Source organism: Cygnus olor, chromosome 7 (assembly GCF_009769625.2).
Source record: "Cygnus olor isolate bCygOlo1 chromosome 7, bCygOlo1.pri.v2, whole genome shotgun sequence".
Taxonomy (NCBI): Eukaryota; Metazoa; Chordata; class Aves; order Anseriformes; family Anatidae; genus Cygnus; species Cygnus olor.
This window is the reverse complement of record NC_049175.1, coordinates 22,450,378-22,568,305: the sequence shown is the minus strand read 5'-3', so window position 1 is coordinate 22,568,305 and position 117,928 is coordinate 22,450,378. Positions and strand designations below refer to the sequence as shown.

Below are 117,928 nucleotides of genomic sequence, written 5' to 3'. Positions count from 1 at the left end.
TAGCCGCCGGTGAGGGGGGGATGCGAGGCACGAGGGGCACGCAGGGCCTTCAGCACGGCCGAGGCGCCCGTGAAGCGAGGAAACCGCTCGGCGGAGGAAACTCCAAGGCCACACTGGCTGTAAACACCCCGGCCGCCAGGCAACGCCGTCGCCCCGGCCCCTCGCCCTCCCTCCGGGGACCGGCCCCGGCACCCGCTCGCCCCGGGCGGCCGCAGCGGGCACTGCGGCGGGCGCGCCCCTCAGGGCCCACCGCAACGCCGCCGCCCTGTCTCCGGGAGCTCGTCGCAACCGCGGAGGACGGGGCTCTGGCATCGGCGGCCGGTCCCTAGTGTCACCCCGGGCCGCAGCGGGGCGGAGGGCGAGGCGGGCGCCGCCGCAGGAGGGGCGGGAGCCGCCGCAGTGAGGCGGCGGCGGGCCGCGTTGCCATGGCAGCGCTGCCCCAGCCAAGGGCTTAGGCGGGCGGCGGCAGCAGGCCGCCGGGAGAGGCAGGGGGCGCCCCGCGGCCGGGCCCCGCCGGGAGGAGAAGGGGTTAAAGCGGGCGGGCGGGCGCGGCGCCGCCGTGGGGGTCGCCGCTGGGGGCAGCCCGCAGGCGGGCGTGGGGATGTGCCACGGCGGGGGCCGTGCTCTGGGCGCGCGGCTGGGGCTGAGGAGGTGAAGCCTCTGCTCCCTCCCCGGGCGGAATGGAGGCCGTGGGCGCTGCGGAGGATGGGTTTTATGAGGAGGAGGAGGAGGAGGAGGTGACCTGCTACGACTTCGAGCCTCTGCCGACGCTGCTGGAGGACGAGGTGAGTGCGGCAGGGTGGGGGCAGCCCCATGGCAGGGCCGGGGGCGCCGCAGACACGGCTTTTGGTGCTGCTGTGCCCATCGTGGCTCCCTCCTGCCCAGTGAGCCCAGCTGGGCTTGGTCCATCCCCATCCCCATCCACCTTCTGCATACAACGGCAAAGTCATGGTCCCCCAGGATGGGGTGCCTCGTAATTCCTGTTGTGGCTGTGGGATAGCTCTGCAGTTGTGAAGTGTTTCCTTATAGTACATAATAAAGGGTAATTTTTTATATGGGCAAAAGTATTTCCAGTGGCCACCAGCTTGATATTCATAGAGCCATTTCTTATTGCCCTGTGTAAAAAGGCCTTTGTCAGGAGTAAAAAAGATGTTAAATCTTTATTTTGCCAAGTAACCTGTAGCTAAACCTGGTTCTGTAATCAAATTTATCTGGATGTGTTTGGTTTTGCGCTTGCTTTTTTTGCTCCTGCTTGCTTCCACAATGATGTGTTACCCCTCAGTGAATGTTTGGATGAAATGGTAAGTTGTGTAAACTCTGAAGTCAAAGTTTGGAGAACCGTATGTGAGTTGTTTCTTCCCCAGACCAGCCCTTGTAATCTTGCTTATTTGATGTTTCAAGAACCCCAGCTGAATCAGGATTTAGAGGTATTTGAAAATGAGAAGTCCCTTCCAACCTCCATAAGGCATCTCAGCAGTTTCACCCTTCTGGTATTAACTGACTTTTCTAGTCTTGATCCAGAGTTCATTTTTATTAGTCAAATGGGTACTCTTCCTTCATCATCTGTAGTACTCAGTGTAGTAGGCCCTCTCAGACTGGCCCGTGCAAAATATAGAAGGCAGGTGGCAGTGGCCTCCTCTTTATACATCAGCTTAGATACTTTAATACAAATACTGAGTATTTGCTCAGGATGGGAGGAGGCTGAGGATCAAATCTTCCTTCTGTAGGAGGAAGACTTGAGCCCATTTCTCTCACCTGCTTAACATATACTTTGATTATAGATTCCCACCAGCCCCTTCTGTTTAATTACTCCAGGCACAGGAATATTTTCAATATTCTTGTTGAGAGATCGAACATGACCTTCTTCAAATCTGATGAATGTAGTGAATGATGTTTGCCGTATTATCCATGACTCTGGAATAGATTGTTTTGAAGTTTGTGTGAACTATGTTGACAAAAAGATGCCAGAAAGCTGTGAATGCTGAGGTACCTACTTCTTAGATGCTTAGTCACTGAGTGGAGCCTGTGCTTCTCATTGCCTTATGTGGTGAGGCCGGTGTCTGATGTATGTGGCTTACAGCAGCCAACATGTGAAGCTGGATGCTGCCTGAGCAAATGAATAGGAAATAGAGGGTAATGGTGTATTTAAAATATATTTGTTTACCAGGACTTTCTTGGTCTAAAACTCTTTGATGTTTCATTTTAATTTTTTTTTTTTAAGAAGCTGTCTGTGGCCGATTAATTTTTCTCTTCCTCTTTTCTTTGCTTAATTACATATACTACTAAACCGTGTTTTATACTTTTTGAAGAAAATACAAGGGCAAACTGAAATCTAAAGGGAGTAATTAAAATATTGTCTGAACAGCTAACTTTTCCTAGTTATTATACAGTAAATGGCTTTTTCAGGTATCTTTTGCTGATCGTGAGACAAGTGAGGAAGGCTTCTGTCTCTATGTAACAAAGAGTCTAGTTTTCCTGTAAATCTTCAGTGGACCAAAATGTTGCAGTCATGGCTTTCCAGAAGCTCCAGCTTGCCAGAAAGTGCTGTGTTATGCTCTTAAAGCAAATACATGTATCAGTATTTTCAGTCCCTCATTCTCTAAAAAGGTGTTGCTTTGCTGCAATAGCAGCTTTAGATCAAGATAGTGTGGCCATTTGAGAAATACACAGTTTCCATAAAATAAATAACTTCATGTCCTGAAACCTTCCTCCTTGGAAGGAGGAAGGTTTCTTGAGTGGTTGTTGGCCTTTTTGTTGTTGTTGTTTTGCTTTGTTTTTTGGTTTGTTATTTTTTTTCTAATCTTCACCCATACATCCATTGTTGATGAAAGCTACTGAACGTGAGCTCAGCTTTCTTTATTGCTTCGTTTTGTTTTACCTAACTTTCTCTTTCCCTGGAAGATAAATTTGTTTGACATGAGATCATCATCTTTCATTTAGTCCCCAAGTATCCCCAAAGCAAAGGTGGTTTTGTATGTTTAAACTACAGATATCACTACTGGTGATCAGTATCAGCTCTAGAGCTCAACCTCAAAGCTTGACTCAAAAGGAATTCTATCAAGTCCTGACTGTGACTGCAGCTTGACATTGAGGCTGTCTTAAAGTTTGCAGTTGTTACGTATTTATTATAATATCTCTAAATTAAGCATTTCTTGTCCCTATACACAGCTGAGACTCATGTTTTTGCATCTTGATTAATGAAACATTCATTGCAGTTTTGGCAAATGCCATCATGTCACCTAGGTATCCAGCTTGGATGATCCTAGAAATATTAAAAATTAATAATTACTGGTTCATTGCTTTGATCACAGATTTTTTTTTTCCCTGAAGTTATAATAAGCAGTTTGTCATCCTGTCCCAAGCCTATCCTCATCCTATCAGCTTGATCAGCTTCAAAGACTTATGACTTGTGGTCCAGCTCCTTGTCATGTGTTTATGTTTTCAGATATAAGAACCTCTGTGCTGCCTTCATGCTTGACAGAGGTTCCCCATAAAGATGTGCAAAGTTTTCTCATCTATCCTCAAAATCTTATGGCAGCGTTGCATGTAAGGTTCTGAGCACAGCACAGAGAAAATGAGATCTGTTTTCTCACGTACCTGAGCTGCATGGGTTTCTGCTGTTCTTTGTTATGTAGGACTGAACTCTGCGGGTTGAGGGTCTGTGATTAGTGCTTGAAGGCACTGTGGTAATAACTGCCATTAGTGAATCAATCCACCTCTAGGCTGGCAAAAATTACAGTATTGAATCTAGAAGTTAAGGTTCCCAAATAATAGTAAGCATGATTTATTTCTTACCTGTTCTCCCCCCCCCAATAAATATTAAATATTATACTTTAGACTAAAAACCCAAAATTTTGGACTAAGGATTGGCTTTTGTTTAAAAGATGTGGTGAATGTAGTACTTCATTGTCCAAAAGACATGCCAACAAACTGTTTCCCTATCTGTAAATGGTAATACAGATTTTATTGATATTGTCCAGTAATGAGGTACATAAATTAAGTTATAGCTGTATTTTTCAAGTTTCCTCCCCAGGATTAAAAACTTTAAACAACTACAACTCAGTTTCCATTTCAGAGCTGTAAAATATCTCATGTGCTATTTTGCTGACAAAGAGAGAGTTTTTCTGTGTTCTGAGTAATGAGCATTTATGTCTTCAATTCAAGGTATACTTATCATTCAGAAGTGTAGTCTTTAATCTTAATTGCTATTTACAAATTAATGAGAAATAACTTATAGCTAATAATGGTGTAGGTTTGGTACTAAGTAGCTTCTGTAGATATTTCCATTTTTCTGTTTGCTTATTTTTCTTTACTGATGGAATTGGCGTTTTGGTTGTTCGTATGCTTTTGTCATGCCTTTAAGTGCATGGAAACTTTAATTCTGTAGCTACAGGTAATGTATTAGTATTCTAAAAATGGACAAAAAATGTCCAGCTGCTTTAGCAAAGCATTATTTCTGAATGTCTTGACCAGAATAGCTACATTTGAGCTGCACTTTTTTTTTTTTGAAACAAACTTTTTATAGCCTTGCTGTAATGAAATGGTCAAAGGAAGCTGAGGTGCAGTTTCAGGTAGTAATTTAGAAACTAAGTCTGTATACTGTTTTGATCACAAGAACATTGGGAGTAATGGAGAATTCTAGGACAACTAAAATGTTTATATTTTAAGTCAAAGAACACTTTTCCTACAGGAATTTTGACTTTTGAGGCTTTATTAAACGGTCTACACCACTATTCTTCACAACAGCATCATTTTTAAGACAGGCCAGTTTAGAGGGTACTTGTTCACTGTTTGAGAAAATGGCTGTGAAGAGAATTTGAAAGTAGTTTATCCAAGGGCACTTGGGAGAACTTAAGGGAGACATGGGTTAAACAAAATGTTTTGATTTAGTCTCTCTGCTTTTACCTCTGAATGGTGTGTTACCCTAACTTTGATGCGGTGTTTGTGTAACTCCCTTAGTAAGTCCGTTTTTGATGTTAACATACTGTGGTACCTTTGTTCAGGTTAAGTATGCCTCTTAGAGACGAACTGTAAGAGCAGCATCAAGGGCTTTGTGTTCTCAGGGTGTTAATTGGTGTCCTAGAAAGTCTGAGAAGTTGCTGGAAACATTACTTGTAGCCAATTGTGTCAAATGTAATCTATGATACGCAAAGTAATGTCATGAAATGCGGAGTAATTTATGAATTCGTGTCTTGGCAGGAGAATGTGTCCCTTGCTGATATTTTGTCACTGCGGGATAGCTGTCTTACCGAGCAAGATATTTGGGCAATCTGCCTGGAGTGTTGCCATTCTCTGAAGAGCATTGCCCATTCTGCAATCTTCCAGACACTCTGCATCACTCCTGACACACTGGCTTTTAACACCAATGGCAATGTATGCTTCATGGAACAACTCAGTGGTAAGTATTTGTGTTTCCAGGCAATTTGTTTTAAAACTATGGAAACTCATTCTGAGGGGCTGTAGTAAAGCATTACATTTTATTCTTAAGACATGTAATTAAAATTAAAAAAAAAAAAAAGATGGGTTAATATAGTATGAAATTATATGCCTAGTTTTGTGATTGATAGGCTTTTATGAGCTTGATTAGAAGACTATTCCCAGTTCTTTTAAAAGATGTATCCAGTATTTGCATTTTGAACGCTGGTTATGTGTTACCGTATCTGTGTGCCCATGTCTTTACTTTTGCAAAACACATTCTTGGTTTTGCCTCTTCCGGTTCTTTTCATTTCATGGTTGTGTTGTATTTCTGGAACAATCTGACATTCAGTGTATCTTGATAGTTGTGGACATAGAGGATGGGGAATTTTAGTGATGTTTGCTGCTAGAAAGGAAAAATTCTCTTGAATGAGGAATATTTTTAAGTTATGATTTTAGATTCAACAAGGTTAGTGAGTGACTGAGGAATGATTTTAATGTGATAAATAGCATTATGCAGTAGCATGTAAGATCCTCAGTTATGGTAAGAGATTAATTAAGGGGGGGAAAAGGCTTAACTTCAAACAGGACTTCTGATTTTGGTGTAGCCAAAAAAAAGCCCATATTGTTTTTCAAATTTCACATGACCCATCTCAAACATCTTTGTCTTGAGCCTGCTAGTAGGAATGCTGTGAAACAAACAAACAAAAGAAGTCTTATTTTGTAGTCTTTTTAAAATTATGCCAGCTTGCAGTTAGAAGAACTGCTCTAGACCATACGTACTCTATTCAGGTATTTATTATGTTTTCTTTAATCTTATTTTTAAATCTAAGTGTTTATTCTTTTAGTAAAAAAAACTAGATCACATTAGAAAAAAGGGATAGGATAACTTTGCAACATGAATATTAGTTACATTCTTTAGAGTTAGATATTGTATTTCAAGTGAGCATACAACAAAATACTGTTCATAAAGATAAAGATTTTTACATAATTATTGTGGTATTTGTGTTGCAGTTAGATTACTCAAATATATTTGAGTCAACTTTTAGTTCCACATTAAAAGGGTAGCATGGAATTAATTTCCTTTAGTTTAAAGAGCTCGTCATAACTTGAAATTTGGTGGAGGGGTAGGCTTTGTATTCATAAGGGCATAAAAAAGACTTGTTGAAGGGGGTAAATATAATGAGTGAAAAACACGCTAATCTAAGATTTTTTGTTTGCAGCATGGAAAGGAGGAAAAAAATCAATTCCTTCGTCAATGTTTTAGTTTAATTGAATGGCTGGCAAACAATTGATCCAGGAATTTGCCCTATTCGAGTATTTAAAATATGTGAGATTATGAGAATTCCTATGCAAAGCAAATGACGTACAAAAATTTTGTTCTCTGAAGTCATGTTAGTCTCTGACTTTTCATTAGTTCTGTTTAAAGAAAGTTGTGTTTTTCCTAGGAATGCAAAAAATTGTGTATATTCTATTCTCATCCTCCCCCATGCCCTTGGCTTTTTCTCTTCCCCTTTCCCTCCAATCTTGTTATGATTACAGTTTGCTAGATAGGCCCTTCTGGAAGTTGTCTTTTTTACTTCCTCATAGTTGCTGCTTATGCATTTCATTTTCCAGAAGAAAATGATAACCTCTGGACTTGCTTGCCTGCACAAGAAAATGAGTAGCCTGTTACCTCTGCTTTTGCAGAGTTCTGCTTCCTGCAGTTTCTGTGGCGCTAAGGAAAGCGACAAACATCCAATAGCACATTCTGCCAAGGGCTCTGATATCTTGTCTATTCAAATCAGACAAATTTCTGTTTTAAACTTTATATCAAAAGAATACGGTGAGCTTTACTGGTGATTAAAAACTGTATAGTTGTACAGCCTTTAAACTGTTCCCTGGAAAGAAGGGGAAAAAGGTAGCTGTAATATATAAATATATAGAACAAGTCCTCTACCATATTTCTGAGTTTACTGTCTTCACAATGTGAGTTTTGCATTTTACTTCTAAAATACAGACACAGTTGTTTTCAGTCAGGCACTTTTTTAATCCCTTAGTGTTCTTGACTGGGTTCATGTGACGTCCACATAGTGTGTGGACATTGCTGCTGCGTCCAAGCATGCGTGTAACATCAGTTTCTCTTAAGAAGTTTCTTCCATCTGTCTCTTCAGTCAGCAGTGACTGCTGTAGTAGCTAAGTTCTCTGCTAGGCAGCACACAAATGGGGGATGTTTCGTCCAACTGTTAATGCAATTAACACAGACACACACACGGTTCTGAGTTGGCCCATAGAAAAGAAGGCAATTAGCTGTTCAGATCGCTTTTTGCTGCTTGAACCCTCATTTCACAGGTTTGCATTAGAAACTAGCAAATGGAAGTGTCCTGTTAACCAAACCAAACTTGCAAGCCACAGCTGAGCCACACAAGCTGGTAACTTGTTCCAAGCGTAAAGGTCTGAAGACATGCAAGATGTGGTTAGGTGTGGTAAACGTATTCCTTTGGGGGTGTTGTCTGCTTTTTTATCTTAGTAGGAAAAAGTATAGTGTCTTCTGACAGGCAGTTTGAAAATGGCATTTTATTTTACTTACGGTACTAGAAACATGAATGACAAGTTCTCTGTAGATCGGATATGAGTGAACCAAAATACTGCTAAATACAGTTTCTTTCATATCAGATAAGAATGTGCCTTAAAATTTGCATCATTAAATTAGTATTTTTTTTAATATACAATTATTAATTTCTAATCTAATACATTTCCTTTTCCTTTCAAAGATGATCCAGAGGGTGCCTTTGTTCCACCAGAATTTGATATCACCGGTAACACTTTTGAGGCAAGTTCATAAATTTCTGTAAAATAGTGGGGTTTGATCACCTTTAGTATTTCCATAGTACCAAATGCTCGGCATTCTCAATGTACAATCCTAACACATTTAAAGATTATGAATAGTAAGTTGTGCTGTTTTAGGAACATGGTGTGTGTTTTATAGAAATAAAAAGTAAACTTTAAATATTAATTTTCTGTAAAAACACTTGTTCACTGACTGTTAAAATCTGAGAAACTATTTTTACTGTATAACATGTTGTCTTAAACCACAGCTGGTTTATATTACGTTCACTGGTATCCTTCACTGGTTACATTTGCCTGTTTGCGGACTAGCCATGAACTTTTATGATTAAATATAAAATTTATTTGCTATCCTCTTCGGTAAAATAATTCATGGAAGGGTAATCAACGATATTATCTTTGATTTAATGAAGAAACAAATGACTATCTGTTGCTTTGCAATGCACAAATGCTCTACATTGTTAAATTAAATTAGATTTAAATTGTTTATACTAATTCATTAGCCTCCCAAGTCAACCATCTCATTGCATACTGCAAGAATGCTTACTTGCTTAGTATCTATGCTTTTTTAATACATTATTTTTCCTGGCATGTATTTTTAGATAGAATATGTTGCTAATTAAAGCATTTGAATTATTGTCATTCAAAGTATAGAAGTTAGTCTGCTTCTTCATTGTTCAACACACAAACCTTCTACTTTTCATAATTTTCTTCTTCATAGTCACTTTTATAATCCTCTGTGTTGCCTAAGGGGAAAAAGGGTAAGTGAACCTTGGAATTGTGTAGTACTGCAAGTATGATGAGTGATAAGGCAAGGGAGAGGAGAAATAGTATCATAGAATATGGAGTAGCAAAGTCTTTGAAGTTTAGGGATGTGACATTTTTCCTGTTGCTGTGCTTTTATTAATGTAGTCATATAGGTCAATTATTGAATTTTGAATTTGATTTTTTTTGCACTCAATTTCCTGCCCCATTTCCAAGCTGGTGTGTTTTGTTTTGTTGTGGTTGTGTTTTCTTTTGTTTTTTTTTCTTGAGTCGTCTGGGACTGGGGAGTTGGTCAGGGAGGGTTTTTAGGAGGGAACCAGCATTATATGTAAACATAGAAAATGCAGTAGTCTTTATATTCAGATGTGATTGAGGAAAACAAGTTCTAAAGTGACCCAAAGGTGACTATTTCTTTGTTTCTTTGTTTTTGTTGTACTTCTGAAGCTGCAGTTAAAAGCTTCTGGGGAAAATATGTTCTCCATGCATTGTCTCTCAACAGGTCTCTAAGACTTGAGACAAAGATACTTAAAAGATTTGTCGAGTTATTTACTCCTCTGGAAAACCTGCGTTTTTTCCCCCCTTTCTCTGCATCTAGGAGTTGCTGAACTCTGATAACGCGTAGAGCAAATAGATGCACTGAAATAGATTCTAAGACTAAGGACAAAGTGAAATGGGAATTTGGGAAGACTGTAGGAATACAAAAAGACCTGAAACTTTAGTTCTGTCTGATATACAAGGCCACTGTATTCCTCTTGGGCAAAATTCATCTGCATACAGATTCATTTTCTATTTTTAAAATTTTCTCTTACGGCAGTTCTTACAAGCCTGTTAAGCCTCAGTGAATCCTAATATCAAGCACAGCACAAACAACAATTACACAGTCAAGGAAGGCAGTTTGAGTCAGGAGTGGCTCTGAACATTGACTCTTACTTTCTTTGCAAAGGTTGATGAAAGTACATGAAGGTATGTACTTAAATGGAAGAGGAGCAGTGACAACCTTATTCTTGTCTGTGGTGAAATGGGATAAGGGCTGGGTACACTGATTTCTGTCCACTTGCTGTATTTCTTTACCTAGCAAGTTGGGGAGCCTTGCAAAGCAGAAGACCAGTGCTACAGGACTGTCCTGTTGCCTCAGCTGTTTCCCATTGACCAAGCTAGTGCAATGCACAAGACTGAAAAGCCAGTGCTTTTCCCTTTGAGGCAGGAGGTGTATTGTTTTACTCTGGAATTTGGGTGCCTCTTGTCAGACAGCTGGGGGATTCTGAACATTCATGGAAGTTTCAAAGCTTTACCTATAGCTGCTTGTAGATTTTGGTTCACTTTTAAACATATAAGCACTTGATCAGATTTTGTCAGGGATCCACATTGACCTCAACTTGCTTTTGCAGCTTCTAAGACCTCCAGTAGGTTAATCCTTATGTCACCAGTTCTACAATATTATAAAATATCATAGTCTTTCCAAGTTATTTTTTTCTTGCTACTAATACTTCAAGTTCTTCTGTTTTTCAAAGGTATTGATACTTCTGCCTATACCCTCACCCCTAGTTGTAACCTTCTATTATGCAATAGTGGAATACCACTGACATCTAAATGCACCTCTCTGAGGAAACTCTGGGCACTTGTGCTTTCTTGGTATTATAAGATTCTTTGTACTATGCCAATAAGCTGGACTTTTTATAGAGGCATGAAATCTTTTGTGTTACTGCTTGCTCCTTCCTTGGTAATGACCTTGCTTAGTTGTACTTTGTTGAAGGATCGTTTCTGCAGCTGTTTGGTATGCTTTGTTGAGACCAATGGAAAGTAGTGTTTATATTGAAACTGTTCAATTTCAATATAAAGAGAAGAAATGAGTATTGGAACTACTGATTATTTTTGTTGTGGTCTTTGATAGCTGTTACTCTGGTGTCAAAAGCTCAGCAGATTTAAAATACTTGTCAGCCAGAGGTTTTACTAGATTTGAGCATGACCTATTTTGTGGATTAAAAAATGGAAGTGTACAATGGGGTTTGTATAGCTACTGGATGACTTCTTCCTCTTCAAACTCTTAAAAAAAAATCCTTTAAATAAAGCTACAGTTTTTTCAACAAGAGATGTTTTGTTTCCTCCTTTGTGAATTACTGATCCAGACCTCTAATGGAATTGTGACTCCAGTCTAATTAGTTACTAAACTTAGCTGGTACTCATAAGCACACACAGGAAACAAATTGAAATGCATTGCTGTCCTAGTGCCTGAAACAACACAATTAAAAATTTCAGTTTCTTGTGAGAATTTTGAATAGCAAGCGATCTGAAGCTTGGTCCAAAGGCCAATGCACAGGACTGAAAAGTGATTAATTTCACATGGTTTGTTTTAGACTTGCACTTTTTTCCTGACCTGCTCTCTGTTTGTCAAGGGGGAATAATAACACCAACTTCAGTTACCATTAATAGTAGGAAGGTAAAAACTAGCTCTTCAAGGACTTGTCTATTCTATACCTGACACCAGAAACGACTGTTTAGAGAGAATGATGTTAAGAAGTTCATTTTAATTCTTTTCCTCTAACTGTGCTATAACGTTACGTACTGTTGCTATTAAAGTTGTGCCCCAGTAACTGTGCTGTTAAGGGTTGATGATGCAAAGAGGGAGGGAAATAGAAGGAAAAACTAGATAAATGTTTCTTCATTTCCTAGGAGATAAACTTTAGAGTTACAATCCATACTCTAACTCCAAGAAGAGGTAGATTTCTCTACAGTACATTTTAGTATCTTTTTCATTTTTATTACTAATGCATATGCAGGTATGCGATGTGGTTGGGTTTGGCAAAAATGTTGTGGTGACTGAAGCTGTTATTTGACTACAAAGATGGAAAAATCTGTTTTCTGCTTCTCCTCTGATTTTCTATAGCAAATACTGACTACTTTTTTTGTTTTCTCTGAACCTTGAGCTAAGTCAGCTAGAAATAAACATCTGAGTATAAAGGGCTAGCCTCACATTACGTAATGCTCTACTAGTGTGTTGCTGTAGAGAGCAGTATGAAATGAGGTTGTTTTCTTTTTTTAGAAAAGCATGAAGAGACTGAGATGCAAAATACATATTTGAGGTTTCTTTTGAAATTGGCAATACTCTATGCTTAGCAAATGATTCAGCTTCAGTATAAACTAATACTGAGTCTTGATTCCTAAATAAAAAAGCTTTTTCTTTAATCAAACTTTTTGTAATGAAAATGGGTTGGTTGTTTTTTTTTTTTTTTTGCCCTGGGCAGTACAGTGCTAGACTTGTGAAGTTTGACCAATGGAAGGCACCACAACAGGAATAGTTAAATATTGGTGAGTTCATTAATAGCCTTAGTTCCATCACTATCACTACGATAGAAGTTTGCCTCAGGTTAAAAACATCGGCTGTCTCAAACCAGTTTCAAATAGCTATTTGTCTGTATCACAAAACTGCCATTGAGTCTGACATAGAGGTTCATTGATGCATAACCCCACATTTCTAAGACATGAGCTTTCAGTTAGATGAAGGACTAATGTCTGCCATGTGTGAACTTGCATTTATAATCTTTTTAATAATATGGCTATTCAATTTTGCTTGTTCTAGTGAACCTCTATCAGAAATCAGTGAATTTTCAATCATTTGTCGTTTTTTATATCTAAAGCAGACTGGATAATGCTCCTGTTTAATGACTTCTTCCATTATTTAGAGGTGATAAAATACAGTAGTTCTGAAAACTCGGTGTGCAGAAGGATTAAAGTTTTTCAGGGATGAAAGAACTGACAAAATGATATGGAGTTGAATACTGTCTTGAAGGGGGAAGGGGAAAATATGGGATAGAGAATGGCAAGAAAGTGAAGTTCACAGTTCTGTTTTCTCATCTAGAACTTGTTGCTTTCTGCTATCATAGCAAGAATGGGGCATGCTGATCTCTCAGCTGGGAGAGAATCAGAACTAGAAAAGGCTGAACACTGCCAGTCTCTGCTAGAATCTGACAGCTGTTGACTTGCAGTTCTCAGTGGATTATAGGTGATTTAGTCCAAAAAAAAAAACCAAAAACCACACCCTTCGAGTGTTTCAACAACCTTTAAAGTAAACAAAAGACAATTATGCAAACTGGTATAACTAATTCAAATAGGAAAGATAAGCTAAGTATTTTGTTTTGGTTTTGAAAAATAATTAAGATTGATGTGTCTTATTCCTATGAAATGTGAAAAGGCAGTTGTATTATCTACTGTATAAGTATTCTTATAAGCATATAAACGCATGGTTGAAATGCCAAATGAAACCTACTGGTGTAGGGAGTAGATAAAAAAAAAAAAAAAAGGTTCAGGATATATATGTCAGTCCTACTAAAGAAAACTGAGCTGACAGTTTGGTACTGTAGTATTTCTCAATAGCCGATCATTACTGCTCTGGTCTCAGCTGTTGGTCCTTCTCTAAATTATAAAGCATTCTTTCCAACAAATCAGAATAGCAGAAGGTATAAAGGAAGTCTTGCTTTTGCCACTTCCCTGGCCTTTTAAAGCAGTGGCTTTGAATGCTATGAAATTATCACTACTGTTCTGTTCTTTCTTTAGCTCTGGGAGGGGAGAAAAAAGACTTTTTTACCTATTCTTCTGGAGGGTATTTTGGCTTTGTTTTTATCTGATGGGGAAATAAGTCTTTTGAAACAGCTTGTGCACTTTTTATTGCATTCTACTTCCTTTAGTCTCATGTAGCCTCCTTTGGAGACTAATTCTTCATAACAGCAGAAAGGCTTCTCATCAGCAAATGGTAACTCTTCTCCTCCTGTAGTCTAAACCATTCTCTTTTCTGAGTGTTATTTAAAGCTGTCTTTTCCTTCAGTGACAAAAATAAATTACTTTCATTTGGTTACCTGGGCTTCTGCTGTGCTATAGAAGAGAAAATGAAATCTTCCTGCTCTTGCTTTTGCATCATTGGCCCAATTGAGGAAAAGTCAGGAACTTTGTGACGAACAAATATTACCCTTTAGTTGCTTTACACAAAGAGCCAACCAAATGAAGGAATATGAGACCAACAGGATTTTTTTTGACAGCTGTCTTTTTTTGTTGGTGTTATATATAGAATCCCTTAAAATGTATAACTTGATTACCCCCCCAAAAAAAATACAGCTTGTTGGTTAGTTTTTAAGTTGAGCTTGCAAAATTGTCATAGCGGCCTTTTCTAACAGGCTTTTTGAGCCTATTGTCTCTAAATCTGAAATGCAACTTTTTAGAGTTTTATTTTCATCAGTAGAAGTCTCTCTCATAGGCAGAAAAATGCCCTCAGAAGAAAAATAATGGAGTGTATAGATGCCCTGCTCAATGAAAATGAGCAGTACTTTGTTTCTTCTTTACTTTATTAGGTTCTTATAAGTGGGCATTATTAAAGCTAATCTATCTATAAGAGAAGGCTCAGGGGAGACCTCATTATAATGGCCTTACTATCAGCAATAACTTAACTTTCTATTGCACTTACCACTTATTTCCATAATTTACTCTTTAGCACACTTTTATAATCCTTTTGAAATATAAGCCTGAGTCCTTAAAGGCAACAAGACCTCCAAAACTATTCCTTGTCATTACTTGATGTCAAAATATGTCTCACAGGAATTTTATGTCTGTTTTACATGGTTATTTGGGTCATAAACAAAGGTCCATGATAATTGCTAGTGTCTGGAGACTAAATATTTGTCATTGTTCCAGGAAATATAAAATTTTTAACCATTTGTATATATGTCATTTCACCAGGGTATGAGAACATTCATAAATACCTTCTTTCTGAAAAGTTCAAAAACTGCTTGATTTAGAATTAGATGGCAGAAGAGGTGGTTTCATAATCTCCAGATGAAATTTTGAGACTACTTCAGTCTTCACTATGAGTTGAATGGTCATAGTTATCTCATTACGCTGCTTTCAATTTAGTTAACAGAGCCTTAAGGATTATGACAAAAGGTTTCCACCTACACATCATTTTCCTTAATTACAGCATTTCAAAGAGCAACTGAGAACATACATTTAAAGTTAAGGATCTTGTCTCCTGGAAAGTGCGTTGCGAGTGGCTTAGACTTTCTCAGGTGACTACTGGAGCAGGTTTTGTTTAAACCTGTTAGTATATATTTGCTTCAGGATTCTTGAACATCTGAGCCCTTTCACCAAGTTACTAAAGTCAGGTGCTCCTTTATCTCAACTACTGTATGTTGTCATTAGGCAACATATGTTGCCACTTCACTTAGGGATGCTGATTTAATCAGTTTGTCATTTTGGAAGAAGAAGCCTGTGAGTGCAGTATACATGTTACACTTCCAATGTAAATTTCTTTGCATGTGTGCAGGCTGTACAGTTCAAGTCATATCATGTTATACATCAGTTCTATACATCTTGTCTAATAGACAAGAAAGAGCAAGGTTTGATTCTGCAGAAAACATTCCCCTATGAAACTTCAAAAAAAAAAAAAAATCTCCCTGTGTATCCTCCTCTGTTTACTTTCCTGACATACTATGAGTGCTACCTACTCATTTGCCATTTCTGTCACCTACAACTGTTGTGTGAAAGTCCTTGTTTTAAGGGAATAAACAAGGTCTGAGGTCAGAGGCAGTGATGTTCTTTGAATGTTTTCTCCCAAGATATTATATGGTAGAGTAAGTTCAGAAGTGTTTGGACAGTTCTTTGCATCTGCAGTTCATCAGAGATTTTTATTCCTCCTAGAAAATTAGAAAGAATCTATTCAGATTATTACTTCAAAGAACAACAAACTGGTTACTGTACAGTAACAACTACTTTGTGTCAGAATCCTGGTGTCAGTTCATGGTGTGATAGGGGAACTGGGCAATTGTTCAAGTTTATTGGCTTGTAGTGCTCTTAACTGGAGGTATTCTCCTTCAGTTATTTAGCTCCAAAACGTGGAATAAGCATACAGCGATAGGGCATTGTGTGAATGGATCACTCAGCTCAGTGACAGATTTTACCAGTAAGCAGTTTCTCTTAAGTTTAAGATAAAAAAGAATATAATTGTTTAAACAAAACTTCAATAGCTACAAATGACATTGCCATACAATGAAAATAAATCTTGTATTTTTGCAGTTGAGAGAAGATGGAAGTAGTCTGCTCAGCATGCATATAACAATTTCCCAGGTTTTCTTGTTTTTATGCCTACAGGGAATAAATTGTGTTAGTTTAGTAAAATGGCAAACGAATTATCTATGGCAGGTAACTTAAAGAGGTTAATGGCTGATAAATCATAAGGAGAACTGTGATATGTGAAACTCAGAATTTCAAAAGGAGTTTAAGAAATCTCATTGTTTAAGAAGCTTTAAAGATAAACGTCTGTAGCTTTTGCTATATAACCTCTCAGGTCTCCAAAGTTTTACTGTAATGCTTTTTCTTGCATGTCATTATTACACTTCTGCAGTCCTGCAGGAAAGTAGCCAATTGAAGTACTATTCATCCGGGTTAGGGTGCTGGTCTTTGTGATTAAAGGAGGCTGAAGCTGGGATGGAAGCATAAGAAACACGTTCTTAATTTACATCATCACCCTACAAATACAAGAGTAATTTCGTGAATGTAGCCTGGTTCAAAATTTGTCAGCTACTGTGTTTGTTCATCTTTGTGTGACTTCTTAAAGTGAAATGGATGTTTACAACAGTCACTGACAGTAGCTCAAGATATATCTCAGTCTTCACTACAGCAGGTAGAGTAGCAGCCTCTTGAAACTTTGAGGTCCAGTTGAAAAGTTTATATTTTCCTCTGAGTGTAGCTCTGGACTGACAGTATTATTTTTCAAACCCATCACTGCTATAGATACTGGAAGCTTAGTCTGTGGACAACAGCCACCTGTTTTATATAGCCATATAGAAAACCAAAACAGTTGTTAAAATAACATGCTTGCAGGTAACATGGAGACTACTGTAAGCTTTTTAAAGCTTACATTATACTTTTAAAAAGCTATTATGCTTTTCAAAAAATTAAAAAAAAAAAAAAAAAAAAAACCTCCTATCAAAGAAGACCTCAAAAGACCTGAAAAGTGGCTTGTATATGGCAACCTAAGGAGGTGATTAGAAGCAAGTCAAAAGGTATGCTTTAAAAATCCTTAATTAAAATCCTAAAAAAAATAAATAAATTAGCAAGAACTGTAAACTCTGGTAAGTTGAAGGAGAAGAAAATGGAACAAGGTGGGACAAAAAATAAAACTGAACAGAAGTCATTAAAAAAAAAAAACTATTAAACACAGGAATGCTGCACAGAGTCTGTAAGTCAGCAGATGGACAAAGGTGTAAAAGAATGATTCGAAGAAAGGTTCTAACCGCAATTCTTCTTCATAGCGAACTATCAAAACTTTTGCTTAAATCACAGTTTCAGTTAAATAGACTATTGACCATATTGATGAAACTAGCAGTAAAATAAATTTCTAAGACCAGATGGTAAAACAGCATTCATAAAAGAAGTAATTACTTACAGTAATATTCTTAAGCCTGGAAGAGGATTCCCTGAGGGACAGTTTTATGCTAGAAATCTGTGAAGTCTTCCACCGCAGCAGACAGATTATTTGCCAGCCCTCATAAATTGAAAAGTGAGTGGCAACAATGAGATGAACATAGGTAGATTTAAAAATAAACATGAGGAATTACTTCTTTGTATTTTCAGAAATTTTCACAGTAAAACCAGAGTGCAAAATTACTATGTGTGGATAAAGTTTAGACAAATTTATGGAGGAAATGTCTTTTTCTGAACCATAACAGAAAAGAAGCCCTCAACTACAAAACAGTGAGATTAGGGTGATGTACTAAATAAGGTTTCCCCAGTTCAAAATGAATGACATAACTAGAGATCACAAGAAATAAAAGCATAGTAAAATGTAGTAAAAATACTAATAAATAAATTCAGTCATAGTATGTGATAAGTGCATTTAGATTTTGATTGGATCATTTCTCCTCAAGTTGTAGCATTGTTTTTTAGATGATTGCATCAGCAAAGTCTTATTTGTGTTTTTGCAACATAAACTGATTACCTAACATTTGCTTAAGAACATATTAAAACATGAAAGTGTTTAGTTAGTTGTTAGGTCAATAAAAAGGCAATTTGAGATGTGGAATAAATGCTACTCTCAGTTGGTGAGCAGTTTATTTGAGAAGAATCTGGCCTGTAATCTCATTTTGTTGTCCAGTTTTCTGAAATCTTTTGGAGAATAACTTTTTCAGGTAAGACTAGGTAGCAACTACAGTTAAAAGGGATAAATTGCAAGTATAGCATTGGTTTAAAATGTTATTTTTGCAGCATTTGCTGCCAATTCAAGATAGAGTGTATGTTTTGTGAGTAGTATACTGGTTTAGCACTTCTAAGACATTCTGCAGACTAATTATCTGCACATCCAAAGTGCTAAACGAACAAAATGCTAATATTAAATACTGCACCTTCCAGTATACAGTTTATGCAGAAAAGAGTTTTGTAATGAAGAAAAGTATTAAAAAGATAATAGGCCTATTTCCCTTTCATTTTGTTGCTGAGGAATATTATTGTCTGACTTCCTTTTGCATAAAACATGTTTTAGAGTGAGTTGGCATATTGAAAAAGACATAAGTAAATATGAAATGCTTTCTCCTAGTAGTAATTTTAAGCATTAGCTTGAATTTGTTTGTAAGACTTTGAGATTTATAACAACACTGAAGCTTTCACTTATGGAACCCTTAAATGATTTGAACTGTGACAGCAATCTCAATAAAATGGAAAAAAAAAAAATGGTGCAAGGTAAAGTAAGGGTCATATATCAATGTCAAAGCCAAGAATTATTTTATTATTTTCCATTAGCTTATCATTTAGTCAAAAATATTTTACAGCAAGTATTAATTCTATTATGGTCTTTCTTTCTCTGTTGATGACCTAAATTTCTGAATTCAGTGAAATTTCAATACAAAATGTAAATGGACATTCATAATTGCAATATCCTAAATGCTCATGCAGTAGCTATTCAAAAGCTCTTTTGTCAGCTTTTTTTCTGCATTGTTTGTCTGCAAGTCTGAGTTCCTATAGAAGCTTAGCTCTTGAGTCCTGCCAAGCAGTAATACAACAGTGCCTCTGTCACACTGTGTGTGTAGGCTTGGAGCTTTTGCTTCCTCTCGTGATCTTTTGATTTGCAGATTTTTAAAATGAGAATGGATCATTATTATTCTCTGAGTTCACTTCCTGTAGTGGTCATAAAATAGCATGTAGCAATCTAAATAACTTTTGATTGGAATTGACAGAAGCCTTTTTGAATGTAGTTCACTCATAATATAAAATTCTAACATGATGGCAGAAGATGTCCTCACCCTTAGCCTGAAGATTTTATATATGTAGCATCTTTACCTTTTTGAATTTTTATCTGTTTTTTGTTTTATTACTTTTGAGTCTTGCTACACCTTTGTGTCTTAGAAAACACTCTGTATTAGAATACACCTACTATTCAAACTATATGAAGCCACATGTATGATTATCACCATCAAATCTTTTCCATCATATGAGCTCCATTAGCCTGTTGCTGAGAAGATGATTTTCAGGACCTCAACTCATATCTGTGACTCTTCTTTCTGTTGCCATTTTGCTTTAAGTGTACATTATTTCCACAATGACTTTCCCATTAATGCATACGGTGATGATTTTATATATGATTTTTGTTACTTTGAGCTAAGTGTAAGTGTACTCCTACAACCAGATCTGGAGATCTGATTTTCTAATATAACTTCCTCCCTTTCTTCACACTCTTCTTCAAGTTGATAGAGTAGTGCAGTCTTGCCAGTATGGCCCAGGTATCTTCTGTTACAAGTCAGATATAGTCTTTTATCTTGAAAGTCTCTGTAGGAATTGTGAAGAGAGGTGTGTGTTTGGTGTTTTGTTGTTTGTCTTCCTTTCGGATTCTTCTCGAAATGCATTTTAATTATCAGCTTCTGGAAATGTAATATTCTTACCCCATAACATAACAGTTTCTATGATTCATAAGCAATTCTCCTTAGCAGGGTTGAAGACTTTTCCCCTGCTCCCCCACCCTCTCAACTAAGGAAGAAACCTTCACTTAGCAGGCATGGGAGGGTTAAGTGGCATGACACCACTCTTGAATAATTAAAATTTGTCACTTCTAATATAGTGCTTACTTTTGTTGTCTTCCAGGGGAAAGGAAGTTGTTTGCTGCCCTTTCGTATTCATTTTCAACATTTCTTAACACGCTAAAAATATTTAGACTGAGATTTTTTTTTTTTTTTTTTTGCTGAGAACAGTCACTTCTAGTGAGCATTAGATATTTTCTACTTGTGGATTTGCTTTATTTATTGCATTTATCATCTTGCTCTCCTTTCCCAGAAAGCAAAATTTTCTTCTTAAACAGTGTGGTAAGTGGAAGCAGCAGATTTGATGCAGAAACTTGTGGAACACCCCACCTAGTGGATGATCACAAACTCATTTTCTCATTGTTTCACTTTAGATACGAGGCTTAACTTTTAAGTTGGAAAACTTCTTTAACTCATGAATACCTTAATAAAAGTAAAACGGGATGCTATTTTTATGTGAATAATGCCATATGTTGAAACAACATATCTGTTCCTCTGTTCTTTTTATAACACGTCTGATATGTGAATTTCTGGAAGGCAAGGTGGTAGAGAGCAGCTCAGCAGAAAGGGATCTGGGGGGGCTGGTTGACAGCAGGCTCAACATGAGTCAGCAGTGTGCCCTGGCAGCCAAGAAGGCAAACAGCATTTTAGGATGCATTAAACACAATATAGCCAGCTGGTCAAACGAGGTGATTCTCCTGCTGTATTTAGTGTTGGTGCAACCTCACCTAGGTTACTGTGCGCGGTATCGTGCGCAATAGAAAAAAGGATGTTCAGGTACTTGAAAGCATCCAGAGGAAGGTAACAAATCTGGAAGAAGGGCTGAAAGGCATGTCCTACAAGGACAGGCTGAGGACACTTGGGTTATCTAGTCTGGAGAAAAGAAGGCTTAGAGGTGACTTAGCTGCTCTCTATAACTTCCTGAGGAGGGGAAGAGCAGAAGGAGGTGCCGGTTTCTGCTGCATGGGAACTGATGATGGGACACATGGGAATGGCACAAAGCTTCACCAGGAAAGGATCAGATTGGATGTTAGGAAAAATTTCTTTACTGTGAGGATGGTCAAATGCTGGAACAGGCTTCCTTGTGAGGTGGTTGATCTCCCATGCCTGTCTGTTCAAGAGAGATTTGGACAACTCCCTCATAAATCTGCTTTAACTTTTGGTTAGCCCTGAAAATATCGGAGTATTTCTTAAAACTTGTTAAATAATATGGTGTATTATTTCTGCTTGCTTTCTTTATGCTTGATGGCACTCTTAAAATACTGTTATATATGAAGTTTTTTGTCAAACATTTTTCCTGTTAACAGAAATGCCACTTCAGTCTCCCAGCATGCTTCGAACTTAAATACTACTTACAGACAGACAGGCACACAGAGAGGTCGATTTTATATATAAATGTAGCTGATGAACAATTTTAATACTGGTTCCTGGTAAGGAAGAATAAAGGTTCTAGCTGGACCACAGTATTATTTCTTTATGTTGGTAACGAGCATATTCTCCAAAGCAGTACTGAAACCCTGTTTTGTTCCTCTTGATCCTTTAAACTAAACTACCTTTCCAGTAAACTGTTACCTGGTAAGTTAAAAATGAAAGCAATGTAAGCTGTACCCCTTGTGTTCTCAGAGCTCTTTTGGAGAGATAATTAGTAACATATTCAATGTCTTTTTTTAAACTTAATGCAGGCACACATCTATTCTCTGGGTGCAACATTGAAAGCAGCAATTGAATATATAGTAGAACCTGAGATGGAATCTGAATTTGGGCAAGATCTGCATACTCTACTGGAACAAATGCAAGAAGAGAATCCTGAAAATAGGCCAGATATTGAGGTAAAACAGCCTTCCGTAGCTTTCCATTAAAAAAAAAAAAGCTTGTACATGTGTAATTGTTGATAGAGATATTATTTATATATAATATGCTCTGATTTTACAGCAAAGCTGAAATTTTCCCATACTCAGCAGAATCTCTTTTCTCTTGCTAATCTAGTGGAAATACAACTTCAATATCAGAAGTAAATGGATTATGGTGTTTCCATTTTTAAGAAGACTGGGTGCAGCACTTGTGGATCAAAATTTTTTCATTATCTGTTTCTTCCCACTTAATTTTTAATTTACGGAGTATAACAACTGTTCAAATGTCACTTTTCTTGGCTTCAGTTTTTCTACTTCAGAATAGTATTATATTATTTTCCTTCTGAGATGGTAGTGTATATTTTAAATGGTATAGCACACCTAATGAATACTTTGCAAGAAGGAGTGCTGCAGTAGAAGGATGAAAAAGTTCATTTCTGTAAAGCAAATAATACCTCACTCCCTGGTTGAGGGCTGCCCAGACAGGAGACCGTTCCTAACATGTAGCCTGCTGTATTTCTATTTGTGTACTTTTTCTTATCATAGTCGGGAAAGCTATGATTGTGTAGCAATTGGTCTGTAATCCCTGAAAGCTATTGCTGACTACTCACACTAACCGAAAATGGAGTGGATCAAGGCCGGCCTAGGGTATATATAAAGGTTGCTTTGCAGTTATCTGTCCTTTTTAAGTTCCTTTTCCACTGGACTCTTTCTTGGGCAGATGGAGTGGTGGGAGCTATTTTAAGGGCTGACCCATAGAGTTTTCTAGGCATTTCACTAGGCTCTAGCGTGGCTGGATACCTGTCTCACTTTTTCCTGTCCTTCCTCAGTCTGATCTGTGAACCAACAGTTATTTTTCTTCTTCCACTTACAACAGCAGAAGAGCAGTGAAGAAGGTTAATGGGGAATTAAGACCAGCTCCTTAGAGCTGTATAAGGTCTCATCATAGGTTATAGCTGACGAGGACAAAGTATGATGCATTTAGAAAGAGTTCTCTTCTACTTCCTGCCCATAGTGACAAGCTGTTAAATGTATGTAAAAGTCTGTAGACTGACTGATATCAGTGTTTGTCATTAAATGATGCCAAGCTACAGATTAGAGATCCTAATGTAATGCTGTTTCTTCTTGTGATCTGATGATGACTGCTTTTGCTAACAGAGTAATGCTTTCTAGATATTTGTTTCTCAGTAATTTTTAAAAGATTCAGGACTTACTTTTAATGTATTTTTGGTGATTAGAAATATTTATCATACTGCTCGACTCAAGTGAACCATTAGCTGCTTGAAAATAATCCATACTAGCTTTTTATGTTTGCAATATATTATTCGTGAAATGACATTTAAGATGATTAATTTTTATCAGTTGTTCTCAGTGTGTTCTAACTGTAGGCTAGAACTTGAACTGTATTAAATAATTTCATGATAGCCCATGGTTAAAATGATAAATGAATTCAACTGCATAATAGAAATGTACAGTATAATGAACTGTGCAAGAAAGACCTCCAGTGTAGCATCTTATAATTTCAGATGTACTGTGTGAGTTAACATGATTCACTTTACTCAAAATTCACATATCTATTCATTATTAAATAAGTATTTAACACTAATTTTCTCTAGAGTATTTTGTCATTATGTGAAGAAAAACTGAAGATTGCTTCATCAAGTAATATTTGTCGAAGCCTGTCTGCTGTTGGAAGAAGGGTTCTTTCAATTGAATCATTTGGTGCTTCTCAAGGTAAACTTAAAATGTACTTAGTCTAGAATTTTAGACTGTGACATCTGAAAATACTGTGTATACCTTTCCTGTTACAGGTTCCTTTCTGGATATCAAAAAGTTGTTAAATATTTATGGATTGGGGGTGGGGGCAGGAAATGCACAACTCTTAATGAACATAATGTATTTTGAATAAACATATTTTATTTCATTTTGACTCTCTGTATAGAATGTTCTCTAGTGATGTGTCCAGAAATAATGATTTTTTTAGAATAAATTTAATTTTTGTAATTGAATGTACTTAACAGTAGTAGCTGAAAAAACAATACATTTACTAGGAAAGATTAGAAGGTTTAAATACACATTTAATATAAGCATCTGTTTTTGCATCTAGATGCCTGTGATAACATGTGGAAGGGAAGAGTGTGTCAGAGAAGTTTGGGATCTAAATTATATTCAAACGAGAAAAACAATATAGGTGATTCGTCTGCAGTGGAAGATGTGACAGCTACCTGTCATAAGGACTCTTCTGTAGTTACTATGGTGACTGGCAGAGACAGTGGTTTAAAGGAAGTGCAAATTGATCTGGATAATGAGAAAACTCAACATTCTCAACTTGCAACTCAAGCTAAAAAGAGCAAAGAAGAGGACAAACATGCAGTATATACTGACAGCTTTGCTAGTGTTGCTTTGGATATAAAATCATGTGTTATTGACCTGGAGAGAGATGGCATTTTTAAGAAAGGTTCTTTGAGAAAAATTAAAACCTTTCCAAAGCTACCACTTGAACCTACAGAAACAAATCATTTTTTTACATCTGCAACCAACAGTGGAACTCTAGCTAGGAAAAATCACTTGCTTACACATGAGTCACTACCTCTAGACAATAATAATGAAATTGCTTTTTCAAAGGGAAATCTTAATTCACTTGCTATTAGTAGTCCGCACATAACAGAACCAAAGAATCACCAGGTTACTGATCTTCATTTAGAAGCTCCTTGTGTGTGTACGCAGGTGTCTGGCATGAATCTAGAAGAACACGTATCACTTATTAAAGGTAAAAAGATAGGTTTTATTTCATCTGATCACAAAGAAGACTGTTCTGATACTACCTCTGAAATGCCCATTACAACTGGTATGCTAAAAAGTCCAAATCAATCAATTGCTGGAGCAAAAATGCTAGACAATTACATGGCATTGGAAGACTGTACTGAAACTTTTCAAGGGTCAAATGAAAATTCTTTATCACGCTTCAACAAGATGACCTCAGTGTTGACAAAACCCAGTGGGAACAGATATGGATCAAACCTAATTAGGTCTCCAGAATTAAGCAGCGGTACAATGAGCGCAAACAATAATGAAGATAATCTTTATCAAGGCAGAGGGTCAGAAATCAAAAGTAATGAGCAGGTAGTAAAAATAAAGTCTTCATTGTATAGTTGCTGTAGTCATTTATGTGGAGATGAAATGACTTAAATACTGTGTGTTCGCTTTCTGCTCCCCCTTCCCTCTTCAGCATCCTGGAAAATCAAATTTTGCTGGTCTACACACTTTAAGAGTTAACATTGTAAACATGATGATGCTTTTTTTTCCTCTTTAAAAGTAAAGTGCTACAGTGAAATTTATGCTATTGAAAAATCAAACTGCAGTTTAATTTTTTTATGCAAATGGTATTGGAACATGCTTGCTAGTGTGTCAGAGTAGCATAATTAATACCTAATTACATATGTCAGAAAACATTACCAAAGCATATGTAGATTTTTAATCCTTTTATGTTACTGTCAATGCATAAAGTTCACTATCTTGCAGTAGGTATCCCAGGTGCTTACAAAAATTTCAGAGTTCCTGGCTGTATACCTGACCTCACTGTAATCAATGGCAATATCTCATCTGCTTCAGGAGGGGAAGATTCCACGATTTTAATCTACGTGTGCATTTAGGCTTTTGAAAATTGTACATATATTGTATCTGTTCTGTGCTCTTAAATGACTGCCTTTGTGTGTTATGTATATTTCATGACAGAATTCAAATATGTGCACAATATGATGGATACGTTGTCTCAAGCATTTCATCCCTATATACATAGCCAAATAAGAGGGAAAGCTGATACTAGTTGACTAGACTTTGGTGATAGTGTAGTATGGTCTCTCCTCTGTTCAAATTACAGATTCTCAGGGTGGACAAGTTTGGTCTCTGACTTGATGGTTTTCTCTCGTGCCACACTCAAAGAGTTGTAAACAACCCCTGTGACATAGTTGCTGAAATGGTTGATGCTTCTCCAGCCATGTTGTGACTTGGAAGAAATGAGCAGCACAAATTTCACCCATTTAATTTCCAGAAATTACGCTTAGGTGAAGAGTATTTTTTTTTTCTTCTGTTTTCTACTGACAACTCAGCCCTGTTCTTCATGCCTAATAGGCAGCCTTCCAGCTGTCCCATGCATCTGGCATCTAGGGTTGATTTCAGTCCATATCAATCCCTCTTTTCACAGGAACACCTCAACTGAATCAGTAACATAGGACCATCCAACTGTGTAAACAGCCTTTAGTTCATCATAGCTTTAAAACACAGCAAACAAAGAAAAGTAACATTGAAGATTGTTCTGCCTTTTTTTTCTTTCATCTGTTTTATTCCTTCAATAACTGTATACTTATTAAATATACTTATTAAATTATCAATGCAGGAAGATAGTGAATATAGATAAGTACCACATGGCATGGTTTTGCTCTCTGAGGGACTTACTCATTATATACATGAGTCGTTTATTAGTTATTAAATCCTGCAGGTTTTTCTTCAGACTCTAGGAAAAGATCCATTTGTTGCAGATGCATCTTTTTTTTTTTCTTCCCTTCCAGGTCTGGGTAACTTCATATATTCAGAAGGGAGTAAAAAAGAATAATCAGATCTATAATCATTCCAAATTTTTCTGCTTTTGCTATGTCATTTGTTTCTCTGGCTTTACATGAACCTGCTTTATTTTGCAGATGTTCTTGTATTTCTAACAAGGATCATAGCAATTTCAGTCAGTGGCTTCTTGTGAGAAAACCTGTTCCTATATAGAAATCTAGTTGTCTTAGTATTCAAGTAACAGAAACAACTATGTCTGCATTCTTTCATCTTATGTGCAAGTCTCCTTTTCTGAAAGGTATTTTATGCTGAACTGCATTAGTGTTCTTTGTCGTGGAGAGGTTTGTTAAGATAATTCTGGTTATCAGACCACTGCTTCAGGCTCTTGCCATGAGGTGGTAGTAGTCTTACTTCAGCCTTTGTTAAATAGAGAGGTGTGATGCATAAGCTGCAGTCTCTTAAGAACATAAATTGACTGCACTGATAAAGGTCATGGGGTTTTTTGGGGGTGGGGGGAGGGAGGAATCTGTTGAAAAAAGGTGCATATTCTGTCCTGAGTGGATTACCAAAACAACAATTTAAGTCTAGGTACATTAAGATACTTTCAAGAAAATAGTCTTCCTCAAAATTAAGGTTTCCCAAACTTCTTGCAGAATTTAAAAGCTGTAACAAATGTCCTATTTGCTTTTCCTACAACAGGAGTTCAGACTGGTGCACAGCAAAATTAGCCAAAACATGTTTTCAGGTTAGTCTGCCCTTTTTCTGAAATTCAAACATTTTGTCTTTAGTTTAAAATAAAATTTTCTTTCAGCCTTAACAGAGCTTCATTCTTCCAAATATGTAGGCCCTTAATAGAAGTGAGGTTATCCAGCTCCCGCCAAACTCACGGGACAGTCGCAATAAATTAGAAAAGGTAATCGTTATTCCAGTTACCAAATAAGCAGTGTATTAACATATGATCAAAAATGAAGATGGTAGAGTGGCAGTTGTCGAAGAAACTAGAGATTTATTAGCTGTGTTTTCAGTAGAAGGAAGGTTTTATAGACTTGTGCTTTTCTTTTTTTGTAGTTGATTCTAGCAGATGTTCAAGTTCTACCACTCACTATCATTTGTTAAAGTCCTGTGTTGGTCTTAAGTAATCAAAGAGGTTTTTCTTTAACTGCAGTAGGAAGAAAAACACCATTTAGATGGCATCATCAACATTTGTGAGCAATACCTAGATTTACCAAACAAAATGATCATGAAATTGCTGTCTGTTCCCTGAAAACCTGAGCTTCTAGCACAGCAATCTTTGTTTTCTGAAGGAGATACTGAGGGAGGGTCATTTATTTTCAGTAGCTATTGAACTTTATGGAGGATTCTATTATAAGTTCTCATAGAGAAGTCTCTGGGTTATTTTGCTTTGGTTGGTTCTGTGTTTTTTTTTTGTTTGCTGGTTTGTTTTTAATGTTTTCAGGGTTTTTTTTGTCTTTTGGAAGACATATTTTTTCCTCAGGCTTCTGAAACTTCTGCCTCTATATTTCCTCCTGACAACTGCAAAAATAAAACATACTGTGCTATTCCTTATATGAAGGAATTGCACCTGATTTTTCTGTATACTTTCAAGTTCTCTTTCATTTCTCATTGCCAGAATGTACTGAATACCTTAAAATAAAAAAAAAAAAATTTTGAACTTTCTAAAAAACTAAAACTTGAGTCTGAGGGTTTGTTCACTTGCTGCAAAGGCACAAAAAGTGTGAAACCCTTTTAATGTAATTTTGATCTTCTCTGGCCTAAATGGATAAGATACTATTGAAAAGATTTACAGAGCTGCTCTTTCACTAGTTTCCTGTAACAGATAAGTATGATTATGGTAAAACAGAAATTCAGGATAGTATTTCTAGCATCTCTTTAAATATTTCTTGTTCTTGAAAATGCAACATCAGTCCCATCTGGTTGAAGATCAACCTTGTCTACACTGGAGAACAGACAGTTTTTTTTCTTACCTGTCAATAATACTTCTCCGGAGGACAATATTTTTTCTAATATCCCAACACTGCTTTTTAATGTTGTGTGCTTTACTGCTAGTAGGCATTACTAAAAGTACTTGCTTGCTTTTGTCTGGCTTCTGCAATGTATCTTGTGAGGGTTTTCTCAGAGATTTTTATAGTTTTGCATGCCATAAATAAATATTTTTCACTTCAAGTATGAGTGGGGATCTCTTTTTTCTCTAACCAATTTCATTCCAATCAGGTGTATCATCTCTAATGCTTCTAAATGTTTCTCTGCAATTCAAATGCTATGGCCTTCATATGGGAAGGGTTAACAGGAACCTGGCATATATACATTTGTTTTCTGTTGGTCGTTCATGCCCTGTCAAGCATGAGAGAAGTCAAAATCCATGTAGCTAGAGAATGACACTTGAACACCGGGGAAATAACACTTGAAACAAAGAAAACCTGTCTATTCCTAGATAGTACTTATTAAGTAAAGAATAAAACTTTATTTGCTTTTACTGTTTAAAATATGTTGGCATTACGTTCATGAAACATAGTATGTTGGAACGGTTTGAATATTTTACTAAGAGTTTGGTTGTGCAGTTTTGGTGCCAACAATGAAATAGTAGACCTGATAAATGATCCTTACAACACAGGGGAACAAATCATCACTTTCACAACAAGTGACGTTTAAACTTCAGTCTTTTTGGCGTAAAGTAAATGTCATCAATATGTAATTATAGGCAATAATAAGTCATGTAACTTTTTCATACTTACTATCAAAAATTCTGTGCTGTGAAAAGCTTTTTCTTACTTTAAAAATGGGTATATAGTTTTTGCTATGAAAAGGTACATTATAATCCATTGCCTCATCCTGAATTTTTTCACGTTTTATAATGTTAGTGGGAAGTGTCCCTGCCCATGACAGGGGCGTTGGAACTTGATGACCTTTAAGGTCTCTTCCAACCCAACCCAAACCAGTCTATGATTCCATGTTTGCTCTTTGGTGCAATATTAATGGTGATAATATAGAACAGAAGCTTTAATCAGCATTAAAGCAGTGTTAATGCTTTAAGTGAAGTGTACTTGAGGTCTTACAGATGCTGAACAGTTGTCTTGAGCTTGCTTTGCTATAAAGTCTGGCTAGATAGTCGAGAAACAAAGCATGCCGCATGCTCTCTAACTAAAAAATAATAATTAAAAAAAATATATTTTCTAGCACTCCAAATTTTTTCTTGGGGCTTTTTTGAGTTGTAGGAAACAGTAATAGCCATGAACCAATCACTTGCATGTGAAAACAAAACTAAGACATGCCTAAGTAAGGGAGACTTCCAATTAAATGTTTACCAAAGCATAGGCATGTTCAGCAGAACTTGAATGTGCATTAAGTTAAATAACTGTTTTGGTACTTACATAAAATTGTCTTAACCATAGGCTGAGGTTCATGCTGTTTTTCATTAGGAAAATATTTTAACAACTGCATGTGTTTTTTCATCACAAACGTAAATGTGTGATGAAACATATTATCATGTGCATTGACTATATTGGATGACTTTCACAAGATGGTAGAAGGAAAAGTCCTCAGCAGGTCTCTTCAGGTGAAGTCCTCCAAGGTTCTTCCTTTCCAATATGGGAAGGTGAGCATTTGGAATAATTAGGGACATGAGAAGAATGACCTGCTTAAGTATCTTTTTCAGGAATAAAAATAACCTTTTCATGTGGTCGCAGCTGTGAGAAGGACGTGAATTACAGTAAGAGGCTGTAGCAATGCAATCAGTCAGCATCTTTATAAAAGTACAGGATAACAACTAGCACATTACTAGCTAGCAATATTAATACTTGAAATTTAATCTTACTTTAGGGTGCTTGTCAGAGAGAAGTAATGAGGGTATACATTTAAATGACATTCACTAATCTGTAATCAGACTACAACTTTTTTTTTCCTCTGACTCGGGTTAATTTGGCTGTCTTGTGAATGGCAGCGATTCTCACTTCTGCTAAGATTTGCTTTTCCTGCATCATTTTTTCTTCTGAAATAGAGTTTCAGTTTCTGGTGCCTTTTCATCCCCTGTGTTGTTATCTATCTTTGATACTTTCCTCTTTCTTATCCTAAACTTCTACTGCTGCTCTTAGTGTTTATTACTTCTTTCCTGCTGTGCTTAAAGCTCTATCATTTATTTCTTCCTCTAGAGAGCTTGAATATCCCAAAGCTGATGAGAAATACCTTTCAGCTTCCCGCTGTACAAGTAACTTCAATCTTCAGTTTAGTGAGAGTTTCTTCTTCCTCTTGCTAGCCATTCATCACCTCCTCCTGAAGTGAGAGGTGATTTGTATATAGAATGGAGGGAGTCCATCTCTCGGCTGCAGCTTTTGGAGCCTCTAGGGACATAAACTTCAAAAGAAAGCAATGGTGGTGTATACTCACCACAAAAATATCCCCAAATCCCAAAATGTTCTTCTTAATATTATAGTGAGTGTGGAATTTCTCTTTTCTTTTCCCTCCATTTCTGTCCAGGGTGAATTTGAAGATTTGGCTCCTTTTTTCATTGTAAAGTGTCTGCAAGAAAAGACACTTCTGAGGCATATGAGAGCCAGTATGCTCGAGGGGGAACACAGCACTGCTCTAGGATAGTAATCAGTTAACAACGTGAAGATCTACTTCAAATTGTTTCTAGACTAATTTATTCTTTTCACTATCTAGCTTCTTCCCTGCTGCTGCACATGAAGGAACCCATTTGTGAAAGAATTTTTCATTCTGGGATGCTGGTTATAGCAAAATTTGAGTGTAAAGCTTAATGTGATTACCTGGCTTCAAATCTGTCTATACCCAAGTTAGTAATCTTTGTAACGTGTTTCAATGGAGTATGGCCTAATAAAAGCACCAAAATCATTTTTGTTTGTAGACAGAAAATAAAACATCTTGAGTAAATAAAAAGGTGTGTTTGATGGCACATCTTGTTAAAAATTAATAGCTAATATGGCTCACCCCTAAGGAATATTTAAACAGTATAAGGCCGAAGTGTTACATCTTCTGGTTAATATTGAATTATCAACAAAGCTTAAGCTACAGAAATTAATGTGGTTCTTTTTCTCTTCCCCATAAATTGCAGGGAAGTTGTTTGTGTTTGTTGATTAAAGATGATTTAGTAGTCTGTTCATTACATGTTTTATGATAAAATCTGAATAGTGTCTAATGAAGGGTGTTTCATGTCCAGGGTCATGAAAATATGATGAGCAAATTATGGTGCAGAGGATGATTTGTTCAAAAATAATGATGTACTACCATTGTGTGTGAGACAGATCCTTAGTCTATTTGGATTTTATGAACACAAAATGTGTTCATTTTTTGTGATGGGGATGTATAGGTGTTCATAAAACAACAGCAGAACAGATCTGAGGTTTTAATTTTTCTCTGTCTCCTATGCTCCATTTATTTGTCCCCCCCCCGACTCAATCCCAAATTGATGTCAGTAGTTGTTTTCTGCCACATGGCCTGAAGTTGATATTTAGAGATAGTTTACTATCTTAGAGTGCTGTGCTGTTTTTAAATAGTGTGTGGATCTGCCCTAATCCAGAGGTTTCTGCCTATAGTGAGTTGTTCATTGCTGTTCCTTTGATTTAAAAAAAAAAAAAAAAAAAAAATCATAACGTCTATCTTGTATGAAATAAAGAGAAACTGACAGTGACGATCTCTTCTATTAGCACAGCTTAATCTGGAAGGTATCTGTGTAGTACTATCATGTCAAGTTTTTCTATGAAAATTCATAAAAATAAGAAAATCATAAAATGTAAAATATGGATTCTCTGAAGAACAGCCAGTTTCTATGAAGCAGTATCTTTGTCACATCTGTCAGGTATCTTTGTACTTTGTCAGGTATCAAAAGCTAAAGTGATAAAAAGGAAAAAAAAATACTGTGATTGCAAATTGAACATCCAGTGATTAAAAAAAGAATAACATGTTTTGACTTCATATAAACCTGTTGTTAATTCTGTTGATATTGTTAACATTGTTCAAAGAAGAACAAGAAATGTTGATGAAATGTTTAAGGTAAGGCTTGTAATATAACTATTAGGGTAAATCAGGATTTGAAAGTGGCTGTGTCTTGTCGGTGGCTATCATTCGGATTTTTATGTTTTTAAGCATAGGTGACATCCCTGTAATTGTGTCATCCTTGACATTCTAATTGAATCTTTCCTTAGTATGATGGGAAAGAGCTTCCAAACAGCTCAATCTTCCTGAAATACTTCTATTCTTGCTGAAATCTCACTTGAATTAAACTTTGTTTACAATTAAGAAACTTCGGATTCATCTGTACAGTTAACTGTGTAATACTATTTCATTGAGAAGTATTATTAGTTTACTACCCTCACATAAAATAAATACATTTTCTTAATGCTTTTTAGGCGTGTGCATTGTATTTTAGGACTTTTTTTCACTGCATCATTAAATGTTTTTGTTTTGCAATAATTCTGAATAACTCTCTACGTATTTTTTCAGTGGATCTCCCTAAAACTCCTGTTGTCCTCGCATGGTAAACCTCTGAAAGACTATGAACTCTGGGCATTGTGTCACGAGTGTTTATGTACTCTGCACACTTGCACAGATTATCCAGGTAGAGTCAAATATTATTTGAAAATATTTGCCTAGTTGATTATGTTCACTGTAGTAATGTTTTGTTTATTCTGTTGATGCAAAATATCTCATGACTATTTCGTTTTGTATATTGAAAAAATAACAGCCAATGTTTCTAACTTTTCCCTTTTAAATTTTGACTTTGAACTTTACTCCATTTAATGGAAATTGTCCTTAAAGAGAGACTTCTGAACACTTTAAGCAATATTTCCTTTAAAAATAAGTATTTGATATACTTTGCAGCAGAAAGATTATCTCAGCCTCATAATATGTTCCCAATGTTTGTGAAAGCTTCAAATAACTGTACAGTGGCTTAGATTCTAATTGAATTTGTGTAGTCAGCCTCTGCAACCATACTTACATGCACCCAGAATGCATAAGTGTTCAAAATACTAAAAACTGAATTATGATCAGAGCCTTATACAGCCTGTAAAAGTAAACATAATGATACAAGATAGTAAGTGTGAGGCACCTTACATAAAATTCCATATTTGACGAATAAAACTGCCCTGAAGTTGAATACTGTTTTCAGATTTAGAATATTTTTGCCAGAGGAATTTCTACTTGTTCTGAGTGTTTTTGTGATCATGTTGTATAAACTGTATGTTAAAATATCCTTTGTCTTAATGCTGGTAGAGTAAGATTGGTAACTGATGAGTCAAGTATACAAAATGTGGAATGAGATGGATTTATTATTATTTACTTAGACAGCCTTTTCCTCTGAATCATTCCTTGAGTGCACTTTTTTTCCATTATCCTAAATAGCAATTATACGGGTAGGAAAACATACTCCAAAGCTAGCCTCTTCATGTATTTTTGAATTCAGTCCTTCTACAAAAGGTGCTTGCAGTCTCCACTGAGACTTTATCTCCTCTCCTCTTACCAGAGGATATTGCTTACATGTTGCTTACAAGCGTTTTAGAGGAACCAGGTGTGAATTGTCATGTTGTACTGAATTTGGCTGAGATCTGCTTTGCATGAACTGTATTGCAGATTCAGGGCCAGAGGCTTTAACTGTTGAGAAGTAATGACAGTGAGCAAGAATAATTCTCAAGGGAGCTGCCTCTGCAGAAATAACTACTAAAAGTTCCAGCTCAGGAAAGCTTTTCTTTTCAAGACAAATGGTTCAGGTCCAGCTTAAATACTGTTGAAGGTAGTAGGCAAGCTTTTATTTACATTAAGCATAATGAACATTTTAATGGCATTTTAATGTGTTTTTGTACTATAAAAGCAAAGGGATGATTTTTTACTTTTCTCTCTTAGACCTCTTCAACTCATTATTCAATAACAAATTAATATTTATTTTATTCTTAGACTTCTTTAATGTATTCAATAATAAATTGAGGTCAAATAATTAAGATTATTAATATAAAGTAAGAATATACTGTCCTAGTACTCTATTTTTTTTTTTTTTTTAAAGAGCTTATTTGACAATATCCTTAAGGTTCCTTACAGTGGTGGTGGTGGTGGTATTGCCAGTTGAACATACCAAAAACAAAATCTTAGTTGAGCATTTTTTACATTTAATCCCAACTTCATTGTTTCAATATTTGTTGTTGTTGTCCTTTGCTGTGGAGAGAGGGGTGGATGAAGAAGGAAGAGAGGAGAGGAGAGTTTAAATGCTTATTATAAGTTTCTTTTATTGGTACTTTGTGAGAAGCCTAGAGTACATCTACCTATAGTATTACTTTTTTATTATTATTATTTTACTTTTGTTCTTTTTGTGTACTTCATTTTCAATGCTAGATACAAAGAAAATAAAATTCCACTATACAAAATGCATCTACTGTCTGTTTGTTGGTTTCTGTTCCAGCATTACTGTTAAAGCATCTTTTGTCATAGCTTAGGGTAATCACAGACATTGCAAATTATTTTAAAAATTATTTAATTTATGTTTGATTAGTGTTAAACATTTACAAGAACAAATATTTATTATGTCTTGTACTTTGGTGGCTTGTTTTGCAGTGGTCTTATGTTTGGACACTGTACTGATTGACTGCCGTGGAAGTATCCTCTTTGCTGCTCCGAAAGCTGAAGGTAAACTAATATGTTGAGTGCTCTGCTTTTATTTCATTTGAAGGGGAGAGTAGAATAAAGCAAATATCTTAACTTTTGTTTCTGGTTTCTTTTCTCATTTAGAATCTTGTGATATATTTTATTTAGCTCCTGAAATTGAAGAAGAAGATGTAGATACTGAGAAGGTAATGTGGCAGGTTATGTAGGTTGCTGTTCATTTTATCAAAGGATAGTTGTATCCCTCTGCCCCTTAAAGAAGAAAACAAAGCTCATCAAAGATTCTGATAATATTTTTCTCAGTATTTCTCATATTTCTGTCTGTTCTCATATTGGTCTACCGTAAAACTAGTTGCTTCTAAAAAATCATTTTGCCTTCCAAAATTATTTGAGTAACTGCCAAAATCTGTTCTTCAATAGTTTTCCATAAGGCTTACTTATTTTCAATTTGTTAATACTGAGTCAGACTTTGAAGTCATGTTTTCATGTTCTGGAGGTCATGCTAAGATCAATATATTAGACTGTCTAGGCTAAAGCCCAAATGAATCTGCTTTGGAATACTGGAAAATGTTGCTGGCAGCATATTTTTTTTGGGGGGGAGGAACATGAATTATGGCAATGTCTCTTACCAGTACAGTTCCCCTAGACCTTTTTGCTAGAGATATAAGCCCTAAGTTGCTCTCAGACTAAAGATGATTAAAATGTTAATAAATAACAAGGTGAGCTTTTGAGAGTTATGGAAACAGATTTTACTGTATCTTTCTATTATGTAAGAATAAAAGAGGCTAGCTAATATGTACCTTGTGTCCTATAAGTCATTTAACATTAGAAATAGTAATCATGAAAAAAAAAAAAGGCATTAAAAATCTACTAAAGACTTTCTGTAAATGTATCTGTAACTAGAAAACGCTCATATATCTTCTTTAAAGTTTCTCTTTCTTCTTAAACTGCTTTGATCCAGCATGCAGTTTTTTTAATAGCTTAATAAGCTTAAACTAACCCTCAAATACAATATAACACTTTCTCCAGACAGTACAAATTAATACTCTTAGTCTTTATGCTTTATTCTTTTTCTTAAGAAAATCTAAAGTAATATTTTGTTCTTGTTTTCTCTACAACATTATATATAGAATAAGCTGAGTTCATAATTTCACTTTTTCCTGTTATTTGTATAACATTTTGGATTTTTTGAAAATTTAGTTAGGATTATACATAGAAATAAACACTGTGTAGTGCCAGTCACAGTAACTAAGTCAGTAAAGGAAACTTTTTTAAGGATGTGCTGGATTGGATGGCAAGTTTTTCCTAAATAAATAAATTTAGGTTGAAATTGTGATCCCTCTTGGAATTCTGGACCTACAGGGAAGAAAATCATTTGGTTATGACAGAGCTGCTTTCTCATATTTCAAACATTCTGTACATATTAGTAGCTTTTATTCAACAGCTCAAAAGATTCACAGGCTACTTTCTTTCTTGTGAACTTCCTTGTTACATTGTCTGTGTCATTCACTTGGCTCTAAAGGGTGCTAGAAAACATTGTGTTGGACTGCAGTATCATGCTTAGGTTTCTGTCCTCTGAGCCTTTTTAATACCTTTCATAAGCTACGTGAAGAAGTAGAGTGCTTTCACTTTGTCAAAATTGTATTTTTGGGGTATGCTAACATCAAGCATTAAATAGTCTGATTCTGTCTCTGTCTGAAGATTGTAATTCTTCAAATAAAATAAGAAATCTTGTGAAGATCAGGTACTTTTCAAGGTCCCCCATCATGGCAACTTCAATTGGTCTAGCTGCAGGTAGCACAATAATTCCTAAAATAAATATACGGTACCTAGTTTTTCTGATAGGTGTAATCATCTCTGTAAAATATGACTTGTACTGGCAATCTTGTAATTACTTTGTGCCATTTTCTTTCTGAATTATCATGACCTTTTTAAGTAAATTACTGCTGGCCAGGCTTTATTGTAGAAGTCTAAGGCTTGCAGCAATAGGTCTTTATATAAGAAAGGAGCTCTTCAAAATGTTTCTAAATCCATTTTTTTCCTGAATAATTTTCCTAGATAAAGAATAAGACAAATTTTGTCTGTTGCTCCAATAGTAGAAAATTAGCTACTATTACTGGCCCTGCATGCATAACAGCTGTTTTTTGAAATATGATGGGATTTTTCATCAGCATCTTGAAAAGCCAAATGTAATCTGTACTTTGGATGTGCTAGTGGTTATTTTGCAGGGAGTGAGGGGACCTTTTGGATAATTTGCTGGATTTGGTTTTGAGGAAGGGCTATTTTTTGCTTTTTTGGTTTGGTTTGTTTTCTGTTGTTGTTTGGTTTTGATTTTGTTTGTTTGTTTGTTTACATCTTACCTCTCTCCTGTGTTATATCATTAGGTCTGCATTTACGGTGTTGCTGCAGTTCTGTGGATGGCAGCAAAATACAGCTTTCCACCTAATCACAAGCTAGCATTGCCAAGAAAATTAAAAAACCTTCTTCTGGATATGGCAAAAAAAAATCCTGAAGAAAGACCTTCTCTAGCTGATGCAATTAAGGTTACTAGATTTAAGCAATTTTATTTGAAACTTAGTTCTGTTTGAAGTCTAATTTTAGTGATTTGAATATCAAAATAGTAATATCTTTTTTCTGTAGTAGCCTGATATCTAACATAACCAGTCACTTTGGATGATGTTTTTAAAGTTACATCCCTAAGGATATAGAGGGCTGTGTTCTTAATTTATATTGACATTATTAATAAAGTACTTGGAATAAGTTTATAAAACATCCTAAACTTGGATTGCTTTTAATGATTTACCTTGACTTTATCCTTGTCCAAGAATATCTCACATGATGAAAAACTTACTTATTGTCTGAAAACTATGATTTTTTTTAGACATGCAGTTATTATTTACTTGAACGAGGAGTAAACAGCAAAAATATTTTGGCATTGTTGAATAAATCTGTCTTTAAGGTACGAGTGCCACCTTTTTTTAATTCTCTACATTTTTTCAATTAGTTCTGTTAAATGTGTTCCAGTCATTTTTCTCCACTGCAAATATAGTTAGATTTGTTTAGACTGATGGGGAGGGGGAAGCATTTTCTTGTAGTAATGTGCTGAGTAGAATTTTAAAAAGAAAATGCTAATAAATTCAGTTTGGACTTCAATTTTTATTGTTAGGCTGTTGAGGAAGAAGTAATCTCTTCTCAGAGTCATGGTGCTTTTGAAATTAAAAATGAAAGACTTGAAATGAGCCCTTCAGAGTCAAGTCTAGGTAAGCAGACTCTTATGTATTTCAGTTGTTTTAATTTTCTCTAGAACAGTTCTCTATATGAGATTTTCTCTGTCAAGTGCATAGGTCTTTTTCTGTCTAAATTGATTATTATTTACATTGCATTTATATTTTACATGTTTTTCATCTTTCATCTAATTGTTTTTTGCTTTCAGGATTTGTGCCTATTACCAGTGAAAGTAAACTTATAGCAGTTAAAGGACCAGTACCGTGCCAAATTTCCCTAAATAGTGAGAAAGCTACATTACCTGCAGCATTCACCTCTCCTGCAACTCACTTTAAGCCTATCATTCTGCAACGAGATGCAAACATAACAAAGTTAGTATATCCTGAAGCAAAATAAGTTAAAGTTGCACTGTTATATCTACTGGATATGTTCTGTAAAAATTCTTTTTTCCTTTTCAGAGAGGTTCACACGCCAGCTACTGAGCAATTCAAGAAAGAGATGAGAAAAGAAAAACACATGGACCACAACAAATCAGGATATGTAGAAGACTCTAAAAGCTATGGTATCAAGGACACAGTTGTTGTTGAAACTGCACCTGAAATACCTGAGTGTCATTTACAAGTTCCAGGCCACTCATTCCAAATATCTTCAGAAGAGCAAAAGTCAGGCAATGTGCTTACTTCTGCAGTTACATTACCATCACCATCTGATTCCTCACATGTTCTACAAGAAAAAAGCATTTTATCTGAGGTTCCTTCAAGCTCCTTAGCTTGTCCTACATCTCCTAATTCTCTTCATATAAATAACATCATTCTCAAACATGACTCAGAGAAAAGAGTTTTAACATTTGTACCAGTACACTTAGCTGTGTCTGAGCAAATACCAAATAAGCCTCTTCGTTCAAGAATTGCTTCTGATTGCTATCATAGTTTGCCAGTGCTACTTTCGAGTACTATTGCAAGTTATCAACTGAGCATGCAAACAGAAAATGAGTCCTCCCCCTGCAAAGTGCAAAACTGTGAGACTACTAATACACAGAATGCAATCGACAAAAGTAACCAAGTTGTTCAAACCAACTGCCAAGAAATTGAGTGTGCTACAACCGTAGACAGTATTTTTACTGACCAAGGACATACACCATGTACCTCAGTGGATCAAAGTACTTCTTGTGACTTTGATGTAGAAGTCCTGTCTCATCGGAACAGAACAAATGACACTTTGCTACAGAAAGTGGTTCATCTTATACAAGAAGAGTTTGCATTTGATGGCTATCTAGAGAACGGAGTTGAAGTTTTTGATATGGGTATGTACAATTTCTTCTGTATGTCATATCATTAATATGTAAGATTATTAGTAGTAGTATCTTTTTTCTCTGTTTTTCTTAATTTGTTTTATTTTGTTTGTTTTTCTTTTTTTTTTTTTTTAAAAAAGGTAACTTCATTTTAACATTAAAGGAAATTAAGTTTGGTGTGTTCTCCGATACAATCTGTGAGAAGTTTTGTGACCTCTACTGGGATGAAAAATTACTGGAGAATCTCTATCACGTAGTAAATGGAGAAAGAGCTTCACATTTATGGTAACTATTTTTCAGTGTTTTCCTTCTTACAGTTCAATTTAATGCTCTCTACTTCCTAGAAGCAGGAAAGGATATGCAGCTCCTCTTCAGGTATCTTTATTTCTTTCCTGTCAACTGATAATTTCCCAGTCTATCGGATACTTCATGGCCTTCTCCATAGCAAATAGTGCTTAATGACTTAAAAGAAGATATTTCCTATTAAGCTTGTCTGTAACTCCATCCTAGGATAGCTGAATAATGGAGGTCAAATATTGATCCTGATCAAATGTTTTCAACCATTGTTGGAGAACTTCAAAGTTGTGATAGAGGCTGTTTAATCAGAAGTGAAATAAATTGTCCCTACTGTTCAGTTTAATTATTCGAGTTCAGTTCTTTATGCATTATTCCAAACTCTCATTAAGTTAAGAATAAATTACCTTGGTACATCTTTTTGTTCTAATCACACTTAAGAACAAAGAAATTAATTTAACTTTACTAGAAATAATTTACTTAAACTTAGTTTGATTCAGTGCTCCTTCTGGCAATCTTTTGTAGGTAGCCCGTTAAGTGAGAAAACCCCAGCTTAATTCATTTCTTATTTTTACTACTTCATCTTCAGTGACTTATCTGCCAGAAAAATAATAAAAATCATTCCCATTTTATTGCAGCATCCAAATGTTGTATACTTTATCAAAAAAAAAAAATACTGAAGGCTATTGTAAACAGCAATGTGTTTATATGTGGAAGTTATGTATGTTTTCTTTGTCATGATCTGGAATTACAAACTGGAAGTTTTGACAAAGAAGCTTGGTGAATATGGTATAGAAAAAAATCAGTGTTAAAAGATATATTTGCTTTACAGCAAGTTTCAGGGATAATAGACTACACCCAAATATCAGGCACCAACTTGCTGGCCCATTTTCCATTTGGTTGAGATTTCTAAGAAGCCATGAAGACTGGTGGGAGGTTAGGTTCTTAATTCCCAGAGTTGAATGTTATGGCATGAGAAACTTTAGCTGTTGTAACTGAATTACTGAGATATATGAAGAAGTCATCCTCTTTCAACTGCCTTTGAAAAGCAAAGTCTTTGAGAGCAGGAGTGGAAAGGAAGTAATGTATTATTCACTATAAAAATAGAGGTCTAGCTTTTAGCTCACACTCAAGAATGACCTTTTGAAACTGATATCAGATATCTCGGAGACACTGCTTACTTAGTATTCTTCAGACACTGCTAAAGAATATAATGGTTTTTAATTGTTACCTTCTTTGACTTAAAATTATCATTATTCTTATTAGGGATGACTTACAGTCACAGTGTTATCTAGAGGGTGAATCCTGAGTGATAAACCTTTTACAGTAGTCCGTGATATAAGTTGTGTATAGAGTTATGCCTCTTGTGTGTATGTGTTCTGATATTTCTGTTGGAATTTTGCTAGGTGCTGTAAAGGGAAATCTCTGCAACTTACTCAGTATGCTTTAATGTCCATTTGTAATTTTTTTCTTGTCAAATAACGCCTGAAGCTGAACATGCAAACTTCAGGAGGTAGTTAAATGCAGTGAAGTCCTTCACATATGTGATGACAAAGGACATTTGTAAAATCTCATTTTATCCTAATGTAAATATATAAGGATATGAAATGTTATTTTTCCGAAACCTCATGTATTTTCAGCATAGCTGAAGCAGATGACTCAAAGCGTGGCAGCATATTCCAAGATCTGAAGAAATCTGACAGCTTTTTGGCAAGCAGTGATCAGACAGAGGGTGAGAAGGGAATTTGTGTTTCTAGATCTTTGTGTGTGCTGGGAATCTATCAATGACTCAGTTTTGGAGAGATTGCCACTTTCAGTGGGTTTTCAGGAAAATATTCACCTTAGCACTTACAAAAATTATCAGTGAATCTGAGCATTGTCAATGCCTTGGAACTGTTGTCTTTTATATGAAACTTATGTATGACCAACTGTCATTGGGTGTGGGGATGCCTTTTTAATTTACTAAAGTAAGATGTGACTGTTGAAAAAATCCTGAATCCTAAGTGCTACATGTTGTTTTCGTGTGTTCATCCAGTAGATGTTTTTACCTCCTTCCTGGTAATTCCTCAATGACTTATTTCCCTATTCTATTCACTGAAGTAATTTTTTTTAAAAGATAGCAAAAGGAACTATGGGTCAACTGATTTGTTTATCAATATATCATGTGATGCAGAATTTTTGCCTTCTGAACACAAACTTGTTTACAAGACACCATTCCATGGCAGATGTTGAGGTTATATTAGTGGATTGTTTATTTGAACTACTTCAGAGTGGGCTTTGCATTTTTTCCAGCATACTTTGTAACTGAATATTTACAAAATATTTCATCTTTCAGTTACTAAATTAGAGTCTGACCTGGGACTGGTAAATCCCATTTTTATAACAAACATTGTCCTCTCTAGGCTTCGTATATTCAAGGACAGCTTGTATTTGATTCCTATTGTACGCGTTGTTGTTGTGGGTTTTTTAATAGCATTTCACAGAGATGGAAGAAAAATACTTGAGGAATTCTTAGAAGAAGGACAAAAACAACAGCATATTTAAAGATCTGCTCTTAGTCTTTGTTTTGCTAAACTGGACCGTCACTACTTTTTATGACAATATCAGAATGGATTTTCTTTTTCCTTGTTAACCCTAGCAGCACTTCTGTGTGCCTCTTTTTAAGAAAGATTAGCTCAACCTGAGAGAGGGGGCTGTATGCAGTACTCTATGTGAGGTTCTCAGTGGTTTACAACATTATTGATCTTTGCTGGACATCTTTAGTTTTATACAATATATCGTATTAAATTGCGATACAGCTCAGTTACATATTTAAAGTACAGAGAGAAGTGAAGGTAGTATGTGTATATATGCAACTACACATAGTAATAAACTGCAGTGTTTCGAAGAATAAGAAGATAATGTCTGTTGTTGGCAAGGGAATACCATTGAAGAGCTATGCTTCTGGAACCTTAATAGAAACTACTGCACATTTCTGGGTATCTCAACAGTTTTATTAAAAAAAAAAAAATAGCCATGCTTTGTGCAGCTGCCACAGACTCGGTTATGCAATTTGTTTCTGTAAATTTACATTATGAAACGTTGCCTATTTCAGGAGTCCCAAATATCCTTTCCAGCATGTTTCCATTAATTCTTACATAAAGTGCATATTATTCCGTCTATTTTTAAACTTTGTTACTTCTCTGTTTTGAGCAAAGTTAGATAGTTTACGGAACAGCTTATCCCCCTACTGTCACTTAACTTTTATGGCATAACGTCAATTTGTAAGTTTGCACTTGTCTGCTGTTATGCTCTGTTACAATTTTCTATTTTGGCTCAGAGTGAGTGCAAATGTAGAGCCAGACTTTCCCATGGGGTATGTGACTTCTTTGCACCAGTAATTCAGGTCCATTTGACTCCAAGTCTGGCATATCCAAGCCCTGGAGGATTTCTCAAGTGAAAAGAGAGACTTGTGGCAGGCATAAAAGCACCTGTCAGAATCATACCAAGTTTTCTTTGACTGTCACCTCAATCCCTTACATTTGGTAGTAGCTGTTATAACTGCATAGAAGTCCCATCATAGCCCAAGGGAATGAGTAGAAAGTTTAATGTGTCAAATACTCTTGCCATCTATGTATGGAATAAAAGCTCAAGACCTACAGATGAAAAGGACCTCAAGAGCCAAGCTTTTTCTAATGTGTACACAGGTCTGATATTTGATTTTTGTTTAGAAGTTTCTGTACTGTGCTTTTATTAAATGCTTGTTCTACGTATGCGGAATGTATTTTCTAATTTTCAGAAACTTACTGACCAAAACTTAATCATTCTGAAATGTCTTTAACCTTTAACACTTTACAGCACGCAGTTGAGAAGAAGAAAGCACAGAACCAAAATAGATATGTAACACTGTTAGAGGGCATAGGTCGTCTCATGACTGCATTTTGTATGTGTAGTGTTTAAATTTAACAAAGCATGCATTACAGCGTGACCATTATTTCTCCCCCCACCTCTACACTCCCTCTAGGAGAAGGGGAAGCAACCTTTGACATGAAGGATGAGCTTATGATAAATACGTCATTAGCTGAGATGAATTTTGATGGGACGCCTTCAGATAATTTCAAAAAAGAATCAAGGCTGCAGAATACTACCCCTATAGAAAAAGAAGGACAATGTTTACAAAGCAATGGCTGTCATACTGGTCCAGACTTTGCAGAGGAAAATGTAGAGCCACAGGAAGAGACCATGATAAAGACAGCTGGAAACAACTACCTTGTGCCTCCAAATCTACCTGACTTTCATGGCTGTAGTCCGGGTTGGAGCAGTGCATTTTATGGAGCTGAATGTTTTGATTCAGAAGTTCATAGTTACATGAAAAATCTTGGAAAGCAGAAATCAAGTGAGTCACAAAATATAGATGCTAAAAAAGTGGTGAGTACATTGATTTAAAATCATTAAGATCCCTCTTTACTTGCTGGTTAAAAGTATGGTTAAATTTGTTGCATTGTAGTGATTTCAACCCCACTTTCTTCTTTTAAATACTGACTCTGTTGTACTGTTTATATAAAAAGGTCTTGGTATAGTAGAATATCTTTAAGATTATATACCTGAATATTTTTATAATATTGTATTAAATGTTCTTTTGCATAATCTTTTATTAAAATGCTTTTTAAAGGTCTTGTTACTACAAATTCAACAGAGGATAATTTGTCAGCTACTTCTTGTTCGCAACAAATATTTTTTTCTTTTACTACTACAGTATCAATAATAAATTTATTGATCTTTCTGCTGGCGTTACTACAACACTGACTTTCTGTGAAACCCGGTGTATTTAAAATAAAAACACAGTCATAATGCTCCAATTGCTCCAAATGTTAAACCCTTAGCATTTAACCTGAGCAAAGAAAAGCTTCATAAAATTCTGCTATTTTTTCAAACTCTATCAGTCATGGATGTTACAAGTTTTGACTAGTCTATATATAAAATAGTGAAAGAAATATGAAACTGAGATTTATGAGTTTTCTTTTCTGCTATTGCAGCAGACAGGAGACCATGATTCTTAGCTGTAAGCCAATCAGTTATGAATATGTGGGTAAAGTGCAGCTCTACCCAGCTTCTTTCTGCTATCTCTTTGCTGCCCGATTCATCAAACCAACCACTACAAATCAACTGTGAAAATATATGGCATGACTTTAATTTCCATACCAATAGCTGACAAAGACTTCAGTTCATACTTCATTTTGAACAATGGATGTTGCTGGTATGGTTGATAGGGGTAGGATTTAGCATTTTGAGTCCTTGTGTATTGTACTTATGTACCAATGTAGCTAACAGCTGTATTTGTACAGCTAAGTGTTTTCAGCTAGTTTTATTTGATAATATGAGTATTTATACATATTATACTTGGAGCACAAGTTATTTAGAAAATAAATGGGGTCATTAACACTTCATAAATGTTAACGGTTAACTCTGTGTGTAAACATCGAATAAGTGCTGTGCAAATTTCAAGGGGAATGACGCACTATCTGAACCAAAATACTGAGAAAATAGAATTAGACTCAATGTGAAAACTAACATGGGGAGCTCAAAAAAAACCAATTATTTTAGTATTTAGTAGCTGATTTTCTACTGTAAAATCTAGCAGACATGTCTAGCAACATGTCTCATATCCAGGCCAGAAGGACTACAAAGTCCAAAGGAAGGCTGATAAGTGATTTTTTTGAGCAGGAAGGTGGTTTGAGTTGCTGGAGGAAATTTCTACCTGTCTTGTAAGGTAGAGCTGTTTGTCTCCAGCCTCTCCTTCCTCGTCATCTGTTAACCATTTTTGTTTCAGAAAACATGTCACATTATCTGTAGTCTAATTCTCATTACCTGGCAAGGATTATATCAACCTATTTTTTGTCCCAGGTTGCTGACAGTCTTGCTTCCTTGCTGTGTTTTTAAAAGGTTAACAATAAAGTTGATCTGATTCTACAGCTCTGCAGCAAAGTGTGCTAAATCAGTGTTTAGGGGTTCTATTTCAAAGAGTGAATTTATTATTAGTCATTTGGGCATGACTACAGTTGTCCTGACTTAGTGGCACTACCCTGTGATAAGGATAGGTTTATTTGTTCAGTTCATTTGTTCTTGTCTGCAACAGCAATTGAGTACTTAATGAGAGTTTAACCACACAAAAAAATACAGTTTTGGAAACATATATATCTTATTAATAGTCTTATCTCTCCAATAGATATTGAATCATTTGAATGTTTTTTTTTATTCACCCTCTAAAACTAAATGCAATTAAATTTGCTTATGTATTTATTTTAATTTGAATACCTGTAAGTAGGTTTGATAAAATCAGGTTGAGAGAAACGCTAATTGCCAGAACATATTATTTGGTATAATTTCATTTATGACAGAATCAAATGCCATAAAAATAACTAACATTTCTATTATTCTGCTCGAACCTGTTGAATACTGCCTGCACCTTAGATAGGTTATGATTTAATTAAATATAAAAAGTCAAATACATTTGTTATATGAACAGTATTAACAATGGGATTCATCAGCTAATATGATTCAAAAAAGTGGTAATACTTACCCTTCTGTTTAGAACAAATGTGAAGTAACTAGCACAAAAAGTAAAATATCTGTGGATCAAAGGTGACACTTTCAGCTGTCATAATGATTATTAATGTTTTACTGTGCAAGCATTTATCAGATAGTTCCTTGCAGTTCTAAAGTTCAGCAAAGGTTCATCTTAATTTAGAAAAGTTAGTTTAATTTTTATTCAAATTCACATAAATAGCTTTGGGCTTGCTTAGTTCTCTTAGAAGTTTGCAACCTGTTGTCACTTTCCTTATGCATCCTCCCCCACATCTGTATTGCTCCTTACACAAGCTAAGTGCTTGTCCCCTGCCTCCCATCACCTCTCGTCCAGGAGCTGCTGGTTTTGCCCCCTGGCACAGGACACATCCAGGCAAACAAGTTCAAGTCCTTGCACTAGAGCAAGAACAGGAGGCAACTGCCAGGGCTGCCATTTCTCCAGGGGAAAGTCCAACTCAGCCCTCACAATTAGAAGTTTTTTTTCTGTACTCTGATAAGCTTGCTTGCAGTTCTCTTGCAGCCCCAAGCCTTCACCCTTATCCTGTTTGCCCACACTGAGTTTCAGTTCTCTCTCTAGATCTCATAAGCTACTTGTCAGTCTCCGCCAAACTTCTCTGCATCCAGACAATGACTACAAGGTTTCTAGCAAAAGCTTTGCATATTCTATCCACAGTTTTCCCTTTACCATTCTTTTTCTCTTTTCCTTTCCCATCTGCCAATATTCTGTATCCTTTGGGGAAGCTACTCCTCAGCATGTAAAAAGTCCTGTTTCATGGATAGTTTGGAATTTGTAAATTTCCCAGTGAAACAAAATCAATCATTATTTTGTTCCTTAGACTTAGCAATGTTCTGTAGAAAAATGTCCTGATGAGTTAAATGCTCTTCAGAGGATGCAGAACGTCATCAAATAACAACTGAATATACGAGTTCATAAAAAAGGTTTATATTCTAGACCTAAAATGGAAGATATTCTAGAATGGACTGGGAATTAACGTGTCTTTTGCTTCTGACTTCATTGCTACTCATCTAAAATTATTTAAGGGACAAGCCACTTCCTAAAATACCTATTAGATTCCAAACATCAGAAAATAGCCACTCTGAGTCTCTTTCTGTGATTATATTCTTGTAATCAACTTGTTTTCACTTTAACTGATGAAATGAAAACAAACCTTTAAGTAAATCAAGCTGTCTTTGATTCAGAATCTAGATAATAGCTTTTCTGCACTTCCACTCTTCTCTACATGGTGACTGTGTAATGGTAATTCTTTTAAAAATCCACAGGGCTTTTGTGACTTGCTACTAATGAACTATGTTGTTAAGCCTTTTGAGCTTTTGTGAAAAACAGTGACAGATTTTTCTCAAACTCAAATTAATTTCCAGTAAGTCCATCCCATTAAAGCTAACCTATTTAACAATCTGTTGTTTGATATGTTAGCTCTGAGCTATGTGTTTTTTGATCAATCTGCTTGTGGGAGTTCTGTCTGCTGCATTTAGTAAACTTATTCCATTTGAAATGCTGTTTCATGTAATTGGGTCATTGGTAGTTAACTTAGGACACAAGTGCAAAAGCCACCACTTTCAAAAACGACAACACACACTGTGTTAGTTGTTTCATAATAAATCTGAAGCTTTCAATATGGATGCCCCATTTTCATTGGCTAGCAAAAAGTGAAATCTTTTATATGCAAACAAATATAAATGTTTACATTAACTTGATAAACTGTGATGAGTATGATTACTTTCATTTCTATTCATTGCTTAAGTTATATAACTTAAGAGAAAATTAGTTTTTATTATTATTATATAGAACACATAAATATAAAATATCTAAACTGAACTGAACTTCAAAATTGAGGCATCCTTTGTAAAGCAGCTCTCCTGGCTGCCTTCTGACTTGGATGCGTAATATAATGTAACCATACTGGTTTGGAAACCATAGCTTTCAATGAAACATTTGGTTCTTGCTGCAAACATAGGCCAGCTGCTTAACAGAGCATTTCTGGGGTGTACACTAACTTCAGAACTCATCAGTTTTAGTTCTGGATGCTTGCTGAGTGTCAATTTAAAAAAAAAAAAAAAAAAAAAAAGTCCTTGAAAACAACCAGATAAGTGCGATTATAACTCAAGGCATATTGATATAAATGGATTAAGACAAACTTCAATGTTGTCTCATCATACACAGACTAACTGCAGTTCATAACATGTAGAACTGTCACGTAACTATAACTTTCCTGGGGAAGGTGATGTTTTCTGTAATTTGCCTCTAAGTGCAGGTGTGAAAGGCAATTCTTCTTGGCTAATAGCATATTCTTGTCTGTTTGGATGTTCGCTTTTTTGTACAAAAATAAATACACTAAAACTTTACTTTCCTACCAGAACTTTGTATTTACCATTATGATCAGAATCCTTTTTCTCTTTAAATAGGAGCTAGAACAATTGCTAATGATGGAGACAAAAAATTACAGAAAGACCATACAGTTCTACCAGAAACTATTGCAGAAAGAAAGAAGAAGCAAAGGTAAGAGTACAGCAAATTGTCAGTAATGAAATGGGTGCATAGTTATGTCATTTAAGGATTTTTCCCTGTATATCAGAATAACTGATGTTTGTACGCTTTGTGTGTTTTCAATCCAAAGGTCTTGAAACTAGATCTATGTTGCCCAAATTGAGAGGACAGCTACAGGAGATGAAATCGAAGGTGCAGTTTCTTGAACTGGTGAAGAAATATGTGCAGGCAAGTCAGACTTTATTTTGATTTGGTTTTATTTGTAATTTCTATACTGTATTAGTGTCATTGTCCACTTCAGTCAATGTATGAGCTGTGAAGTGGTTGTTGTCAAAGTGCCGAATTAAGGAAGATTTGAAAGAATGATTAAAGGTCGTTGCTAGTTGCGGTGTTTAAAAAGAAAAATTGTATAAAATGTGGTTTGGCTTTAGATTGAGTAGAGCACACCTTGCATGGATTTTCCTGATCATTTTCCTACATTTTAATTTTGCATGGGTTTGCCTCTCTGAGCAGATCATGTATGCAGAACAATGGGGTGTGGAATCCTGTGTGCTTCCTACAGTCATTCACAACAGGAGAACTGACACCATGGATGTGGCACCCACAGATGAGTCAACATTGCTTGTTTACTATAATACAGAGAAACATAAATGCAATAATCAAAATGGAATAAGAGTTCTGCAGGCTGGGACACCACTTGGTTTAATGGCTTACTTATATTCTAGGTATGGTACATTTTGTACATCATTAATTGGGAGTGCGATGAGTCATATTTATTAATTTTAAAAAAGATATGGTGTCTGGGATAAATCTTGGTTACACAGCATTGCATAAATTTTCCTTTCTGCTTTCAAGTTCAATGTTATTTCTATGCACACTTATTTGCAGAAATGGGCATGGAAATGGTAAAAGACAGTCTGATAAGAAATAAGCCAAATTACTAAGTCTGGATTTGATTAAAACTCAAGCAATTGATAATAAATCAAAAACTAATAACTTTACGGTTCTTTTATCCTTTACTTACTTGAAGTTTAGCTCTGATAGTTGCCATGGATTCGTGGCTTTATGTTATTGCCACCAGTTTAATAATTCTTCAGAACATATAATTCAATCGTTCTTACTAATAGGGTTTGGATATGAAAATCTATAGATTTTGCTTTATAGATTTCTGACCCAGACTTTGGGAATTATCAAGATACAAGCTTATCTCAGGGCTTAGGTGAGGACAAAGTTGTCTTTTAACCCTCAGCTGGGTTAAAGTGTTGTTTTATGGTACCTCAGCAATGGTACCTCAGGTATGGAAGACAGAAACTGCTTGAGAGACTCCATCAGTCTTGTGCTACTGTAGGATTCTAAAAGCAAAAGACACCAGGTAACCTGTAATTCATATTTTCATCCATTTTGAGCAGTCAGAAAGATGAAAGATTGCAGCACTATTTCTGAAAGCTGGAAATAAAATACAGCATTTTAAATTGTAGAGGAAGTTTAGAGGCAAGTAAGAGTAAGCAAAGTGCACTAGTCCCAGCTTGTCCTGACACTTAGAGCCAGTTACTGCTATTTCTGGTAGTTAATATTTTGCACAAAGTGAACAAATTGTTTTGGAATCAAAGCTTCCACATTCAGCAAACTCAAACTCTTATAGTTTGCAGTAAGCCATCAGGTAGACACAGGAATTGACTTGTCTTAAGGTATCTATGAGTATATATATGTATGTACATATATATTTATATATATATATATACACACACACACATATGTAATACTATCATTTCTAATGGGTATATAATAAGCATGTTCAGTTGTTAAAGAAGCTGCTGCTCTAATCAGAGCTACAGAAAACATTTTCTTCTTTAAAATATGTACATTTTGTACTGTTATCATGGAAAATAAATTTTTAATGGCATCAAATGAGGTTATAGAAGCAATAAAATTAAGTATGTTCTTCTGTACTATTCAGAATGTAATTTTTGATGATAGTAGAAACATCAAAGAGGTTTTCCACAAGATTCAAAATGGAGAAACTTTAAAAAAAAATTATACTTTTACTGTTGGCAATCACAATATTCACGTGTAAAAATAAAAAGAAATCAAAGTTTTCTGTAGAGCTTGAGAGTTTGAAATCCCTGCTAGTTCTTGATGTTTTGACGATTTTTGCTGTTGCTGTACTCTGATGCGAGAAGAGATTGCATTCTTGCTTGTCTGAAGCTTTTCTTGTGCTTCACAGAAATGCATTCTTAGAAGGGTATGTACAGCAGTTTCTCTACACATTTCGCTATTTCTGCACACAAGAAGATTTTTTGCAGTTTCTTCTTGATAGAATCAGCAGCACTTTATCCAGGTACAGTAATTTCCTATGAAAAATATTATCAAAACACAACTATTTTTTCCCCCAAGTAGCAAATAGATGTTTCTGAAAAGGCCTACTTAATTAAATTCAGTTTTTGATGTTTGTTTTTATAAGATTCTCTTGGCATGTGAGAGTGAAATTAGAGCAAGTGCTATATTTGGCAATATGCTGTTGTCTTTTATCTTCTGAATTCTGAGTCTTGTTTTTCCCAGTTGCTCAGTGTTGGTTAGTAAGTACAATGACAGCTTTGTTTGCACAGAGTCATGGATTCTAGAAACATGAAACATAAGAATTTAAGATAGTACACTCAATACCAGATAATATTTGCAGTTTTTCCAGCATTTATTTTTAAATTGGAATTGCAGTAAGTGTCTTTTTCTTCTCACCAGTGCAAGCCTGGATCCTTCCACATCACTTACCAAAATATGTAACCGCAGTTTCTACATCCTGCAGGCTTGGATTGAGGACTGCTACAGTGTAGATTTTGCAACAAATGCAGACCTTTTATGTACCCTAAAAGAATTTATTTCTTCCAAGGTAAACCAGAATTTCAGTGCAATCTTTAGGGAGTAAAAAAAAATTAAAATTAAAACTAAAAAAATATGTCAGTTACAGTATATGTAAGACTCTTATTACCAAAAAAAAAAAAAGTCCTAATTACAACTACAGTAAAGTATAAAATTGGACAGTGCTATTTTTGACAACCATAGTCAATATGTCTGGTTTTGGACAGACCTGTATCCTACAAGTATTTTCTTTCTTGCTTATAATTTACAAGAAATTGAGTTCAATTTTCTGTTAACCTGTTTTGCGTTTACAGGTAGCTCCGTTAAATGGCTATGGTGAGCGCTTGTTGTCATTGCTTGAGGATGCTTCTGCCAGGAAAAATGGCAGTGCTCAGCAGTGTTCCAGCACGGACAAATGCGAAGAAGGGGAGGAGGACAGAAGAACACTGCACTCCATGTGTAAAAAGCTCTCAGAAGATGTTTTCAGAAAGGTATGTCCTACGGACTGTAGTATGTGGAGCACATTTCCATATACTATTTTTTGTCAGTAAAAATCCAGCTTAGGGTCTAGATCCTGATTTAGTAATATTTATATACCTCCCTTTTAAATTTTCTTTTGAAATTATCTAAAGCCTACACGGTTGTATAAATTTGGATTCTATCTTTTGCCCTATCAATTGTTTCAGTAATAATAGATTAGATAATCCAAATTTTGAGAGGAGTTTTTACTCTTCATTGTTGATATTAGCGTGTGACTCACATATAAAACTTCAGAATATATATCATTGTATGGCAACAAGTTTGAATACACAGAAATCTGTTTTAAATACCAATTGTTGATTCAGATCTAGTAGCCTCCTGCTCAGATTCATTACCTCTGTGTATTATATTTGCTTAAAATAGCAATGTGAATAAAGCAATTAGTGTCTGGTGTAACCCTGAAGATTAGCTGAAGAGTTTTTCAGCCAAAAGGGTCTTTCTCTAACAAAATGTTCCAGAAAGTTAGATCAAGGGGAGACACAATGTTGGCTTTAGAGAAGTTGTAGCTTTACATATTTTTTTTCTACAGAACTTTAACTGGAAACTTTCCAAAGGTAATGGACCAATTGCACAGTATCAGAGGGAGCGACTGTACACTATTTCATCGGTTTTGCCAAAGCCATGCTATAACAGTTTTACAGAAGAATTCCCAGTCTCCTTTGCTAAAGCAGATGAAGTTGGACCATATATTTTAACAGAATACAGTGCACAACAGCTCTGTTGTCAGCTGACATTACTGCAACAGGTACAAAGGGTTAGGTTTACTTGGAAGTACAAATGACATCTGTCTTCTTGTTATATGCTCAGACTCCTTTCTCTACCATTTTCCACCCCATTTCAAGCTTAGTAGGCTTCCAATATTTCACTACACTTTGAATTAAAATACTCCATTTTTGTCTTGAAATCTCTGTGGTAAAACATAGAATGGCTAATTCCATTCTTAGACAGTGATCCATCTGATCAATTTGCTGAAGAAAGACCAAAGAATAAAAAAAAAAAATCTGCCATTTTATCCCCTAGCATTTTAAAAGAACTGCTAGATCTAACAACAGATACATCTTGTTCTTTTTGTTTAGGAATTATTTCATAAATGTCATCCAGTACACTTTCTAAATTCAAGAGCACTTGGTGTTAAAGACAAATGTGTTCCTGTCCAAAAGTAAGTTTCTTATTTTAACTGTCCCTCTATTATGTTCATGCATGATAACTTATTATACCTTTAATATATCTGGGAAGAGAGAAACATTTTAAATACTTTTTTTTTTTTTTTTTTTGGCTGAGTAGATATGTAGATATTCTGGTTACATATATTTTTGAATTTCAGGAGACATTACGTATGTATGTATATATACATGTTCCTATACATGTATGTATATATGATTTCTAACATATGCAAGGTGATTTCTTTGAAATCTAAAGTGGGCCAGACCTAAATATTGCTGTTGGGGTTGCTTCAGAGATTTTTTATTTTTGGAGGGAAAAAAAAAGTGTAATGGCTTCTGAAACAGGTTACTTGATAATGTACATGCATGTGTGTGCATGCATGCATAGAAATGACCACTATAGAATCACAGGGTGGGAAAAGACTTCCCAGGATCACTTACTGCAGCATGTCCAGCCCTGCCTTAAGCAAGGCCAGTTGGTGCAGGTTGCTTGAGGTTTGTGTGCAGTAGGGTTCTGAATATGGATAGAGAATCCACAACCTCCCAGTGCAATGTTCATTTTGTACTGCTAGGTAAATAAAGTATCAGTCTTCATAGATACAAAAGTAGTTTCCTATAGTTGTTAGAATGTAGAATGGTTACCAACCTATTTAAATTTATTTGCTAAATCATAATTAATGTTTTCATCTGGCCACATGGACTCAATTATATTTGATTTATGCTCTAGTTCTTATATACTCAGTGGATTCAGCTAGCTTCTAATTAGTACTTATTAATTACATTACCTGTAGTAGACTTTTCTAAGGATCGTTTGTTACAGATTGTTGAAAGGCAGAGGATAAATCAGCTGATTTATACTGATTTGAGATTCAGACATTGGGAAACAATGTTCCACCACTATATATCCAGCTCAATTTCTTTAATGGCAGCAGTTTTTAATAAGCTTACTGGGTGTGATTTTGTTAGGGTGTTTTTTTCTGCTTGAACAGTTTTATTTGGTAATAAGTGGGTGAAGGTGCCTTTATATACAGAAATATCTACTGTATATGTTTATTGTGTAATCACATTATTATACAATGATACATATGATTACACATATGATTATCTTTCTTCTATAAAAAGTAACATAGCTCCCAAGTACATTGTAAAAAGTTATAAAGTCAGAACTGCGGGCACTGCAAAATTAAATGGTTAGAAGTTGGCACCTTACCTTCACAATCAAGATTTTCCTTGAAAAAACAAAGTCAACATGACTTATTTTTCTTTTCTTCCACCCTTTCCATAGAGCTGTTTCTGCTGAGGAAGTTTCATTTAAAGTCTGTAATCTGTTTCTATCGAAGTGCATACAGGACCAGTATCTTCTACAATTACTGAGAAATGCAGACAGTATCAGTACCTGGGTTGCTGCTGAAATTGTAACATGTCACACATCTAAGGTTCATCATTGTTTATTGTATTATTAATTATGAAACACTTATTTGTTAATATATATGCATATGTTAATATATAATGCTATGTAGACAACCTGAAAGAAGTGTTCTGAAATACACCTGTGCAGTTAACAGCTTAGTTTACTGTCATTAAGAGGGTCTGTTTGATGTTTTAGATGTTTTGTAGTAGCAGTTGTTAAAACCTAATAGAACATGAGAAATGGGTTGCCTGAGGAGAAAGAGTTGTCTGACTTCCACAAGAGACCTCTGCGACAGAAAAAAAGAAAAACTTTGTGGTGAAGGGATATGTTACTACAGTCAATAATTCTGATAAAATCTGAAAGAAGATACCTCTCTCTTTTTTTCTTTTCATTTAATTTTCTTATTTTCAGTCACTTTGTAGATTTATGTAGTTGTATATTTCAGAAGTAATTCGATTTCTATTAGATTTTTATGTCTATGCAGATCTTACTTTTTTCAAAACCAACAGTTGTTAAATCTTGTGATTAACTAAAATTTCAGAACTGTGCATATTGCTTATATACCTCTTGATAGTTTGACAGAAAGTCACTCTTCAAACTTGATTAGTACTTTGACTTCTGAACTGAATCCTGGAATAATATCTTAGGGAATATGTGTCTATTCGTAATGGGGAGCTGCCAGTTGATTCCTTTCTAACCACTGTGAAAAACATGAGTCTGCATCTGCTCACAATTATTTTACTTTATTTTTATCTCTGGGAGTTTGGAGCCCAAACATCTCAATTCCCTTATCACTCTTTGTTTGATTATTTATTGGGTTTTAATTGGGCTTCCCTATTTATCACATTTCTCAAAATATCTATGTGATGTGGACAATTTAAACAAATGTCGTAAACAAATCCTGGTGGAATATATTCACAATACATTTTTCTAACAGGAAGTATAGTTTGGTTGGTCATATAGTTTTGGTTAAAGTCTGCATGTTTTGACAACTTTTAAACATAAGTGATCAGTTAGCAGACACTGTATGTAAACATATTTCAATGAGCAGTGTTGCTAGTCCTTTACTTTCCCTCTGCTGTTTTCTTCTAGTGCCTCTTTTCAGCCTTGTAAGAGCAATAAAATCAAGAAATTAACAACAGTAAACCCTGGGCATGGCTTAGCATCATCCAGTACTTGAAAGGGTACTTCATTGCCATGAAATCATTAAGGCTAATTTCTAATTCCAAACTGAGGCAATATACCGATGAAGCATTTTGCTAGCAATTGACTTAATTTGATAGCTTCCAAGTTCACATGAACTGAAAAAAAAAAGGTATATCTTCTTTTTTTTTTTTTTCCAGCTGCAGGTGAGCTTGTTATCAAAATTTCTTCTTATAGCAAAATCTTGCTATGAACAAAGAAATTTTGCCACCGCAATGCAAATCCTAGCAGGCTTGGAAAATCTTATTGTACGACAGTTACCAGTAAGTTTGGGGCTCTCTATTGTAACTATTTTGCTTAACATAATCTTGTTCCAATATAGATATTAATACAAAAAAACAATGTATTTTGTTTTATTGTAAGGCCTGGAAAATCCTACCTGCAAAAGTAGCTGAAATAATGGAAGAACTCAAGGCTGTTGAGGTACAGTATAAAGTCTTTAACATACAATACTTCTATGGGGTTGAAGAATATTCAATATCTGACTAAATGGGTGCTTCTGCAGGATGAAAGACAAAATTAGTATTTTGCATTATGAAGGAGATTTTAACTTGTTCAGGGACTGTTGGCTCTTGGTCTAAGTTTACATTTTCACCTCAGTTTTTCTCAGAAATGATTCTTAATCACACAGGATACAAGAAAGTCGTTTCAAAGCAATCTAAGGAATTACTTCTGAGGATTTGGGCAGGATTTTTGTGGATGTAATCTGTTTTGAAAAATCTTAAGTGTTTATTTTATCACAGGCGTTATATTATTGATCTATCTGATTCAAAATCAGGTAGAAATTCTAAAACGCAATTCTGGCTGTGAATCAGAACAATTAAACATTGTATACATATTTTTGATTAAAGTTACTTCCTTATTTCTGTATTTCAAAATGTTGGCCAATAGATTAGTTCAAAGTGTTGTCTTCAATACCAACAGTTAAAAATTTATGAAAAATAGGAACGTTGTGGTAAGCACATGAAGTGGAGATCTTATAAAGCCTACCCTGATACTTATCAAAACATTTATCTGTGTATGCTTTTACACTAGGTGTTTTTAAAAAGTGACAGTTTGTGTTTGATGGAAGGAGAAAGATTCAAAACACTTCCAACAATTCCATCAGCCCATGTTTTGGCTATGCATGTCCAACAACTTGAAACTGGAGGATTCACAATGACAAATGGAGCTCACAAGTGGACTAAACTTAGGTAATTATTTTAACTATATATTTACATCACCTAACTTTGTAAAATAAGATGTTGTCTAATGAGATAATGACAGCTAACACAAGATTTTCCATCTAGCAATTTAAATAATTTCAGCCATTTTGACATCTAAGTGGACAGATACTTAATATTTACTTAAATATAAGTAAATGCTCAATGCTTTTGAATTTCCTTCAAATTTTTTTCTTCTGTCAGAAGCAAAACAAACTAATCTTTTTTACCCTATTTTCTTTCAAGAAATATCGCAAAAGTTGTGAGCCAAGTTCATGCATTTCAAGAGAATCCTTATACTTTTACACCAGATTTCAAGCTCCAGTCTTACCTCAGACAAAGAATAACTCATTTTAAAGATGCAGACATTTCTGCTTTGGCAGCTGACAACTGTGCCAACTTCCATCAGATACCAGCAGAAAAACATTCTCGAAAAATTCAGGACACACTGCGCAGAATGAAGGCAACATTTCAGTAATTATTTACATTTTAGCTGTTCTATTCCAAGTGTAGTCTGTAAAACAGGACTTTATCTCCTGAACCAATTCCCAAGCAAAAATGTAAAAGTGACTTAAAATATTATCTCAATTTGAAATGGATATATTTCTTAACATGGAATAGTAAAATGCTGACTAACAAGATTTGATTCCTTGGCAACTGGATGACAGATCAAAGCCTAAAAGTAAAGAGACTAATTTTGTCACTGTTCTTTAGCATAAAAAAATAATTAGCCCACAGACAAATATCTGAAAAGTACTGTGGAAACAAGTTATACTTCCATCCCCTGTTGTGTCCTGTTGGCCTAGGAGAGTTTAGAGTATGATTCATTAAATGTTGAATATATTTTTATATAAACATAGTACATTTGTATCCTGTCACAGTGTGCATATAATTCAGGGACACAGATCCTCTATTATCTGTTGACTGTTGATGGGACTTGCTTTTATGTTGTGTATTATAAAACTATACTTGGCTTAAATAATTGGCTTTTTCTTCAGGCCTTCTAAGGAAGGAGAGGAATGCCATGCTGTAACATTTATTGTTTGTTTAATTTTACTGTCGTTAAACTAACCTGTTTCCATATGAAAGTAAGATCTGAATCTAAATCTTACCACTTTGTTGCTTTGCTTCTTCCTCCATGGTCTTGTGAAAAGAGCAAATGTGAAATTGCTTTTTTTCTGTATTTGATACAAGAATCACTTTGCTAATTGTGTGTGTATGTATGTGGGCATATTGATTATGGCTTTTGCTCCTGAGGTTGCTCTTGTAGATTGCAGTGCTCCAGCAGCATTAAATACAAGATAACTGTAAGAAAATTGGATCTGCATCTTGTAAAATTTTGGTGCTAACCTATTTATAGAGCTTGTGCTTACAAGACCTTCTAAATGGCAATGAAATGTGATGTTATAGATAGAAAGTTTGTTGAGCTACCCAGGTTTATGCAAGGTCAAGCCTTTAAGCCTACAAATTAATTAAAAGTACAAGTATTTCTACCAGAGGAAACAATGGTAGTATTGAATGAGAAGTGGGAAAGGGTGAGAAACAGAAAACAAGCTCTGTCCTGACAGTGATTTGCTAGAACTGTATTTAAAAAAATAAGCAAAAATATATTTTGGGAAGAGCAGATAAGAACTAACTGTCTTGGCATGTTTTGGTGCTGGAGAAAGATAAATATGTAGGAAATGGAAATGTGCGCATCTGTAGTATTTTATAAAATGTACTATTGTATTTGACAGAAATGCATGTGCACATGTGAAATTGTAGCTCTTTCAGTGTTTAAGAGAAAAGCTTCCCCTTTTCTCTTATCAATAATGGCAATATATACCATCACAGGCCTTCTGCTTTTCATCTTTCTCAGTCAAACACAAGATATGTCCATACTTTCCATTAAATACCTCAGTTACTTTTTCCTACTAATATATTAACACCAAACTAACTTTTGTGCTCTTACTGGTTTAAACAGTGGAGAACTCAGTCTTCAACAGGAGTTTCTTGCATTTGTTCTACTTCTAAGATTACTTATTTTGTTACTTACTATATGTAGGTTTAGCATGTCATTAATTGTAATATTTCTACTTACCCTTAAGGAAGTAAAATGTGTTGCTATTTTAATAAATTTAAATAATATTTCTCTAAAAATTGCCAAATGTGAAAGCATTTAATCATTACCTCCTATCTTTATATAATGCAGCAATTTAAGAATGTAATGATAACCTTATCTTCACAAATAAGTTCACATATTTGATCTATATGCATTTATTTTAATGATTTGGATTTTTAGTTATTTGCTTTTTCTCAATCAAAAATGCCTCATTTACTTAAAGCCACGCCTTGCCTTTGAAAGACAGTAAAATCTGAAGTAGCATAAGCTTTACTAATGCAAAGAACTCCACAAAACTTGATAACATGATCTTAATAGATGCATTTTATATAGTTGCCAATCAAACTGTTGAAATTGCCTTTATGGATTTACTTAGCATTTATATTTTGCACACATGTTAATTCATATATTTCTAATAGTTTTATCAGTATTTAAAGCATCTACTACACCTAGAAAATATTATTTTTATTCTATGACAATAACTGGTGCTATACAAGAATTTAAAAGTAATTTCATATCTTCTGCATAATGCTTCAGTGTATAAGACTTTGTCGTTATGAATGCATAGTATTGAGTTATGGTACTACTTTGGGGTGTTTTCATCAAACAAATATTTAAGATTTTGTATTTAGACACCACCCCTCAGCAACAGCAAATGTAAATAGCTATTGGGAAAAAAAATCACTTTTACGAGGAAACTGGTCTGCTGTTGTCCATGAACACTGATGTATGCACATCTTATGTGAAACAGATTTCTCAATAAAGTTATGTCTAGCATCTAAATGTACTGCTTATTTATGACTAACATGCAAGAAGGGTTGGGCTAAACATTTCTATCTTTGTGGGGAATGTCCTCCTAAAAGAAAACACAGGAAAAAACGTGAAAACAGCAAGTTCCATCATATCTAATGGTCAAAAAAAAAAAAAAAACAGTAACTGTATTGCATAAATAACAGGCTGTGCAGTATGGCCCCATGTTCCTGTTCCAATGCCAAATTAGAACGTTTGGAAAAATGGAGTTTGTTCTATCAGCCAGAATTGCCACCAGCTGTCCTAGTTCTTATTTTTTTTCTTCTACACATCCCTCACTCGTCTTGATTTTGTCATTTATTTTTCAAACAATGACCTGTGGAGTTTCTGAAATGAAGTATGCTCCTTGGGAGCCTTTCCAACTCCTCTGTGCATTGGTGTTCTTTCTGTGTCCCTTTACAGGTGTCTGTCCCCAGGATCCCTGGGGTTTTCAGTACTCCTGTGAGAGTACTGGGAACTGTGTCCTAGTTACACTTGCTGCATTTCAAAGAAGGTTTTAAGGATCCACATCTCCAACACCTCCAGAAGTCTACCAGGCAATGTGGATGAATTCTGGTGATTCCTATGAACAATTGCATAGAAGCCCAGACCAAGAAACTAGAAAATATTTCATGAATCAACATTGATTCATGATTCTGACAAATTTATCTCCTTGGGAACTTTTCAACCAGTTCTAAACTTTGCTTTTATGGTTTTCTGCATTATTCCTTTTATATATCAGATTGCTTTCACAACCATTTCTGAGACTCATAACTTTGTGAACACTATATATGATTTGCAAAGGATTAAAATTTTAGGAAATCTGTTTCTAAATAAAAAATGTCAAAACTACAGTTAGAAAGGAGGTAAGTTAACAATTTTTCAGTGATAAATATATGGTTAATTGTTTCAGTCCTTGATATTACAGTGAGAGAAAGTGTGTCGATAAATTATTTTTCTCTCTCATACTTGCTTAAATGCAATCTGACACATACACATGTTGCATTCTGTTTAGAGGGGGTTTTTTTTGAAAATATTCTTTCTCAAAACAGATTTTATAAATAATTATTTTAAAATACATGTTGAGCTTTAGAAGGAGTCTTAAAGCTGTGGAAATGCCAGGTTGAACAGTGTTTGAAAACTCAGATCCCATAAATCAAGCTTAATTGGCAGAGTGATCATCTTTAGGATATGACTTACTAACAGGTATTCTTCACCTTTAAATACTTTTTGTCTTTATCTAGTCATTAAAAATATAAATATTATACATGTAAGAAATTTGCAGATAGTCATCTTACCTGCCCCGCTATAATTTGCATTATAAATGTTTTTTCTCAAGAGATCTGGTAATTATTTTAAATATCAATAAATGCAAGTGTTTGTGGTGGAAGATTCTGTTGTGTTTTAATATGATTTTGTATCCTGATAACTCTAGAAAATACATGTGTGAATAGGCAATTCCACCTTTCGGATCTCTATTTAGAAATTCCTGCACTAAAAAGTTTGAAGGACTCTTCTATGTGGCTCCTTTTTAATCTAGCAATAAGTGACAACCCCCATAGACTAGCAAATTTGATTTGCAGAATCTTCTTCCCTTCCTTTGCAGAGAAAATCTCTTTTGGCTCTTCTAGTGCAATGTTTGAAGAAGATTTTTAGGTATTATGTGAAAGTTCTTCGTAAACTACTGACAGCAAAGACAGCTTCAGATTGGTATCATTTTAGTGTGCTTCCTGTTCAGTGATATTTCAGTGTCTAATGTACTAGTTGAAATGGCAATCGCTGTATTGCTTCAGGCCGATGAGGTAATCTAGTCTAGGGTCTTGTCTTTGCATCATTCTGTTTGCTCATTTTTGGACTAATGTAAATGATGCTTTTATATCTTGCCTAAGAGGCAGGAATTGAATACCTGTTGTGTAAATCTGTCCTGGGTCTTAGTTGCAAGATTAATTTATTTCTCTAATTTTTCATTCTATTGCTAGGGTTGGTCTTGTTGTTCTGATGTTGGCTTCACACAGATGAAATAGATGCTGGTTTTAGGCAGGTACTGAAATAGATACTGTGTTTTATACTGGTAGAACTCATTTGCCATTATGAAATTAAGAGCTTTGTATACTGGACAATTTGAGTTGCCATTATCAAAGAGACATAATTTGGAAAGCTTGACTGGGCACAGTTGAGCCTGAGCTCAACTCAGACTCAGAATTAAAATCTCTGCAAATATATGCTCATTTGTGTTCATATCTCATAAGTAGGAACATATCTCATAAAGCTCATAAACAGTAGTATTCACTTATGTAACAGATACTCAGTTTTGTTTTTTTTTTTTTTTTTTTCAAACAAACTAGGAAAATGGGTCTAGAAAAAACTGCTAAATAAGGCAAATCAACCAGTGTTTGGATAACCACAGAGTGGTTGACAGTGTCTTGTTATGAAAATGAAAGGTTATGTCCAGTAGGACTACCTGCATTCGGTATTATTACTTGGTGCCTTCATTAACATGCTCTGGTTTTTGAAGATGACATAAATCTGTTGGCTCTGCAAACATGATTAAAATTGAAAATTATCTTGACAACTTGGAAAAATGAGCCAGAATAAAATAAATTATGTTACACAAACAAATCTAACGTTCTGAGTGATAGGCAAGAAAAATCAACTGCACATAGACTAGAGTTACTTTTTTTTTTTTTTTTGGGGGGGGGGGGGGGGCGGAGTGGGGAAGATAAAGAATAGGTATGTATGTTGAGGAGGATATCCCTTCAATGTCTCTCCTAATTTTATATTTCCTGATATCATATTTCCTGATGCAGGGAACTGAAAGGACTTGAAGATAAAAGGCTAAAAAGAGCAGGTGGGCAGGTGGCTCCTGAGATGAGAATATAGATCCACAGACATTAGCAAAGTAACTGCTCTCCATGAAAGTAAACTGCAAGACATAGATGGGATATAACACACAGATCATTGTTGAGAATACAAAATCCTCAAAATTAGTTTATTTAAATAAAAGATAATATGAGAGACTGAAACCTGCATAAAGACAATGTAGGGAATTGCTATAGGTCATCAAACACATAAGGTGAGATAGCTGACATTACTGAACGTCTTAGGCTGCATGTAAAATTGCAAGGATGATGTATTTTGAAATGTCAACAATAGTCCCTTGTTGTTTTTGTTTTTTTTTACCCAGAACACGGGACATATTGCAATATGCTGAACTTCACATTCCTATCCATATACCACCTGCTTATCCCTCTGATGATAGCCAGGACAAGTTTTGATCTGAGTGTTGTATGGGGACAGTTTATATGTAGCTCTGGGAGTCAAAGCTAGTGCTGAAAGCATGGGGAATAAAGGGAAAAATCTAGACCTGTAGTACACACAATGTTATTGCAAAGTATTGGAGGGAACAAGGACACGTAGAATGGACAAGGGGAAAGAATACTAGAATACTAAATAGTAAAATATATGTCAATATTGCATATAATTGTTTTAGAATCTGAAGACCTGTATAGTTTTTTCAGTGTGTAAATTAAATGGGTGAAGTGCCACAGTGGTCTAAAACAGATCATCAACCAAGAAGAGCATGTGGAGACTTCATTTGTACAAACAGGCTACTATTTCAGATTTTAATGTGATTAGTAGAGAGAAACAAGTTGAAAATCTGAAGATGGAAGCTAGCCAGAATGAAAGTTACTGTGAAACAACAGAGTTTGTGATTGAAAGGAAAGAAAGGGATGAAAGAAGCAGAATAGCAGTGGGCTTCAAAAAAGCAAACTTAAATAAACTCAAGGAGTTGGTACATAGGGTCATAGGGAAGGGATTCTAAGACAAAGAAAAGTTCAGGTGAGCTGAAAGTTTATTAAAAAGTTTCTAAAACAGTCCATCCTCATGCAAAGAAAAGAATACTCAGAGAGCAGTGTATGGCTGCATGCACTCATCAATGACACCAACCCCCCACACACCCCAAATCAAGAAAAAATACTTGGGGGGGAAGTAGGAACAAGAAGGATGCATTAGCAAGAACAAATACAAAGGGATAGCACAGCAGGTTGGGAATAAAACCTGACAGACAATGTGCTATTGCCAGCAATGGAAAAACAAAGAAGTTGAATTCTTAAATAATTTTCTATTACACACAGTTCTTTGCTTAGCAGGCGATGTGAATAGCTATCAAGATGGTGCAAAAGCCCGAAGTGTTTGCTATTTCACTCCCTAACCTCTAGGCATACCATGATCAAAGTTAATCAGGAGCTGCAGATCAGAATGTAATACTATCACGCTAACTAAATGTATTAGCTGTAACCTGGGTAAATCTGGTCTATAGTAAATAAGGAAAAAAACTGAAATAATCCTGGAATTATTATAGTTTTGATTTAGGAAGAATGAGGGAGCTCCTGGAGAGCCAAAAAGAAAGAAAAAAAAAAAAAAAAACACACAAAAAACATACTACTTATAAAAAGTGGGAAAGGGGTAGGAATAAGTGGAGAGGCAATTTAAAGAGAATGACTTGGGGAATTGCAGTATCAGCCAGATGAACTCTGATACCAGAAGAGATACTGAAAAAGCTACCCAAAAATTCTGCAAGCATAAAGAGTAATTTAAAAGGCTAATGTGTTTGTCTGTAATGTAATTTTTAAGTAACCCAATGGTCTCATTTGTCAGGATAACTGTCCCAATAGATTAACATACAGCTTACTGTTTTGTTTTTAATTCAATAAACCTCCTGACAACAGATCTATACGACCTGATTATATATCAGGTTGTTAAGATCCAGATGATTGTGCTATTAGTTGGGTCCACAGCTGCTTAATCATTTCAAAGAGTAATTACTAGTGTTTGATAAATTGTGAGGAGGAGTGGGATGTAGTAGGGGTAGAACTACCCATATTAGTGTACAGTGTGGATCCAGTTGTATCTGAGATTTTTACTAATGTTATGAGGATGGAACAGGAAGCATGCTTACACAAGATTGAACTATTATCATGATTATTTTGAGTTCTAAATTTAAGCTCTTAAGTCCTGTATTTCTGAAGGAAAAATACAAAATGAAGAATAATTGCAGAACTTCAGAAGAAAAAAAAAAAAACTCTGGGGAACACAACGGATCATTAACTGATTATGAATCCATTTGTATGGTTTTAAAAAAAGGAAGAAAAGAAAAAGGGGGGAAAAACTGGGGGGGGGGGGGGGGGGGGGTGAAGACCTGAGATGTACTGTAAGAGAGCCATATATGACAGAAGGTAATTATTTTGCTCTATTTGGCACTGGTGGATCATCATCAGGAATAGTTTACCATTTAGACACTGTACTTAAGACATACAAGCAAAATGAAGGAGTCTAGAGGACAGTAATAAAAATACGTTTAGAAAATATAGTCAGAGAGACTTGAAAGAACTTGAAAAAAAAATGGCTTGAGCAGGATTGTGTGTGTGAAATGTTGCTGTAAAAAGCTTTTGCAGATACAAACAAAGTTTACTCCATGCTCTGTGAATGTTATGGCAAGAGGTATTAATTTTGAAGCAATGGTGATTCTGTTTCTGGTTTTGCATTGCAGAGGTTCTTGTGGAGCACTGGAATAGGTTATTCACCCGTAACGCACCTGTAGGATCACCTTCTCCATAGATTTGTGAGAACAGACCAGATCAAATTATCATAACTGCCCAGATACTCTTGGCTTCTGTCCCTGAGAAGGCAGGGGGATTCAGCAGTGATCTTGAGTCCTTTCTGTGTTATCCATAAAGTGGATTGGACCCAAATTCAAATACTTATATGCAATCAGAAAATGCTATTCATTCGTTTATTAATCATATGCCAGTAATTTTCAAGGTTTTATTTATGCTTTTCCACTGATACACAGTAATAGAATAGGTGTGGCCAAGATGTACATTACTTGAATTTATGTAGATGTTATAGGGGAATTACAGATTTCCATTATATGCATATGCTAATGCGATGGGGAAGTGACTTAATTCTAAAAGCAAAAGAGAGGTAAAAACCCAATGAACATCTTTTAGTGGGGAGAAGGTGGAAAGCAAGTTTTGCCAGTCGTCTTCCACTGCCAGGAAAATCGCTTCTCAACTTCTGCAACTTTTTCCCTTCCTTTGTGTAGCAGACTCCTGGATGTGAAGACTTAGTAAAACCAGGAGATGGCACAAGAAACCCTTGCAACCTTTTCTTTGTGTACGTGCTGCACTATGAGCAAAGGTACTGTGAAAAATTATTGGCCTTCCAGAAGTCTATGTAAAAACTGCCCATTAGAAACACGCAAACATGAAACAGCAGAAGTTTTCTGTGCATATGTGTAATTTCAGCTGCTCCCTTTAATCTTACAGAAAAATACATATACACCCAATTTCATAATTTTAAATCTTAAAGTTACATTCTTTTGATTTGTAATGCACTCATTTGTGTGAAACCTATCAAAGGAAGTACACTGCTTTGTTTGGAGGAAACACAGACACTGAATCACATATTACAGGTGTAGTGTTGAGCATCTTTTCTAACTATACTCCTGCTATCACTCAGCATATCCTAGCTTTTCTCTAATTAATTAGCTGAGAGGGAAGGTCAGGACATGTCTGTGCTCACCTGTTTTGGGGTGCAGTGAAGGCAGATGGACAGGGTCAGTTGTCCTGCTGCTACAGTTCTGCATCCTGCCAAATTTGTTTTCTTTCGCAGCTAATAGTAACATTTGCAGAGTACTTCATAGAAGTGACTGGAATAAAGAAAATAGTGAGAAACAGTGTATAGAGTGAAAGACAGAAGAAAGGAAGAAATAAATAGAAATATAAAATGGAGAAGATCTTGAAGTTGTGTTTAAAAAAAAAATCCATTTAATTTGATCAAGCTGATTTTGGAGCAGTATAAAGATCTGGTTTATATTAGGTGAGTAAAAATTCAGTGAAATGTTTTCACTGCTCAGACCAATGCATTTCAAAGCAGCATTGTCATAGACAGTCATAGACCAAGATGGGCACAGAGGGTGATATATGACCCCGGGTGGCCAGCTCTGGTTGCTCATTCTGCTGACCTCATTGTGCTCAAATGCTAGCTCTAAAATTAAGGGAAATTAAAAAATCATTCTTTAATAGTTGAAAGTAAAAAGTTACTTTCAGGAATGATAAATGCTTTAGAGGAAGTACAGCTATATTTCTTTAGGAGATATTTGTAAGAAACAAAAAGTAAAAATAATGGAACACTTATGATTTAGTGCACTATTAGATTTTAAATTTAACAGGTTGTTAAATGAATATAGAAGTTACCATAATTGGAACATTTACTCTTCAGTAAAGACTGAGGAAAAAAAAAGGCGTTGATCTAACATATCTGAAGAAAGCTGCTCAGGTAGGTTTTAAAAAGATTTCAGGGTGTCTAAGTGTTACATTCTTGTGGTCTTGACCAGATGCTTAGTTCAAGTGAACTGAACAATTGCTAAAACAGTGGGATTTACGTGAATTTGTATATGCACATTATGCTTCATAGGTGCATCTTGTACTCCTAGATAATTCATATTCTTAACACAACCTAGATCCTAAAGTATATTTATGCACATAACAATTAATTCCTGTCTACTCTGGGAAATAAAGCAATTTCTAAAGTCCCTTTTTCAAGCTGTTTCCTTTAAAATATTAGTTTAAAAATTCTAATTGCTAGTCTACACAGAATTAAACCAACTCCATACTTAGGAGTAATTTTATTTGACAAGTGTCCATAAAGATGTCTCACAATTACAGTATGACAGCAGTGACTACTGAAGAAGGATCTGCATGCCTGCAACTTGACTGTTTTTCCACTATAATAGTTTGTCTAATAAGAATTAAAAAATAAAATATAATCTGCTGCTTGTAACCCTGCCATCTCTAACAACAGTAGTATGTGTTTTAAATATAGTCCCAATTCATATCTACCTTGAATTCTTTTTTAATATGGTTAATTTTGGGTAAGAAATTGTTAAAAACAACCCATATAAGTGTGATCTTTCTGCAGAATATATGTGTGTTAAAACATTTCACTGACTCTGCTTAGCTGCTGATAACAGCCTTATGTAAGGGTCCATGGGAGCTCCTGGCATTTTGAGTGCTGTGTTGATTTAGATCAGTTTCAAGCATGATCAGACATTTGATTTTCATCTAGCATTGTCACTGTTTATTCCAGGCCCTCCTGGTATTTCTGCACATATGGTCTTTTCCTTCCTCATGGAAAAATAGCTCTTATTCTGTCAGGGAGGAAAGTTTATAATAATTGATGATAAAAAGGTTGGTTAGAGGCCACTTGTAATGCTTTTAAGTCCTAAAGACTGATTTCTCAGAAATTGCAATGGTTGGATAACCATGCCAGGACAAAGACCACATAAATGGTACAGCAGATGCCAGCAGCCCTTGCTTCATTGGGCATCTCTTTGTAGGAATTCTGCTTGTCCACAGATGAGCACACAGCCAAATCTCACATGTCCTTAGCTGCCTTTAAAAAAAAAAAAAAAAAAAAGTTAATTGCATCACCACCCAGCTACTCCCAAGGGCCACACACTCACTCTACTCAAGTGCCACAGGACTCTCCGTTGTTACAAGAAAGGGTCACCTGCTGTTACAAAACGACAGTCCCTTTGGTCTTCTGTACCTTCCCTGCAGCAAGGCAAACTGCTGGCAGTTTTCCCTATACCTGTGAGGAACCAAAGGAACTTGGAAGCCCTCAGTTATTTTCTCTTCAGTTCCTTCAGAGCTCCAATGTGAAAGGGATGTCTCAGACCACAGTCCTGCAGGTTTCTGAGCTGGCTTACTCTAGGGCAGGGTTGGCCTTTGGACTGGAAGATATGGAGCAGTAATTAGTTCTTGAAGGCTGGGCTGCTATCCCAAAATATCTGTTATCAACTGCCTAGCAGGCATCCAGGCAGGACTAGCAGAACCTGCAGAACCTCCTCAGCCTGTGACCAATGTTGTACGAACACAGTTCTGCAGATCTGGCTTTCATAAGTACTGTTATCTTGATCCCAGTCAAACAACTATAAAGTCACTTTTGCAGCTTCTACTCACAAGAAGTATAGGGACTTGTGTCAAGTGACAAATCTCTACTCATTTTAATTCCCCTGAATGCTAAAATGTTCCTTTCTACATCATCAGGTTACAGGTTATCCTTAGTCTTTTTATTACCTTGAGGAGGCTGCTGGTCCTTATTTTCATAGTGAAGGTGCTGACTCCCCAAAGAGAGCAACTGTGTAGTGTACAAACATCTGTATAACTTATTGTTATTATTTTTGGCAAATGGATCTTAAGAGTTCTGCTAGTGGGAGCCATGTTGGTGTGTCTAAACTCTTTGTCTCTAACTTCTTGTAGCAGCAGAGCAGAATAGGAAGGTCCTATCCCTTCCTGCTTCACTCCCTGCAAAAGCCCAGGGACTTTAGTATGAGCAGGTTTTTGTCCCATTGGCAACATCACTTGATTTTAAAGATGGTATTTCTGAATCAAAGTTTAGCAGGTGGTTTTTCAAACAACCACCAAATGAATAATACATAGAAATAGAAAGAGGCATCTTAAGAAATGTAGATAAAATTAAGCTAGCAGCTGTTAAATATTGCAGCAGTCATTACATCCAGAAGTCATCTGCCATCTATCCAGGATACTTATACATTCTATGTATAATGGAAATGACATTTGATTTAACCTTGCCACAACATGATCAGTTTGTGTCTCAGCAAGCCCAGCATTTGACACCATCTTTTGGCTGTGACATTTGCCTCAATAAAATGCAATTAATGAACCAGCAGTGTGTAAAGATGTAATTTGTAGCTCAGATGGTGAAAATGTCTTAAAATCTGTAAAGAAACTGTGTAACAGATGTATCAGTGGATGCTAAAACCTGAGATATATTTTTTAGAACATCGTCATATGTCGTGTATTCTTTTTTCCCATCTAACAGCTTGCTGGTGCATTCATTCATTGATAGAATATAAAGGTGGTAAAAATAAAGCCATACAGGTAGACTATTTTATACTTATACATTTTTATATTTGTATATAAACATAAATATGTTTGTATTATATATATGTAGTATATAAGTATGATGGTTTTATTTATACTTATGTATATATAATATTATGTAGGAACTAGGGATGGAAATATCCCGGGCACAAGGGATACATTTATCTCCTTGGGATGGGATTTTGTCCGATCTGTGATGCAGAAAGTTGTTAAAGTACTCAGATTTAAAATAAGAAAGCTTGTAGAAAAATAGCACTTTCTTTTTCTAACATCCTGAAGAAAGGCATTTTGCCTTTGGTTGCAAGGAAGGCTTGGCAGGTTTCTCTGGGCAGGCAATGGCACTATTATTCCCAGATGTGATTGGAGAGGCTGCTTCCAGGTCACATGTTAAATGCAGCTAACTCAAGGGACTTGTCACTTGATTAATGGAGCAGATTCCTGTATGATTTCTCTCCATCTATGTCCTTCCTGCCTGGTCAGATCTACAAAATATGTTGGCATCAGAATTAAAATCCCAGCCATTTTGATTTAAAAATATTTCCTCAAGTTTATGGTGGGGGAGAGTCTTCGCGTTTATCTACTAGAAAGGATAGTTAAGAACCTGTACTTAGAATATTGGGGAGAGGGAGGGGAAGTTGTATAAAATAGTGGAAAGTTAAAATCAATCTTGTACAGTTTGGTCAAGTAAATTTCTAATTTTTCCAATGTTAATGAGAAAATACTTGGGAAGAATCATTGGATTTTGTAGTCAGATATCTATCAAAGTCTTTCATGCAATTGGGAAAAGAAAAAAAAAAAAAACACCTTCCTGCAGGGCCTTGTCCATGCTAGAGACATTTGTGGTTTTTTTTAGGTATGTAACAGACGTACAGGAGGTGTTAATGCTTGAACTTTTGTTAGACATTCTAACACCAGTTCCCTTAGTTTCCTACAGGAAGCTTGTTTAGTGGGCTCAGACTAACACTGTAGTGTAAGCTGTAATGTTCTTCCCTATCTATGTAGGCCAGAAACAGGGGCTCCAGAGGGACTGTGGTCATGTCTGGTTGTGGTAGCACCCACAGGTTCTAGATTGGTTATTAGTCACTTTTAAATAAAGGTGACTATTAGCATTTTTTTTGGTCAGAGAGAGAGTTAAATTCTTGAACAGTGGCATCACTGGTGGAATAGAGGAGGGCTCAGACTATTTCATGAGAACAAACAAGCAAGAGGAGAGACAGAGCTTAGAAGGGGCTCACAAGTCAAACTTGAAAATTGTTCAAGGAAGCAATTTGCTAGTAAGCAGAAAATGATAGGATTTTGTGATGTCTGATTATACCAACTATATTTGGAGTGAACAGGAGGTTGAAATGTAGGTTTTAGGAAACAAAACCTACATCCATTTTTAGATGGGGGGGGTTGAGTAAAATTTTTATTGTATTGCTACAAAGAAAAAGATCAGACATGCAGTCATGACTTATGGAGGTGGACTGATGTTGGGCAGGGGTGCAATAGGAGTTATCAATGGTGCAGTTGTGCTGACTTAAGTTGTGCATGCACTCGGTTCTTGCGCAGGAGGGGAGGATGGAAAGGGAAGGCAATTTGCTGTCAGTAAAGCACCACAACCCTTTTGTCAGTATACCACAGAGACGTTCTTGCAGCAGCCAAGTATTCCTGATGTACACAAAATCCAAAGATGGATGGGAATACTTTTGAGAGGTGTACATAAGGTGATAAGGGGAAAGACATGGAGAGTAAGATAGCAGAGAAACCTGTGTGACCTGCACAGCTGCAGAGATCTGGGAGGGAAGGTATTGATGTGAATTCTGTAACCTCAGCAGGAAGTTAATTCTAAGATAGCAATTGTCTTTTCCTGACTCTTTAGTCCAGCAAACATACTTTTGGTACAACCCAAAGGCCTTGACATTTGCTTTGATTTGCTGTGATTTTTTCTGGTTCAGAACTTTCTCCTCCAGCCCCCTGTCTCTCCCTGTGCCTGGTTCTTGTAAGAGAGAAGGCCCAGGAGAAAGCAGCGCCTGCCTCAGGCTGACCCTGGAGCGCAGTGCTCAGTCCGGAGAGGAGCAAGCTCAGGGGATCCCTTCAGCCCGTGGATCTGCTGCTTGAAAAGGAATTAAAAGAGGAAGGGGGTCGGGAGCAGTGGCACCCCCTCTGCCCAGAGCGGCCGGGGGGGCTGGTCCCTGCGCGCTCCCCCGGGGGTGCATTCCCCAGCGCCGTTTGAGGCCGCTCAGCGCCATAAATGCCATTTGCATCGGGATAGGATGTAACAAGAGCTGTAAATCACTGACGGCGGAGGGAGCTCCTCTGGGGGCAGACACGGCGGAGCCGAGCCTCCTCGAGCCGTGGCAACGTGTGAACGGTATCTTTTGTCGGGGGGCAGGACCGATGGCAATTAGATGATACTTATCTGGCTCTTTGATGTGTATTTACACAAACAACGTTTTCCTGGGGGGCTTGCGGTATAAAGCAGTCGTGCTCCCCGGCACCCTCCTTCCCGGCAGCCCCGAAACAAGGCAGGATGACCAAGGCCCCGTTCTCCGTGGAGTGGCTGTCCCAGAGCAGCCAGGCCCCCAAGAGCCCCACACAGGGCACCCCACGCCGAGCACCCTCTTCGGCCGCGGTCCGCCAGCCCTCCTCGGGCTCCAGCCCCGGCCTGAGCGAGGGGAGCAAGGAGAAAAGCTCCGGGAAAGGCGGCAGGAGCAGGGAGCGCTTGGCAGCACCCTCGGCTGCAGGTAACCGCTGCCGTCGGGGCTTCTGCGCTGGGTGGGGAGGAACGGAGGCGGGCAGACCCCCCCCTCGGGCCCTGGGCCTGGCTGACCCCTTTCTTCCTCTCCCCCGTCCCCAGGAGCAGGCGAGCGGCCGCGGGCAGCGGGGCGGCCCCAGCCGGAGGGGTGCCCCGAGAGCCCCGAGGAGGCGGCGGGCAGGGGGGGCCGGCGGCTGCGGACGGCGTTCAGCGCCGAACAGATCGGCACCCTGGAGAGCTCCTTCCAGCGGCACCGCTACCTGGGCGCCGCCGAGCGCCGCAAGCTGGCGGGCAGGATGCGGCTCTCCGAGGTGCAGGTGAGCGCGGCGGGGACGATGCTGCGGGCTGCGGGCAGCGGCTCTCGGGGTGGGTGGGTGCCGCCGAGACCTCACCTCTCCTTCTCGCCCCTTCCCCTTGCCCTCAGATCAAGACCTGGTTTCAGAACCGCCGGATGAAGCTCAAGAGGCAGCTGCAGGAGCTAAGGCCGGAGCCTTTCTGCGGCGCCCCCCTGCCCTACGGACCCCAGAGCGGCGTGGTGTCCTTGCCGCTCACCTGCGCGGCCCCGCCGCCAGCTGTGCCCCGGCAAGAGGCTGCCCCCGGGGGCTTCGCCTTGGCAGCGCTGCCGGCACCCACCCTGGACCTCAGCAGCGCCTGCAGAGCACAGCCCGTCTGCTTTTGGGCAGCGCCCTGCTTTGTAGGGTATAGGGATCCCAGAGCTTTCTTGCTGGGGGTCTGACTCGCCGGTACGGACTGTGACTAAGGAGGATTTGCACTAACGATAGCTCTCTGGGCTGCAGCTGCCTGTAACTGCCTGCTGGACTTACAATGCAGCTCTGAGCCAGGTATAGAGACATGCTGGACAATCCGGATCATCGACCTCAGACCCACCAAATACAAACATAGTGGGCAAATACCAGTATAAATGTAATCTCTTCACAAACATAAACACTTTACAGCTTTCTTCTGAATCTATCACATGGATTGCAGAACTATTTATCCTGCCCTAAAAGAGAGTTCCTCCCCATTAAAGGAAGCACAGACTCCTTATTCTCTAGATCTGTTTCAGCCCTGATAGGGAATCAGAATAATCTTGCATGGGCTGAAGCTTACAATTAACTGAGGGTAAATGCAAAAAGTGTGAATTTCCCCCGTTCCCTAAAGCAGATATCCAGTCTCTCTGCTGCACACCATGTGGCACTTCCTGTGATGGGGCTGTGATTTTTAACCAGATATGTGGATGCATCTGGAACTAGCTACTAGTAGTTAATACTGGGTCTGCTATGAAATTGTGTTGGAGTCCTTTAAATAACATATAGAATATGATTTTAAGATGAAAAAAAGTTACTTTTAAATAAATATGAAAATATTTTGTCACTCTTACATGGGTGGCCTCAGTAGATTAAGAGCCTCTTGCCTAAATAGATCTTGGAAAGGATCTGGCCTTGCAACTTCTTATTTATTGTAGAGTCCCAGAAAAAGAGTATTTCAGCATCACATGTGCTCCTAATGGGGTTTGAGGATCGTTATCAAAAGAAATGCAATATTCCAAACCTATTTTTTCCTTAAGTGGCAGTGAAGTTTGTTACCGTGGTGCTATGCACTGAATAATGCTCTAGAAAACATGATCAAAATGGCGGGATTTCAGGCTGGAGAAAGGGCTCTGTTGAATGATCTTTGGCTGATGTAAGTTGTCATAAATCTTTCAAAGTCGATTGTGAACTAAAATGAAAAGAGCAATAAAAATTTCCATCACTTTAGAGTTGATCTCTGGGGTTATTAGAAGATTTCCGGGGCACTTGTAATCAGGGCTCATATAATGAATAGTCTGAAGGTTCTGTCAGTCATCCTTAAACACACTTATTTTCTTTTTTGTACAGGGGCCACTCAGTCACTTGAGTACACTTGCCTGGTAAAAAGCAGCATTACGTGCCTCTGAAGGCTGTTGCCTTTGATTTTCCTGAATAGCTCCCACATTTGGAAGACTCCTTAATTATTATGTAATCCATGCTGCAATTGTCTACTCTTTTGAGATTACTATTTGCTTACAATTGCACTATTAAAGTGGCTCTAATGCAAGATTTTCAGAAAACTAAAAAGTTTTCAGAAACTAGTAAGTTTCAAGTGCCATAAATCTTCCTGAGACTTTTTCTTTTTCAGCAAGATGTTGGAGTTAGGGATTAAGGAAATTATTACTAAACAGTTATACTAATTCGAAGAAGAAAAAAAATTCGAAGAAGAAAAAAAACAAACATCCGAAATTCTACCTCTGTCTCTCATGTCATTAGGTAATTGGGATGCCTCCAAAAAGCTGTGCACTGGTGAATATTTTCTCTGCTCTAAAGCAGTGACATTTTAAGGAGAGCAAAACAATAAATACACAAGTTACCTGGAAAAAAAATACCTAAGACTTTTAAAGTGGGCAGTGATATAGAGGTTAAGAGGGATGCTCCTACAATCTTGTACAGCACAGGAGGACCCCACTCCTCCTCCAGATGTCCAACCCGTTCAAAGCAGTTTTAACAGCTCTGCGAGGCCAGGCCGGGGGGGGGGGGCGGCACAACAAGCCGAGGGGCCGGCCGGGCCCCGGACCGAAATGGGGGGAGGAGACGCGGGGTCGCAACCGCAGCTGTGCCTGGGGGAAGCGAGCGGGAGATGAAAGGTCTCGGGGCGAGCAACGCCGAGCAGCTGGGCCGGGCTGGGAGATGGGGTGGTGAGACGGGACGGGATGGGACGGGACGGGACGGGACGGGATCACAGACCCAGCTCTGCACCTGGCCGCAGCCAAGCACGGCTCTGGGGGTCACTTTCCCCTCCGTGCAAAAGCGGGCTTCTTGCTAGGGGCTCGGACTGGTCAGCGGGGCTGGCTTGCGTGTATGAGCTGCTCAGCCACTGGCGAGGGAGACGCCGGGCTCTCTTTGTAAAGGTGCTAATGATCACTTAACGTAATGACTCCTTCGCCATATGTACACTTAGCAAGCACGCGAAATGTCTTGTCACTGTTTTGGCAGCCCCAGCTTACAAATATTGACCCGTTCCCCGACATCTGCTCGAGTGAACGCGAGAGGTGATGCTCGCTTGTGTCCGTACTAAAGGTAGCAGATTCCTCCATGGTAATACCTCTATTATCCACAAAAATCGGCTTTCTCTAGAAGTTACCAACTACATTCCAGTGGTCTAAAATACCATGTTATGAAATCATTTCATTGTGACTAAAGCGGCACAATTCTACTAAAACGCGGTTTCAAGGTTTTCCTTTGATCTGGGAGAAAAAATAAATGAAAAGAAGGCGTCCTTTCATGTTTTATTCGGGCACGTCTGAATTTCCCAACCGCTGTGTTTTACTCCCGGCAGCAAGGGACGTGCGCCAGAGCCAGCGCAGGACCCCCGCACAGGCTGCGCCCCCCGGGGCTGGCATCGGTCCCCGGCAGCGGTCCTGCACATAAACTGGGCTTCTCCTTCATCATTTCTAACACCCCCCTTCTTGTCTTTAATCGCATCACAGCCACCATCAGAGGAGGAATGCTCCCCGGCAGGACAAAGCGCAGTCTGCAAGACAAACGGACCAGCCGAGCCGATTAGCTAGGGAGGAGCAGCCTAATGCTTGTGCGCTGAAAGCTGCCGGCTCTTGAGGAAGGGGCTGTAAAACCTGGAAACTGCACTCCCTGGGGAGGAAAAGGGGACGGGAGGGGAAAATGGCCGGAGCACCGACTTCAAAGCCGCCTTCCCCTCCAGCGTGTGCGTGCAGGGGGCGAGCCGTGATTGAATTAGCACCGCGGTAATGGCAGGGAGCCGTCTGCAGCCCGTGCTCGTTAACGCCTGCCCCACTCTGGGGGGAGCACCCAACAGGGGACTGGGAACAGGGCCGGAGGGATCCCCCTGCAGCTCCCAGACACGGTGGAGCCACTCCAGGCACCTGTTTGCAAACCAGGTGAAGTTATTCGGCGTTGGGTGCTAATCGAGAGAGATCTCGCACTGCCAGGCCATTTCATCTAATTGCGGCCCATTATCTCTTTCTTTGATACGCAATTAGATGCCAATTAACTTGATAAATCCCACTGAAGCGGATGGGGAAGAGAGAAAGAGAAGGGTTGTTTCGGTCTCAACTTATCCCTTGTGCAGACTTCACTTCTTTTACTTGACAGTTGTCCCTTAAATTCCTAACCTCGACTTAATGTTATCTTGTAATGGTATTTATTGGGAACTAACCCTGGTAGCGCTTTGGTATTCAGGTAGGTGAAGTGCTTTAATTCTTATTTCAGCGCTTAGTTACTATTCCTGGGCAATTCTGAACAACTGCGGAGGTGTCACAAGTCCTCAGGCAATGCGGCTATGGTGTGCATGGGAATTCAAGCACTACTCCGGTTTCATCTAACTTGCATTTACCTTATCTAGGCGCTTTGTCCATTAGTTGCGCAAAGAACTGAATGAGATTTCCTTGATAAATCGCTTTCATTGCAAAGCGTGTGTTTGCTCCCCCAGTGACTGAATAAGAATATCTGGGCGTGCAGCGTGTGAGCCAGGCGCAGCACGGCTGGGTGAGTCAATAGCGTTTGCTGTTTTGCTATTTATTGGGTGTTAGCCCGCATTGTTCCCGTGGGCAAAGGAGCGACTGGGTGATGGCCCTGTTAGTGTTCACGGGTACTTCAAACAGAACGCATCCATTCCGAAACAATCGATCTCGCTGATGCCTAATTGACTATCTAATAGTACCTATCAGGACATCAAAGGACGCGCTGAATAACCTAGTTAGCATTTCCAAAGGGGAGCAGTGAAGGCTACAAACACCAATCAATTGTCTCACCGGGCAGGGCAGAGCCCCCCGCACCGCCGGGGTTGTCCTGTGGCCCCAGCTGGAGGACAGTATCTGGTCTTCCCGTGCTTCCAGCCGTGTCACCCTCCTTCCTTTCAGTAAACCGCCTTACTCACCTCTAAAAGGCGAACACGCTGCCCCGACTCTCCTAGAAAATTGCTGCCTATTTATGCAGCTAAATGCTAGTAGAAGGAAAGCTTGGAATCCGAAAATTTGCCCGATTATGGTACAAAACATTTTGTTTGAGAGGGATTGCTTTCATATTTTCCAGTTTCTGGCCATTTTTTTCTTATGCTGTTACACAAAATCAGGTGGGACGGTATGTTGATGGACTTAGTATGCCAACACTGTTCTTGGAGAATACAGATAAATACCTCTGCTTCCAATAAGGTGTGAGCTTCTAGTAACTGGTGCAGGAAAAGTGCCAGTGATATATTTTTGATCATGGATATAACTTCAGCGTATCAAGTGACACAAAAGGATTGGTGAAAGAAAATGTCACCTATAAGCACCATATTTCGGGGAGGGGGTGGTGGTGGTGTTAACCGGCTGCAGAGGATCTACCCTCCCAGGACCATCAAAGTTTTTGAGTTTCTCAAGTCGCCACCTCTTCTGATGGGAGCTGCAACACCTCCACCACTTCCCCATCTGTTCAGAGGTTTGTGCTCCACAGATGTATCTGTGGGAGAAAGGAGGGGGATCCTGGAGATTTAAACATCTCATTTAATAGGAAATTCATTTTAAAAACAAAAGTTGCAGTTCTCACTGACTTTCAGCAAACACTGGGACAAGTCAGCTATTTCCCTGTATCCACAGTCAAATGACAAGGGAAACAGCAGCAGCCACAGTTTCTATAAGATGCATAATGTATAAATGCAAAGGCAAGCACTGGTCTCTGGGTATAGCACTGAATACCTGTCTCATTCGTGGTTTAGTTTTGGCATCAAAGATGAAATGTCCCTCCCTAGATAACATGTCCTTGGACATTACTGTGTGCCCTAGTGGGGGTGATGTTGGGCACAGGGGTCCCAGGACTGCCCAGCCTGGCAGAGACCTCATCCTGCTGGTGGGGAGGGCCCCTTGAGGGGAGCACGCTGCTGGCTGGACAGGGATGTGCTCAGCTCAGGAGCTGCTGCATCCCAATGGCTTCCAGGTACTGCTTCCAGACTTGGCTTGCATGAGGCAGTCTAGCTCTGCAGCTACACATGATGTGTTACTAGCAACAACGTTTAGTGGGTGATTTAGTGGAGCCTGAGCTTCTCTGCTGTGGTTTGTCCATGTGCAGGCCTATTCAGAAATGGCTGCTCTGAAAAAAGGCTGAGATAATGAGGTCAGTGGTTCATTTGTTTATAAAAATAAACACGCACATGGACTTGTTCAGGAATAGTTTCTAAACCTGGAAATGATCAAAATTAAGGTACAGATGCTGAACTCTTTTGGGGAGCTTTGGACCTGTGAAGCAGAGACTCACCTGTCTAACTGATGTGTCTAGGAGGTGCTGTGGGGTTTAAACACCCCCTGGAACAGCAATGTTGGATCAGTGGCACTTGCAGTTATGTATTTCTGTGCCAGGGACGGAGTCTGGTCTCCGACTCAGTGTTCAACTGCTTGGGCAATTGCACTGGCTTAGGCAAGTCAGCCAAAATGAGTCTTTGTGCCAGAGGTAACTCAGCATTCATGGGTGGCTGACCCCAGATAAAAAAAGGCGATCTTGCTGCCAGAGCTGTGCTGCAACAAGTAGAACCTCCCCTCCCCCTGCCCTTGGGGGCTGATGTTGTAAGGGAAGCACAGGGGCAATCCAGCTCCTGGGCCCTGTGGGCTTGGTAAGGTGCCTGCATTGCTCCAGTGCCTGGGCTTTATCGCTCCCCTGGGGCCAGAGCCAAGTGAGGTGGCAGGGGCTGGAGGAGTCGATAATGTACTGCTCATTCTGATGGCCATCCAGTTACGGGAATGCCTGAAAGGATGAAAAGGGGTAGCACAAACATGATTTTCTCCTCTGATCTCTCATTGTAAAATGGGGAGTTCTGGTGGGAGCTGGTTTGGTTAGGGTGTGTGACTTATTTACGGACTTATTTTTACAGATAGAGAACTGACATCTGCCCTTATGTCTGGGAACTGAGTGTTGCTCTGATTGTAGAAAGACCCAGGATCCTGCTCCATTCCACCCCTGGTGCCCACTGCTTTCAGCTGCACATCCCAGTGGGAACCCCGAAGAGCTCAGAGGAAACTGAGGTCCTGCGAGTGCTTTTGCCCAGGTACACAGGTGGTGACCGCTTCCCCTGGTCTGTAGGAGCCCAGTCTTATCCCAGTATCTCCGCTGCCAGTTGGGTCATGGTTAGTGTGGTCTTTTTGAGCAGCATGGGTGAAAACTGGACATGGGACAGGACTGGCTGAGCTGTGGAGACACTGCTTTCCCCAGCCGGGCCTTTCATTTCACCGAAGGGAAAGCTCGGATGGGGATGGGGGGGGGGGCTTCGCAGTGTCCTCCCTGTGTTACAAAGGCATTGCCCTCCTTGGCTAGCGACGTGTGGATTGGGGACAGCTTGAGGGGGACAGTTCGAGGCTGATGAGGTGCGAGCTTCACTGCTCACTGGGTGCTTTGATCGAGAAAGCCCGTGGGAGATCTGGGACATTTTCTGGCTAAACGAGTGGCGCCAAGTCCAAGCTGAGAGGGCCCGCGGCCCTGTTGATCCTGCAGCCCAGGTGAGGGTTCAGCCCCGGGGATAGGGACTTCTGGTCAGCGGCCCCCTACAGCTTCTCCCAGGGAGCCCGGCCTCCACGGCTCCCCCAGGGTGACTTTCCTGACGGCGGGGCTGCTGGCCCGTGGGAATTGTGGTAGCCCCTGGCTCACTGGCCCTGGGCTCGCCCCGGGCCCCGACGGTGCGGGCCGGGCCATCTTGTGGCTGGCTTCGGGTACCTCCGCGCCATGCTGGACCCCGCGGCTGGAAAAGGGAGTGGGTAAAACCCGCTGTTACCGACACCTTCGATATCTTTAAACGCCCCTTCGTGGGGCTGGGCCTGCCCGTGCCCTGCCCTCCGGGGGAGAGGGGCAGGTTTGCACTTCAAGGGGGTCTCCCCGGCCCCCCCAGACACGCTGGAGCCAGGGGCTTGCAGACATTTTCCAGACGTGTGAACTTTCCTCCTAGCTGGCAGGCAGCTGTTATCTCTGCTCGATTCCCACTTTGATGTGGGTTCACACTTGCAAACGAGCCCGCCCGGGACCGGACCACCCATATAAGAGCGGGCCGAGGCCGGCGGTCCCCTAGTCCCTCTCCGCCATGAGCCAGACTGAGCTTCCTTTGGCAGAGACCAAGCCCTACGGGGTCAGGCCCCACATTTGCTGCGCACCCCCTCCCCGCGCCCCGACCTCGCTGGGCAGCAGCCCCCTCCTGGCCAGAGCCGAGCCCCGACGGGGGGGACCGCGGCCGAGCCAGCCCGCGGACAGCGAGCCCTGCGCGGCGGAGCGGGGCGCAGCCAGCTCCTGGGAGCCCAGCGACCCCTGCCCGTCGGAGCCAGGTGGGTGGTGGGGGGATAGAGGCCGGGAACAGGGGGCACGGGTGAAATGTGGGGACGGGACATCTGCTTCCGTCGCTACGACGGCTCTGCAAGGCAGGGGACGGCGGTGGAGGGACAGAGGCCTCACCGCCGCCCCTCCTTTCCTCTCCGGCAGCCCCCGACGGCGGCTGGCTGAGCGCCGACGAGTCCTCGGGCTACGAGAGCGAGAGCGCGGGTGCGGAGCGCAGCGGCGGGGCGGTGGCACCGGGCGCGACCCGCGGACGGCAGCGGCGGGCGAGGACGGCCTTCACCGCGGAGCAGGTCTGCCGGCTGGAGAAGACCTTCCAGCGCCAGAAGTACCTGGGGGCCTCGGAGCGGAGGAAGCTGGCAGCTGCCCTGCAGCTCTCGGAGATCCAGGTGGGTGTCGGGTCCTCCCCCGCCCCGTCGGGCAGCGCCCACAGCAGATCCACCTAGGGGTCTTCAGCTGGGTGCGGTCGGGTGGGGCTTCTCGGCAGGGTAAACAGCCGGGCCTCAGTGCACAGCCATCGGAGTGTTATGTACGTTCTTAAAGCCTCAAAGTGATTCACCTGAAACTGCTCGACACGGTCGTATGTCCCCCCCCACGCCCTCTCCCCGCAGTGCTGTGCCCTCAGTTAACAAGGACATCAGTCCAACCCCGTCAATTAATGCAAAGTAAACATTGCAAAGGCCCACGAGCTACGGTTGTTCATAATATGTTTGTCTTTTTTTTAAGCAAGGTTACTGATCTGTCTCTTCCGCCCCGTGCCTCTTCCCTTCTGTTACTCAGATCAAGACCTGGTTTCAGAACCGGAGGATGAAACTTAAGAGGCAAATCCAGGACCACCAGCACAGCCTCGTGTCTCCTGCTCCGCTCTACAGTTACCCACCGGGATCCCCACCAGCCCTCCTTCACGAGGAGGGCTTTCCGCTGTCTTTCCACTATCCCTTTGCTCCACAGCACCAGAGACTCCTGCCCCTTACCCCGGTGCCTGCCGTGCAGTTCAGCTTGTCCTTTCCCAGATACGATGTATTGCAAAGCACCTACCACTTTATGGCAAATGAGCTGCCATACTATCATCAGCACTGGCTTCCTCCTCATCCTTCTTTCCATCCAGTTATTCAGAATAAAATGGACAAGAAATGCCATCCTGCATTTGCATTATAGTGAAAACAAAAGGGGGCAGACAAAGGGGAAAATTGATGTATGCTGTAATGTATTATGTCCTGCTCAGAATTTCTTGTCTAACTTGGAATCATATGCTTATTATTTTCTAAGTTAAATGTGAAGAGTAATAATTTTATATTTGTACTGAATAGTATTAAAATTTATTGGATGTGGTGCCACACAGTCATTTTTGGTTTGATATCCCTTTGAAAAAGGCCTATTTTTTAAATGCAGGTAGTCTACCATCTTTTGATTTCTAGATGTGCTGAAGGGTTAGGCACTGTTGAAATGAGTAATTATGCTACAGCCATGATGCACTTGCAGTTCCTGTGCCCACAGCTGCTTTTTTTTTTTTTTTTTTTTTTTGTGCCTACAGCTGCTGAAAGGGAACCGGAGGGAGAAAAACCATGGCAAAAACTCAAAAACTTGCAATTGTCAAATTTCTCACAGTGTAGGATAAACTTATTAAGTTTAGTCTGCAATTCAATGTTAAGAAACTGGTTTCGATTGCACACCCCCGGTTTCTCATATATATAAAACCTGATAAGTGTTACATGTGCAAACTGTTTAAAGGTTGCATTTGTGCACTGCTCTTTTGTGTAATGGGGAAGAATTTAGATATTTTAATGTATATTATCTGAGTTTCCTACACTGACGCTGAGAGGTATATTCTGAGTATTGTGTATTTGGGAGTCTGGACTTTGCCGGTTGTATTGTACTGTGCATTTGGTTAAGTGCACCCTCTGAGGCACAACACAGGAGGAAGATGTAGGTGAGTTTCTCTTCTGAATATTAATTTATTGCTTTGCACTTCCACTCCGTTTTCCGCATGAGAACTTCAGTTGTGTTAACCACAAATGGTAATTACGCCTATGTGTCTTTAAACAGTGATTAAACAGTTCAAATCTTCACTACAGTTTTAAAGTGTTAGAATTACCAAAACCAGTATCTTGTAAGAGATTTAAGAGCATAATTAGTGTTCTGTTAACAGCCATATTATCTCAATGAGATTTTAATCTGCAAATGTGCCCTTTGATTCACCACTAAATGCTCATTGTAATTGCATATTGAACTTTAAAAAAATAATAATTACTTTTTACTTAAAAAAAAAAAAAGTAAATTGATCCTTTTAGGACAAGCAGCATTTAAAGGAAACGTCTTTGGTTTTTACTCTAGCAATCCTGAAACTTTTTTTTCCTCGCATGAGGAAAAAGGGGGTAGTTCTTCTCAGGATCACAGTTTTCACTTCTCTCCTCAAAGGGGTTAGTTAGCACTCGATCTTTAGACTTTAATTATGTTTCTTTAATTCATTAAACGTTCTTCTAAATGCATTAACTAGGTTGATTGCTGCATTGTAGTCTAAATTTTCCCTTTTCACCTTCTAATCCATTGAGCCTTGAGAGTTTCTATTTAATAGCCTAGGGGCTTCTCACCTGTGAAAGGATGACTTAGAAGGAGAAAAGTTTTCTCAAATTAAACTGCTCTAAATCTTAAGGTTAGACCAGGTTAAGACCTGCAGATTTAACTCCAACAGGAACCAGGTTGGAGGCAAACTTATTGGTCATCGGGGAAGTGGTGTCTGGAATTACAGGGTGACAGTGCAGGAATTGTCAGGCTGTTTTCTCTGGCGTGTACAGTCTGCATGCAAAGAGACCGAGAAATTAACGCTACGTCCCTTCAGCAACCTGTATCTCAGAGCAGAGTTTTGGCGTGGCAGGGAGAAGGAGAGGTGTGGGTGTGTTGGGAGGGGGAATTCCTTTGAATGTCCCCTGCTGCCCCCTTACCTCATGGTTAAGGTATGGGTGCTTCTTGACAGCAGGTAGAGAGATAACCCAGCTATGGAATGCTTGGAGATTAGTTTTTACATCAGAGGTTATAAGCAGAACAGGAGCTGTAACAGAAGGTAGGAATGTAGATGTAATTCCTTGTGGTCTCTTACACCACATTATCCCTTGTTGCTACCAAAAATTTGGAATTCAACTTCACTTCCCTCACTCCCAAAACTGGAAGGGGGGGGGGGGGGGGGGATTACCGAGGTATTGCACAAGGTGGTTGTAGGCCATGTTTGTCAACTTTGCACAATCTCTACCTGAAGAGTTTTTTGTTTTTTTAAATAAGTGCAAAGTAACTTATTTTTCTCCTGACAAGCAGGTAAGGATGGTCAGGGCAGGGGAGATGTAATCGCACCTGCTACAGTTTACACTCTAGCTTTATGTTGATGCAAGGTCTGTTTCTCATTATTCTCTATATGCTTGTTTTTTTCATTCTCGATAAAGCTTGCTGTAGGATTTTTAGGAACAGTCCTGACAGCAAGCCTAACAGAAAGCTGCAGCTTAAAATTAGTGAGGCTGCCACATTACAGCTGAAGCCATAGAAGTAACAACTGAAACTGTTTTCTTTGAGCATTCCCAGAGACCTGAATTTGTGTACAAGCTTTTTTGTCAGATTTAAGTTACAATTGTTTCACACTGATATGAAAAAAAGATTATTGCCAATTATTACCTTTAAATTTTTTTAAATGCATAAATGGAATATTCACAGCCACATAAAGGGGAGAGTTTTAGGGAAGGTGCAAAATATACAAATAGAAGACAGTATTGGACAACTTGTTCAGCTTTGTTTATAGATCCATCACCTTTTTATATCATTTTCATTTTAATGCATTTGCTGCAGTTTACAAGTCTTTCCTTAAAGATTCACAGATCATTAAAATAGTTACATTCTCAAATTATTATTACATTATTTAATTACTGTGTAAACTTCAGCGTAATCAATGCTTCCAATTTTTCATTGGAGAGCCCCACCTGATTACAGGTTGTTTTCTGAAAACAAACTTTTGGATAGGAAAAGTTTCAATACAGTAGAGCAAAGACTGTAGGAATAAGGAAAGTTCCAATTCCTTCACTTCCACTCTCAGTATTATTCCTCTAACAGATTGCTTTCTCCTCGCAACATTAGAAAAAAATCTAGGTCATCCATATATTTAGTATAAATAAATAAGTATTCTTTAGATATTTGGCAGTTGTTAACGCAGATAGTCTTTGATATTTTTTAAAAGGAAGGAAGATATGGCTGGAACCTCAGTCTTTTATGGTCGTCGGTTAAAGTCATTGCTGGCATTGCGGTAGAATAAGAGAGTCCTGGGCTGGGAGGCAACAGTAAGGCTGGACTTGGCAGAACTGGCTGAGCAGACTGAGACGGAACCGTGGGTACCAGCAAGGCAGGACTCGGCACCGCCGGGTGAAGGGAGACACCACGGGTAGCAGAGACGCTGGCGTCCATCCCGTGAGAAGGGCTGGGTGTGACGATATCTGGGTAACAACGATAGGGCAGAAACAAACCAGAGACCAGAGCTTCCACCCTGGCATCTTGCGTCTCGCGTTTAAACTTCATCCGGCGATTCTGAAACCAGGTTTTTATCTGGGGATAAGAAAGAAAGAGTCAAGAACAAACTCGGTCGCCTCGTTGGGTGATGCGCTCTGAGGCCAGCCCCTGCGGCCGCTTAACGGGACGCCCGGTCCCGGTCCCCGCGGTGCGGTGCTCACCTGACTCTGGGAGAGGTTGAGCAAGGCTGCCAGGCGCCGCTTCTCGCTGGCGCCGATGTAGCGCTGCTCGCGGAAACTCCGCTCCAGCTCCCGCAGCTGCGCCGCCGAGAACTTGGTGCGGGGCCGCCCGGGCGCGGCAACGCCGCCTCCTCCTCCTCCTCCTCCCTCCTCCGCTTCGGGGCTGCTCCGCTCCGGACCTCCGGGGGCTGCGGGGCGGGAGCGGGAGCCGCCCGTCAGGGGGCGGGCACGCAGGCAGCGGCCGCACGTGCAGCTGAGCTTCCCCGACGGCCTCGCGCGCGGCGGCTGTTAGCGGCTGTTAGCCCAACGGTCGTTACCTCAGTGGCCGTTACCCCCAACGGTCGTTACCTCAACGGCCCCTACCCCGGCAGTCCCCGCCCGTCGGGGCGGCCGGCACTCACCGAGGTCCCTTGGGCGACTGTCCTGGGCGTCGCGGAGGTGGCGGTGAGCAGTCCGGGCCCCGCCGCAGCTGCTCTGTGCCAGCCACTCCACCGAGAAGCGGCCCTTGTCCATGGGCGCCTCTGCCGCCGCCCGCTCGCAGCCTGTGGGGGGGGGGGTGGTTTGACTCTGGGGGCAAATATTTAAAGCACCTTCCGCGGCGCGGTTTGAAAAGGCCGCGAAGCATCAAATGAGGCCGAGAACAAAGGAGCCCCCGGAGAGGCGCTTTAATGTCCCCTTTCAGGTGATTGTTACATCCGCCTAATCTCGGAGCGCGGCGGTTAGCGGAGCTCAAGGCTGCCTGACCTGGCGCCAAGTTCAGCGCTGAGTCACCCGCCGGCCACGTAGCCGCGGGTAATCGCATCACGCCCTGCGCTCTTTATTCTGCCCCGGCCGGCCTCTCCTCTCTCGGCCAGCCGTGATTTTCCATCTTTATCTCCCCGGCATGAAGGACAAGGATGCAGAAGGGGCTGGTAACAAAAGAGGACATTGAGAGACCTCCTTTGGGAGAGCAAACCCCAGGTTTGCAGTTCTGGAGTGTTTGGTCCAAGGTCTGAAAGAATCCAATTGCCTTTCTAGTGACTCGAGGAAGGAATAAGTATTCCTCGAGCTTAGAAATAGGTGAAAATTACGGACAACCAGCGGTACTAATACCTTCCACTTAGCCTATAAACACCATACAGCCCTTTGTGAGGTCAGGGTGCGCAGATGTTGTTTGAACTAAGAGTATTTCACTACTGTCCATGAGGCTGAGTGCCGTGATTAGGGCGTTCTTCTGCCTCTGAAGCGTGCGGTACAACTGCTGGTCACATCCCTTGATGTAGTATCGCCTTCTTAAAGAACTTTCCGTGGAGAGAAGGTTTGAAACTAGATTACAGGGCCATTAGCACGGCAATTTGTTAGGTCTTTTGTTAGAAAGGAGGGTAGGAAGTTCTGAATTACCTAATAGGCAGTAGTGTGAGTTAATTCTTATGAATTCATTTAAGACTGGGCAACGAAGTTACTCTTCGTTGCTTCATTCAGGATGTTAGACAGGATGAGAAACACCGAGGAAATTACTAGTTGGCTCGAAATAGATCTGTTCTTGTCTTAAAACATCTTCTCGTTTCCCCACACCCCAAGAAAGAAATGTGTGCATTTCAAAGTAAACAATTCTGATGTTTTTATAAAGTAGATCAAAGAAGAGGAGTGCAAACTCTGCTCGGAGGCAGTCTGTTCAAGGATGATTCAGATAAGAGTGAGAAAAGAACCACGTTTAGGGTCTGAAGTGGGCCTGGGATGGTACAGTCCTTATCCTCTACAAACACAGGCTAACACATTTACAGGTAGTTTCAGTAAACAGTCGCCACTGCTTGAGTTTATACAGCCAGAGATAATGAACTAGCTTTCACGCAGAGCTGAACATGTTTGAGACATCATGTTAATTCTCAGACTTCAAAGAAAACCATGTCACTGTGGTGTATTTGCAGTGAGACGGCAAAAGTCAAATAATACTGTTCTTCCAGCTTGTTTTCCTCTGAGGTTGTCTATATTTTCTGAGGCAATAATGGTTTTTCTTTGTTTTTTCCTCTCATACAATGTAATAGATTTACCTGCTCTTTTGTTCAGAGTTCTGAAGCTTGACACGCCATGTTAGATGCTGCCTTGAGTATGCTTCATATATAGTCTATGGTTATGAAATCTTTTCTCCTTGTAATAAGTTATCCTGAATGTCAAACTGAGCAGATTGTTTCTCTTTTTCTAAATCAGCATCAAACTTATAAGAGGTTCCTATGTATTCTGAAGAAATCACTTTGCATAGCTGACACATTTTACTGAAAATCCCATCTGAATAGAGTGACAGGGATGGTATTTGCATTGTATTCATAGCTTCTAATTCCACCTACAGCAATCTACAACTTTTAAAAACTACTGAGATGCAACTTACTAGTTACATCTGTCCTTCTTAATGAAGAAAAAAAATCACGCAAAGCAAAAAACTCTGAGAAATCTGAACACCTCTTTTCTACATTTACTAGCTAAAAGCAATCTTAAGAAAATAAAGAAAAATAAAGAGAGAAACAGGGAGGAGAGTGTTGCTTTGACGACAATCAGAGTTGTAATTCAATATTCAGAGTGATTTTTCTGTAATGTACCATTTCATATATTTTCATTTAGCTTGGTTTCTAGTCCTACAAACAATTCTATAATTGTAAGCATGGAATAACTCCGTTACCTGAATTAATCATAAGTATAATAACTTACGTGGTTGAATCAATTGATCAGAGAGCTTACTGTCCTGCTTAGAATTCTGCACATTAGCCCGGAAAAAATGAACTTTGGAAAAAGGATAAAAACATACACAACTTCTTAAGTGAATGGTTACAATGTATTTAGTGTTACAGATAACATCTAATCAGAAAGACCAGTAAAGCATCATTCCTTTATTATGTTATTGTTTCTACTCGTTAATTATTGTTGCGCTTATTTTAGTAGAAGAACAGCAAAGGGAGTGCCACTATGATGACAGTTTTTAAATTTGCATTTTAGTGTTAATATGGGGTTTAGCGTTTTCTTTTTGCTCTTGTTGTTTTAATCCTTCAGTCATTGATCTTCTTATCACCTGACTAGATTGGAACAATTGGTTTTATAGCATTCAGGAGAAAAGCTTTAGTTTCAAAACTCACAGGAAATCAATACGATATTTTTTGTAGTAGAGTGATATTTCAGATTCATGCGATGGTAAGGCTGCTGCTGATTCCCCACATCTCTTTTCCATGGTACCGAACCACTTAAGAAAACCTTTCTATAATTTCTCTTTAGGTCCTCTGATGTAGTTTATGTAGTTTGCCTTACTACTTAAGAGGCTAGGAATAGGCGTTTTGACATTGTCCAGCTCTTAATGAACATATTTTTAGAAGGGGTGGGGGAAATCTCATTTGTTTAATCTGCTGTTAATAAAGACTTTCATTTAAGTCAGAATTGCTCCTTTTTTTTTTTTTTTTCATGCTGATGATATTTTTTGCATTTAATGCAATTTATTTTAAAACAATACTAATATTTTTATTTTATAATTGTAAACAGGACAGCATAGACATACCATGGTGCTTTTTGGATAAAATAAAATGAATTGGCAACAATATTTTTGTGTTGGTATAACTGTTAGCAGAAAGCCATGAGCTGACATACAATTAAAGTGGCTGTTGTGGCTTGCCTATGTTTTAAATGCTGACATATTTATTGTAAACAGAAGTAGATGTCATAATGAGCAAACTTTCCTGTATTGTCATCTAACTGCACTATGAAAATTGCATAGTGTTCTCCTATGCTATAATTTACATGTTTAAAACAAAATATTTTCTGTGACATGATTGTCTGTAAGACATTTCTGCTGTGTTTCCTTGTGTTTCCTTCAGCTGTTATTATAGCTTTAGTGTTCTTTTTTATAACTTTTTTTTTTTTTTGGCAGACCATTCACCTCTACAGTATTAGAGCAAAACTGAACAAGGACTTCAACAAATGTAGAAGACAGCATATCTGTGGTAAACCCAAGAAAACGTATGTCTAAAATTAATTACATTTTTAAAGGCTAATGTTCATGCATTGAGTGTTATTGCGATGATTTAACAAAGCTACAGAACCTTACTTGAGGCAAACAAAGGATTTCTTCCTTCCATGCTTTTTCCCATGTGTTTCCCCTGTCTATCGAGGAGACCATTTAGGTTTCCAAACTAGAAGGAAACAAAGAGGAGAGAGAACAAAAATCAAGTGGCTTTTTAACAGCCATGAGAGCTAGACCCACTCACTAAAAAGCTGGATGAGTTCCATGACTTGAACAGAGAAAGAAATGGGATGATTCCTTTTAGTAGTGAGTACTGTTGTTGCTTTCTATAGATAAATGCTAGTGTCTTTAGAGTCAAAACTATTATTTTTTTCCAGATGATGACACTAAGGTAAGAAGCATAAGTACTTTGTTTAGGTCTTTAATGGTGATACTCAGAGTTGAATTACAGTAGAAATTCAAGCAAATAGTTGTTTTAAAAAGTTGATATCTGTTAAATATCTATGTTCATGTTCCTGTAGAAGGATTTTATGATACTGTGATAAAATTGTAGATGTAATTCAATATTAATGACTATAAAGTGCTTCTTAGATGGAGGAAAAAAAAACACAACTATTTAGACACCCATCCATTAATTAGCTGTTAGCATTCAGTTTTTCAATCAAGTTAAATGTATCTGGTTGCCACTGATCAGTGAAAGATGATCCTTTCCATCTCAATCCAGCTGCCTCCTATGCTCTGAATTTTGTTCATTTTACACTGTTTTGTTATTTCAGGAAACAAAGCTGGCAAAAACCTAATACTTTAGGGAATACAAATATAGCAACAGGCAAGGGAATTTTTCCCCTTTTGCCAGTGGATAACCATCATATCAACTCGTGTCTGTCAGAGCACCTGTTAAATGTTTCGTGAATCACATAGGAAAGCTCTATGAAACATCAACTCCATATTTAGGTATGTTCAAAAAAGCAAATAAAAATATTGCGGATTATTTATGAGAAGAGAATGTGTACATACGGTATTTTTGTGTATCGCAGAAAAGTGTTTTGAATCTGTCCTTGTTAAAATAATGTTTTAAAAGCAATGTTTATAATTCTCAACTACTTCAAAGTAAAAGCCTGTCTGTTGCAATGGTATAAATATAGAATATTTTTCTTTAGCAAAGCTCTAGAAAGAGGAAATTACAATACTTCATGGCTTGATATCTCAGTTTCCAGAGTGACTGTATTTTGTAGGAGTGACATGCAGATGCATGTGTAACTCACTGGTAAATAAGGCACAATTTTTGAAGATTATTTTCACTTTCATAGCTTCCTCTTTGCCGGCTCTTTTGTATATGCTCAGATTAGGTTAGTTTGGCCCTGCAATATATCACCTACTCTTTGCTCTTGTACTTTATTGAAATGAAGGTCACTTGCTCGCACTGTGCAAGACCTTTTATGATGGTGCTGAATTATGTCACCTTGTTGCATTTCACAGTACTCAAAGTAGAATATGCTAATGGATTAAAAGCATGCACTTCCATTTGTTATGTACTCTCTATATATCTGTGGTTTAGCAATAGTTAGGTAACAGCTTAGTTTTAATAGTGCATTTTGCTCCTGAAAGGGGATAGTTTATTATAATTTTCAAGATCCCTGTCGTAGTGGGTAATGTTTTTCTTCTGTAAATGAGTAACGGGAAAAGTACTTCTAATGGAAAAACACTACTTATTTAGAATTAAAATTCAAATAGTGCTTAATCTGAATCCCCCCCCCCCCCCCAGGTTACTGGGGAAACACACACACAAAGGACAAAAATGCAAGGATATTTGTTTTAAAACTGACCCATCAGAAAATCTGAGCCTGACAGAAGAAATAAGTTGATATGTAATTAAAATTTCTTTTTCTCTTTCTGCTTTCCCTTCACTTGCTGTATAGTTTTTCATATCCACACTGGTAAAGCTTGATCCTACAGAAAGGAGGAGTTGTCCTATGGGGGATTTTTCCCCAAATAATTCATAGTACTATGAAGGTTAAACAGACTCTATTGTAGTGTATGTGTCTTATGAGGTGGAATTATTTATGGAAGATTTAATGTTTTTAAAACAAACAGACAAAAAAAAAACAAAAAAACCCGACAACGCATATGTGCGTCAAAGCTCACTACATTTTGCTAATAGGAGTAACTAGTCATTCCAAGTTCTGAAGAGGGTTATATTATAGAAACAGGTTGCTTACAAAAACAGGAGAAGACCGAAACGACTAAATGGCCTAAAAGTTTTCCCTCCCAGCAGCAGCTCTTGTCTTTCCATATGCTTCATAAAAACCCAGCCTTTTTTTTTTTTTTTTTTTTTTTACTCCATTTCTGCTTTTGCAAGCTCAGTCTCTCCCGGTTCGCCATGCTGTTTCCAATGGCATTCTCTCCGAGTCTGCATTTCTTAATACATCTGCTTCAACTGTCAGCAGGGGGAGCGCTGAGAACGCGGGAGAAACTTGTTCTGGTCTGGCAAGCACTGGTGTGGGAAAAGTACTGCCCAGCCCGTGCAGTTTCCAGCTGTAGCATACCGTAGCAGAGGGAAAGTCTTTGGAGAATGCTGAATTCTCAACAGGTTGTCTCTGGACTCTGTGTGAAGTCTGATTATTTTGACCTGGCTTTTTGGGGGGAGTACACTTGGGACTTTTGAAAGTGTGAACAATTTTCAAGAGGAAAAGGGCAGATATAAACCTAATATTTCCATGCAGACACATACTTTTATGCTGCATGTCAACTCCAGCTGTTGAAAGTTGGAAGAGCTCATTAATTAAATTACTACAGCATTTGTTTGATACAGTAAAAAAAACAGATTAGTTCCAAACTGAGATTTTTTTAGGTAGGGTGTAGGGGTAACCTTTTTTCCCTGTCCGCACACACACATATAATGATTCTTATTTAACTGCACTTATTTGGTGAAAAAGTAAAATTATCAGAGACAAAATATTTGAAGATTTTTTTATTTTTTTTTAAACTAAGAATTTTCATCTTTCTGGGTGTCTTTGGTAAGAGTTCACTAGGTGTCAGAAAACTGTCCCGAATTGGTGCAAGGTAAGCAGGAGGAGGGAGAGGAAAGAGGAGGAAGGGCTATGGGACTTCATTTTCACCAGTGATGTGCTCAGTTCTTCATATAGAACCTTTCTTGTTTACAGGTAGTGATGATTTCTTGGTACCTTTAAACAACAAAGGAAAAAATTTTATGTGGACGCTAGAATGTAAATTTGAGGACTTAGCTTTGGTTTCAGTTAAAAATGAAACTAAAAGTTCATAGTACAGTATGTTAGTGATTTTTTTTTTTCTTAATAGCAAATTACAATACAATACAATAAAATAGCAAATTACAAAACACAATACAATAAAACACAGAGTGTGATTCCTTATTGTTTTCCCACTGCCACTTATGCCGGTACTGACAGGTAGTCTCACGACCTGTAATCACTATCTGTCACTACCCTTATCACTGTAGGTAAATTAGATCTATACATGCCAGTGAGTTTTTGGAAACAGCTAAGATAAACATATTTCCCTCTTGCTAAGTCTTGGCACTTTTCTCTAGGGCAAATCTTTCATGGGCAATAGTGTGTTAGAGAAAGTGAGTACAGAGAAAATGCAAGCACTTGTTTTCCCCTCAAATTGCAATTTCAAAGATGTTCCTAAGCATTCTTCCAATGTAAGTAGCTTCTTCCTCCATTACATTGATGCAGCTGGTTTTGCAGGTATGAAACAAATCAGATCAGTTAATTGATTTGCTTGGAAAAAATAGTTTTTTTTTTTTTTTGTCTGTTACTTTTTTTCTGCGCAGGTTGGTTCTCTGATCTACTTTAAAGGACAGATACGGTAAAGCAAAGGTAGGAATAGGGAGTCATGGGAATTGCAGAACAGTGGTCACGTAATGCTCATTTTTACCAAATATGACAGCATGATTTCTGAAAAAGAGATTGATTCCTGTATTTGTAAGACTGTTGCATGCAGTGATAATGAAAAATTTTGTAATGAGTTTAATTTAGCCTGACCTCTGAAAGGGCTTTTGTTAGATTGTTTTTGATATATTAATATGCTTCAAATATAAATAAACCACAAAATATTAATCAGTATCTCTCAATCCAGTTATACATAAGCTAAAGAAGGGATGATTAAAAAAAGTTAATTGTAAGTGGCAAAATGTACCAAAGAGCTAAAGATTAGCTTTTTTTCTACCACCTGAAAACTTGACAGGATTAATTGAGAAGTCATACTCTGTCAGATCCCAGAGACTTGTTTTGAAGTGGTATTATCACCACCATTGTGTTTCTCTAGCAACATTCATTCTTCAGAAAATCTAGTTTCTGCTTCCAGTTGATTTGTCTGAAGTATTTGTGCTCCTTATTTACAGAACGGTTCCACAACTGTAAACAACCTTACCTAATTGCTTATAGTGCTGCTGCACTTCACTTCACTTTCCAGCATCTGGTTGCACATTCCTGCTCCTTAACTTTTGCTAGGACTGATGCGTTCTGGATTCCTCTGTTGGAGGAAGGCTGAATCATGCTTAACCCACCAAAATAATGGAAAACAGTTCTGGCAGTCCAGGTTTTCTTTTTATTTATTTTTTTTTAAAAAAAACCTTCTGCATTACTAGGCTAAAGTCACCCATGGAAGTGTTTCAAAACTGCTGTAGGCAGTGCAAATTCAGGAAGAGACTAAAAGGACAGAAAAAGGGGGACTGAGAGGTTCCCCTTTTATCTTTTTCACAGCTTTTAATCTGTGAGTGGTTGAAGAGTGTAACATCATAACAAATAGAAAATTTTAGTTGGCCATGAATTATTAAAAGTATAGGTATTGTAACTTAAATTCTTTATTTGGAGACAGTGGAATAGTTTTGTAATATTTATATTTACTGTGCTAATAAACAATAGGTTTAAAAAAACATTTTTAAGCACTTTTTTTTTTTTTTAAGTGAAAGTATTTGTTCCCGGGGGTGTCTTAGCATTTAGAAAAAAAAAATTAAATATAAACTACTAAAGGTTGCTGTTATTTTATTTTTAAAGATGTGTTTTTTACCAGGTGTTCCTACAGATACCGTGCTATATAGAGTTACTTTAACTACAATATTATGTTTTATAAATATTAGAGACTTAATACTGCCGAAATATTCTTCTGTTTGGGAAAAAAAAACTAAGGCTGTTTGGTATAATGAAATGCAGATTTTTTTTTCAAATTGAAAATTTATTCTAACAAAGCTTGGAATGAAATTATTATTCTAAGTGTTCATGACTTAACTTTTGTGTGTGTGCACGCACGCACACTGTGTTTGGTGTCATCATCTATGTCATGTAATTATTGCCAGAAATGATGAATAGCACATACTCTTGCACGTAGAGCAGTACATCTGTCCTTACTGTGATTTCTCTTGATATCAGGGATGTGCATAAATCAGTTTATTGAACTGATAATTTTGGTAACTTATTTTTATAATTTTATTGCTTTTTATAAATAGTTTCGAATTTCAAACTCTCTGCTTCTGTAAAGTCATTTGCTTGTACATCTGATTTTAGAGTTGGGACCTCCAGTATTTCAAATTAGCTTCAAGTATCAAATGTACATACAAACTGATACTATCAATTTGTGTATAAAATATATACTATTTTTCTAGTTCAAAATCACAACATAGAATCTTGAAACAAATCTTGGTTCAGATGAGTTAAAATGGAAAAAAAAAAATCCATTGCCTATTACAGAATACAGAGGAGCAGTTTTACAGCATGTTAGAGTGAAGTCTGGCATGGTTACACCTAGTCATTGTATGAAAAAAGTTGTCTTTATTGTAATACAACCAAAGCCTTTTATTTTTAGCGATTTCTTTAATATAGAATTATAATATTCTGATGTTTCTGCTGATAGAAAGGATAACCCATCTCTGAGGAAAAAAATCTGAACATAAAGTTACTTCAAAACCATAAGCTGGTGAATTTTATTAGCTTGCTTCTTTTATTGGAGGTACATTTGAAATTATCTAGAATAATAAATAATCAAAAGGCTGGGAGTCTTTTGGGATTTAGTGTTTCACTCTTCATGTAACTGGTATAGTGGCAGTGCTCATTAGTGTCTTGATTCATACCTGACTTTATTTTAGTAGTAGAGATTTTTTATCCTTATCTGCAGGTGGAGGTAGTGTGTACCTTCCCCTCCCCACCCACCCTCCCCCAGTGTTCTATTCTTCCCATTTCCCAAAACTTACATGAGAATAGAAAAACATAATGAAAGTATATTTGTTCAAAGGAGTTTTGTTAAAGCAAAAACCCCTTTAACCCAAACCCCTTTACCACAAACCTTGATATGAAGTCATTGAATAAAGATACAGTTGTGTATGCTCTTTTTATTGTCTTTTAATTTAAGCAAGAAAAAGTGACATGTAAATAGAATTGTGCTCTGATAGTAGTGTTAGAGACAATGAAATGAAATGAAACAGTAGCTTGTTAAAATAGCAATTTAGGCTGGAATAGTATGGAATAATAATAACAACCGAGAAATATGGCTTGTAATGCACCCAGTGTTGCTTTTTCAAAGCATATAGTTTTACAAACCTTGATATACTTTGGGATGTAGGATAACACAAACTTTTGATCTGTGTCTGAAATATTAGATTTTTATTTGATATGTGATATGTACAGTTACATTGTTTCATAACAATATTTTTCCCAGAGCTGATATGATTAATTTCTATTTAGGCTAAACAAAAGTAGCTGGACAGAAATATAAAAAAATGTTTAATGTTAATGGGGGGGAGGGGGACTAAATAATTTCTACAGTTCCTCTTCAAAGACACCTGTGGATAAAAGAAAAAGAAGAAAAAAATTAGCATGTTTATTATTTGATTTACTGTTTACTAAATGTCTGTTTTTACGAGATAAGAATTTGTAATTCAACGCAAGCTAACAATCATGAAGAGGTACTTAGAATCTTATAAGATCAGGTCCTAAGAATAACTAGTGCATTGCGGACACCTCACTGGGGTAACATTTGGATGACTGGGCCTTGCATGCCTGAGTCGGCACTGAGTTCAGTGAAGACTGGCTCCCAGCAACTGAGAGATAGGTTCGGAGCTGCACTTTTGTAATCTCTGTGACTACTTTCCCTGTACTTTCAATTGGAGGTTTATAGGGATAAGGACTACAGAAGTAGCTTCTCAGCAATGCATATGCTTTAGATGGAACTTTTCACCAGGCAATATATTAAATATTATAGTTGAATAGATGATTAAAATACTTTTCCCATAAAAAATTAAATCACATTGAAGTAAGAAACATTCAAACATTACTATACAAACAGAGTAAATAACACCATTATCTTTTGTTCAGTTTTTGATGGTTAAGTGAGAGTTTCATAAATTAACCTTTCAGTTCTTCATATGTCTGTGTTCTCTATACATTTCTGTAGTCGTCTTGACAATGCTGTTTGGAATGAATGGTGAAGTACCTCAGTCGCCCCATTTTCCCATGCCTTATGCTTCTTTAGATCCAATTCTCAAAGAAGTATATGCATAGGAAAAAGGAACAACGAGCTGAATCAAGATCAACTCTGCTTGTGTCAAGAGTATAAAGAGTAAACCTGCAATATAAATGTATAGATTAAAAAGTAATATATATATATATATATTTTGCACAATGCTTTTTCTTTCAACTCAATATTATAAGACTGTTAAAAACTAGTTCAGTCTGGAAGAAAAGAAGTTAAAGCATGAAACAACCAACATAAATGCCTATGATTAAGCAGGGACTTAAACTGTTTTGCATTGTAAAAATTCATCAGTGTAATTTCCTATTTTGAAATATATACAAAAAAACACAGAGCTGTCAGAAAGAAAAAATGAAGTCATCTCCGTATAAGTGATCTGAAGATGAATTACAAGTCAGTAACAATACAGTGTCTTTGCTTTAAGAAATCAGAATTACAGCACAATCCTTAAGGGTTTGTGATTTAAAAGTTGCAAAAATACCTATTAGAATTACCCAAAAAATGCATGAGAGAAAAAAAACATTAATAAATTGCAAAATATTGTAAAATCATTTCTGCAAGCAACAGTAAGACTTACCTGGTTAGCTGTCTGATGCTTGAACTGCAATAACTTCATTTTCATGTGAATTTATGCTTTGCTCAAGACCTTGAAGAAGTATGAACAATACGGTGTAACTGTTTTCACAAGTGATAATCAGTTTGCCCCTTGCCAAGGTCTTTGCTGCACCTGCAGATTGGGTGCACAAAAAAGTACTGCTTTGTAAAACTGCTGAAAACTTGGAAAGTATCATTCATAAGTTGGGGGAGGTAAAAATGGGAGTGCAGTGGACTACAGGACTGATAGTAATAATTGAAGTGTTGGCTTTAAATGTACGCTGAGAATGAAAATTTATCGCCTGTTTTCTTTCACATACGTCAATGGTTTGGAAAATGTAAATCTGGGAGAGGACTTCTTGTTCTGAAAGGCTGTGCTGTGTTTTCTGTCTACCTCCCCTAACCTCCCCCCCTATTCTTCCCCAGCACACTTTTTTTGAGAATCTCTATCAATGTCCTTCACTACAAATATGACTTTACTGGGGAGATATCAAGGTCTGTGTACAAGGCTTTTCTCTGCTTATCCAGGCACCAGTGAGGCTCCCTGCTGGATGCCAAGGCTGGGAAATAACTTTTACCATATTTAATCCCATTTCCTAACAAATTATTTAACCATTTTCTTTCAAGTAACTGTCTTTCTGTTAGGATCTCTATTACGATAAAACACTTGATCACCTATGTAAAAAGTTGTAGTTTTGAATGAATGAACTTTTCACCTTCTATTTTACGTATTAGAAGAAGTCTGGAGAGATCAATTTAAATTGTTTGGAATTAATTCAAATTAATTCATAGTACAACAGTGTCACTAGTACCCACCATGCTAATTTTTACATGCTGGTGATTATACGTAACTCTGGGTATGCCTGGAGTTCATTAAGAATACTCTTTCAGAGTTAAAAGATTGGTCAAATTTTCCTTAGATTCTTATTTTACATCTTCTAATCTTAGGTTCATTTTCCTTTTTATCACAACAAATAGTCATTCCATTCTAATTCATGTACAGTGCCTTGAAATAAATAGATATTAGTTTTAGTTTGGAATGAACCTTTCCTTGGATTTTTACAAAAGGTACAGCTGATTCTTTCAGTTTTTCTTCAAAGATGTTCTGTGCTTCTGTACAGAAACCATCCTTGTTGTGTCCCAAAGCAAGTGTTGTGTGCTTTGTGATTTTTGATACACAATGCTCACTTCAGCTTTGCTAGGCTTTCTATTTTCAGTCAGTCACTTACATCACCAGGAAAGAAAACCTATTCTGCACCAAAAAAAAAAAAAAAGACTGTTCAGAGCAGTGCTGAACAGCTTCTCATAGAACAGACGTGCTAGAGGAATTGTCAGTTTTGGAATCTGTACTTCTGGTAAATATGTATCTGTAGAGAAAGGGATTTATTTTTCTCAGGAGATTGAAGGCTAAATTGATGGTTATCAGTTGGGATATAGGAAGTATTTATGCTTTAGTCATGAGTCCTAGGCCATCTAATACACAGTGAAAACATCAAAAAACTTGGAAATGTTACATTTTAATATAATCTGGTGTATGAAATTTTGTTTAGGGGCTGTATCCACAGAAGACCTTAACAACATCTGGAGTGAGGTCTGACAGTTCCTACTTTATGAACAGGAGAGGCTGTTCGGATGTGTTCTGAGTGTAGTACGTTTCCTTACTTGTGTGTGAAGGAGCAGTCTCATGATTTTTCTAATTTCTAATTAGTATTATTTATTTGTTGATTGGGGAAATACCTGGTTTAGCTAGCTGATATGTAATTTATCTGTCTCTCAAGAACAGACTTAGACTGCAGAATTAGACCTTTATTAAGTGATATATTTTGTTCAGACAGATAAATAGAGCAGGCAACTTTGAAATTTTAGAAAAAAAATAATGACATGAACATACTTGTCAATCTTTTGCCTTTGATGTTGAATACAAAAGGTGATCTGATCCCTTTCAGCCTTGAGGCATGATTTCTTAAACGTACTCCATTAAGGCTTTCCTCTGAAAGCCACATGAAGTCTGTAGTTACTGTTAGATATACTAGTATATCTAACTAGATATTTTATCCATTTTATGTGTAATTTGGTATAATAAATATTTATATTTAAAAACTGTTCCAATAAAAGACCTATGCAAGTTTCACTTCTTGCATGAGTAGAGCGGTGGATCATGGCTGTAAGATTTTTTTTAATTATTATTTCATTTTAAAGGCAGGCAAATGAATTAATGAATTATGTAGCACTGCTTTATTTTGGAGGATATTTATTGTTTCAACACGTTCTGAGTTGACTCAATATACCAACAATCCTTTAATATATTTTCAAAACAGCAGATTATAGTGCTTGTGAAGCCCTGGGACACTTTATTTCCACCAGTTTACACTAGAGTTCTCTCTTAGCTGGTGTCTTAAACAGCGTGAAAGGAACTTTCTATTTCATTTATAAGTGGTTGAGTATGGATTGTTTTGCAAAGGTGCCTCAAGATGCTTTTTTTGTTGCTTGTTTTGTTTTGGGAATGTTTTATTTGTATTGTGACACATAGAGCTTTTTATAGCACCTTTATTTTTAATGTTTTGGGCTTTGTGGGAGCAAGGATGAGGTATGTTGGAAAAAAAGCCTCATTTAGGGAAGGGGAGTTTTGGTTACAAACTTTGAGTATTGCTGAATCTACTTTTTTCAATCACATTTTATGCTGATTAAGACTGCCTGCAGGGGTGTAGGGCTATTTGGCTTTGAGTTGCTGCTTATAGACCCCTAAAAATATGGAAGTACTGTATTATTATAATTGTCATTTGTAACTTCTAATGTGAATATCTGGATGTACAATGCCTTGTTGAAGCTGAAAGCTGGCACAAGTTTCAGTTTGCAACATGAAATTTCAGTGGAACTTGCAAGTGAAGGCTGAAGAAGGTTTCTGTGCTGAGTTTCCTTCATGTTAATTTTAAATAAAAGGGTAAGATACATGGTACCTCAAGTAGGCAGGCAACATTGTGCAGAAATTTGCTTTTACACTGAGTGACTAATAGAGTAAGAACATATCCAGGACAGTGGATTACTAGAACATATGGCTTGTATGTTCTCTTTATGTGAATTCTGACCTTCCAATATCCAGCTTCCCTACAAGCACCGTATATTTGGTTGGGAAGGATAAATCAAGGTCACATCAATTTAAGTGTTTCTCTTCAAAAATAAAAATAAAATAAAAAATATATCAGCTCTCCATTTATTATTGAGAGGTGATTCAGTAACTCACTCTCCCCAAAGAAACAGTTAAAAAAAATAATTTATTATTGATTTACATATTATTATTTATTAATATTTATATCATATTATATATTATATTATTATTTATTATTATTTATTATATACAATGTTATTATTTATTACTGAAAATAATGATAACATTACTTTTGAATAGTCTAATGCTGTAATTAGTGAAAATATGGCAGTTATACCTTGGTATGTAAACCCTCCCTTTTCAAGTCTGTATCGCAACTGTTATATTTATAATGAATCTGGATAGCATTACATATGGCAGAATGCTGGCTATTTTAAATGCCTGAGAAGTTCATTTGTGTATTCTTATGCAACTCAAAAGATGGGTGATCACAGGATTGGGAGTACTGTTATTAAATCAGTGATCACATTCCCCTTACCTTAAGCATGAGCATGTTTGGCAAACATGTCCAAATTGATAACCACACTGACAGGACAACAGCCTGGATAAATCTGTGCATCTTTTCCATTAAAACCTCAGCAATTCTATATGATGCATTTTGTTATTTTTAAGAGGAATTAGCAATTATTTTTTATCACTAAAAGTGGTGTTTGAAAAGAATATTTGGAGTTCTCTTGGTGATGGAATATAAAGATGGGATAATATGCTGGAGCTGGAATGGATTTGTCAAGGCTAATGAATCTGACAGAAGCCATATTAGTGTTCTTGGTGTTATTAATTGCCTTGGGGAAGAGGGAGAGTTTGACATTTTTAAACTGATGAAAATCTAATGGCCTATTTTTACTACAATTTTACTTGGCTGCCAGTCTGAGCATTCTGTTTGAACAGGCCCTTTCTAATGCTAAAAGCTATTCTAGATTGCTCATCTAAAACAAACACTTGGAACCTGTTCCTCCATGGATGATTGTTAAACAGTAGCTGCAGCCAGAAGAGAAAGCTAACTGGGCTGTAACACACAGATGTGAGAGAAAGCACTCGATTTATCTTCTGTCAGCCACAAATAAAGCTTGAATTGTAGCTTTGGAACAAAGCAGATCGGAGTGAAATTCAATGGGACTGTAGAGAAAGTTGGAAAAGTATGATTGGGCTGGGAGCATAGAAGTTGAAGATATATTGAGAGTTTGAGTGGTTAGCTCAAGATATTAAGGGTAATATCTTTCAAAAAACTTTGGATATGACAGAGATGGTTCTTTTCTAATAAATATTTTACAGATTTTAAAAATAGAAATATTTAATAGACCTTTTGTCACAGCACCTGAATTAAAACGGATTTGATTTAAAAGATGGAATGTTCATAATTGCACATTCTGTGTAACGTCCAAGAGAAAAAGGATCAGAAATAAACCCCTGGGTTTTATGTGAGTCACTCGTTATATTCTAAACATGTACTGAAGATAAATGTTAACTGGAATGGGATGTGCCCACCTGTGTTGCTGGCTTTCACAGTTGAACATACACACACGTATGTATAGATTCTTCTTTCTTTTATCTTTACTTCCATACTTTTATATTTTTTTAAGTTAATTTTATTGGACTATTTCGACCTTAATTGTACTAGTTCTGATTATACCTATGATGATTATGTTGCTAATTTCAGACAGTTGACATGTAAGGATGTTTAGTATCTACAATGAATTTGACTTTCTTGATGAACATGTGGTTGGTGTGTGCATATTTGTATACATATGTATGTGTGGTTTCAATTACTTTCTGTCTTTTCTGTTCAGCAGCTATGAATGAGTATAATAAAAATGCACATTCTGAAGACACTTTAAAAAACATTCTGAAGGAAGTATTGTTGCTATATTCTAAAAATACTTTGGACTGAAGTGGCCTAAATTGGGAGTGTTTTTAGGACTAATGTTTTAAGACTAATGCACTTTCTGATGTTGGTATGTGATGACTTACTTTTCTGACCCTAATAAATATTTTTACTTCTTTCTAGTTTCAGTTTTTCTCTGAGCTCCTAAGACAGCAACACTCCTTTTTGAATATTATATATTGTTTTAATATTTCTTTATATGTTGCCTTTATGGAGGGTAAGATATCTGACATCAGGTATAGCAACATTTCTAGAAGAGTTGCTCAAGGTCTTTCATACGTAATCAGCACCTATATCAGTCTCCTTTCATTCACTTCTGAGAAGTTGATTTGTGCCTCTGATTAACCAAGTATGACAACGTTCATTGTTTCTTTTTCAAACAAGAATCTTTGGCTTTCTACTTTAAGACAGGACTTTACTTACACATTTATAAAACTTTTTGACAGGCTTTCTAGAAATGTGTTAAAATTCACTGTTTGTCATGTTGTCTACAAGAATTTTCTTGATAAGTTTCTTTGGGGATGATCACATTTCTCATTGTGCTGAATATTTTCTCAGCACAAATTTGTGACGCTGCTTGTCTCATTGTTTTCACCCACTCCCTGTCTTCTGCTTTTCCTTAACTGTATGGAGCAAGAAATATCTTTTGTTTTGTTTTGTTCTCTAATGTGCTTATCAGAATACAGCCAGGGTCTGTTATTATGGCTGTAATAATGATGATGAACTTCTTTCAGTGAAACAACAGCTCTGCATTTCCCTGTGTATTTCACACACACACACAAAAAAATAATAAAAAAATCTGTAGACAGACTCTTCACAGATGTTCAGGGGGGAGCTGAACTTTTGTCTTTACAGACAAAAGTACTGAATTTAAATTATGGCCCAGTAGAGTTATAAATTCTTAATTTATTTTGTAATATGATACAGTAGCCCAGACAAATAAATGTAATTTAATTACTGTTATTAGTAGTATTTGAGGTAAACATAATGAAAAGCATAACTCAAAGATATCATTGAGGTATGTGTTACTTTTATCTGAGGTTAAGCTTATTTGCAAGTTTCATATAATAACATTCTTCTCATGTTGAGATTTTTAATGAAAGAAAAATATTTCATTATTCAGTGCCTAAAGTCTTAGGTACTTTGCTAAAAGTAGGACCTATGTGAGTTCATTTCAGGAAAAATTTACTGAAAGCATAAAAGCAGATGGTGAGTTACTCTGCAAAAAATGCTAATTCGCTTAAACTCTGATTGTATAAGCATTATATAAGCAAGAGAGAATGAGCAGTCTTGATTGCAAATACCAAGTAGTAATTGTATAACAAGATGCATTATTTTTTTCTGCTTTTTTATTAATTTGTCTTGAAAAGAAGGTCCATGAACTGTGCTCAGATAGTTGAAGCATAAATATGGAAAAAAAATATTACTGACATGAATGGTGATGGTCAAAGATGTTGGAAAGAAAGCTTGCATATTTTGTGTCTGAAAGAATGAAGTTGGCAAGCATCTTTACTAAAAGAATGCAAGATACAGTAGTTGGCCTTCAAACCTGGGCCAAATAGGGTGAACAAAGTTGATTGTATGCAAACTGCAGGAAAGAGTTCATGAAACTAAACTGAAATAAACTCATATTCAGAGATCTGATTCAGTATTCTCTGAAGTCAGTAAAATATTTACAGTGAAAACACTGGGCTTTAGAGGACCCTTAGTCTTGAATAATTTTTCTTTCCATTTTGTCTCAGTAGTATAAGAAATGCCAGAATTTTTCAAACCAAAGCTGAAACCTAGCCTAACCATATAGATTAAGTAGAAATTCAGCACAACTAACACAATTACTATTTTATAGTTCAGGTTTTCCATTTGAGTATTTACAAGTTTTACTCAATGTTTATTAACCAATTCAAGCATTTTTTGAAACTGAGCAGTTTTTCTACCTCCCAAGTGCTCCCTGCTGTTGTTTTTGAGGAGAAAAGTGTCCCATTCTTTTAAATATTTTATTTGGTATCTCCTCTCCCTTCCCTCCACCCCTGCACCCATGTGGCTTTTACGTTTTTCCTAAATATTTTTAACCCATGATTAGCTATATGTTTGCATTGGTGGTCTGTAGTTAGAACATACACAGTTATACTTTCACTTACATGAAGCAGAGCTGTTTTGCAGAAAACAAAAATAATTGGTTACAGTTTTGCACATTATGGCAAGCTGAATTTGAACTGTAATCGTTTGAACTGTAAACATTGATATTGGCCACAACTTCCTTCACAGGTGCTGTCTCTGAATGGAAATGTGGTGCTCCATTATTCATGTGTAAATTGAATTAATCTATTAGATACTGAAGCTTGCAAGATGCTTTTGCAGGCAGGTGTCTTCTCCAGAGTATCAGTGAGGAACAGGCTAAATACTTCAGTATCTGACAATACCCTGCACCCTGAGCAGGACTAACAACTTGTTCCACAGTTCCCTGGAAAAGATTGCTGAGCATATTTTAATATTCTGACTGGGGAAATAAGCTGCCCTAAGCCTTCTACAAAGCATATACAATCAAATGAATGATCTGCAAGATGCAGAGAATTATTAGCTTCTTTTATCTGAACCAGGTCTTCCTGCGTGAGCTGACAAAATCACTCAAAAATAATTCAGCAATGAAGATATACCCTTAAATAACTTTCAAGTCCCTGCAGACTTGTTGCCCTGAATGGAAAAAAAAAAAAAATCATGTTTAAGGCTGAGCATTGATAGAACTATTTGAAACATTGGCATCTTTTATTTCATCAGGAAGGAGCACATGTGAACAGGTTATAAAATTCTTCTCAATTGGTCTTTGCAGATGACTTCACCGTTTTCATTAATTGTGCTTCATTAGTGCACTAGTTAAATTCTTATGTACTCAGTATAATAGCGGGAAATCTAGCACGTTCAATGCTAAACCTCACTTCATGTCAGTGGAAGAATAGAGGAAGATATCCATGTAAGAAAATCTTTAATTGGGTCAGTTATAAATCTGCCTAAAGATTTAGTTTCTTAACATCAGTTGAGACAATCTAACACTTCACTACTACTTCTTTGCTTTCTCTCTGAATCTGAGCCATGTGATTCTGTACTGGCTCCAGCTTTCACTGGCTCCATGAACCAGCTCAATTCACTAGCTAGTTTCCAATAAAACATTAATTCAATGACAACAACAATAACAAAAAAGTAAATTTCAGCCAGATTAGGAAACAGTAGAGAAAAAGAAAGGGAAGTAAGGCCTCCCCATTTCAGTTAAAGTAGGATTGGCTAACTTGACTGCAGAACCACACCTTCAAAATATAAATAGCTGAAATAATATAGTGATTTTTTTTTCAGTGTTCTGTCCCATGATGTAACTGGTAACTGTCTGCAATCCCCACAGACTAGGTTTTGTCTCTGTTCTAATTGGAGAGGGAGTGGGTAATGCTTTATGCTCGAGGACATGGTGAAATTAGCAGCTTTATTATTATTTTATTTCCCTATTGTTGTTGTAGCTTAACACCAGTCAATCAGCTGTAGGCCTTTTGTTCACATCAGCAAGTATGGATTAGCTTCACAGTCATATGTTTGTCTGTACTCTTGTTACAAGTAGTGGTATAGTTCCACAAAGATTATACATTGTTAATTGTATTTGGACAAAATTATTGTAAAAGAATGCTTTTCAAATGTGTGTGAAAAAACACCTACATGTTAAGAAAATGTGAGGATTTTTTTCACCTTTAACCATGTGGACTGTCTCATGAGATTTCTAGTATTTGAAGTATTCTAACTTTGTTTCCTTCTGTCCCCCAGTATTTTTAATTTCTTTTTTTCCCCAAAAAACATTTTAATTCTGTATTTGAGAGAAATAATAATTTTGTTTATACAGAAGGATACACTTTATTATTTTTTTTTTAGAAAACCATATTATCTTTATAATTTAATTTTTTACTTATTAATTGGGAAACTCCTGAGCTTCAGGAATTATTCAGTAGACTGTTTTCCTAAGAAGGATTAGGAAATGGTAGCAGCACATTTAAGTGATCTGTTAGCCTCAATTTCAAAGTAATGCATTCAATTGCAAAGTAATCCAAAGACCAGATTCTCAGCTGCCGTAAATGAGTAAAGAGCTGAAATAATGTTGATTCACAGCAGCAGACCAGACAGTTTGTGCTGTACACATGCTGCACATTGAACCGAAGTTCATTTTTACTGTTTGTGAACTTGTTCAGACTTGAAAAGCAGTCATTAATAAAAGGGATTTCTGAACATACAGTACTGTTACATCTACTCTTTGGCTTAAGTCTGAATCCATTTATTTTATCAACAACTATACTGCCTGTTTCTAAAAAGCATCGCGCCCCACTCCCCTCTGCCCCCCCCCCCCCCCCCCTTCAAAAATATTACAGGTTTAAACTTAGAAGAATAGTCCTACTGCAGTAGAATTACTAAGGTGAGTAATGGAAAACTTTTTAGTGGATATGATCTGAGAAAAAAATCAAAAACAGAACTTCAAGGCTTATACACTTAATTTACATTTTAATGTTTTGATATTGATTAACATAATATTCTTCAATCTGTTATACAGACACGATGGCAAATATTTTTATCAGGTTCAAGCAAATCCTCTTCAAATTTATTTACTCAGAAACATCTGCTTGCCCTACAATGTTGTCATGGAAGGAAGACTGCATTCTCAGCAATCCCGCTAACAAGAAGTATCCTGTTTTCTACATCCTTTGAAGTATCAGTATTACCTTTTGAATTTGTCTATCTGTTATACTTCTAACAGCGGCCTTGACAAAAGACAAAAATTTTGTTTAGCATGGGTACAAGTTACTGATATCAAATAAGCTGGAAATGAAATTTGTGAGGAGACAGAATTATCTTCTTACTCTGCCGGAGGGAGTAACAGCAAAATTAACCTTGAAAACTGTTTAGAGAGCATTCTTGTGAAAACAGAATGACATGATGTTAAAGTTATGGATATGAAGAGGTCAACAGTTCTGGACTGATTACAGACAGTTATATCTTATTTACTGTGCTTTTAAAGTAACTTTGCAGCAGATCTATTTGTGCTATGGTTTCTGAGTGCAAATACAGTTTCTTCTCATTTTGTGTAGCCAGATCAAAGTGTTTGTTAAAAACTCTTGTGGTGTTCACCAATCTTAAAAGAGAGGTTTCATTCAGGTATCTTATTTATACATGTCAAAAATACGGCACTTAAATCGTGTCATCATGACAGACTTAAATTCTTGTTCCTGCCTTAGGCTCAGTTTCAGATTAACCTGCAAGATTAAATAATTGAGTGCAGTAAGAATAATATTCAAAGTTGTTTGATATACATGAGGAGCTTTTTTTCTACTTGTAGTAGCATGCTGGAAAGCTATCAGCTATGCATTCTGTATGTTCTGAGTGGAATTTTTATTTCAGGACATAAGATTTTATTGATATATTTAGGTCAGTAGGGCATACTAACTTGAATATATTTGCTGTAGACTGCTTGCTAATACAATTTGGTTGTGATAAAACTAGTCTTCTAGTCCCTTTGAAAAAGTTCTTTATATATATATTTAAATTCCTCTCCCTTAAAAAATAGTGTGTCTTAAGGTAAATTTTTGGTGCCTTCATTGCATATTTTAAGATCTTAGTTTAAATATGGATAACTGATATATAGGATTATGGCTTATAATAATCCTATATACCAAGATATACTAAAACCAAATCTAAAATGAGTCATGAAGCATTGCATTTGTGCTCTCATAAGAAAGAATTTTAAAAAGTACTAGCTAAATTTAACTAAGTTTGACTGTTTAAATAAGTTTTACTAAGAAAAAAATATTTTTATCCTATGTTGGTTATGGTAACTAGCACATAATACTCTTAAATAGATATGGTTATCTGTAGTTTCCCTAAAGGTTGCTGGTTTCAGTTAGATTATTGAGGTAAATACTAGGGTGAAGCCAATCTGCTAATTTATGTGAACATGTAGAACATTTCAAACTCATTGAACAACATATTTCAGGTGTGGCTCTATCAGGCTGCAGAACCAACCTAACAGTTCACTGCTATATTGAAAAGTACAATGTGTTCTTCCCTTCTTTGTTTCTACTGGTTATATGCTTCCTCCCTTATGCATTCTGCTATTTGTATGAGACCTCAAGTTGTCTGACAGTCCAGATCAGAGATGGGATCGTTTTCATGTATATTTCTCCTGCTGATTTAGTGAACTGAAGATGAAGTCCCACTTTTAACACATGTACTTCTGTGTATTTCTGCTCCTTGCCCTGTGCTAGTGCTCATTGGTCACATGATTCAGAAGTATGTGGCTGTCTGTTGGGTTGGTGGGTTAAATCATATCTGTGAAGGATACGATATATGCAAAAGCTAGCAGATAAGAGGGGTGGAGCCATTCTGACAGGAAAAAAAAATAACAAAAAAAAAAAAAAACAGCCACACAGCAACAAAACAAAACCAAAAAAAAACCACACACAGATGTTCCATAAAACAATTCTTGCAACTCAGCCTGTGTTGTTTGGAGACTATGTTCTTAGAGGAGGGAAAAGAATTATTGTACAAGAATGATTCTGTATTTCATTCCTATGAAGACTATACAATTTCCCCCTCTTCCCCACAGAATATAGGTCTCAAATGAGTTTTGAGTTATACAGGAATCATAAATGTAGAGCCCTCCTGGTACAGCCAGTTAGTTTGTCTAGTACCAGAAACAGCTTTTCTCTACTTATCTCTGTGTTGTATTGTCAGCAATGAGGACCACAGTAAAACAGAGTGAAGAGGCCTGTATGCTTGTTTGTTTCTCCAAAGATTTGTAGTCAGAACTGAAGCCTGGTGTTAGGTTTCCAACCATGCAAAATTAGAGTATTGATAGGTGCATATTTTTAATCAAAAAGAAAAGTACTGGTCATAATAAAAATAGATATCTTTAATACATGCAATCAGAAGTGCTCACTAAGAAAAGTTTGGATTCCCTAAAATGTGCTAACATTTTTCATATGGAAAACTTTTAAAATATGCATAAAGAAATATATAGTTGTTATACTGACATTATTTTAAAATGAAATTTGATTAAAGGACCTCAATATGGTGTAAATCTTGAAACAAGTCAAAACACTTAAATTATTGTTAGCAAAATAAAAAATATTTTTGAATTTAACCTTTATAAATATTCCTTAAATAAACAAGTTGCTCTATAATGCATTTCAGTGAGACTGCTTTTTCTAAACAGAAAACACTTCTAGTAACTTTGTAATATTATTTATTTATTTTGACCAACTGTAGCTTCTAAAATAAGAGGTGCTGGCTTTCTGAATTTAAGTGATTTCTTTATGCACAGACAAGAACAGGATGGATATGCACAACTACACTATCAGGGGGATTATGAGTAAATAGGATAGTTCAAATCCCAGAACTACAGTTTCAGACTTTCATTGCCTGAATAACAATCTCACCAAATTGGAAAATACAGTGTATATAGAGATAAGAGTTAAACAGTTATTGAAATAGGAGGACAGGGCTAAACTTCTATTGCCTCAGGATTGTTTTTGGTTCTTTGTAACAGTGTAAATATTTCTCTGGGTTTTGAAGTCCACCAAAAGTGTTCTGCTGAAGGACAGTTGGCACGTGGTAGGGGAGTGAGATCCACAGAGACTTTGTCTTTACCTATAAAATAATCTACATCATTTTCTGGCACCAAAATAATTGATTTCTCTCTAATAGCTTCATAAAGCATTTCTCCCTTATTCTTTGTGATCACTTAAGCTAGCTATCAGTTCCATTGAGGAGCACGAAATTTGGCTTATGTATAGACAAGGCACTTGTCTAACTTCTTAATAACACTCTTAATAACTTCTGAGAATTTTTAACCCAGAAGCTCACTTATACAAGAAAGAGTCCTGTTCAACTCTGTAGGAGCTATTTTGGCCCTGTAGCAGATGGTCAGTCAAATGGCTAAGGGTCATGTTTCATGTGATAATATTTATAGTGTGAATGTTTCAGAGCTGTTTAAACTTTGTGTTCAGCTTTTCAGCATATGCTGTGTGTAGAAAAAGTTCAACTATATCTTATTCTATTTTGGAACAATACTATTCTTAAAAGCCAACTGTTTGGTCTAAATTAAAATTATTAAAATACTAAGTGTTTATAGGTTTGCAGAAATCACATAGAGAAACTGCTTACCTTATTGCACTATAAATGTGCTCACAAGTTGCTCAAAGTTGGTTTGTTTTCTTTGGAGAGCCTTAAGAGGAAATAATACTTAGCAAATTACAGTGTGAACTTTTCTCTCCTGTGTGGGAGATGGAACCTGCTTTGAAGATTGAAGTCTGAAAACTCCTATCTAGTAATTTGATGGTGGTGGGTAGTTTTGTCATTCTGATGAAAAATACATTTCTCCTGGTACATTCCAGCACTTACTGAAACAGTGATGGCAATAAAGCAAGCAAGAAAAGAGAAAAGGCCAATGTAAAGGACAAGTGAAAATGCCTGGATTTTGTATTTAGCCCGGGGAATATTAGATTAGATAGATGTTACTTTATATCAAAGTGAAATGAATTGACATATGACAGTACAGAAAGAGAATTATTATGAATAACTGCATGAGAATAAATACATTTTGGAGGGATTTTAACTTTCCCAAAACTTGGATAAATATTCTGTCTCTTTGCACCATTTTGATGGCATATGGTCTGAAATTTACTTACTTAAGTTTTCAAGATTTAATCTTGGTTTGTTGAAGAATTAGAGACAATGATGTTCCATGTGAATTTTTTCACAAACTTTTAGTTAGAGAGCAATATGATTATCTGCCCTTTTAACAAGAGATAAAGCTGGCTTTATTCATAAATTTAATCATTTTACACAGACTATGTGGAAAAAAAATCATTATAGGACAGATAGAAGAAAGGACAGATAGAAATTGAGGAACAACAGGAAAAAGTTAGTGCTTTATTGAAGTTCAACAAAATAAAAAAAAAAGAAAAAATCTGATATAAGTAATTAGGACAGGAGTTTGCTACAGATGCCCATATTGATTTGTTCAGGAATATTATTATTGTCTTTCATGTTCTTAAGCCTAACTCTTCCGTAACTATGCAGACTGTTTTTTTGTTTTGTTTTGTTTTGTTTTTCTGTTCTTTTGTTTTGAGGGATTCTTATATGCAATGCTGGGTAGTGGTTCATCTGTCCCAAAAGATTCATCCAGTGCAGGATTGCAAAAGGGTCTGTTCTATCCTTAGTTGAATTGTGACAGACTTATTCCCCTTCATAGCAAGGTAGTGAGCTACTAAAACAGAGAAATAAAAACAAGCAAACTATTTCAGCCTGTGAACAAATATAATCTATGTCTGGCAGTATCTACAGCTGAGAATATCTCAAAGCAGACTCTGTACCATCTGTATCAACTTTTTTTCTTCAGAGAGACTGATAAACAGCAAAAGGAAAAATATTTCCTTGTTGTTCAGTGAGTGTTCATTCCTTAAAAGTTGTTTCAAATCTTAAGTTCTGAAATAAGTTGAGTGACCTGTGTGTGTTACAAACATGTCAGACTAATTATATCAGAATTATATTAACGCTATTTTGGTTAAAGAATTTAGGCAGGGTGAATATTAAAAATGGCTTTCTGACTAGAAGTGTTTTTTTTTTTTCTTTTTTTTTTTTTTTTTCCTTAAGTTAGTTTTACTCCACAGGGTATAAAAGATCTTTTAGTATTTTGTATTTTCCCTATATTTTCTCCCTCTAAGTCGTCACTGAATTTACTTTGAAAAAGTTTGTTCACAGAAAATGGAATCCCTTTTTTAGTACATACAGATCAAAAATAAAAAATACTTTTGTTAAAAATAAGGATTTGAAGTTTGTCAAAATGTATACAAACTAGAGCTTTGACTGACATTTTTGTGCAGAAAAGTTTTCCTTTTTTTTCAAGAAGGACCATTCTATGATTCTATGATTTAGATGGAAAACATTTTAATAAGAAATATATTAATAATCTCAAAAGTCATTTATGTAATGCCCTTGCTCCTAAACTATTGTAAGTCACTTCTCAAATGGGACTCAGGAAAACACAGGTAAAATGCTGGACTACGAAATAAAACCCACAGCATTTCTGTCAACAAATTATTGTTTTGAATGGGATTATTAAAATCTTTATTTTCCAATTTATAGCCCCCCCAACCCCCCCAAAAAAGCATCTTATCTGTCAATGTAGTGTTAAGATTCATATCTTGTTACAATGAACTCCATCAGTAGATTTGCTGATGAGGATCTTCACAGGGAGTTCATTGTTACAAGAAGATATGAAAGCATAGAAAGGAAAAAACTCTTGGGATTACTCTGCTTTTCACTCTGAGTTAAGATCTGACTTAATTCTGTTTTGATTCCCTCTTCCCTTTTATAGTTACCCCGGAAAGTGCTAAGTACAATTTTTGTGTTGATGCAGTATGTTGCAAATGATCTGGAACTGAACACAACAAGATCCCCAAAAAGGTTTAATGAGACAGGTACCTAACAGGCTGTTTTACCCATTCACCTCTGCTGTTCAGCCTAGTAACTTTGTTTTACCATAGTATGTCTTTCAAAATATTACCCATTTTTGACTGAAACATCAAGAAATAGGAGCCTTGTTATTTTTCTTGCTAATTTTTTCCCCATGATTAATCACATTGTTAAAATCCTGTTTTGTATTTCTTCTGTTTTAGCTTTGAGTTATTGGTTCTTGTTAGTCTGCTCCTTAGGAGTTAGAGAATTCTGCTATCTAATATTTCTCCACCAAAAGATATTTTATATCACTATGTGATGACTGAAGCCCAAACAACTCCTCTGCAGCTGAGTGAGAACAAAAATAAGTCATGCATTCCAGCTGATCACTGATTGTTACAGTTAGAAATGCAAACTTGAATCAATACTGAGTTCCAAACAAAGTATAAAATGTTGTTTCTCCTTTCACAGTATATTGTTTTAGATTCGAAACGCAACAATTTCAGTATTTAAATCTATTTAAATAATTTTTCCATTTTATATTTCTGCCAATTGCCATTTGTAATGTATTTTCTAGAAAAAAGGAAATAATGAAGTCACAAAAGATTAGGGAACTAATTCTGAATATTAATTTGTTTTAACTATTACCCAAGAGAGTGAAATGGAAATTTTTTTGAGGTGATAATATATCATAATGATATCCTGTTTTTAAACGGTTATTTATATGGGAAATTACTTAACTATAGACTGAGTATTCTCTCTGAGTGCCTTGCTCTTGATTTTTATTTTGACCTTAACCCGGTCTCCAGTACCGAGAAGGAGTGTTTGAATGTAGATAAATAAAATGTAGCTAGTTCATCATACAGTAGAATGTTCCAAGATCAAAACAGTTTTGATCCTACCAGTTCATTTTATCACTTTTTTCTGATGTAGTCTGTCAGATGATTTTGCTGAATTAAATAATTGAGATCCACTGTTTTCACCTTCATTTTATTTAGATGTACAGCGACTTGAATTTTAAGAGAAAGCTGTTTTATAGATGTTACTTGAACGAGCAGCTGTCCAGAATTGCTCAGTTCACTTCTTATCAAGAAGTAGCAGGTCAGGTAAGAAAAATAAAAAGAGAAAAAAATAGCTTTTGGGTGATCTGGCTCTGAGGAATAAAGGTAAAGAAGTGATAAGTATTTCAAAGAATATTTACAAAGGCGTGCTTTGTCTTGTGTCCCTGTAACTGTCCCTGTCCCTGCCTGGTCTCATGGCCGCTGTAAAAGAGGAAGAGGCTACTCTGCTGTCTAATTTATTTCATTTTTGCTTTTGCCAGAAATCAGACTTTAGGATCTTTTCTACACAGAAGTTCAGCAGAATCCTTCAGTGTTGTCACTGTTCAGTAGTGTCTGACAGTATAAAGGAAATTGTTTAGTGGTCCTGTTTAGGATGGATTTGCATTAGCATTGGAGCAGGCTGCCCAGAGGTGTTGGGCAGTCTCAGGCTTTTCTCAGGAGGTTTTCAAGACCTAACTGGATAAAACCCTGAGTAAGCAGATCTGATCTCAGAGCCAACTCTGCTTTGAACAGAAAGCAAGATTAATGACCACTTTACATCTATTCCATCTGAAAGTTGATCCATGTGGGAGTGGTGTTCAGTTGATCTGTTTTATGTGATGGGGCTGTAACACTGAACTGTATCTGTAGGAGAAAAGAGGTACAACTTCAGACTGTTTCCACTCACCAAAGATGTGGTCACAATGATTACACCTGAGATAGCCTAATTCAGATGGGTCGACACACTGGTCAGCAGACCAGTGAGAATTTAAGGTTTGAAGGAGTGTGAATTGTTTTTCATTTCTAGAGGTAGTCACTGCAGACCTGATGTTTTTGGTGTGCTAGTTCAATAGCTGATTGCCTGTTCTGAACTTGCTCTGTAGCTGAACAGTCAAATTGCATCTCCAATATTACCTGCTCAGAACTTTTTGTGAATGTTACATTTAGCAAAAAGAAAAAAGTAAAGGTGACTTGCCCTGTCTTTTACTTCTGAGCACATTACTTCCCAAACTGGAACAAAAGTTGCAACATTTAATCCTTTCTCCTTTTGGAATTGCTATGTACAGGTTTATTTAAATATTCAGATTTATGATAAATAAATATTTCCATATACTTTTTGCTGTTAGTTTTTTATGATACAGGAAGATAAATGACCACCTGTGAAAAGCTAAAATTATAGTGATTTTTTATATATTTATTTATTTTCAGAAGTTATAAAGACTGTGGTGTGTGTATGTTATTGCAGGATTCTGTAATATAGGTGGTTATTTTATTATTTTTGGCATATTTTCTTCACAGGTTCTTAGTTACAATAGATTTGTCTTCATTACAGCAAATAATGTATCAGTTAAAAAAGATTATACTATTTTTGAAACTTGACACTTAGTCTTGTTTTTGAATTAGTCACAATATGATAATCTTTTTCAGCTGAGTTTCTTCAATTGTCATTAAAATGAAATAATTTAACATGCTGCTGAAGAAATGCTTTAACATGCTTTTGAGAAATGCAAACTGCAAACTTCAGATAATTTCCCAATTGCAGTAAAGATTAAGAGTAGGGTGGGATAAATACTCTCTGTTTGGCTTCTAATGATCTTTCTTCCAAATGATGCTCATTTTATCTACCGGTGGCCCTGCTCTGTTATTATGAACAACTTAATTCAAGAAAAGATTGATGTAGTACAAAACATTCACAAAAGGGAAACAGGCTTACCTGGTGGGGGGGGGGGAAGGGGGAGCCGGGGGAGAACATTTTCTAAGTTTCAGGGAGACTGCAATTTTGTGGTCACTTCCACTAAAGGGTACGGTTTCTGTACACCAGTCTGTCTTCTTCAGGTGCCTTGATTAAACATTCCTGACCTTTTACTATGTCAGTTCCAGAGTGGCTTGTTTGACCTGGTTTGGATTTATTTATTTATTATTTTTAAAGCACACTCACCCAGCAAATTTAGTCAGTGACAGTGGAAAAAAAAAAAAGTCTTTTAATCATGATAGTGCACTCGATGGACAAACTCCAGAACTGGGGCACAGGAGGTAGCAGGGTGGTAGCAGGGTGGCTTGGAGGTAGAGCTAGATCTCAGTAACAAACACAATTTGGAGCCACAGCTTGAAGATGAAGTTACACCTCATGGCTGATGCAAGAATATGTAAATTATTCATCAGCTGTTCCTAGCTGCATGATACCACCTTTTCCCTCAAACTAGCTCTAGCACTTAACTGATTATGTAATAAATTGAAACGTCTTTAAAGCATAAGGCAAGTTATTCCATCTTTTCTTTGTCAGGTTAGTTTTCTTCTGGTTCAACAAGCTGAATTGTTTCAATGCAGGTGGTGGTGTGTGGGAGAGCCAGAACAAAGGGGAATGTGAAAGAGGTGAAAGTATGATGTATACAGTCAGAAGCAGGAGGAACAAGATCCCCCCCTTTTGGTAGTGACAATCTAGTAGAAAAGTTTGAAACCTAATGTCTAGTTTCTGTTATTTTTCAGACTAGTACAACAGTTGTTTTCATAAACAAATAAATTCTTAAACATTTAATGTTAATTTGTCCTGGACCAGTTCTGGGAAACACGTTGATCTGGGAGCACCTGTCTGATCCCTTTAACTAGTTCTAGCAAGTTACAAAATCTGACAATAAAAATTTTCAGCATGAGTATAATTTCCACTTTCTGTCGTTGTTTTGATTTCTGATGCTAGCAAATGGCTTCTTAAAAAGCCAATTCAAAATGCATGCTTTTCTATCACTTGAAGTCATGTCCTGGTTTAGATATAATATTTAACCTTTGCTCACAAAACAACATAACTTTGAAATGCCAGTGGTCCATTGACTTAATTACTTTGACAAAGATCCATTGAATGCAAGAAGTCATAGATGTGCTCAAAAGTATAATTTATGTATTTAATTAACAATGCTAAATCCTCCTTGACTTCAGAAGCAATATTCTCTTCTGGTTTCCTTGAATGTTTGGAAATATGTATTTTGAATGTCTGACTCTAATGTGGTAGAAATTGCACGTTTATTAATAGTATCTTAAATCTGAAGGGATTTAATGAAGAATGGAAATCATCTATACAGAATAGAATGTCTGACTTACAGTTCCTTCTTTCTGATATGCATAGTCAGAGGTGTATTTGCCTGATTGCATTGTTATTTTTTTTCCTGTTGCATTGTAGAAAGTTTTTATGTGACAGAGCTAGGGGAGATACCAAGAAAAGACAAAAAATAAAGTATAAAAAAATGACTTAGAAACATAAAGATCAGTCTGTGAAGAAATAGTTAATGGAGCTCACTGA

At 37.3% G+C, this 117,928-nt stretch overlaps 4 protein-coding genes and 1 long non-coding RNA gene across 7 annotated transcripts; 3 read left to right on the top strand and 2 right to left on the bottom strand.

Moving 5' to 3' along the window:
• Positions 1 to 494: 494 nt before the first annotated feature.
• Positions 495 to 60,214, top strand: KNDC1 (kinase non-catalytic C-lobe domain containing 1). The gene is made up of 30 exons (XM_040563946.1): positions 495 to 785; positions 5,200 to 5,398; positions 8,169 to 8,227; positions 21,737 to 21,883; positions 23,521 to 23,638; positions 24,012 to 25,027; positions 32,939 to 33,053; positions 35,039 to 35,110; positions 35,213 to 35,274; positions 37,471 to 37,629; positions 37,968 to 38,045; positions 38,253 to 38,346; positions 38,520 to 38,682; positions 38,770 to 39,614; positions 39,743 to 39,887; positions 41,537 to 41,628; positions 43,900 to 44,303; positions 48,885 to 48,978; positions 49,097 to 49,194; positions 49,480 to 49,691; positions 51,191 to 51,304; positions 51,703 to 51,850; positions 52,134 to 52,310; positions 52,889 to 53,104; positions 53,436 to 53,518; positions 54,808 to 54,958; positions 56,277 to 56,399; positions 56,500 to 56,559; positions 57,172 to 57,329; positions 57,585 to 60,214. The coding sequence occupies exons 1-30, from the start codon at positions 681 to 683 to the stop codon at positions 57,814 to 57,816; spliced, it is 5,739 nt and encodes a 1,912-aa protein (XP_040419880.1). The 5' UTR covers positions 495 to 680; the 3' UTR covers positions 57,817 to 60,214.
• Positions 60,215 to 72,179: 11,965 nt separating this feature from the next.
• On the top strand, positions 72,180 to 74,695 carry LOC121073196 (homeobox protein VENTX-like). Its single transcript, XM_040563947.1, has 3 exons — positions 72,180 to 72,925; positions 73,039 to 73,253; positions 73,361 to 74,695. Exons 1-3 carry the CDS (start codon positions 72,712 to 72,714, stop codon positions 73,670 to 73,672), a joined length of 741 nt encoding a protein of 246 aa, XP_040419881.1. The 5' UTR covers positions 72,180 to 72,711; the 3' UTR covers positions 73,673 to 74,695.
• A 6,119-nt stretch (positions 74,696 to 80,814) lies between these two features.
• Positions 80,815 to 83,817, top strand: LOC121073452 (homeobox protein vent1-like). Its single transcript, XM_040564338.1, has 3 exons — positions 80,815 to 81,262; positions 81,417 to 81,658; positions 82,050 to 83,817. The coding sequence occupies exons 1-3, from the start codon at positions 81,025 to 81,027 to the stop codon at positions 82,425 to 82,427; spliced, it is 858 nt and encodes a 285-aa protein (XP_040420272.1). The 5' UTR covers positions 80,815 to 81,024; the 3' UTR covers positions 82,428 to 83,817.
• A 1,661-nt stretch (positions 83,818 to 85,478) lies between these two features.
• LOC121073441 (homeobox protein vex1-like) lies at positions 85,479 to 90,123 on the bottom strand. 3 transcript variants are annotated; one of them, XM_040564306.1, is made up of 4 exons: positions 89,877 to 90,052; positions 86,392 to 86,434; positions 85,973 to 86,178; positions 85,479 to 85,847 (listed from the first exon to the last, which is right to left on the bottom strand). In XM_040564306.1, the coding sequence occupies exons 1-4, from the start codon at positions 89,940 to 89,942 to the stop codon at positions 85,479 to 85,481; spliced, it is 684 nt and encodes a 227-aa protein (XP_040420240.1). In that variant the 5' UTR covers positions 89,943 to 90,052. The 3 variants fall into 3 exon arrangements, with proteins under 3 accessions (XP_040420240.1, XP_040420239.1, XP_040420241.1); XM_040564307.1 differs by having other exon boundaries at positions 85,485 to 85,847; positions 86,392 to 86,672; positions 89,877 to 90,123; XM_040564305.1 differs by lacking the exon at positions 89,877 to 90,052 and having other exon boundaries at positions 86,392 to 86,667.
• A 6,198-nt stretch (positions 90,124 to 96,321) lies between these two features.
• LOC121073430 lies at positions 96,322 to 98,811 on the bottom strand. Its single transcript, XR_005821707.1, has 2 exons — positions 97,354 to 98,811; positions 96,322 to 96,786 (listed from the first exon to the last, which is right to left on the bottom strand). It is a non-coding gene; the product is annotated as an uncharacterized LOC121073430 (long non-coding RNA).
• Positions 98,812 to 117,928: the final 19,117 nt, after the last annotated feature.

Coding starts and splice junctions, on each gene's coding strand:
- KNDC1 (XM_040563946.1), top strand. CDS start 681: ATGGAGGCCGTGGGCGCTGCGGAGGATGGGTTTTATGAGGAGGAGGAG. Junction 8,228..21,736: donor TCACCGGTAACACTTTTGAG/GCAAGTTCATAA, acceptor AACTTAATGCAG/GCACACATCTATTCTCTGGG. Junction 33,054..35,038: donor CACTTGCACAGATTATCCAG/GTAGAGTCAAAT, acceptor CTTGTTTTGCAG/TGGTCTTATGTTTGGACACT.
- LOC121073196 (XM_040563947.1), top strand. CDS start 72,712: ATGACCAAGGCCCCGTTCTCCGTGGAGTGGCTGTCCCAGAGCAGCCAG. Junction 72,926..73,038: donor GGCAGCACCCTCGGCTGCAG/GTAACCGCTGCC, acceptor CCCCGTCCCCAG/GAGCAGGCGAGCGGCCGCGG. Junction 73,254..73,360: donor TGCGGCTCTCCGAGGTGCAG/GTGAGCGCGGCG, acceptor CCTTGCCCTCAG/ATCAAGACCTGGTTTCAGAA.
- LOC121073452 (XM_040564338.1), top strand. CDS start 81,025: ATGAGCCAGACTGAGCTTCCTTTGGCAGAGACCAAGCCCTACGGGGTC. Junction 81,263..81,416: donor CCCCTGCCCGTCGGAGCCAG/GTGGGTGGTGGG, acceptor CCTCTCCGGCAG/CCCCCGACGGCGGCTGGCTG. Junction 81,659..82,049: donor TGCAGCTCTCGGAGATCCAG/GTGGGTGTCGGG, acceptor TCTGTTACTCAG/ATCAAGACCTGGTTTCAGAA.
- LOC121073441 (XM_040564305.1), bottom strand. CDS start 86,503: ATGGACAAGGGCCGCTTCTCGGTGGAGTGGCTGGCACAGAGCAGCTGC. Junction 86,179..86,391: donor CAGTCGCCCAAGGGACCTCG/GTGAGTGCCGGC, acceptor CCCGCCCCGCAG/CCCCCGGAGGTCCGGAGCGG. Junction 85,848..85,972: donor TCAACCTCTCCCAGAGTCAG/GTGAGCACCGCA, acceptor TCTTATCCCCAG/ATAAAAACCTGGTTTCAGAA.